This window comes from Rhipicephalus microplus, chromosome 4, assembly GCF_043290135.1.
Source record: "Rhipicephalus microplus isolate Deutch F79 chromosome 4, USDA_Rmic, whole genome shotgun sequence".
Lineage (NCBI taxonomy): Eukaryota > Metazoa > Arthropoda > Arachnida > Ixodida > Ixodidae > Rhipicephalus > Rhipicephalus microplus.
The window spans coordinates 69,526,227-69,670,405 of NC_134703.1; the positions used below are offsets into that span (position 1 = coordinate 69,526,227).

Genomic DNA, 144,179 nt, shown 5'->3' on the forward strand with positions numbered 1-144,179 from the left:
ATTGGGAGGTACCTATGCACGAGCTGCTGGACAACTTGCTGTTCTGTAGTGCGCCCTATCTATTTATGCAAAATTCGAGCGATAACATGCTTTTGATTTGTTTTGGTGGTGTTTTCGTTGAGGAGATGCTTTAACATATTCCATGTCTTGCCATTGCGCATCTGACCATCGACGGAATTCCAGATTTCGTCCCATTGCTGCCTCAATAGTGCGCGACAGTGTTCCCCGACTGATCTGTTTACCTCAGCTATCTTCTTCCTCAGTCTTCGGTTCAGGCGCTGACCCTTCCAACGGTTCAGTAGTGCTTGCTTTGCCTCAAGAAGATGAGCGAGCCGGCTATCCATTCTTTCAACCGGAAAATCTTTGGTAATGTTGGAGGAGACGGATTTGATGTCATCTTTAATCTGTTTGACCCACTGCTCCAAGCCTTGTCTGTGGCCATCTTGTTCCCTTTAATTCCTTATCTTCCTGAACTTATCCCAGTCTGTGAAGTGGAATTCTCTCTGCTTTTTACGCTCCACGGAGAAGGTAGTGGCAAGAATGCAGTGGTCAATCCCTAGGTCTACAGCAAGGTTCATCCACTGGGCCTTCTTGATGTTCCTTACAAATGTAAGGTCCGGGGTGGAATCCCTGCAGCAAGATGTACCAAGCCTTGTTGGTAGGCTGGGGTCTGTGATTAGGGTGAAATCAAGTTCACTGGCACTTTGCCAAAGTCGATTTCCTTTCCCAATGTTGTACTTGTAACCCCATGTATGATGAGGGGCGTTGAAATCACCTGCTATGACGAGTGGACATTCCCCGGTGATATTAACAGCTTTCTTTAGAACAGTCTTGAACCCTTGCTTTTGTTCCTTTGGACTGCTGTATATATTAAGATTGAAAATGCTCTGACGGTTGCTGGTACCCGGCACGATCTCTACCAAGACGTGTTCCAACCAGTCTGCTTCTATCGCATTTATTTAAAAAAAGTTTAATTCATGCTCCGTTGATTTCTCTGCCCAGCGCCATTCCGGCCAGTTTGTCTGTTTCTTTCAGTGTATCTTGAAAGTGAAAACTTCGTTCCCGCCCATCAAAACGTCATAAACTCCTCCGCTCTCAGCTTCTCTCTCTTGTGTATCTTTCTAGCCAGTTCGGTAGGCGGTAGCTGCCTGTCGCTAAGGCCTACCAATTAAGGCGTCAGCTGGGAGCAATTACGCTCGCATCGCGTGTCGCCACACGCGCTCTGCGCAGACCGTTCGTAAGAAACGCGCCTAGAAAATAGCCTAACGCGTCTAATACGCCAGTGCGCTTATCACCAAACGGAGCGTAGCGCATTCTCGCATTAAAGTAGACGTGTAATAATGGGATGCAGATCTCAGCGTCGGCGTGTTGCACTCAGAGATCATGCTTTGAAGTTTGCAGCTGTTGCTTGAGAGTTGTACTCCTCACGCGGCGAAGTTTTAAGCATCGTGCCATTGAGAAGCTGCGTCTTGCGCCAATAATTGAATATCAACACGACGCTGGCACATTTTACACATGCTCTCAAGTTTGCAAGAATGTCTAAGCAGCAACATTCTCTCCACCCCGCTCTTTATTCCTAAAGCGGGAAATGAAGGAGGGGTTACAATGTAGAACCAGGATGTTAGTGAGGAATTATGGCGCAAGATACAGTGGCAACCTGTGGTGCCGATACTCAATTACGTGCAAGCTAGAGCGCAAGTAGGCAAGCCCCAATACTTTGGAGCTATAAAAATGGTTACTATAGAAAAAAAAATGGTACATACCACGTAAAGTGGGGAATCGATAAGATGCGAAGCACGAATGAGAAATGTTGATCATCACCATCATCATCATCAGCAGCAGCAGCAGCAGCAGCAGCCTGACTACGTCCAGCCTGACTACGAGAAATGTTGATACGTCACTTTAAAACCAGCGCAACGTTACGAGGTGTAGCTAAATGATGCCGTACATGACTTCAGTGTCATGATTATCATGTTTGGATGTGTCATTTACTTTCTTCATGTTATTCACATCACGTGATACCAAACTTCGTATATGTGCTGCTAGCGAAATGGCCACCAGCACGCTATGAGTGTGGTATATTGTCAAGTAACGTGCGTGTTAGAATTATCATATTTGCACCAGTCATATATTTTGTCATACAACGATGTCACGTAACACAAAATTTGGTGTATGTGGAGCTAGTAAAACAGCCGCAAGCACATCACGAAGGGCGCCATATATTCCAATGTAGCGCTGACGCGCGCGCACGCTGGGCACAGCGACGCAACGTTAGCGAAACACGAGCACTCTATAGTCTGACGCCAGGCGTGACCAGCGTCCGTCGACGCGGCCCAACGGCAACCGGCGCGAAATGCGACGTTGCGTTTCGCGCTGATGCGTTTCCCAGAAAACACTGCTTCTCCCTCTTTTCCTGACGGAGGGACGCCGAGTGCACTGAAACGCGCATGCGTCAAAGAAACGAAGCGCGGAGCGCGCCTGCGAGTATATAGCAGGACCGGTGCCTGGTGTGGCAACGCCAGCGTGATGGGACAAAATAAACGCCGGCGAGCCGGCGCACCGCGTCACGTCGAAATGTATTGGCGCCTTGACTATGGCATGTAGTCATGTTCTCACATGACACGCATGTCATGCTCATTGTGTTTGTGCCAGTCACATACCGTCGTCATCCATTGACGTCACGTAATACCAAATTTGGCATATGCAAAGCTAGAGAAACAGCCGTGAGCGAATCATGAGTGCGGCATGTAGTCATGCCGTTACATGACACGCATGTCGTGATTATCATGTACCGACGTGTCATTTACCTATGTCGTCCGTTCGCGTCGCGTAATACTGAGTTTGGCTCATGTGAAGCTTGCGGAACGCCCGTGAGCACATAATGAGCATAGCATGTCGTCATGTTTTGCATGACACGCATTTTATGTTTATCATGTTGGCACCAGTATCATACTATCGTCATCCATTCACGTCTCGTAATACCAAATATGACATATGTGAAGCTAGCGAAACGGCCGCGAACGCATCATGATTGTGGCATGTAGTCATGCTGCTACATGACGCACACGTCATCATTATCATGTTTCCTCCAGTCATATACCTTCGTCATGCATTCAGGGACTGTAATACCAAGTTTGATATATGTGAAGCCAGCGAAACGGCAGCAAGCGCATCATGAGCATGGCATGTAGTCATGTTGCTACATGACACGCATGTCATGATTTTTAGGTTAGGGTCTGTCACTTGTGTTGGCCATGCAGTCATGTCATCAACGTCTTCAGCTGTTGACCTTTTTTTTGTACGGCACGAGTCCACACCTCCATCGTCGCCTCATCACTAGGAATATCGAAGGTAATCACATAGTCCTTACAGGGTGCGCATGTACTGTTGCAGTTGGGTCAGTCAGTCAGTCAGTCGGTCAAAGAACTTTATTTGGTACTAAGAAGACGAGAATGCCCCCGTCAGGGGGCACCGTCTGGGGGCCCCGCCCACGATGGCACCGGGAGGTTAAAGCTCTCAGCGACTTCGCGGGCTCTCTGGACAGCCCTTAGCTGCTGCTACTTTGCGGAGCTGGTGATACGCTGGAGCCTGTCTTCTTCATTGGAAGGAGACCCTGAGCCCCCGTGCACATCGTGACACTGCCATAGCATATGCTGGAAGGTGCACCTCGGATGACCACAACGCGGGCAGCGTGGGTCTATTCCGTCAACGAATTTCGACCAAATAAACGGACATGGATACGTGTTTGTTTGTAACATTCGCAGGGTGATCGCCTGTGGTCTGTTTAGGTGTGGGTGTGGAAGCGGAAACTTTCTACGCCCTAACTGATAGTGCTTACAGACCTCGTGGAAAGTGACAAGAGGGTCCCTTGGCCACTGCCCTCCCTCAGCCTCCGAGCGCCCACTTCCGGCGCGGTGTGTGAGACCTCACGCCTGGGAGTATGCAAGTTCGTTGGCGTTTGGGATGGTTTTGCGAGCATCACTGCCCACATGACCAGGGAACCAAATTATATGCTTTTTGCCTGTCCAAGATGCAGCAGAGAGAACGCGCGCGGCTTCTCTGCACACCGAGCGTTTCATAAATGCTCTAGTGGCGGCTCGCGAGTCCGTGTAAATTATAAAACGGTTCGTTGTGGCCATGGCGATGGCCACTGCCACCTGTTTGGCTTTGTCGGCATCCGAATGTTTGAGCGTAAGTGATGTCAGCAGCTCTCCCCGTAACGACGTAGCTGCTGAAACAAAGTGATTCGAAGCTGCGTATTGCGCTGCGTCAACGAAGGCGGCATTGTCCTCAATCGTAGCCGTTGTTTGAAGAAGGGCTCTGGCCCTTGCTTTGCGTCTGTCGAATTTGTATTGGGGGTGCATGTTTTTAGGTACCTGAGATACTGTATACATTTCTCTGACTTTGATAGGAAGCGCGCACTCCCTCTGTCTGGCAATGGGAGACCGTATACCAATATGCGCTCGTAACTGTCTGCCAGCCTCCGTAGAAGCCAGTCTTGCAACTTGGGTGACCTGTTGTGCCTCTACTATTTCGCTGAAGGTGTGTTGGACACCCAGCGCCAATAGATGTTCTGTACTGGTGCTCTGTGGGAGACCCAGTACCTTTATATGTTCTTGCGAATTATTGATTCTAATCGGGCTTCATCTCTCCTGCTCCACTTGTGGGCCAATGCGATGTAGTTGATGTGGCTCATTAGGAAGGCGTGAAAGAGTCTACGAAGGTTCTCCACGGATAACCACCCTCGTTTGTTGGCCACCCTCGTGATTAATTTTGTCATGGAATTGGCTTTGGCTGCGATGCGTTCTAACGTGTAGGCGTTACTGCCATCCTCCTCTAGGAACATACCGAGGATTCTAACTTTCTTTACGATCGGAATAATAAAGCCTTTCGTTGTGGTGATCAAGATATTGGGGAAACTTCCTTTCTTTGCACCGATTGTTGGCCGGTAAAGGAGCAGTTCCGATTTATTAGCCGACAAGCAGAGTCCTGTCTTGTGAAGAAAATCTTCGACAACTCTGATCGCTGTTTGTAATCGCTCTTCAATTTGCCCATCACTACCTCCCTCGCACGAGACGGTGATGTCGTCAGCGTAGAAGGTGTGACCGAGACTTTCAATCTCGGCCAGACTGTGGGAAAGTGCTCTTAGCGATAAGTTAAATAGAAATGGGGAAAGCACTGCCCCTTGTGGATTGCCTCTGGGTCCAAGATGAAACGTCTTCGAGCCGAGAAATCTTAGGCGAATGGTAGCTTTTCTGTTCTTAAGAAATGAGCTGATGTAGTTGTAAAAATGTTCTCCTAGACCCGCTTCTTTAATGGAATGAAGTATGTGAGAGTGTTTGACCTTGTCGAAGGCCTTTTCAGGGTCAAGTGCCAGAACAGCTCTGGTGTCTCTGGAGACCCTGCCAATGATCTTGTGTTTTGAAAGCAACATTACATCCTGAGTTGACATGGACGGCCTGAATCCAATTAGAATAAATGGGAAGAGATTCCTTTCCTCAGCAAATTTAGTGACCCGCTTGAGGATAACGTGCTCGGCGACCTTCCCTACACATGAAGTGAGAGATATCGGCCGGAGCGAGCCAAGCTTCAGGGGTTTCCCCGACATCGGAATGAGGATGACGGTCGCGTCGCGCCACTCTATTGGAACTTCGCCGGTCTCTCACACCTCGTTGGTTTTATTCGTTAAAAGCTCGATATCCTCGTCAGGTAAATTCTTTAAGAGTTTGTTACTGATGTCATCGGGACCCCGAGCTGATCTGCCGTTGAGCTCATATAGAACCTCTCGTACCTCTGCGCACGTGAAGGGGGAACTAAGAGGGTCTGTTCCGTTCTCTGGCAAAGCAGGAGGGTAGTCTATGTGTGTGGCGGGCTCTGTGCAAAGATATCTCGAGGCGAGCTCATCGATCATTTGTGTCTCTGTCAGACCAGAGTTCTTTAGGTTGTGGATAAATCTGTCAATTGTAAGCTGCTGATTGGTTTTGGATTGTTTATCTCCCAGTAGATGTCTGAGGAGGTTCTACTTCGCACCACTCCTCATTTGCCCGTCGACGGCATTGCATACTTCGTCCCATTGCTGTCGAGCTAGCGTTTCACTATGCTTATCTATCTGCCGATTATGTTCAGCAATTTTTTAGCGTAGGCGTCGGTTTAGTTTCTGCGTTTTCCATTGAGCCTGCACCACGTTTTTAGCCTCCAGAAGGTGGGCTAATCGACTGTCCATGCGCTCTACCTCTTTTTCTGTCTTCACTTCCTTTGTGGAAGCAGCAACGTCTTCTTTCAGGCGAGTGATTAATTCGTTTAACGAGTTGTATTATTCTCGTCTTGCTTTCTGATAGCTCTAAAAAGGTCCCAATCTGTGACGTGAAATTTTCTGAGCGGTGGTGACGAGATTCTTATCGCGAGGCTGGTAATGTAGTGATCACTACTAAGATTCTCTTGTAAGTTAGTCCATATGGGTTTCTCTGCATTCCTAACCATGGTCAAATCTGGTGTGGTATCCCTGCTGACCGAATTGCCTATTCTGGTGGGGTATCGTGGATCGGTGACCAATGTGAGACCACAAGCTATATGATCTGTGCTGCGAGGGCTTTGCTTTTTGTGATATCCTTTATATAGCCCCAATCTTGATGATGTGCGTTGAAGTCCCCTGCTATGATGAGCGTTCGATCACCTGCAATTTTACACGCTTTGTGGAAAAGAGCATGAAACGTCTCTTTTCTGTCGGCTGGTGAGCTGTAAACGTTCAAAATAAAAACGCATTGCTTAAGTTTAGCGTTCGGGATGAGCTCGATCATGATGTGTTCAATTTTTAAGTCCGGCCTAACGTCATGACGTAAATAGGCGAGGTGCTTTGAGACGAGTGTCGCTACACCCCTCTTGCCCTCCTTGAAATACGCTTCTGCACGATAGTGACGAAGAGCGATGACATCGGTGAGCGTTTCATGCAGGAGGATTACTGATGCCCTTTCGGTAGCAAAGCTAAGAAAGTGTTGCAGTACTGCCTTTCTTTTGTGGAAGCTGACGCAATACCATTGCCAGATTACTAGATTGCTTGCATTATCTATTTTACTGACTCGAAGGGGGTGTGCCAAGCAGTGCGTGCTGCCTGTTTGATTCTAAAGTTTGAAGCCTCGCGGTGTGCTCGGCCTGATAGGAGGAATTTCAGCAAAAACATCATTTCGTAGCTTTTCAAGCAGTGTTTGGATGCTTGAGACGTTAAGCGCCTCCCCGTCTATGAGCTCAGGGCCTGCCCTGCGTTTCGCGCCTCTGTTGACGGACGCTGTGGCTGCGGTAGCTTGATCGCTAGACGCGCGCTCTCGCTGCTGCATTTCTTGCAAGATTGACTTAATATCAGCTAATTCCTGTCGAAGAGACGCATTCTCGCGCTCGAGTGATTGTATTTTGTCTCGCGTTTGCTGTGACAGTTGCCCTGCGGCTGCTCCAAGGAACGCCGCCACGGAACGCTCTCGGAGTTCCCGGGGTGGCTTAAACTCGCAACCTACCTGGGCGGACAAGGTAGCCGGAACAGGTGAGGCCCATGCCCCCGTGCACTGCGGCTCAACGTTCGCTAAACCTTTCTAAAGCTAAGGAGGTTACACCCAGCGAGTATAACGTAGCAACCCTTTCTTGTAAGATAGTGCTCAATGTACATGCCAATTGCTGCTAATGGTGATTGCAGCCTGCGCGTTAACTAAAAGCCGAATGCTCCTGTCTCTCATTCCCCATTAGCAGCCATTGACATGTACATTTTTATTTTTTATTGTTCAACAACGCACAGATGAAGTCTCTCGCCGGCACCACCTTGGAGGTCAAAATGTTATACTTACTACATACTACGGGGGACGAATGGGTGCCGCTATAAGGAGCTTCGCCCCTAAAATTGTACCGTTTTTCGTTATTGTGCACAAATCAACCGTCTACACAGGACTCGGACAAAACAGAGTGCTCTGGTGTGTGTGAATTTTTCCTGTGAGATTTCTAGAATTGTCATTCTGCTAGTTGTTTTTTTTTATTTCTGCTAGTTATTTTTCATTAACACACACAGCCTGAAACCTTAGCGAATATTGTGCATGTGTGTGCAGCTTTAAAAGGCAGCGGATACACATACCAAGTGGTGCATTCTTTAGGTATTTATTTATTTGACTATATTTTCCTGTAAGGCTTTGCGCAAATTCTTCCGGTTTTCAAAGACACTCACAATAGAACCATATTTAGGCGCACAAACGCCTAAACATCTCATAATCACCTAATTGTTTTCTACGGCAAAAATATACGCGACTATGACCGAAAGCACATAGACACCTTTTTAACATTTTCTCCGTGGCAGTCTCTATTTTGTTGAAGGCACATTTTCTAACGCATTATCAGCGTTGCTTATTGATTCCTCCAACGTGTACTACTTTACTTAACAGTCAACCATAAGCGTGCGCACGTGGGATGTGAGTCAGGGGCTGCCCCCCCTCTAGTCATGTAAAGAGGGGAGTGGTGCAAACTCTGCCGCAGAGATTTACTTAGCTGGACGGGGCGTGGGTGCTGTGATGCATATTTGCCCCCCCCCCCCCCTCGATGGGAAACCCTGCACATGCGTGTACACTTTACTCAGTCATTGATAAACACGCTATTAGTGAACGACGCACGCACATTCGTGACCCCGATAATCACTAAAATATCTCTATATTTGCTGGGAAAATGCAAATAAGCCCGCTCCCCCTACTCTCCCCCCCCCTAAAAAAATCTCAACAAGCTATTGAAAGTTCTACAAGCGACTCGGTTAAATAAATCACAGCATATCCACGGAGTGAATGATGATGAGTGGCCGAAACTCTTGAGATAAATCGGTAAACAATGAATCATCCGTATATCTTGCCCCGTCGATCATGATGTACTACAGAGGGCAAGCACGCGATGCTACCGTTTTTCGAGCCCTCCGCTCCACCGCCTTACGTTCGTCGCTCATACTCGACGCACACACACGGCCGGCGAAAGAAGAAGCGCGCCAATAACGAATGCATTTTATGCGAGAGCGCTAAGCGGCTACTTAACTTGTGACATTAGACATAACGACTGTATTTAGAAAAACTAGTTAATGGTTTTGAGTTCTTGGTACCCTGCTATGGGAAAGCGGAAAGCCGCCCGCGAGCCTCACACTTGACGATGTCGTGTTGACAAAAAAAAAGCTTCTACCTGTAGGGACGGAATCGCGAGGAAATGCAATGCATTGCATCTCGTTCATAACTTCATTTCACAGTAAAAACCCAGCGTTATAAAAATAATGTTTTTTTTTAATGCGAAGCATTTCTTGGTGAACTTCAGTGACATTGAGCGTATCTATCTATCTATCTATCTTTCTATATATCTATCTATCTATCTATCTATCTATCTATCTATCTATCTATCTATCTATCTATCTATCTATCTATCTATCTATCTATCTATCTAGCCGCCTACGACTTTTAGCTCTCCTGCCCGTTTGGATAATGGTATCGATACCGAACTTGGTCCGGCATAATAAAACTGTTTGACGAGCATATTTGATTGTTCATAACAAGAAAATCATGATATGTATGTCAAAGTGTCATAATTTACACTTCATGGTTTTGCTGCTCTTGGGGAGGTTTCGTTCACATGACATGTTGCAAAACTGATATGATATGACATGATTGCGTGGCGAAAGCAAGCGACAAACCCTAACATAAAAATCATGACATGCCTGTCATGTAACAACACGACTACATGCCACGCTCATGGTTGGCTCACGACCATTTCGCTACCGTCACTTATACAAAATTTGATATTACGGTACGTTAATGAACGACGAAGTTATGTGACTGGTGCAAACATGATAATAATGAGATGTATGTCATGTCGCAACATGACTACATGTCACACTCATGATGTGCTGGCAGCCGTTTCACTATAGCTTCACCTATACCGAATTTGGCATTACAAGACGTGAATGGATGACATAGGTATGAGACTAATGCAAACATGATAAACATGAGATGCGTGTCATGTGACAACATGACCACATGGCACAGTCAAGGCACCAATGAATTTCGACGTGACACGGCACGCTTGCCCATCGGTGTACGTTACGCCGCATCACGCCGTCGTAGCCACGTCAGGCGTCGGTCATGCCATATACTCGAAGGCGCACGCCACGCTGCGTTGCTTTGACGCATGCGCGTTTCAGCGCGTCCAGCGTCCCTCCGTCACGAAAAGAGGCAGACGCAGTGCTGTCTGGATAACGCATCAGCGCGAAATGCAGCATGCCGCATTTCGTGCCGGTCGATATTGGGTCGCACCGATGGACGCTGGTCGCGCCGGTTGAACCAGGCGTGAAACTATAGAGTTCCCGCGTTTTTCTAACGTGTAGCGTCGCTGTGCCCAGCATGCGCGCGCGTCAACGTCACGTTGGAGTCACGTAGCTCCTGATATACTAAATTTAGTGTTACGCGATGTCAATGGGTGACAAATGTGTATGGCTGGTGCAAACATGATAATTACGACACGCGTGTCATGCAAGAACATGACAACATACCACGTTCATAGCATGCTGGCGGCCGTGTCGATAGCTTCGCATATACCGAGTTTGGCATCACGTGACTGGAATAGATGACAAATGTAAATGACACATCCAAACATGATAATCATGACACGGAAGTCGTGTACGGCATAATTTACCTCCACCTCGTAACGTTGTGGTGATTTTAAAGTGACATATCAACTTTCCTCATTCATGCTTCGCATATCATCGATTCCCACTGTACGTGAGATCTGCCATTTTGTTTTTTACACCATGCAGTCAATAGCGCCGTTTGCTGCACGTGGCGTTTTCTGTCGCGAGAAATGTGGTTTGCATTTCTAGCTCTAGTAGGTAGCGTGCATGGTTAAAAAAAACGTTACGAAAACGTTACAAACGCATTTCACACGCACTGCATTGAGGTGGTGGCAAGTTACGTTCAAGTCATGGAGGTGTGGGATCCGGTTTCTAGGGGCGAGGATAAGCGCGCGTGCCTGCAGCTGTTGCTGACAGCTGCTGACGCTGAAACCTGACATAATGGGGGCTCTGGTTTCTAGGTATACGCATGCGCTGCAGCTGGATCTATGGGAGAGTGTGGTGGATGAATCTCGATGAACGCCTGACATAGCCCGACTAATAAATGCATTCGCACTTAAAATTTCGCCGTGAATAGGTTCACGAAGCTGATGGTCCAGTAAGCACTCTCTACAGGGAACATTTGGAAAAACACAGCATATCCGCGGAATGTGTGATGATGAGTGAGACGAAGGATCCGTCAGTCCGTCCACGCTTCCGTCCCTTCGTTTGTTCTTACTTCCGTCCATCCAATGCGTCCGTCCGTCTGTCCAAGCGTCTATCCGTCCGTCTATGCATTCGTCCGTTCGTGCGTTCGTCCATGCATCCGTTCATGCGTCCGTCCGTGCATCTGTCTGTTTCACCGTTCATGCGACTGTCCATCGGTCGGTCCGTCCATCTAGTGATCACTCCAACTACCCCCATTTCGCATCTTTTCATCGTATATTCATCACATAAAAGTACCGCCATCCTGCGGACAATTCAAGGACTAAAGCAAAGGTGGCATGACCGGACTGGAGGAGCGGCACGCGCGCACTTTCTTACGTCCGCGCTTCATCTGTAGTTTCCAACTTTCACCGCTGCTAGTTTCACTGCAGCCGAACCCTCGCTAAACCTTGCTAAAACCAAGGAGCTTACGCCCTGCGAGTTTAACTGGCAGCCCTTTCTGGTCAGATAGTTTTCAAAGTGCGTCCTTCCTATACAATGTTTTTAGTAAGCATCATATTCAAGGCAAATTTTATTGAAGAATAAGTCCCCAATACTCTTCTTGGTAGGTTATTTCTACAGAAACAACTATCTCTTTATTTATTATTAACGTGCGCGGGATTCCTCCTGAATTCGATTGAGCACGCGTGCACCTCTTCTCTTGTCCAGCCGCGGAGGTGGCTACGTACCACTACGACGCACAACTACTACTTATATCGCGGACGCACAATCCACGGCTTAAGGATCTTCGCCCCTAAATGTGTTGAACAATTTAGAGTATTCGGTACTCTACTATAAGGAGAATAAAGCCACCCTGGTGCTCCTGAGTGCGTTTACAATAAGTGGTTAACGATTTTTAGTACTTGGTACTCTACTGTGGGAGAGGATAAAGCCGTCCCGTGGGCCTCACACTTGATGAGGCCTTGCACACTGTGAGTTTTTTCGCTCAATAACAATTGTTAAGCACATTAATGGCATAATAACGGACTACCTGAAACCCACTGAGATCCTCCTGAAGCATCTATATTTGGCAACAACTTTCTGTGGCAGCGCAGCCAAAGCTGCCTGGGCGGAGCTTCTGCACATGTGTTACTAGGCCAATAGTTCGTTTTCTTGCAATTTCGGTTTCGCAAGCACATCGAACATGCACTTTTTTGCCCCATCATGCAAGCTATCTTACATTTTTCGCGAAGAAAATTAATGAAATCTTCGTTTTTTAAGGGAAAGAACACAAAGCTTTTTTGAAGCGTTGAGATATACTTCAGAAAAAAAAACGTATGTCTGAGCAGGTACTGGGTGATTGAAACAACGCAACACCAAGAAACCACCAACCAACTTCAGTGCATACTTGCGCGACATCATTGTTTTCCTTCTTTTAGAGACGCGAAAATTTTCTGGAGACGCTCGCGTTTTTTTTTTCTTATGGGACACGAAGGCAACGATTGGAAGCAGAAATTTTGGCACGAATCATTGGATTAGATAAACTTTTATTTGGTTCTCAAAAACACAGATCACTGTGTTGCGGGCAGCTCCCACTTGGGGACTGAGATGCCAAGCTCCTCAGCCGCCTCGTGGGCTTGGTGGACCGCCCAGAGCGTATCTGCCAAGGACGAGCTGCGGATTGCCGCCTCCCATTTGGCAGAGGTGATGTTCGATAAATGAGCGAATCAGTCATGACCGGGAGCCTGACCTTTTAAAATCCAATTGAGTGAAACGCAATCTTTACTCGGCTATGAACGCTGTTTTTGCGAGGTCAACAGGGTAATTAATGCACATGAGCGCGTCTGTTACCCAGACAAAGCGTAAGGAGAAACTCGCTCCGCAGACACCGAAAAGAGTGATGTTATGGTACGCTAGCTTCAGCGTTGCCGTATCAACAATATTCGGCGGTCGAAACAATGTTCCCGTATGCAAGACCTATCGGGAAAATGATCATTGATTTTACGTACAGTTTCTAATGGCTAGTTTTCTTCCAAGCAGCTGGCTGGTGTTGCTGAAGACTGGCAGGTCACCGGTGTCACGCTTCGATGTCAACTTGCTGCCTCCGAGTGACGCCATCGTTGTTTACCGAGGCAGGGAAAAGGGGAAATGACACAAGCAAACCAGAAAACTACAAACAGCAAAGAACGAAAAACCTACACGGGTGATGCTTCTTAATAATATTGCAAACAATCTTGACCATACTGTTTACATCCTTTCTTTTTATATTTTCCATTAGGGTACGCAGTATTCAAAAGTTGGCGTTTGTGGACTACACGCAGAAGCGTAGTAAGAAAGGGCGTGCTTGGGCTTCGTAGCCTTGGCTGTGCTGCCACAAAAAGTTGTCGCCGAGCGTGCAAGTTTCGCTGAGTCTTACGTAAGCCGAAAATGGCAATCGCGTACAATCACGAAGAACCTTCGATACCATACATCTCAAACGTTTGCATAATCCAAGTTTCATGGAAATCATTTTTTTTGGAAACGCGCGATGAATTGATGGCTGTGGTGTAACATTTAGTGTGCGAAGCGTTAGAAAATGACGGTAACTATATGCACAAATGCTGTACGCACACACATGAACAGTCACGTATGTCTTTTATAACCAGTTCCCTGCTTGAGAGTTTTATTTTGGCGTTTTTACGCTCTGCTCAGCAGCTAAGTGGAGCGGGAAAGCGAGTGCGCAAGCGCCCTCCACTACATGAAGTTTCCTAATAAACTAGAGGGAACTCTGGCGCTAGTGTCTATGGGAGCTGCAACGCACAGCGCTTCAGCGAGCATGGAAATGATGGGTAGTAACACATTTGTCTAACCTTCGTACTTCTGGTCTGCTTTTGACTCAGTGTGTTCGTGTGGCTTGGAGCTGTTTTCTCACGAAACAAAAATCAGCAAATGTTCAGCGGTTGCTTCACCACCTTATACTTCTAGACTTACCTTTCCAAATCGGGTCACGGATTTCAAAAGGGTTGAATCTTTCTTTCAAAACAAAACCGAAACACAGCAATAAACGAAGCCGCAAGTACCATTCGCCACCCGCAAGTACGAAGACTAGGCAAATGTGCGTACTACCCATCATTCTCATGGTCGCTCAACAATCGCAGCGACAGAGCCCACTCTAGTTAATTTTAGGGAACTCTATGCTCCGCTACGACCGCTAAGCTATATTCACACGTGACGGCGAAATCTTGCTGCTCCACGTACCAAATAGTCACGTGATTAGTTTAATCCGGCAGAGCAGCATACACTTCGCATGCATGCACGTAGCCGGAGCTACGCTCGCGGAATCCTTGTGCATACTTTCGGCTCATATGATTACGTAGCATGCTTGTTCCGCCTTTATTTTCTACGTGGAGTTATTTTAGACAGGACGCAGCTGACACCAGTAAAATATTCGCATTTCTTTCAATTTATCTGTTGTGACTTCGTGTTTTTGAACACGTGAGAGAGTTCCGCCTTTTTACGTGCACCTCAAACGCTAAGCCACGTCTGCGTCTACATGGAACGCTGATGGTGCACTTCCGTCACTTTCCACATCATTACGAGATGCGTGCCAAAACGGAATACTTCGCGTAGGTTGCCTGCTTCCTAGCCATGCCAATCTGATCAATGTTCACAGATTTTGCACTGAATATTCTCAATTGAGGGCAGACGACCGTCAAACGGAGGGATCGAAATCGAGGCGACACATTTTCACCCGTGCAGCGAGCGGAAGAGAGTGGATGAAGTGAGCACGGCAAGTTTTGATCACACGCTTGGCACGTGATGCACCGTCCACTGCGAGAATTCCTCATCCGTTCGCTCGTCTGAATCCACCTTTACGGGCTGGAAAAGTGGAGCGTGGGGCGTCGCTGCTGTTTTCGCCTGCTGCAGCGTGCGTTCTTTCTCGTCCTGTGGAATGTAGCCTCACTGACTATCGCGTGGCTATCTTCAAGTCTACACTTCATTTTTCTTCCATGGAAGGACCTGTAACGCATAGCGAAAGCAGATATAAACACTTTGTGAACAATTGAGCTATGCATACTTGTTTTACTTCGTAAAAATAGTCTGTAATTATATTTAACAAGGCTGGACTTGACCAGAGAGCGCCGCAATAGTGAATGTTCCGATCCGGAACGAAAAACACATAACTATTACCGGAGTATTGTCCACCGCTCCGCTGTTGCTTAGCGGGTCTATTCAGAATTGAGCAGGTCGTAAAACCATCAGAATAAATTGTGTATTATCATTAGCCAACCATTACACATTTGCCAGCAGTTCCGCAAGTAATTGCTGGTAAAGCGGGCTTTCTGTAAGATCACTTAGTAGAAAAGCAAAGTCGTTTGAGAGACTGAGCTTTCTTTTTTTTTTCATCGTATTGCCACATTACCACTGCACAGTCGAAACTTGATTCCACGCCAACGATAAATACACACAGCTTTAGCAGCTGCAGCACCATTAAAATATTTTGCCAGGATCACTTGACTGACACCACTGTAAGCTTTGCCTGTAAAGCGTGCATATGTGTTAGACAACCAAGCCGACAAACAAAGCCAACTCAAGTTAGGCTGGGCGTATGTTTGGATTAGTTGGTATTGCATAGCGCAAAGATCGGTAGCGATCAGGAGCGCGTTTCGTAGAAACCCTGGTGTTCGCTCAGTGTCAGCGTTAGTGTGCGTCCTGACGTCACTCTCTCCCTGACCCACAGCACGCTTGCCGCAACGCCCGCAGCTGCCGGCTCCTCTGCCCACTCGCAACACACTTCTTCTCGCTTCATCCTCTCCACCGCCCGCAACGTTTGACCACACATTCAGTGGAAACACGCTTTCGGCCTGTTGATCTTAAGTGGAACTTACAGGAATCCCAACTTACCTCCCATGTCTTTGAATTTCGGAAAACGTTTAATCGAGTAAACGCTGCGTCAAGTTTCACTTCAAACCATTCTTCCAGCACCCGCGTCGACGCCCGTTTCAACCTGGTCAATGCTGTGCGCACCACTTCCGCTCCGCACACCATCAGGGTTCCCTTCCGGGATATTGTTCATAGTTTTTTGCTTGTGAGTGTGGTAGCTAAGGATAGTGCTACGTAGACTGACTTCAGGAGATGGTGAATAAGTATGCAATGAACGTTAACCCGACATGGCACCTGTATCATAGGAGTACATATTTATTGCTTATAGGTTTAAATTGTCAGACCCACAACCAGTGTTTAAAGATGCTGCCGAGAAAACAAGCAAATACCAATCACAAACGAAGCCCTAAACAGGCGAACAACTAATGAGTTTTCTCATTCTTGAAAATATTTCAACTAGAATAAAAAATACGTCACTCAATACAAAAAAAGTTTAAAAAGTCAGCTAATATTTGGTACAGAAAAAATATGCAGAACTATAAACGAATGCAAATAGTTATATTAGCATTGTCTCTGGGGTAGTTTCCATTCCGTTGAAATTACGTTTGTCAGTGCATCATTGACGTGACTTATTGATTCCTCCAGTGTGCGCTTCACTTTCATACTAAACTCAACTACACAGAGCCATCGACAAACACACTATTACTGAACAAAAAACGTGTATTAGTAAACGTGATGATCTTTAAAACGGGTATATTTGCTTCGAAAAGCCAATAACCAAAAACAAGCATGACAAGCGGCTTGGAAAGAAACAACTACAACCCGAATCCGTTTATTGTGAGCCGAAGTGGCAATGTTGCAACAAGTGTACCCTGCTAAAACAGTGCTCGAACAGTACGTATTGGTTCACATAGAAAGACACAGAGAGAAAGAGATGAAAAAAAAACGACATAAAAAGATTTTCTGAGGAAGACAGCGCAATATAGCCAATAATGTAATTGTATAGCAAAGAATGCGAAAGAAACAGGTGAGAGCTTAAAAGCCAAACCAAGCCAGGAGTAGCTGCGTACCTACCAGCTTAAATTTCCTAAAATTCGCTAGAGGGATCTCTGGCACTGCGATTATTCAGCGACCTTGGGAATGATAGTAAGTGCACTCATTAGCCTAGTATTCGTGTTTGCGGGCTTCCAACGCACTTGTGGCTTTGTTTATTGCTGTGTTTTTTTGTTTTCTTTCAAATAAAAGAACAAAGCATGTTGAACTACATGATGACATTTAAATTGGTGAGCCTAAAAGACTAAGGTGACGAAGCGTAACTTCTGAACAATTGCTGCCTCGTTTCGTGACAAAGCAGCTCCAAGCTACGTGAAGCCAAACGTGGCGAAATTTATGTATTACCCATCATTCTCATGCTCGCTGAATTGAAATTCGATGCAGCTCCTGTAGACTCTAGTGCCAGAGTTCCCTGCACTGTAATGATCTTTTGGAGACATGGCGCTACTTTTTGAATGGATGATCTTGCAGGGTTTCTCTGTCTTTATTTTCTGAATCTACATCAATTACGCCGCTAGAAAGTAGCCGCTCTTACACCACAGCCTATTACCGACCTTTTGCGAGTATGTAACATGCGCAACGACAAAAAAGAACAAAAAGCGACGCACTTTTGATATCTTGCGCAATTCAATGCAGTGGAAGGGTAACTCAAGCTTACTGAACTTTGCAGATACAATATTGTAGCGCTTTGTTGAGCGGAAACACAACAAACCAAACGATAATGAAGAAGAAAAATATTGCGGTTTCACAACTCTTGGACAGCGCTTTGTGAGGACCGTTCGTTTTGTGCGAAATAATGACTGATGATAGCGGATCTTCTTTTCAGCGATTGTTAAAAGAGGAAGAGGCCGCACAAAGTGATTATGAGACACTTGCCACCACACACATTTAAGTAATCACCTCAACGGAAAATGTGATGCACTATAATTATTTCTTGGTGTGTTTTCTGAGCAATACTTTTTTCTTACTCTAGAAGGAATTCATACCATCCTTAAGGTACATATGAAGGCAGGGAAAAGATAAAGCTACAGTAGTTGTGGGGCGGAAAGCAACAAACGTTGAAGTAATGATGGTTTGCTTCGAGTTTTTGTGAAAGAAAAATTGAAATAAGAGACACACGCCTGCATCCAGCCGTTTTATCAATTTCTTTTTTTTTTCGCCAATTTGGCAGAGTAATCTGAAACGAAGCGCAGAAGAACATGAACCTGAGCGGGTGAAGACACTCTGTACGTGCTTAGCATGTAAATCAACATGAAAGAATAATGCCAGCTCTCATTGGTGTTCGCTTCGGCGGATTTGCTTGTGGGATGAACACTTCCCGTACTCTCGTCTAAATGGTGGATTTACGAAGTGAGGTCGACGAAGGTTGGGCAACATCGCAAGCTTTAATGATCCTGATTATTTCTCATCATTTACGTGATTGCCGCCCTGCGCTTATTTGTGTTCCGTAATAAATATAAGGCACATAATTTGTGTAATTCTTATGAAACTTTTTTGTATTATTGGCACTCGCAAATGCTTTGCGCGTTTTCTATTTTAGGTGGTTAGAGTTACACATACCGCTTTGCACAGATATGCATATATATTTATATAGAAGAAGATTTATAGAGGTACTAATCAGAGTTACCATCTGAATGTTTGCCAGTGCAACGACGTTAAGAAAGAAAGCTCGAAGCAAGTATTTGAAGAATACCTTGTATTTTGTATACGCTGCGAAGCATGACTAGATACTTACTTTTACATCAAACTTCTCGGTCGCGGTTCAGGTAGTTTTGTGAACTTGTGAGACTTCAATATGTCACATTACAGTATCCGTATTCTGTGATTTGCTTAAAATTAATCTTTTATATTTCTTTATTCGCGTTTCTGTGTTCGAAACAAAACCCGACTACAATATGCGAGTTTTGCAACAAACACAAATATGTAGAGGTTTTCACTCGCTAAAAGAATGTTGCGGCCATCTTTATTGCCACATCAGAAAACTAGTTATTGCGTGTGAGGCCTTAGGGTTTCTAGCATGCGCATAAGTCTTCGTATTTTGGTTTCCTACTGCCTTCGTCTCCATTCTAGGGTTACTAACTCTTTTATGAAAGAAGCCGGGAGAGCGGGAGGGGGGGGGGGGCTACACTGACATAAGAAACGAGTGGAATCACTTATTTATTTCAGTAATATACAGACTAATTCATTGTTTGTTACTGTTGCGACACTTTTGCAATGAAGTGGTACTTCACCCGACTGCATGCTGCTCGCCCCACTTCTTGCTGCAGAAGTAGCAATAAAAAGTTGTCACACTTCACAAAGTTCAAGCTCCTCGCAGCCACCACCATCCACCACGGCGTTGCCTTGTACATGCAATTCGTATGAATTTTGTGCTCTGTAGAGGGGTGCGCGTTGTTCGGCGTGCGTTAGATTAAACACAAAACGTTAACTAGATGGTCTGTAATGAATCCGCGACTACTAGCCGCTCGACAAGGACGGTGTGGAACTCGGAACACTGCATGAAAAGTCGGTACTGTCCCGCGAAATCTGGGCAGCTGGCAAACCTGCCCCATTCACATGCGGTCATCAGGACCACCACTCGAACCCACACCCTTAAGCTCATCGGCTTGACACTTCAGCCGCTACTGTCACAATTATAAAATTGGTGCACTGTTTATACCGTAAATTTGTGACTGATACCTAAGACAATCGCAATGTCTCACGAACAGGCTCAGGTTGATGAAAGGGATATTGGTAATCAATATTGATGTTTAATATAGAGCTGTGGTTCATGCATAATACGGGATGACGGGCATTTAAAGAGCATATGTTAATGCTTAAAATCTCACCTCTTCGATGTTTTTGTTTAATTCTGCTATTATTTTTGGCGCAAATGGTCTGTGAAAGCATATTCATCTAGATGTGTACTTTTTTCGAGATAGAAACGCGTCTTCAAGTGTGAATTCGAACATCATATTATTTTTTTTAATTAAACCCCCCTCACTTCATTTTTTGTTGTTGCTAGTGAACTTCACCGGATTGTAAGGCAAATACGTATGTCGTCACTGGCTAGCAAAGGATAAAATTAAATGAACGAGTATTGCATTGATTGTCACATAGATCATAAATTTTAATTATTGGTCATCAGGGCTTCCAGATTACTTCATTTTGATTGGTTTTATAAGTGTTATATTGTTTGTACCGTAATATTCAGCGAAAACGTACAATACATACAATAAATTCATTTGGTGTAAGATTCTTCTGCATGTACAGCCCACTTTAGCGTTTAAACACCACTGTGTCGCAATAAACAAAAAATTTCCCAGCGATTTGTGGTTTTATTCGGTAGAACAGTAGAACAGCATTGAGCATGTTGATAGTTTGCTTCAGAACATGCTGAAAATTTATTTTCAGGGCCGCATACTGAAGCAGTGGGAATGCTCGCCTTCTCACTCTGTAGTGTGTTCTCTGGACATTCGGCGCTCACTGTACGCACAGGGAATCCTAAACACATGAGGGGCAAAGCTCAAACGTTCAGGTCTCGAAGTGAGAAACACGGCTGCATGCATCGGAGTTAAGTGTTTAGTGTGATTGTCCTGGAAACACCAACTGCGAAGAAGCCCTTGCACTGGCAAATCGACCACACAGGCAATAATGGAGTATTAACAGAAAAAATAAGAACACTCTGTTCACTCCATGAGGGTCCCGGCTTCTGATTGAGACGAATACACGTAAAACACACCAAAGACGAAACTTCCTAAGCGTACAGACAAAGGAAGTGAACCCAGACTTTGGAGCAAAAATAAGGCGAGGCATAAGGGTGAATGAGGGTGTAGGGCACCCGCATGATCCATCGGTGGTGCCAGAAGCGTTTCTCATCAGGGCCCGTTTCATATTTCTCTCGTCGCAAATCCCATATGGTTGTGGCCCGTTATAGAGAGAACAAAGATAGAGCCCGATGTGCCAGGAAAGCAGCAGTCTTGTTCCTGTCATCCCATGGCTGAGTGCGTATACCATAAAACCCTAATCTGTCACTGGACTGTTAGGCAACAATGTGAAAGGAAAAAGTACGTTCGACCACTTTGAAGAAGCAGGGAAAGAAGAAAGAACGAGTGAAAGGAACTGCAATACTGGTCAGGCCCTGATGCGCGCGCTGATGAAGAAATTTGCAGATCACACTTTGGCACGAGTTTGTTGAAGTTTTATCAGCGCTCTCCTTTTCGAGTTCGTTTGTTCGTCATGTGCGCAGCAACGCCGAAGGTGGCATATAAATACGCGTCGTATAGACTGTTTACGGCAGTTGGTTTTCATAGCGTGAAAAACATGACTTTGTCCGCACCAGCGCCATGAGATGCCATAGGCGGATAGCAAAGCTGCTGAGTTCGTGAACGTGACGTCACAACAAGCTTGTTTATATTGTACAAAGCGTAACTAAGAGAGACTGAACACCTAAGAAAAATAACAAGACAAAAGACGATCTACGATCATAATCATATGGTAGTTCTGGGACGTTAAACTTCACATATCAGTCAATCAATCAACCAATCAAATGAGCTAAGTTATTTTTCTTCAGGAACATTTAAGGTACTGGCTGGGTTAAATGTAGGTGAGTACATTTTGGCGGCTGTAAGACAAGGGCCGCTGTTTCCACCATGGATACGGTACGTTCAGGTACAGTAGCAAAGACAGCGAAAATCGAGTCTGTGGAGAACGAACGTGTTCCTTCAAAAGAATAATTGCTACGGAGAAAGGCAAAATTAGTTTAAAGAATCTAAGAATAACGGACAAGCGTTTCGAAGTGTGACGACTGGCGAAAGCACGTCTGCTAATTAAGGCAAGTCTCTCTTAAAACATTATTACACACGTGGTACAAGACTAGTGCCAACAGAGGCCTGTGATATTTATTTCTTGACCTGACCCATTTTTCTAACAATAAATATTTGTGTTATATTATGTTACTTTTCGAGGTTATTAAATTGCCTAGAGCAGGGTGGCGTTTGATATGTTGGGTTTAACGTCTCAAAACCAATAAATGTTTATGAGACGCCGTAGTGGAGGGCTCTGAAAATTTCGACCACCTGGGGTTCTTTAACGTGCACCCAAATCTGAGCACGCGGGCATATAGAATTTCCGCCTCCATCGTAAATGCAGCCGCCGCAGCCGGGATTTGATCCTACGACCTGCGGGTCAGCAGCCGAGTACCTTAGCCACTAGACCACCGCGGCGGGACCAGGATGGCGTTTCTGACGCGGTTTTGCTACATTTAAATAAATGAATTTCATTTGGTCAAGGTAAATACAGTTCACAATTGAAAAATAAAACGTGGTACTTTATTTGGGCAGCTTTCACTTTCCCCGTGACTGTTCCTGTTTTCAAAATACAATTTTTTCCTCTTTTGGATTTCACGGCTCTTTAACGTGATTCCATGATTACCAGAGAATCTACTTTGCTGTTTACAGGGAGTCATATACGTGGCAAATCAAAACTCTCCCCCCTGCCCCCACAAGAAGAAGAAAAAAACGAATCTCTCTCACTTCCTTTTTTTTGTTTACGTCGAGTGAGGTAATCCAACAGAGCACGGAAGGAGGGTTTCTATACTATAAAACACTATACCGGTGCTTCTTGTGCTATCCAGAAGAAACGTGTCATCAGAGATAAACCGAAAAGTTTTTTTTTGTGGACGCTGTGGTACAATTACCCATTCTTCTTTACCTGTACACACTCGTGTGGATCCGGCAATGAATGCAACGTCATTCTCCTGCACTGTGGTCAATCATATTGTCCTCTTGCTTCCACCTTCCCTGTTATCGGGCAGCGAACTAGGCTTAATTTTTTTGCCATCTCGCTTCCTCGCTTTCTGCCTTTGGCCATTTTCACTCACTCTGTGTCTCATTATTTTAAATAATTGAGGCTGAAAATTTTCTTCTGTTATAGTGACGTCACGATGGCATCAAAAATTTTTTTGTAATGTGACGCCATTCATACCAACATGTTACATGTTGGTGACATGACTGTTGGTACGCCGAGTGCCTCGACATTTGAGTCTCACGTGACTTTTCATCTATATTTATGACTTAGTTGTTATTTACCATAACTCGTGTTGACGCCTACGCTGTAGACAAGTTCTCGCATTGTATCGTCAATTCTCGCAAAAAATCCTCGTATTATGAAAACTTATTGACTCATGAAACATATGAGGCTCTTGCCTTGAGATGTGAAGGCGTGAAAAGGGCGTAAGCCCGCGAGCTGTTGCCCTACCACCATAAAGAAATGCGGCTGGGTTACGTACATCGCATTGCGTACGTAGGCTACAATGCAAAAGCGCACACAAAATGACGTTCGCATAAGCAGCGCTGGAAAAACAGCACTTTTTTCCCCTCCCTCTTTTTACCCTCCGAAATCTGCCGGAACTGCACCGGTGATGGTGTTTAAAGTCTTCACGACAGTGCTCGAAACTTTGTCACTGAAAGAAAGCCTCACACGTCGCAGAGTTCTGTTCATCTTCTGATGACACAGGCAAGTGCGAAACACTAAAAGATAATGAAAATTCACGAAAAGCTTGGATAGATGCTTTTTGCCGAAACACCAGGGACGTAGTATTTTTGCTCCGGGCGGAGTTGTTACTCGCTCTCGAAATACGTCACCGACAGCCGCGCTTCTCTTCGAAGAGGCGCCCAATAACTACGAAGAACCGCAGCCACCTCCGCCGAAAGAACTTACTGGCGAACAAGGTGGTGCACGCGTCTCATTGGTATTTGAGACATCACTTTCACAATGTGACAGCTCGCAAATAGTGTTTGAGAAGTTTAGGTTGACATCGCAATATGGATGGGCATGTAGAAACCGTAATACGTACAGGAATATTTCCACTATCCTAAAATGCGACGAGCACTTCACGAACCATTTTTCCCGTCTTATAGAAGCAAAAAAAAGTGATGGTTTACGAGAAATGTGAATTGAATTGGTAGGCTCTATGCAAAGGAGAAGAACGTATATGGGCAACTCGGAACAAATAAATTAGGAATACGTAGAAAATTGAAGTACATTTCGACTTCTTTTGGAGCGCACACAGAGCAAGAGTGCATACTTAAGCAAGACAAAGAATGAAGTGTAATAGGAAGAAAAATCTGCTGCTATTGTTGTTCACTACGCACTCTGCCTCTTGAAACACGACATGAAAATGACAAAAGAAAAATATTCACGGGAATATTGTACTATTTGGTTTGTAATTCTCACACGAAAAATATGGCATCGTGTTTTCGAGCGTGGCGCGTAGCGTACTAATTCCGTGTTATTCCAGAAGATTTTCTCGGATATACGTTCGCCTTCGCTGAGCCTGCAAGGCTGGATGATTGCGAACGAAAAGCACACGGCGCCTTAATTGGGCCCGTGCACGGTACAAACACATAGAAGTAAGGAGGAACGAGGTGGGATCAAGGAGGTTTAAGAAGATTTTTGAGCATAACACGAACAAAATATGCCCCGAAGGAGACCACAGAATTTTGCACTTGGACCCTTTCAACGCTACAATGAAAAACAAAAACACAGAGTCATTTTACTGTTTTTTTGAGTCCTCACTTGCATCGTGTATGAATCTCTTAAAAAAGACATATAAACTCTCCTTTTGAGATGATCATATTCTCGTTGAAGGGTGTTGAGACTCCGAGGAATGTTAACTTGCCTCTTCAAAAAAAGTCATATGTACCTGACAAGCCAGTACACACTGAAAGACGTCACCAAAATATTTAATATTTTGCTTAGCGTAGCTTGCATAGAATTAGAGACTTTCACATAGTCTTCGGCACCGTCGTTACCAGTTCATATTCTTTAATTTAGGGCAGGTCATCATTTCAAACAGTACAGACACAAGAGACAAATGGAAAGACATATATATACACACGCTTTCTGACTCACATACACTACAAACGTTAATAGAAATCACATATTGTAGTGATAGGTTTCAACCAGAATTCATAATTTTGCCCTAACAATAGCTCTGCTGCTGACAAGACATGATGCCATGTTACTTGCAATGACTGGAGGAGCCTTAGAGTGCCCACGTGAAGGGCATCAAGCCTGGCGCTGACAATGACACTCGACGGCGGTACTTTCAAAGCTGCTGGGTGCTGTCTTCAAGTTAGGGAGCTTATTTTGAAAGACAGTTTTCTGAACGTCAAGTCTCAGGTGATTGAGACAATGAGTGTGCCAGTGCTTTTACAGTGAAAGCTGTTACGAGATCACAACTGGGGTCACGCGCAGTTGTCCGCCGCCGGTGTCCGTAACCACAACGCGCGAAACTATAAAAAAACGTCTAGCACTAATGACACTGTGGGGCTTGGACCCAGGTCCGCAGGGGGCCAGCCTGGTATTCTACCACTGAGCTACGCTGGTGCTTGTGACATGCTGGTGAACTTGCCTTAAGCAAGCTTGATGTCGGAAAAGCAATCACGTTAATGGTACTTTTAAAGCGTTTTAAAACAGCGAATAAAAACCAATCGTCGCACAATGCGAATAGCGTAATGAGTGGGTCGTACAATGCCCCAACCTACTACAAAAACTTGTTCTTGTTCTCCTACTAACTGTGGCACATACCCACTTCAGCCTTATCGTTGTCAGCCACTGCATGAAAAATTGGCACAAAATTCCTTGCAAGTGTTTAGCGGATACCGCGCTTTTCGGAAGAATGACGGAAAATAGCACAGTGAATGCCAGCCTACTACCCCGAAGGTTTCTTGTAGTTAATGCCGGCCTATTGCCCAATTTTTTCTTATTAATGCCCTAGTGAGTATCAAGCAAGTCTGCTTGCAGTAGTTTCTCAATGAGTGATTTGAAAAGGCTCCGAAAGGCCGCTGTTCTAGCTTTCGCTGTGTCTGCGCTGCGCCGTCGACGCAGGCCTGGCGTTTTTTAGAAAGTAAGTGACGCAAGTACCCAAAGCAGCTTCAGCGCGTCACTGACCCTGCTAACGCGTACACGTGAATACATTAAACAACTACGTTTCTATATATGGTTTTGTGGAGCAGCACGTGTGCTTTGTTCATTGTGACTTAACTTGGGCTTCCATCCCCTTATACTATGCTGGTGGACCTGAAGAATATACGATATACCCGTATCGAAGTAAACATGGGTGGCTTTACACCATGATAACGCCGTGGTGAAACTTCACGCCACGTGCACCTTACACCGTTATAAAAAACGAAATATAACTGTGTGTCTAATCGAAATTGTAACTTATTATCATTCATATATTCAATCGACCATACCCACGTCCGAAAAACTTGACATTTTCACAGCCATAGCAATGTTTTACTTTCATCTATGCTATATTCACGCATTTATCCTCAAATTAGAGACAATTTGTCACCCATTGCATATAAATAACTAAGCATTTTTAACCCATGAAACTACGTTACCTTCATCTTTTTTAGGTTTACAGTGTTCCGTCTGTGCACAAAAGTGGAAATGTTGTAGGCCCGTGTGCTCATATTTCCATTTGGGTGCACGTTAAAGAACCCCAGGGGGTCAAAATTTCCTGATCAGCCCACAACAGCGGCTTTCATAATAATATGGTGGTTTCGGGACATTAAACTTCACATATCAATCAGATCAATGCGTTGTGCCTGTGGGTGTAGCTCACATTTCTGAGACAAAGCACATTAGTGTTAAGTTCAAGGCTAAATCCTCGACCTTATCTCGGCACCATCGTTCTCACCTGATTATCGAGAACTTGCCAACCGCGCACGTGTCCTATCACAGTAATTATTTGTTCCCTAACAATGTGTGTTTCTTTAATGATTCATTCAGTATTCAGTGATTTATTGTCTAAAGCTGCAAGAAATGCTCGCCTTGTTTCGGTTGGCGTTAGCGGTAGGTCGGCCTCCCATTTGCTTTCTTTGAAGCTTTTCATATAAGCTTTTTTTCTTCACCAGTTAGAAAGAAATTCAGATATAAAACAAAAAAAAACACTTCGAGATGTACGGCATGCGTGTTGCTTTTACTACTCCCATAATTTACAGCGTTGCCGTTGAGAAGATTACATCCCTACAATGGTAGTAAATTTAGCACTCGCTGTAGCGGCATCCCCGAGAGCAGAGAATCCGCTAGCTTTGAAAAAAACTTGGCTGCAGCGCTTCCCTCGTAAACAACCGTGAATCTGTCGCCATTGTTTCGGTAAGTTCTGTAAAAGGGCAAGAATGCGGCGTCTGAATAAAATGCGACTGTGCCAACGTGCCTGCGCACATAAATACATTAGGGGCATTACTTAGAGAATGTCGGCACTAAAGCTGCTTGCGACATCCCTGCTTCAGCGCTGTTGTCGTGCGATGAGATTATATTGGTCTGTCGCAGAGAACTACATCACAGTGATAATATTTAGGGCAGCGACTATGCACTTCATGTTTCGGTGAGATGGTCTCACAACTTGTGCGATCGAAGTGAGTGAGGCAAAAAGTAATAAAGGCAAGAGTTTTGAAAACCCCAATGAAGTGCCAAGGTGTATGCGCAAAGAAATGTGGCGCTTTGCGTCTCACATATCTTTTCATATTAATGCTAAGCACATACAAGGGGACACCTTTCACGGGCTTCGGGCACTGGTTGGTTGAATGAGGCAGTCTTAATAGCATTTCTGGAGTAACTTGCCAGCGCGGTGGCCCTTCAGAACAGCGACAGTGTTCAGAACTGCGTATAATTATGACCACTGACGTGTTCATTGATCATATAAATCTATCACACTTAGCCTACCTGTAGAAAGTAGTTACTCATCTCATGCTCGCTTCATCACTTTATTTCTCTCGCAATGCCTGAGCAGTACCTCGAGCATTTTGAAAGCGCATTCGCAACGTATTTATTAGATTCACTTCACGAGAATATCAAATTATTACATCTGTTGTGTCATATGATGAGACGTAACGCGGTTATGAAGTAATGAAGGCACCTTCAATGCGAAATTGTGTTGTTAACGACAAGGGTCGACCATCGTCGCAGCAGAGTGGTTAACTGGACTAAATGAGCTGATGAATAGCCGCCTGTAGACTAAGTATTGTGCTTTAAAGGTACATTTGCCGTAAATTGTGCACTTGTATTCTTGGAAAGAAACAGCGCAAAAAACAAGAAACAAGGAAAAAAACACATACAGAGAGCTGTTTCCTTCCAATATGTCATACAAACACGCCCAAGCAACCACTTGAGCGCCTCTACTCACTACAACATTGCTAATACGATATGATTGTGAGGTTTGCCGTAACAGAGGGTTCCGACAATTTCAAACACAAGGGATTCGTTACTGTGCTCTAAATCTAAAAACGCGGGCCTCCAGTGATTTTTATTTGTTTGCTTTCATCCAAAAAGTGTCCGCCAGGGTCGGTATTCGATCCTGCGATTTTCGGTTCAGCAGTCGTGCACCACAACACCTACACCATGGGGGCGGGTACATTATTTACTGTGACAACGGTTTGGACATCTCCAGACCCTATAATTTCTTGTGGTCGTTGATGTACTATGAGTCAAAGCAAGAACTACATACTTTTAGCGAACTTGTTGGCCGCAATCGAAGTGACTGTCAACTTTAACTTAAAAGCCAACTTGATCAAAACACTCGGACTGAGATACTACTCCGTGTTTTGGCAGCAGCTGCCAAAACAGTTACTGGCCTTTGCTCCATTCAACCGTTTAGAAATGTTAGCACTTGCGCCGGGAGGCAAAAAATAATATTTGTAAAATTTGGAAACGCTTCTTTCTACGTCAATCACAGTACTTCGCTGAGACAAAAAAAATGCACAGAATAAGTGGGACAAATAACTTCGTCCAGGATGCAGCCGTTTATTACCGAGAAATAAACGCGGTTACTTATCCATTTTTGTCTACTTGCTTGGAAGGAGCAGTAGCTTCCGATGATTGGAGGACGTTCTCTTATACTGCAGAACACCACTCCCAATGCAAGGCATCGAGCTCGGAGTGGACAGCGAAGATGAATAGCTCTCATCGGCCGCCGCTTCAGAGGGTGAGTGGCGCGCTGCGCAATTTCAGCGGAGATTCCTCCTGCCCCACTCTGTTCGATATATGAAGAATGGGTTCTGGTGAGCCTGAATTGACCCGTAAACAAGCGAAAAAAGTAGCGAAAATAATCCACCAAGCAGAGTATTAAAAATACCTATCGTAATTTAGATGACTCATTAGCTCCCTCTAAATTTCACTGCACTTGTATTTAGCGTGGAACCGCAAGGAGGTCTTTGACACTTAAGCTTGTGTGCACAATCATTATCACCCTCATTTTTATTGTTGTCATTAATCTGACTATGCCCACAGCTGAGCAATGACCTTTCGTATGTTTCGCCAATCAGTTCATCTATAACTGAAGCAACGTGTGCGAGAGAACTGGTTAGTTCTGCATATTTTCAACGCTGAATAGCAAAAAAACAACAAAGACAGTGTTTGAAGGGGACAGGGAGGACAAGCCCTTGCTATAACCAAGTTATCCCAACAAACTCATTCATTGCATATGCCTAACTACCTTGCTGCCTCTCTTTAGAATTATATGCAGAAATAAATTGTGATATTTACTAAGACGCGTCACCACTAAGACGCGTCACCAAAACGACGAAAGTCAAGGGAATAATCAGTATCAAGTCAAATTTTGTATATATTGCATTGTTGGGGCCTTGAAATTCTAGCAAAAGATTCTACTGAGCACGAGTGTTTATACAAAGGTCGACACTACTTGACACCAGAGTAGATTAGTCTGTGTGTCTATGTGTTTAGCCACAACGAGGAGCAATAACCGCATCAAGGGGAGGAAACTAGCAATCAACCGAGAAAGAAAGAGAGAGAAACAACATTTATTTACGCATCCGGCGTGCGGGAACTCACCGGCCACGCAGGGCGCGGGTATTCCCTATCTGAAGACTATGGCTAATAGAGTCCTATAGTCCCAGGGCCTAGATCTTGAGGACATTGTGCTCCGGCTAGGCGTTAAATACTCGGGCTCCTCCACTCCCGTTGTCCCGTTGGTGTTGTGCTAACGCCAGCATTGGTCCAGCACGTATGCCCCGACATGTTTGTGGACGCAAAGTGTGGCGTGTGCGAGCGGGAACTAGCCACCCTCCGCCACATCTTGTGGGGCGGGTGTAACAGTGCTGTGAACAATGGGAACGGGCAGTGCCAGGACACCACGTATCCCGAAGAGGTGGGAGCATGGATACGCTCCGAAGACTCAACGGCGCAACGAAGGGCCATCCAGCGGCTTGAGGAGGCCCTGACAAAGAAATGAACCGAATGGGCCCTCCATTGAACAAAACTAGATAAGCGCGCATCCCATGCTGATGGGCATGCCTAATTAGTGGTACATTCGTCCGACAGGATCTTAAGTCTGGTTTTAAAACTGCATGAGAATAAATCAAGCATGCTTGCAGGTAGAACTTTCACTATCAATATGTATACTACTTGAACGAAACCTCACATTAATTGCTCCACGATCAGAACTTCAAAAGTAGTGACTTGTTCTGTTAATACACGTATCACCGGTTTGGAAAGCTTGTTCACCAATTACGTGTCACCATTGGAAAATTTCAACCAGCTTGCGCAAGAACAATAAACTACTGCTTTGTGTAAAGAACTAAACTGCAGATCGATTCGTCGTATAATTTTGACGCGCTGGTATACTGCAGAACACAGCCGAATAATCACCCTAGTGGCCATATACCCAACTTTGTCCCTGTAATCTGACTTCCTCGTACGGGCTCACATAAAAGGCAAGCGGGGACAATTTCTGTATTTATCGCTGAACCGGTGGCTTCAGAAAAACAGTGCTGCCAGTGGAGAGCCGATAATCATTCTTCGTTGACAAATTGTTGGCCCTATGCCGCTCCTCTACGGAGCTAAATCTCTTGCCGGAATGAATGGTGGCTCTGCTGCGAGCGAACACAGTGTCACGCGCCACGTTCTGCCAGGGATTTGGGACCGGGAAATACAGTTAATCGCTTTCATTAGGGGCGACGCCATTCAAGCAAAGTACAGCCAAGCACACACCGAATAAGCACAAAGCTAATGTGGAACAGAAAGTGACAGCCACAGAGTATTGACGGAGGCAAACTTGCCGACTACCAAAGACGAAGATGGGAAAACGGCTCTTGGAAAAATAATCCTGGTAGCCGGGAAAAGATAATTCGCCTAATTGCTCCGAGTAACGAGCCTACTCGTTCCGTCGGTGCAATGGCAATCATTCTTTGACAAGAGCAAAATAAAGGACTGGAACATTGGTTCTTAATGTAAGGCAACAATGCTGCAAGTAGATGGTATTCAAAAACAAAGGCAGCTCGTTGAAAGCAATATGTACGTGTTCCCAATTAACATGCAGGAGACGCATCGTTACGTAAAATTAAGCATGCTTAGCAAGCATAACTCGAAAATCTTGAATGGTGCAGTGTGCTGGTTGCTGAGCGGAAAGTCCTCAGTCATGAATTCATGCATACCTGGCACGTGAGGCGTTGTCAAAGCTGTATTGAGGTGTTGCAAGAGGTTTTCGGTAATTTTCAGTAGCATTATGACCACTGCACTTGATTGGAGTCTGTCATGTATTCAGAAGGGGTCTCATAATCAGGGGCCGAATACAGAAATACATTTTTTTGGATAGTGCTCGTTGGCATCGGTTCACCAACTAAGCTAATAATACACCAATGATCAGGAGGCCCTAAAACTATTTCTTAAAAATATCTTGCTTAAGAATGATTTGTGAATTAGGGCTCGATTGTCTATGGCAGGTCCCAATGAAGGAAGAACAGAAGAATAAAATCCATCTTATAATAGGCGTTTTGCTGATGGCCTAACTGACATCACTTGATCATATTGAAATTGTTACAAAATGGGCAAAGGTGTTTATGCAAGGTAAGCACTTGTTGAAAGAACAATGGTTGGAAGATGACTTCGAGATTATACAAAGCTAACATGGCTAGACTAATAATAATAAACATTCGCATGCTTGCCAAAAAAACTTTCTCGTATACAAGCACGTGAGCTTTGCTCAGACGGAAGATGATGTAATTTATCTGTGCTCAATATATTTTCAATACATGAGCTAATGTAAATAAGTTGGTGCTGATAGCGATGAACTAAGATAAGGTGTGGGCGTGATGACGTCGTCAGCCCAAGTGGTAAATTATTGTACGAAAATGGGGAAAGATGGTAGCTGTGAACACACGCACATGCACGAATAAAAAAAACAAATTGGGGAACCCTTAAACTTCGCTTTTAAGAGTTGAATGCGATAGCGAAATCGGGCCCCTAGTCCGCTCTTTAACCGCTAAGTGCAAACTAATTAATATGTTTTGTTACACACACAACATGCTCACACGCACCACACGCACACACACGAGCGCAAGCGCGACTTATCTATAGTAAGGCGGTGACTGTGCAGTGTGGCCACTTCTCTCTGCTAAAACGGCGCTCTGCTGCGGTCGTGACACGTTTTGCACAATGTCTGACAGACGGCGTGCACGCACACACACACGCATACACGCACGCACGTACGCACGCACGCGCAAATGGCACATACAAGTTTTTAATCTAAAGCAAGAGTCGCATGGCCTCCAAGATACAGGCTGTACGCTTGCCGTCTGAGAGGCAATAGAAAGTCTCACTGTGCCTCACAGATAGCAGCTCAGTATCTAGTGTTTGCTGTTTGCTTGAACAACGCCTCTGGAAAGGCATGATATATTTTCCGCTATATGGACATAGTTGTCCATTTTCAAAGATGCTTGAAAGTTCCTGTGGGTTTTTATTGGCGATGGCTCCACTATTGAGGCTTTTTTCGACGTAGTTTGATGGCCTCCCAAATGCGCCTACAAATCACCTAATGGGCTCGTTTTCGTCGTGACATCTGTTGAACGAAATGCGTTAAGGAGACTCCTTCCTCTACATGGCATTTATGTAGCGTTTTTTTTTTTCCGAGGCAGCTGTATGTAAGTAATATGTTAGCTGTGTGGTAACATACCTGCTTGCCACGCGAATGGCCCTGGTTCGATCTTCAATGGGAGCGAAAATATTATTCTGTATTTTATTTGCTTCTTCCTCGGCTTTTCGCTCACAAACAATTTTTTGCTGACAACCAACGGTGCCGACGCCGACGGCGGAATTTCTGCGACACGAGCTCTCTAACGCTATTGTGTTAACGTGTGTCAATGTGTGACCGCCAAATTGAATCAAAGAACCTGCAAGGTTAGGACGTTCTCGAATGTTTCACCACTGTTCGTTCATCGTCTGTTTAGTGATAACTTAATTTGCGTAAATGACTATGCACGTGTATCGAAGTGTATTGCAATTTTTAATCACGCATGATGTTTAGCCTCATTTTGTACAATAGATAGTGCTAGTGCAGTAAAGACACGGTTTACGTCGCCGTCCTTTCAAAGCAAAAAAAAAAAGTTGCATGGTGTCTGTGGCAGCGCTCTCGACAAACCATGTTCCTTCGTAATACCTTGCTTGTCTGAAAAACCTGTAAAAGCGCCTATCTCTTGTTCTTCTGAGAAGCATGAGTTTGAACATATAATTCTGGCTAAATTGTTCTGTGGCTCTTGTCGTTAATAGATTCCTCAAACGTCACGCGTCGAGTAGTAGAGCAAAACTCTCATCTCCTCTCTTTGCTATCCGGGACGAGCCATATATATGCAGCTGGAGAGACTCCCCTTATTGAAGTGCAGCGAACGAATTGGGTGTTCCGTGGAATATGCTCTCTAGCCCGCACATGTTCAAGAGCGGGTGCAACTCAACGTCAACCACAGCTGCCAGTGCCGATCACTGTTCTTATTTTTTATCGCTTATATTTTTTTAAAATTTGATGCTTATATAAGCTCCCCTATACAAGCATCCAGTACACATTTTACGTCCTCATTGTAGCCATTTTACGTCATTTTTTTGTTCCCCGTTACAGACGTCAGCCCTGACCACCAACTATTCGTACCGGTGCAGTGTTTGGTTCTGGATTGAGAAGTTCGACGATGGCACTGGCAAGGCATTCAGAGCGTTCCGTCCGCAAGCATGCACACACACCAAAAAAAAAATGTTCCTGGGGAGTTCTAGGAAACTAAACCATACGCATTCCGAAGGGCTTATCATCTGTCCAATTCAAACACGTGGAAGTTCTCCCAATTACTTTTTTGATTCTTTTTCCTTGTATCATTCTTAGCCTAGCACCCTTACTGTGAGGACTGACAGCAAACGTCGCATAGGCGCAACCTTCCGCTTAACTTGATTGCGCATTTTGATTTTTTTTGCTGGTCAAGTCGGCTGAGAGACAGCGCGACTACACGCTCGGCTGGCTTCTCATGTGGACGCTTCAAAGAGGACGTTCGGTATATTCCTGTCAGAAGCCAGTCGAGCGCGTATGAAGAGATTCAACGTTTCTTGGACTAAAATAATTCTTCCCATCGCAAGAGGTTCTCTTCTAGAACAATATCTTTATGATGTGGCCTGCTTTATATTTAATGTGTTTTTGTTATTAATATTACATATAGTTCCAACAAAAGCAGTTTGCCTTCAGTCATTTTATTTACATTCCTGCTGGCCACTTCTACCTCTTCCTCTATCCTCTTCTTTTTCGCCTTCTCCAGCCGATTCTCTTGGATCACTATAGACTCCTGTTCTCATCTCTCTGGAGATGGTACGGAAGTATATTTGAGAGAGACGCCTGTTCGATCTTGCCGCAAGGTTCCTGGTAATATACTCTCTTCAGTATGCCTTGCTCTCTCGCTATCTTTGGGACGAAGTAGGATCCCGTGAACGAAGTCTTTGAGTCGAGACCTTTGCGCACAGAACCATGCCTCCAGGTTTCACATCGGGGACATCTGGTCGATGACGCTTGTCGAAGTTTCTTTTCATTGTTTGGCGATATTGTTGTTTCTCTTCTTCTGCCACAGTTTTGTACTTGAGAACGATCTTGTCAACTAACCCAAGATGTTGATCAGCAGGCAACCAGCTTGATTTCGCGAAAGCAACAAAGTTGGAGCTGCATCCAAGTCCTGCAGTATGGCAGCTATTGTGATGTGCTACAGATGCTTCCAGCGCGCATTTCCACCCACCTTTAAAGTCCGGGTATTAGGACACAAACATCTTCAGGTCTCTAATCACCCTCTCTGCAAGAGAATTAGCATCAAGGTGGTATGGTGCTGGGTCTTCCAGGTCTTCGAGGACGAGCTCGACTGATACAGCTGCTGCAGTTTCATTTGTGAGACATTTAGAGTTGGAAACGATGGATGGTTAAAACTAATTGTAACTGTACAATAACATATTACATTAATGCGGGAAGAGAGAAAAATTAAGAAATACGAAAATGAGGCAGGGAGGTAAACCCGGTAGTAGTAACCGGTTTGCTACCTTACAAAAGCAGGTGTAGTGGTCGGAAAGAGTACAGAGAAGGAGACAAAATAGCAATTCCAAATGGCACACGGGGTAATCGTGTTAGCAAGGCTAAAATCATTTCACGGATTCATGGTCTTCAGTCACGTAAAAGTACAGTTGCTTTCAACATGCGCTGTTTCATTAATTTGCCACCGCCATCATGCCGGTTATTGTGAAATTCACTAATGACTTCTACTGCTCCTTGCATATTTTGTATATGCATTATTTTTACGTATTAACATTTACGCGCTATGAAATCGTGGTAAATAACAGTGGTAAACATAATTTCAGACGCAGAAACATATTATTTTCCTTTATTTTGCGTAGTTAGGGAGAAGATATTCTTTCTAGTAACTGGTAAACAAATCACGCGACAAAACAAATATGCTTCTTATTGAAATGAGTAAAGTAAAAGTTCTGCAATTTCAAGCGGATGCTTTTGATACTCTTTCTGTGTTTATAACCAAGTTACAGACAAACTATCCTAAGTCGAGAGCATTAGTGCTTCTAACAATTACAGTAGCGATATCCTAGCTGCATTTAGCAGGAGCGAAATGGAGTTTACGTAAGGTGAACAACGACACAGCGACCGTGATGATTCATAGAATTTTCGCAGGATGAAATACAGGGACGCACAAAATTACGCAAATGACGCTCTCTTGAATACACCGCATGGTGTCCTGCAAGTATTGCGTTGAGAGAATCTACAAGTTGTGGGCAACACGTGACTTATAAATCATCGCACGGAAAGTGATCAAGCAAATGTACCGACGCTAAAACACTATACAGCATCATCACACTGCCTTCAGAGCTTTTGCTGTTGCTCTAAGCCTTATTTTATAGTGGTGCACCGGCTGTATGCTCGTTCACAGAAAGGCTTGATTTTCGGAGGCAGTGGCTCGCACAACAGCAAGAAGTACATTGATTCAATTTAGATAAAGTGTTCGCCATTGCCTGCAGGGGCCCAAAAAAGATGTTGCCACACTCTTACTGCCCGGACTGGTTGGTCAACCCGCCGTCCGCTTTGAATGCACAACGAAGCACGACAAAGAGCATAAAGATGATTTAGTACCTCAAGGAGGCTCGCAGCGAGACACGCCGGACACCGGTGTGTAGGCTGTGTCGCGACTGCGCAATACAAATGGTCCGCCGCTGCAATTCTGTGCATCCGGCCAAAGGAAAAAGAAAACACCACACTGGAACAAAATTTCGCTTAGTGAAAACAAAATATTCATGAAATCATGTTGTACGACACGAAGTAAAGCAGTGGGTTTCACCATTACATTTTCCCCTTGCGCGCAAAAACTTTACTACTTGACGAGGACTCATGCTGCTGTGCGAGAAAAAGAACGCATGCTACAACTGTGATCCTACATATTCATATGGTTGAGGATAAAGCACGAGTTTCGAATGCTACAATTTGCCCAACTGTTGCCTAAGTTTGCCAAGTTGCACTTGACGGAACAATGCAATATAATGTGAAATGTCAAAAATGTCAATTGTATAAAATCTTAGCCACAACTCACAACAGGATATATATTTGTGTGTGTGTGTGTGTGTGTGTGTGTGTGTGTGTGTGTGTGTGTGTGTGTGCGCGCGTGTGTGTGTGTGTGTGTGTGTGTGTGTGTGTGTGTGTGTGTGTGTGTGTGTGTGTGTGTGACGAGCTGTCCCAGTGTGATGAGTAAGGCCTACTCATACCTCAGGAGGTTGAAGTCCTCCTTTTGCCTTACCTGGCGGGCAATCTCTTTATACGTCTTATGCCCCACCACCCTAAAAAAACTGGTTTTTTTTTAGGGTGGTGGGGCATATTTGTTTACTCTTTATTCCCGTTACAACAGAAATAATGCGAAATATGAGCGATAACCTGAAACTTGAAATTCTGTTACACAGTATACATTGACTTCTTTTTTCTCCAAGAAGAAAAATCTGTCAGACCATAGTGCCTTTGTGTTTCCACCTAAAGAATTATGTACTACACTAAGCACTTATGTTCTACGCACTTGTCACTACGACTGCTGACCTCCAGGTCGTAGATCTAATTCTGGCCGCATCATATGCATTTTCCATGGAGGTAAAAATGTTTGAAGCCCTTGTACTTTTATATACATGCACGTTAAAGAATCCCAAGTAACGAAAATTTTCGGAGCCCTTCACTACAGTGTCTTTCATTGATATATCATGGTTTAGGGACGTTAAACCCCATAAATTGATATTATTATTACTTCTCACTGCGCCTTTCTACACAGCACACTTATTCTACGTCCCTGCACTTTTTCTGCACTTCTACGCTACGCGCTTCTTTTAAGCTTCTACACTTCCACGCAGTGCACTATGCGTTTCTTACTAGGAACTTTTCACGTGCTTTGCACGTCTCATACTAAATGCACCAAACCTTTAGAGTGACACTTAGGGCAAGCTTCGTAGGACATACTTGACGCTGGCATGCCAGTGAGAAGCACTTGTTGATTTAAATGTTTTTTTAGCTTGCAGAAAGCATCATAGGCTCACAGCCAAAGCTTCGCGTCATCGGTGGTTTAGACTCAAGTCATGCTACATAATTACGTTGGGCGCCGTGTCATCATGATGATTTCGCTTGTGAAACTGCACAACGAGTTTTACGAGAATGGATTACATTTGTTTGTGGTTTAACTGAACTAATCTTGGTGTAATTAAAAAAGGATGTAAGAGTACACAGACGAAGACGAATAAAGGAAGGACAACAAGAGAAGGTCTTTCTCGCAACGTGTTTGTTGTATTTACGGGTTTCCTTTTTCGATAAATCTGTCTGATGCGAGTTTCTCTTTTTTTTTCGTCTCCATCTTTGTATACTTAGTTCAGTTAAACCGTGCATCTTAACTAACTAGCCTAGTGGTCAATTATGTTCTACATTTATTTATTCATAAAGTTTGTACGTTTATGCGTGTTTGCACACTTTTGTACATTTCCGCTGAAGCTTTTGAGGGCTGAAAAGCTAAGCTCTGGAAGAAGCGGTAATTGGTAGTAAGCAGTGTGAGTCAGTAATTGCCTTTTGAAAGCCCATGTATTCCCAAGCTCGTTTATCTTATAATACCCCGGAAAATTAGCCACATCATTTTAAGTAGCTCGTTACTTATCGCTTCGCAACAATACTTCTCTTCGAATAGTAACAGGCAATATTTCTACAAGCGTCTAGCATGACACGTGACGCCAGTAGAGACTTCAGGGCACTCTGGTGTTCATTTGTTACTATTCGTTACACGAACAAACAAGGGAGGTTTGAAACCCCTTTGGCATATACCTTACACAGTCACAGTGACGAGCAAATGCCTTGCTTCTCTGTCATGGTGTCTGTTACAACGGCCCTTCTTTTCAATCACCGAGAATATAAATCACTTCTTTTTTTTAAATGTAATTTCTCAAAACTAATAGAAGTGAGAGAGACATAAAAAATAGGGGCTGGACATGCAATGTGTGAAGTGGCAGTATACATCCGTGGGAGAAAGGAAGCTTTAGCCTTTAGGCCAGAAAACTAACAAAAAAGGAGCAAGGGGAGGGCCAGGTATTTGCAATCGTACTACTGCTTACGAATTTTTAAAAAAATTAAATACGAAAGAAGCAAGAAGTACCTAGACTGGTCAGTAACTTGAGAAGATTTGTGGAAGCAGTGAATTTTCAGCTGCTACATATTTCCCCGTTCCCGCATTTTTAACTGATATCAATCGAACAAGAAGACAGTGCGAATCAATGTAGAACAGCGGTATCTTCGGCGTGTTCTGGGATTGTGTTCACGTCCACGAAGCTGTTTCAGACGTTTCGGAAATACCAACTGAGAGAGTTTAATTTTGGGCTCGTAGTTTTACCTAACAACAAGTAATGGGTACACGTCCGGAAGCACTTCGCACATGCCACATACTTCCCGCTGAGCCCTCATCTCGAAGAAATCTTTAATAAGCATGCCGGCTCTTTTGTTGTCATGCCTGACAGGCTCACATAAAACAAATTTAGTCTCGCATACCCGTGCTTTCCTTCACTTACCGCCGCTGCGAGCCTACTTATTAGAAGTGTGTGATCGAACAAACAAGCTCCCAGTGACGGAATGACATCGACAGCTGCGGAACGTGCTGCTTTACGCAGCCTGCTTTCAGTATTTAACCGTCAATCAACCAAGAAATGAGGCGTGTTCACAGACTTCAACGCCGCTCTACAGTGCTTGATATTCGCCTTACGCCGGGAACTTCATGAACAACCAGTGTTTTAAAATCAAAGCGGTGCCCGCATTTGTGCAAGGACATGTCATAACGCTTCAGCGGCTTTCAAGTCGCTGGGCGTACTGGGCCACGAACATGCGGACGAAGCTGTCCAAACTGCACACGAGGACACATCGCGTTCAAGAATCCACACCGTTCTCAAGAACAGATGCGACAATTATATAATAAAGGTTGCCAATGAAGACAGAAAATCATGAAGCACATCAAGTGTACAGCACCTACAAGTGAATAGACTACAGCCGTTTCGTATACATCGGCCTCTATCTAGACTCTCGAGTCGAGACAACGGCACTTTGCCAACTGTGGCTTGATGTCACTTTCACCAAATTTTTCGCCATCTGAATCTGCATGGAACACAATGCTGCTTGTGACCACTGCGGCAGCGATGAAACTATAGACCACGTTATTCGTCGATGCCCTCGCTACAGCCAGCACATTCTGCCGCTAACTGCTGTGCTCGCCCGTCTCCACGACAGACTTTATCTGAGCTCGAATACCGACACGAACTGTCGTCGCACCGAAAATTAATCAAGGTCTTGCAGCACGTTTTGTGTGGCAGTTGCTTACTGAATAGGCTACACTCAAAGTCTACACTTTCATCTTGTTCATATCTTTTGTTGCATCTGATACATTTATCTCCGTTTTCCTTCCCACTGTTCTTTCTCTTTGTCTCTCCCCTAAACGTAGAGTAGCAAACCTGATTCTACAATTCTGGTTGGCCTCCCTGCTTTTTCCTCACTTTTATTCTTTCTTTTTAATTACTATCGATCTACGAGCAATCCCGTTATGGCAAACTAACCTAGGCTAGCGTTGGCTAAAATGCGTCTAGATGATTCCCAACATTGCAAAGTGCTCCTGGCTAACTTGACTATATTATTGCTAATACTGTCTAGTATAGCTGACTATTGGCTAGTAATCGGTCATGTTTACTGGACAGTAGTAAGTGCAGGCGGGTGTTTCCAAATTTTGACACTAAAAGTAAGATCATTCTTCGGTGTAACTCGAACGATATATTATCACGAATAGCCCCTTCGAGCTCCCCAGGCCGCAATAGAGCAGTGGTTGTTATGGTGCGCAGCTGCCGACCCGAAGATTGCGACCGACAGCGGCCGTGGTGGTCGAATTTCGATGGAGGTGAATTGTCAAGCAGTGCCTGTGTACTGTAAGATTTCAGTGCACATCAAAAAACACCAGACGGTCGGCGGAAATACCGGAGCCCTCCTCTGTAGCGCCTGTCATAATCTTATTATTGTTTTGGGATGGAAATGCGCCACATAATATTGTTATCATTATTTCCTATCATACCATTCATTTCTAGGTCATGTATGGCAAATCTGATGTCATCAGCTAGGCTATATAGCTGGAATTTTTAATCCAGGACCCACTGGTTACATGCGATAGATTGTCGCCCTACTGTCCCAGATAAGAATATGTAGTTAAACCGATGAAAGCAAAGTTGGCTGTTGCTTTTTTTTTAAAGTCGGCCATAACAGAACAAGAACAACCTTTAACGGGGCACCTTAGAGACATCTGCATGACGCTATCTCGTGAACTTTAAGCAACATGACGAAGATCGAATTCGCCAACGTGACAAACTAAGCCACTTTGACACGAATTTTTTCGTGTGCGTGTGTGTGTGTGTGTGCATACGTGCGTGTGTGGATTCTCGGTGCTGATTTCGCACTGTAAACAGAGATGTCTTTTGACTTAAGTACTTTGATATACTCGCAACCAAACAAAATAGCTTTTATGGCTAAAACGTGTTTCTTCATTCGGTATCATAAGCGGTCACTCTGTAATTAAAGAAAACACATTGTAACTCTGACTTCTCCAAAGTACAGTTGTTTATTCTTGAAAAGAAAATGATTATGAGCGCAGTTCCACAGCTTGCCCACCATGGTCTCGAAAACTATTCAAAAGCAAATTGTTTTATCGTGGTTGACTGACGTCATTTCGTAAGGTTAGTTCAATTTAAAAACAAACTTTTACGCCCAATGTACAAAGAGGTGCACTCCACCTCTTTGTCATGCGGGGGCATGTACATTGGGCAGACGGGACGTTGCCTCAACGTCCGTCTAAGAGAATGTGCTAGCTCTCTGAAAGGTACACCATCCACGCATCTTGCCTTCCGTTGCTGGCAGTGCGGCTGCGCAGCTGAGTTTAACAAAACCACTGTGTTGAAGAGGCATAGAGATCAGCACACGCGTAGAATTGCTGAAGCGTATGAGATCTTAAAAGCAGGAAACAGATTTGTGAGCCAACCTTCAATTACTCTCACACATTCTGAGATTGCATATTTACAGCCTACTTCATTACGTTCTTAGTGGGAGGTATCCAGTTTTTTTATGTCTTGTTGTTTGCCTATATGTGACGCCTTTCTTCTAATAAACTTTCAGTTGTTGGACAGCGCTTGTGTCGTGCCCGTTCTTGTGTTTTATGTCCTTTTTGTGCGCTCATTGAGATGAGTGATGAGAAATACACTGCGTTTTGCTGAGCATGGCATAACTACTCAGATAAATACATCCATCTTTTTGTGTAAACAACAATCTTGATACTGCAGTACTAGAGTATTTCTTCTCATTAGCTCAGATGTATTGCTTTACCGTTCCGTGGTAAAAACTGTTTGTAGCCATTTCGTATTTTTTTCCTAAAACGTATACATTTAATCATCCTTGTTAGTATTTACTTGTTTTTCAGTAATAATGTTTATTATAACCTGTGCCTACTATGACCTGTTGTATAACTCTTTCACCTTTTCACCACGTTCCCTCTTTTTTTCCTCATGTTTGGTGTTTGAACTTTACTGTGCACTGGGTGAATGAAAGAATAACATAAATGTTAAGTTTACAGACTAGCGCGAAACAGCTCTAATGCACGCGCAACACGCAACGCTCAAATTTGTTCGATAATGATATGCGCTGTCCTATACTTATACAAGTGGGCATAGAAGCCCGCTAACGTAAGAAGGGGGCTGTAAATTAAAAAAATAAAGGAATAAAACTTCCTGTTAATATGAATGTGGGAACGCGTGGTGCCTCCCGAATAATTGGTGCCGGCAGGCCCTAAAAAAGATCTAACGTAAGGCAGGATAGAAAGTAATCGACAGGCATTTTTTTTACATCCAACGAATATCGCTTAACAATACATACACTTGTTGCGCCGTAGAGAAGGTATATAAAAAGATGAAGTTGGTGGAAGAAGCAGATGTGGAGTTGATGTAAACTAAAGAAAGAAGAAGAAGATAAAAGAATGTCCGGACAACGTCTTAAGCAGCAACCATTCCGAGTGTTTGATCGATGGGCTACCAGAAGAGAAGCGGCAGAAGTGCATTTTACGCGCAGAGAAATCTTGGTCGAGCCAGCCAGGGGAAAGCGGAATGCATAATTTTCGAGCTGATCCACGTTCTTTCTTTCAAGAGCTCTTTTGGGCCCGTATAATAGCAGAGAAGGTAAAAAAATTCAATAAGAAGTTAAACATACAAAAGCAAGGGCAAGTAGTGTGAGGAATTTTCGCATCAAGCACCGATAGGGGCGTACCGAGGTCTTTGATTACTCTTTTGCCTTATTACTATTTTCTCCCTCATTGTTCGTTTATTTAAAGCAACGAGATTTAGGGGAATGAACTCGCGCAACAGGTTTTTTTTTTATTACAGGATAGTTAGGAGATGTTGGCGCTTTTGTAACGCACCAGCTGCTCCTATTCACGGATGGCAAATACGCAGCAAGAAAAAAATCACGAACAAAAATAACACCCAGACAGAATTCATAGTAATTCATTCACATGATAACACGAAGTAGGGTAATCTTAAAACACAAATATGTTGCAGAGAAGGAGTGGAAAAGGGAAAAGAAGGCGCATAGGCGAAATTCCTCAAATGCATGGGTGCGAATTTGAGAGCATCACGATAGCTATAGCGCGAGAACAGAACGACGACAAAGAGACAAGAAGGACACGAAGGACACGATCTTGTCTCTTTGTCGTCGTTCGGTTCTCGCGCTATAACTGTCGTCATGTCATACCAACTAGCCAAAGCTGCCACACTTCTGAGGGCCTCGTTGTTATGGAGAAGGCATCTGTAGTGACGACAACGGCATCACTTGCATTAAGAGTACATATCAGTTCACGCATTGACCCACTAACAATTTTTTAGATAGGAGATCACTCTGACGCTGTACGTGAGCTCACGTATTTGAGCAGGTACCTGAAAAAGTGCGTGTATTTTGTTTGCATGTGCTCGCCATAAGTCCTTGAGCAGGCACGGAGAGGAGCTGATTGGCGAAGCTTCATGCTTCGCATCTTTTAATTGTGACAAGGCTTTGTTAAGAAGTGCGTGGGCCAGACTGCCTCCGATCTGGCATGGCAGAGAGTATTATAAAGTGCTCAGCTGCAACCCCAAAGGTGTCCAGTTCGAGCCCAACCGAAGCAGTCTCGTTTCACCGGAGGCGAAATGGTAGAGACCTGTGTACTGTGCAATGTCAGCGCAGTTTTATAAGCACCAGCTGGAGCCTCATTTGTCACACTGCGCCATCCTAAGTTTGCCGACATTGGCCGTGAAGGGGACGCAGAAAACAGACACGAGCATGCATCCCCCTTGTTGCACGGCCACAATCCACCCTTTTGCTGAGAGGGAGACCCGTGAACCATGTTTAATTTTTAGGGGTGAAGCTCCTTATAGGGACACCCGTTCGTCCCTCGTAGCCGTTGTAGTGTGTAACAAGTATAACATTTTGATCTACAAGGTGATGCCGATGAGAGATTTCTTCTGTGCGTTGTTGAACAATAAAAGATACTGCTAAATGTACATGTCAATGGCTGCTAATGAGGAATGAGAGACAGGAGCATTCGGCTTTTAGTTAACGCGCACGCTGTGATCTCCGTTAGCAGCCATTGGCATGTACATTGAGCACTATCTGACAAGAAAAAGTTGCTACGTTATACTCGCTGGGTGTAACCTCCTTAGTTTTAGAAAGGTTTAGCGAGCGTTGAACCGCAGTGCCATGAATACAGTGAACTAGTATATACCATGAACTCAAGATGGTTAACGGTGGGAAGTAGACCCGAAGCGCAAGCCGTAAGAAAGTGTGCGTGTGCCACCTCTCGTTTAGTCCTTGGAATGTCCGCTAGATGGCAGTGCTTATATATGGGGAATATATGATGAAAAGATGCGACATGGTGGTACTTGGAGTGTTGAATAGATGTACGAACGGACACCCAGACGGATGCATGGATAGACGCATGAACGGACGCAGGGGTGGATGCATGGACGAACTCAGGGACAGACGCACGAACAGACGCACGCATGGACGGGCGGATGGACGTATGGACGGTCACACAGACGGACGCATTGACAGACGGAATCAAGAACGAATAGACAGACGAATGCTTCGCACCACTCTCCATTCACTCCGTGGATATGCTGCCATTTTTTTCACCCCTGTTTAAATATTTCCTTTTTGATCCGCTATGCTTTGCATTTTGTCGCTGAAGTCTCAATGGGAAACTTGATTTTCACAGTCTAATTGTGGCTTTGAAGCGTTAAACCCCTGATAGTATCATTATCATCACGATTCCTCCGAAATACATGCTAGCTGCATGCTTTGCGAAAACAATTTCTCATGTGTTAGTGAGGTACTCTTTCAGGATGTAAGAAGCATGGCTCTTGTCCCGAAAAAACGCTTTGAAGGGCAGAAAACATGTAGAAATAAAATGCAGGTGACGGTGCCACCTCGCTGTTCTATCTGTGATAAATGAACTTGGCCAGGCCGACCTCTCTGCCTTTCTGTAAATAAACTTATCTCTCTCTCTCTCCCTCTGGTCCTGAGTGATTCAACTCTGTATAATAATAATAATAATAATAATAATAATAATAATAATAATAATAATAATAATAATAAAAAAAACTGTCAAAACTGTCATACTCTTCTCAATAGAAATGCCTATAGAGCTTTTCACTTCATGCGGGTGACAGCAGCAAGCGATGTTCTCTGAGTAAGCGACAAACAAAAGCCAAACCGACGCAAAAATATTTTGACCAGCACTCCATCCTTCGATAATAAATCTTCCTTTTGTTTCTCTCGCCACCGAGACATCACAGTTCCGACAAGGTTCATTGATTTCTTAATGGCAGATCTCAACCGTCAGAACTTGTTATCGCTCCATCGACCAGCACCACAGTTTGGGCAAACACAGGCCACCATTAGCTGCAAGAACGAACTTCTTGCTTCAGAGAAAGAAAACAGGAAGTCTTGATCACTTTTGTTTGTTCATGTCAGAGTCTTGCCTCGCGTCCTATCGTCTTGCTCTGACCAACGCTTAATATAAGTACGCAAAAAGAAAGGAGAGTGAAGAAACCAATGTGTTTATTCATCTTCCTTTTGTCTCCTCTTTGTTTTTCTCCTTTACGATCGCCTTACGGATGCACTTAGCTCGTTCAACATTGTTAGTTGGCCTCGGTAAGTATTTACTCTACATTGCCAGAAGTTGTAGGCTTCATTGGAAAGGCTGAAGACCTCTGAAAGCCAGGGAACCCGGCTTGATTGGAGATTGTCTCTGCGGTAGCACACACTCTGGTAAGAAAATTTCAGTGTTTCGAAACACCGTCAAAGTGTTTTAACCGAAAGTTTTCTCTTCCGTCAAGCTACACCAGCGCTCCAGCCCGATCCCCAGCCACAATCACAAGCGGATTTTGCACACACTCAAGACAAAATCCTGCCGACACTCATGCTAACAAATGAGTTTCCCTGTATTATGTCTATCTGCTGTATTTCACGCTAACAATTTTATAACGTTAGTTTATTCAGGTATTTACCTTCAAAGGTATTATAGTGTTGCAATGATACCACTTATGTGTTGTTATGCGCTGTATTAATCGCCACCCCCCTTCCCGCCCCCTCTCATACATGATACTGCTGCTGGAGCCTCTGGTGGGAGACTTGTGAAGAAATAAATGAATAAATTCACAAATAAATAAATAAATAAATAAACAATAAAGGCAAGGATGGTACAGGAGACAATACTTGTAGACTTTAACCGTAGTGTAGCAATTACGTCACGAATAGAAAGGAATCAATGTGGATGAATAAACAAATTTATCTTCAATTGAGGTGTATTTCCTCCTCACCTCATTCAAAATTAGATAGAAAATAGATAATATATTGGCACAAATTACGAATTCTTTTGCCAGAATTTCTCAGCTACACAGAAGTTTTTCCACAGGTTTACCGAAACTCGATATGTAGAGCCTGTAAACTAGTAGTGGCTTCCCTAAGCCATTAGTTATGGGAGTGTCTCAAGGAGCACACGGACTCCCCAGAACCTCCCCGGGAGTGATGACATTCAACACTGCTCAGCTCCAATTTACAACATCAAATCTGGGCTTTTCAGCAGCCCAGGGAGGCTTCTGGGAGACAAAGCCTTCCATCCTGCATGTGAACGGTCTAGCCCGGACCAACGACTGGCCGGATCTCGCAATAATGTTGTTTCTTCATTATCAACCAGCAAATTTGCCACTGGTAGAGACCAAACCTATAACTTCAGCATTATGTGTTCGATTCTCCATGAATTCAGCAACGATGGTGGTCGCTATCCCATTCACTTTCTTCGGTGTGTCTGTGCATGAAATCCGGAGAGTAGCCGACAGTACCACTCTCCATGACGACGAGTTGATTTTTCATCTACTTTGATTCTCTAGTATTTATGTCATAATAACTGCACTGCAGTTATTGAGAACATACAATAGAGTGACGGAGATAAAGATAGAGAAAAGACAGGAAGGTTAACACGAGGAAACATACAGTTATCTACCCTGTGCTTGAGAAAAATAGAAAGGGGCTCTAAAAGAATGCCATTGAAGAAGAGTCTGTGTTAGCAGAGGAAAAAAGTGTAGTGACAGGAGCACTATCCGAGTATTAGGCACGAACATTGTCCGCGGACTGTTACAGTTTGTCTCTCAGAACAGTTGCTTGCAGAAGTCTCAACAACCCCTTGAGAGTGGCTCGTAATGCAGACCGGGTAGACGAGAGCATCCTGGTTTTTTTTTTTTTTTGTGAGGGGTGGTTGTCTAGCTGGCATAGTGTAATTAAGAGAGTTTCTCTTTCGCAATTGAGGGTGCAGCAAATAGTCACGCATCTTCGCTGTGACTGCACCCACTTTCACAGCGAAGATGCGTGACTATTTGCTGCACCCAGATACTTCACATGACAGCCTATCAGCCACTTCAGTCAACATACAATGACGTCGCAAAGTAGAGAGATGATGTTAGCAGTAACTGAATAGTAAATATGAAGAAAGAAAAGTGGACGAGGCCACACTCAAATTAGGCTTCCTACATGTAACTTTTTCACAGTTACCTAGTAGTTTGAAAGAACGGCTGTGTTTTACTCGCGTACGTTCGATACTTGAGTACGCATATGTAAGCTGGGATGCTCGTACTCGTCAGTTGGTTGACTTACGAAGAAAAATTAAGCATAGAGCTCTTAAATTTCTTTTGTGAAAGGATGACAAAAACCTCAGTGTTTCTGAAAGTATGTGAGTACCTCATTGGCAGATCTCGAAGGACAGACAAAAAGCGCTGAGACTCATTTTTTTTCACAAACTTTATTATTCAAAAACACGCATCGACAGAAATCAATATATCACAATACCGTCATATATTTCACGAAGAAGGTACCATGACCTGAAGTTTCTGAGTTTCCCTCTAATGTTGACCTTTTACGCTATTCATTCTTTTGTAGGATCGCGAGCGCGTGGAATGCTCTTCCATCAAATATTGCAAAACTTGAATGTAATGATCACTTTTACCACGCTTTGTGTGCAGAAATGAATGTCACTTGACCCAGTGATGTATATACCCCCTCCCCCTGCTCCCTGCTTTAATGCTTGCAAAGGCGATGCGGGTACCTAATAAATAAATAAAATAACTTATAAGGTAACTACCAGCCAGCGGCAAGTAATCTTTTCTTTCCAATTTATTTCATAATATTTACATTACAATTAGTACTAATGACATCCCCTATACTTGCTTCGGTATCATTTTCTCTTAGTCCCCATTAATATTTTGTCCAACAAAGCAAACAAGACGCTAAATAGTGATTTTTTCCTTCATACACTACTGTTAAAGACTACAAACAATGACCAACACATATTCTTTGTATTTATAATCTGCTGATTTCATTAGACTATGTCGAAGAACTAGTGTTACACTGAATATAAGGACTGCTGTATTTTAACATCGCCATCTTTTATGTCGAGCAACAAACTTGAATGCAATGTCATGCATGAGTGCACCGGAAAACCACGAAGAAATCAGGTTGCGGTTACATTGTACTATTCTTGCCCTATTTCATTTGTATTTTATCAGATGTCATATTAGGGGGCTTATTAGGGGACATCATAGACAGCGCAACATTTGTGACAATGACGTTTTGCAACAAAAAAATTGTTGCGCACTTTATTGTGAGGGCAGCAATGTTTACGAAATTTCTAACGCATTTACGACGACCAGCCATAGAATTAGAATCCATAGACAGTGAAGGGAACACAACATAAGATTCTTTAGGTTACAAATATAAAACGCCGCCCAAGTGCATGAGCACACTCAGTTGATGGTACAGTATTCTCTTGCGAAGATAACTAAATATGAGGGTCAGAGTGAGGGCCTGGAAAATGCAAATCGTAGGGCACGCGCGTACGCCGTTTCCAGCCTGAACCGTGCTCCAGTTTATCACATCAATAGGCGAGAATGTATTAATCCTTAAGAGCGCATCTGGGAGGATTAATTGAGGAGCGTGCATCGCAACATTCGAGATTGTATATGGAAAGCCACCTTCACAGCGCATGCTGTAATGTTGCGTTGCGTTCAGACGAAACCTTTAATTCATATTCCCAAAACATTGTGTGCCATCTATGAAAAAAGAACAGAGGAAAAATTTAACTTAAAGGCTTGCTTTTTTGTTTTTTTTAACACACTAATAATGAAAACAGACAATAATGCTAAGGAAAGTATAGGGGATGTTCATGCAAGTAATTGTAATGCAAATGTGAGAGAGAAAAGTGGACGAAAAGATAACTTGCCTCCGGCAACAACCAAACCTGGGACCTTCGAATAACGCGCTCGATGCTCTACCACTGATCTACGGTGGCGGTCATCCCTCTGTCCATTCGGTAGGGTATAGCGAATTTCAAGGTAGGAGCTTCAGTCAGCGCCACCTGTGTCTGTTTTGGCAAGTGTGGAGCTCTTTTTTTTTGCCTGTTGGCGTCACTTGGCACGTGAAAGCAACAGACAAAGAACGGGAGACAATCAAAGAGATATAGGTAATTTTAGGTAATTTCACTGTATTGGAAAAAACGTAGTGCGCTTTCATCATTAGAGAGCTAAACTATCTGTCACCCAGTGCATGTGCGAAGGGGGTGGAGTTGTCCGCTATTTGGTATTTGGGCGCTAGATATATCTCGTCAATTTTGTCGAGTTTGTCCACGTTGTGTTCATAATATCTTAGGTTGGTCAGTTTAGATCGAATGATCGCGGTGGTATACTTGTTCTGGGCTCATGTTTGGTGAAGTGTGCCTAATTTTATATTCCCACAGCAGTGTAATATATTTATGTATCGTTAATGGGCTGCACTTATTGGAGAGGGGCTGCATCCTTACAGCATCGGTCATGTACTGTGTTCTGACCGTAAGGGGCTCAATGTGAGGTTGTCGGGAACAGTATTGCACACTGCGGCAGAACTTCGTCCCTCTTAATACTTCACCCCCTGTTGAGAATCTGCTGTTGCGAAACCATGATTAGAAGTGCACGACGCACTTCCTTTGTGCCTTTCTTCTGCAGACCACATCAGGCGATGTTGGACCACTTGAGGCAGAAAGTTGTGCTGTTACAGTGACATGCACAATTTTTGCTTTGCGAGTGGATTCTGTGCATTGATTGCTTGACCGGTCACCGCTATATTTGAGCTTATTATATGTTTTGCATTCTGTCAATCTCCCTCTCTCTCTCAGTGTGTGTGTGTGTGTGTGGGGGGGGGGGGGTGTTGTTAAGCTCACTAGTGGACCCAGCTTCACTTCAACTATGCCCGCGCATACTACCTGATAAAAGCAAGAAGCGTGGACTGTTCAAAAAAGCGCTACAAGCCATATTAGTGGAGCACACATTTCTGCTCATTGATTACACATTTACACAGTTCTGTGCATTGACAGGCCCGGCCTGTGGCCTGGCCGGCGTCGGCAGCGCCAAGAGCTGCTTGAATGAGGGGGCGAGGGTACATGAACTGTCTTTATAATGAAAATCAAAGAAAAAAAAGCAAATGTGCTGACGTAAGCTGGGCCTTCAATCTATATTAAAATATCTATCAAAGAGGAAAAGGACAACGACAATCAAAAGTTGGTAATTCAGACAAAACTGCCAGGGGAGCAAAGCGTTGCCCGGAGAACAAAGTCCGGTGAATTCCCTGCTGCATCGTATATGAGGCTCTCTATTGAAGAAGAAGCTGGGCAGAAATGCATTAAGGTTGGGGGAACAGCCGTTAAAGCCTCGGATGAACAGGACAGGGTTTAGTATTCTCGGATCCGAACCTAAATATCGAAGATGGTCTCACAAACCTACGCGAGAAAAGCAGGGCGCCGTCTCCCACAGATTTCGAATCACCCAGGTGTAGCCCAGGGCAAGGCGCCCTGTCTCCGAATGCGCCAAAGACAAACATGTCATCCGTATTACAGTGAAGAACTGGTACGCCGTGAAAGTAACTGTTTTGCGAAAGTTTCGCATCGAAGCTGAGGTAGCTAGAAACATTTGGCGCGGCAACGTTGAGCGCTCTATGATATAACGGTATAGCATGTGACACGTATGCCCAATGCCCGTTTTCCTGAAATTTAGGAAAGCATGCTGTGCAATGGTACCACACAGATAGATAGATAGATAGATAGATAGATAGATAGATAGATAGATAGATAGATAGATAGATAGATAGATAGATAGATTGATAGATAGATAGATAGATAGATAGATAGATAGATAGATAGATAGATAGATAGATAGATAGATAGATAGATAGATAGATAGATAGATAGATAGATAGATAGATAGATAGATAGATAGATAGATAGATAGATAGATAGATAGATAGATAGATAGATAGATAGATAGATAGATAGATAGATAGATAGATAGATAGATAGATAGATAGATAGATAGATAGATAGATAGATAGATAGATAGATAGATAGATAGATAGATAGATAGATAGATAGATAGATAGATAGATAGATAGATAGATAGATAGATAGATAGATAGATAGATAGATAGATAGATAGATAGACAGACAGACAGGCAGGCAGGCAGGCAGGCAGGCAGGCAGGCAGGCAGGCAGGCAGGCAGGCAGGCAGGCAGGCTTTATGACTTTAAAATGGGGCGTGTTTATTGGAGTTCATTGTAATGAATAAAACACATCAATAGAAAAAGGCATCATGACAAGACTATTAGGTGACCACTTTCTTTCTCATTGTTTTAGGATCGCGTGTTCGCGTGTACTACAAAAGGATGCATTGCTACGAATGTAAATAAGGCCCCGGATATTTGCGACGGTCACCGTGGCGTAGCACGAAATCGTAAAGTCAGAATTGACGTCAGTAATTATCGTCTTGCGAAACAAAACCAACTGAGATGAACAAAAAATATGGTGGTCCCAGGAAATTGTTGGGAAAAAAACGACATTTTCGGTCGATTACCACCATGCTTGAAAAACAAATCGCTGCTGCTCATTTCGATAACGCTCCTGTATTTTTTCTTTCAGAATGCTAAAACAACATCGTTCAGACCCTAAGAACAAACAAAGAAACACTGTTTTTCTTTATCGACCAGATGCCCACAACGAGATTTATGTTAGCCATGCGGTTTCTCAACACCACTGTCAAAAGTGTCTCTCACATGGGTATGACAAGTGATGCAATCATACGAGAAGCCATTCTTATTGTCCGTAAGTGAGGTACATCATTTAAGATAGCTGAAGGTGCTGTTGGCTTCCAAGTTTGCTTGAAGCAGGTTATAACCTAGATAGCATGTTTTTTTTTTCTGAAACATGTCAGTTGAGACGCCTCGCCCAAAACAAAAAAAGTTACTTTCTCTTCCCACCACGTGTTTCTGTAAACTCACTGATTCTCAAATTCAATATTTCGATCGATCAATATATAATCAAATAATGCAGAAATGATTTCATTTTACTTTTTTATGATTTAGGTTGTGTTCTATGACTTAACGCTATAGTGTAATGGTGTCAAGGTATACCAATCATGTGACCATCTTTGTTACCAATGGTGCTGCAAGGCGTGGCTTGAAGTTCTCGACAAATGTTTTATCCGCATACAAATTGAACCGCTTCCCCAGACAAAGGAGGCTTGAATTCAACGTAATGCACATGGTGAAGTTTTACTTGTTTACATACGTCCGATCGTAACTTCGGCGATCAGGTCTAGCAGTGCACTGTTGCTACAGGAGCTAATCTCGGGCATTTTACATGAACGGTCAATTAGAGGAACTTATTTCAATCTAATCAGCGTAAACGGGCAATGAAATTGGGGGGAAAAGGAACACAAGGTAAGGTTCTGCTGCCAAATTATTCAATTTGTTGCTTAGTTTCGTATCGTATTACCTAACTAACGCACTTTCCTATTTCCTTATCTAACCATTACGTTATTGTCATATTTACCACATGTGGAGAGGTTCCTCTTTTTATTGAGCTAACAACTATTTGTACGCACTCGGCTGATTTTTGCCGCCACAGTCATGTCGCGGATATGTATATATGCTACTACATGTTAAAAGGCACGAAGTAAAATCACAGACTATTCGCGGAGTGAATGATGATGAGTGGGACGAAGCATCCGTGCATCAGTGCATCCATTCGTTGGTCCGCCTGTCTGGCGACGAGCACGAGCCATCACAGTTTCCACGCCCGCCGCTCTGCTTCTTCTAAGCCCGAGCAGAGATCCGACACGTATGGCGACGATCCGGAAAACTGAGATAGGCACTCGTTCCCCGCGCATCCAGGCACAGCACGCACAGCAGCCGATCGGGGAGTAGCGGTGCAGCGCCTTCTAGATTATCCTTACTTAGCCGCAGTTCATATGTACTTCTATGAGACAACGCAATCTATTATACTGTTCTGGAGATACTGCCAGTAGCGCCTGGCACGGGACAAGGTTAGACTAAGAAGAGCTGCTTCGCTCCTAAAAAAAACATTGTGGGAGTGAATTCATTGGCTAAGGTGATAAATAAGTACTTTCGCCTACATCTTGCATCTTTCCTTTTGTCACCATTGGTTAAACAAACATGGACATGACCTCACTACTTCATCGATCACGTGTAGCAAAGAATTCTGCATGCAACTCTTTCTGTACGTTTTAAATCGAACTGATAGACCAGGAGGAAAAAATACTTACAGTTACCATTATATTGTAAAACAACATGCGACTATGAAATTCTAACGCATCTACAATTGTCGATATAATTTCGGTTGTGTATTGCCCAGCTAATGCAACTATACTTTTGCATTTATGAGCTTTTTTGATAATTTCCTGGAATATGTTTCTGGTAACTAATATAGACTCTTTTTATTTTTTTAAACAGTGCTGTCTCAGCACATTTTACTCATAGACTTAGTTCTGCTGGTTTGCCAACTTAATTAACGGCTAACTTGTGTTACGCTGTCTTCATCTACGTGTCTTGACATTCCTAATACGGATATTGGCACTGTAGCAGAGCAGGCTAGAACAGTGACGTCAGATATCATCGATAATTATCATGTATTTATTCATTTACTTATATTAATTTACGTTCTTGGTGATTACCAAGAGCGTAACATGGAGCAATGGTGACTGCAATAATTGTCAGTATTTGGCCTCCTGATGGTAGTGATGTCGATAAAACACTGTAATCACGTCTCTCCTCAGGCTGAAGGCAAACGCATATGACGATTATAAATAAACTATGCTAAAGCAACATTTGTTTATTATTCAACTGTTATTTACTTGTAATATTCTCCTGCTACTGTACAATACTCCGAACATCTATTGTTTGAGAAATCTTTTTTCTTCAAATTTTATTCACAAGTACTCCTGAACACTTTACAGAAACATTCGTAAGGGTTAGCTTACCACCCAACACGTAATGCCGATGTGTTCGACTGCACTAAAAATACCAAGCAAAAATACTATTTAACTCAGAGAAGGAATATGTGTGTCATAACTGGTGGTTCATAATTTTATCTTGCTCTGATATGCATTTTTCGAGATTTACTGCTCTTACTTCTCTGCATCCCTAAGCCCGTTTAATTACTGTTGAATGAATAACTTGCATTTGTAAGACGTGGCACCACTTCAGCGACCGGTCAATGAATTGTTGTTTCAGAGTAAATAGTTTTATACAGACAACACTGCATGCCACTGAATGTAGCGACAAAAGTGCCTCCAATACAGCAAGATTGCCCAAAGCTGCACACGCTGCTGCTGCCAGTTTCTGTGAAATAACGCTCATTACCGTGACAAAGCCACACAATACTTCGCAATGGCGTAAATCGAAGAGGCTTGCTGCCATGTGGGCTAATTATTTCTCAATGCCGAGTTGATGGTAACTTCATCAAGACATGACAACTTCATCAAGAGTGGTGGATTGCCCTTGCAAAAAGGCTGTGGGATGCTGCGTTTCCACGCACAAGTTATAATGATAGCTCATGTAATCACTGTAGTATAGTAGAACTACATACAAATGTGCCAACACCTTTGACGGAAACTCGCCTGTTTACGCAATTTTCGGTACGTGAACGCTCACTAAAGGCATGCGTAGTGATATCCAATTATCTGCATATCGCACATTTGAGCGAAGACCAAGCGCCGTCTTTCTAGGATAATACTCGTGCAGAATGACAGACTGGAGAGCCCAATCTTCAAGCTGCATCGCCATCGTTGCCTTCAGCGCTGTAGGGGCAGTCAGACGGAAACGGTTCTTATACCCACGTCATCACGCCACGAGCAATTGTGCCTACGCACAGATGCACACACACACACAAAAAAAACAGTTCGTGGAGTGTGTAACCTTGTAAGGTGTCACGTTCGAGCCCTCGGAAGAGGGACCTTGGCCGTATGACAACATCGAAATAATAAAGGCCGACAAGAATGACATATTCGCTGAGCAGCAGTCCACCGGTGACAAATTATGAAAGTAAACAGCGTCCGCAGCAGTTCCTTTGGCACTGGTGAATACGACTCTGTCTAAAGACTGACAAGTGACCTTTCCGCGAGGCTCAGATGGCAAACAGATCTCAAGCTTGCCGCGTTGGCGTCTTGTCCCAAATGCGCAGCAGCAGTGCGTCGTCAGCCCGCTCTGTCCTCGCTTACAACGGCGCTGTGTGTATACGTGTGTGGGCACGCACTGCGATAAGAGGGCAAGTAGTACCGACGATGCATCAAAAAACACTTATTTAATGATTTTCTCTCTATTGTTTTGTTAGTAAATGTTCCATATCACTCGCTCTAGCCCTTGAAAGCGACAGCTGTCTGCCCCGTTTATAATGAATGAAAGTATATAATAGAGCACTAGACTTCCTGAAAGACATATTGGGTGGCAGTGGGAGAAACGTACGTCAAATTGCTTTCATGGCCTCGGTCGACTGTACCGTTGTTTCTCACACCCCCCCTCTACGCATCTCCCCCCTCAATGCTTTCATCACCCCACATGATTTTGCACTATACCTCTGGGATCTAAACAACTGTGGCCCAGCGACGATGTCGTGTTACACGTCATCAAATGACGTTGTGGTAAGTTCACCAATTTCGGTGATCTGTGATGGCATTGATGAAGTGAATACTACGTATTTGCACTAATTTTAGGGGCGAAGCTCCTAAAGCCGCACACATGCACAATCGAATTTCGGCAGAGCGATAAGTTCTACCGTGTTGTTTGTGTAAGCAACTCTTTTTGAATTGGTTACATTGGCTAGGGCGTACTGATATACCTGCAGAAAAACAAGGCTTCGACTGCTCCCAGATTGTGTAATGTAAGCTAAGAGTGCCTATTTCAGTCATTAATAATGGTGTAGTAAATGAAGTTAATGTTGATTGATAAATTTGGAACATAGTTCTGGCACTTTTGTCACCAATCTTTCACCTAAAAGCGATAGGTAAGAAAACGAGTGTTTCCCAGCCTCCAAGCGGAAATCGGGACCATAAATTTTCGCACCCATAGTTACTTTGAGGATTACAGCTAGTGATCTCCAACGTCGTGTTTCCAGGAGAATTTTAATCAACGGATTACACTTTATAAAAAATATTTTACTGTTTTTTCCAACGACCTTCCTGCAGAACCAAAATCTAAGCATGGGAGTGTCAATTTTTTAACCAAAAGGGGGGATGTCGAAAAAGTATTGACCAAGACTGCAGGAGGGGCTCATTAGGGGCATCTGCGCGGCCTCTTAGCATGAAATATGGCCCATCGTCTTTGACTAATGTCCTGCTGAGGTCAAGTCACTGGTGCCGTTCTCGCCTATAGCAACGCACAAGTTCAAAATGGTTTTGTGTGTGTGTGTGTGTGTGTGTGTGTGTGTGTGTGTGTGTGTGTGTGTGTGTGTGTGTGTGTGTGTGTGTGTGTGTGTGTGTGTGTGTGTGTGTGTGTGTGTGTGTGTGTGTGTGTGTGTGTGTGTGTGTGTGTGTGTGTGTGTGTGTGTGTGTGTGTAGAAGAGAGAGGGAGAGAGTAATGAATTTGGATCCCTTAAAAGCACTGCTCCTTCGCAGTTCGCAGATTCGCTAACAGGGAATGGCGGATGACAGTGGACAATACGAGCAGTTCAATCCCATTAAGTGCAGTGGTTGTACAGGGAGAAAAATTGAAAGTAGACGCAATAAGACTTAGCAGTTACGAACAAGCTAAAGTAAGTGCTTCCTTAGCATAGCTCAAAAGTAACACAATATTCATCGTTAAACACCCACGCACGCTCAAATTGACATGTGACTTGTTCGCCAAGCTCATGTACGAGTAAAATAAAAGAACTCGTAGCGTGCACTAAGATGGGCGAAGCTCGACAAACAGCGAAGCTCATTGGCCTCGTGCTTGTCTGTTCCAGGCAAAACGTTTTCTTGTGCTATTGCTTCAAATTCGCTTGGGCTTGACTGTAGTTGTTGAACGTTTGATATAATTTGACCTGAACTTCGAGAATGCATTTGAAGCTGCAGTTCCCGTTTTCGCAAAGCGACAAGTCTTGCTTCTCAGACCACGGCAATTTTCTTAGGAGGGCTATTTATCTTCGGGAGACCCATGGTTCTGTTACTTTATTTATGGAAGACTAAGGTGGCTGTGGATACACTGTAGATAATCGATGAAGAAAGCGTCAGAATCCCAATAAAGAGTATAGAGCAGAGAGACAAGGCCTCTCCCATGATATTTAGTGTGTGTCCAATGCTATTTACTTCAGGGCCCTAGACTAGGAAGAGTTAGGAATAACAGTTAATGGAGAGTATCTCAGTAACCCGCGATTCACTTATAACATTGCATTGATGAGTAACTCGGGACGAATCACAGCTCACGATTACTCAACTGGACACTGAAAGCAGAAGAATGTAAATCTGATAACTAATATGCATAAAACTAATGTAGTGTGCAACAGTTTCAGCAGAAAACAACGCTTTGCGATAGGTGGAGAGACAGCGGAAGTTATAAAGTAATATACGTCATCGTAAGACAAGGAGCAACCGAGGAGCCTAACACTCAGAGTGATATTACTAGAAGAATAGGAATCGAGTTATTCACATTCGGCAAGCATTCTCAAATCATGAATGGTGATCTAGCACTAATCCTCAAAAGAAAGGTATATAACAACTGCATCTTGCTGGTACTTACCTACGCAGCAGAAGCCTAGAGGCTTGCAAAAAGGGTGCAGCTTAAATTGAGGACGACGCAGCGGGCGATGGAAAGGAATATGATTGGTGTAACCTTAAGAGACAGGAAAAGAGCAGAGTGGGGCAGGGGACAAACCGGGGTTAAGGATATCATAGTTGTAATCAAGAAGAAGAAATGTGTATGGGCCGGGCACGTTGAATGTAGGCAAGATGACCGCTGGTCTTTAAGGGTAACTGACTGGATTCCAAGAGAAGGCGATTGCGTGGGAGGGAGACAGAAAATTAGGTGGGCAGATGAGAGGAAGAGAAGTTTGTAGGTATAACGAGGCAGCAGAAAGCACAGGAGCGGATTGATTGGGCGGAGGTTAGGAGATGTCTTTGCCCTGCAGTGGGTGTAGTTAGCCTCATGATGATAATGATGATTATGATGACCTATATGGCTAGACATGACCTGCGCACTAGCTTTTATAACCCCGAAGTATCATGTTACAATGGTAGGACTACTGAATAACATAAGTAATTGGTTTGCAGTTACAAGCAGGTACTACGGTGCTGTCGGGTACCTGTTTCATCAATTAACATGCCCATTCATGAGGATGAAAGTTTCCTGAAAGGCTGCACAAATTTTTGCGGCATATGCCCATTTGTTGGCCTAATTATTGTGTTCTTAATTTTTAGTGTACCATAGTGGGTAGTGGCATTTACCCAATTTATTTCGCACATACTTGTTTAAGATGATGATAGTATTTTTGGTATGTGGTGAACAATAAATTATTTGTTGAACAGTATCGCTGTTCAAATAATGCAAATTACTGGCATTGTGAAAAAGAAATGCGAAATTTATTCGCCTATTTAGTTTAAATGTGTGATTTCCCAGTTTAATTCGTCGTGGGAGAATACAGTCACTCAACATAAATGATGAGCGATAATTTCGAAGAAGTAAAACGCACTCAAGAGCATGGCTTTTGGTGTTTGCTGCTCCGCACTCTGTCGGTGGACTGTCATGGCCGTCGATTCGCTGTTTGTGTCGTAGGATGCTACAGGAAACATTGTGAAGATTTTGAGGCAATTGTGGTCACGTAAATTGGCATTAATGCTGCAAAACAATGCAAACACGGTGAGGAGAAGAAGCACACTTTCAGGTATATTCTCAAAGATAATACTGAACTGAATACAAAAAACTTGAGCCCTCTCTCCGAAGAGTGAGAAGAAAATACAGCTGCACGGGTCTACTTGAAGATTACCATGACTGTCAAAAAAATGGATGACCACATGATCAGGCAACTGGAGAGACTAGGCACAAAGCGCTGGCGGGAATTCTGCACCTCGCTAACGCCACTTACACCCGAGTCAAAAATATAGAATGTTCTACGCTCTTTAAGTGGGACAGTAACACATCATCAACCATTTAGAGTCTTAGCTTTAGTGAAGAATGTACCGGGAACGACCATTGCGGACGAATTTCGTCGGCATATTACACGACCAAGTGCAGCCGGGCACACACTTGAATACATTGTCTGTTGGAGATATTAAAGCATTGATTACTTTTTCTCTCAATAGACACCATGATGACCTAGATCATCCGTTTTCATTAAAATAATTGAATAACGCACTTGCAGCGTGCCACCAGATGACAGCAGCTAATCCTGATGTGATAACATATGCGGCATTAAAAACTGGGTCCTGTGGCCACAAATACTTTGTTGAAGACATTTAATGATGCATGGACAGCAGAGTGCCTTCCATCCTCTGGGAAAGTTGCAAGAGTGGTCCCACTTCTCAAATATGGCAAAACATCTTTATCCATAGATTCTTTCCGTCCTGTAAGCCTGACTAGCTGTCTTTGTAAACTTAAGGAAAAGATGATCTACGCGAGAATTCAGTAGTGAATGGAATGTACAAATGTGCTTCCAGAAAATATGTCAGGCTTTCGTAGACGCCGCTGCACCATGGATGCCATTCTAGACATTGTAACTTATGTAGATATGAGAGAAGCTGTGGAAGAATTGTCATTGCAGTATTTCTAGATATAAAGCGAGCATTCGACGCAACCAGCCACGCTCATGTCTTACACAGTTTAATTCAGTTGGGAATAGTTGTCAGAACACTAATATGAATTGCAGAATTCTTACGAGACAGGAAAATCTTGATTGACACAGCTGACGGTGAAAGTAAACAGCATGAAGTTAGTCAAGGAGTTCCACAGGGGAGCGTATTAAGCCCATTTTTATTTATTTGCGTTGTGGCTGAATTATTCCATATCTTACCTACTAGTTTGAAATATTCACTATATGCAGACGATATGTGCATTTGGGCATCAAACACGAATACTCAAACAGTGCAGCAAAAACTTCAAGATGGGCTCACAATAATTAATGACTTTTTAAGAGCAGAGGCATGATTCTCATGATGGAACAGATGTACTTCCCTTCACGAGGAAAGACCTTAAAAAATTTAAGCTTCAGACAGACTCTCATCGCTTACAGCTTGTGTGACAGCAGAAATTTCTAGGGGTTATCTTAGACAGGCGGCTGTCTTGGGATCCACAGATTAAGTCATTAGAAGAAATTCCTGATCAATATATTAAGTTGACAAACCAGAGTGACATGGGGTAGTCGATGTTCTTCTTTATTGTGTGTACACTCAGCAATCATTCGACAAAGAATAGCTTACTCTGCCCCACTTTTATATGGGATATCCCGTAACTTCGAGGAGAGGATTCAAAGATTGTTGGCCAGAAGCCTTCGTATATGTCTCGGTGTACCGCGAGCATCGGCCAGTGCTTTGGTAATGTCGGAGTCTCGTCAACCGACTTTCCATGCTATGAGATTTACGGAAAGTTGTCGGCATTATCTTCAGCTGGGCACTCAACTCGCTAATCAACCCCTATACCAAGCTATTCAGGAGGGATCAGCTGCAAGAATACATAAAACTATGTAGCCATCAATATTTTACTGCCTACGCACGAATACTTGCTTCTATGTGCTTCCCACCCACCATGGCAGCTCTCTATCCCAGACATTACAATTTCGATTCCGGGATTAAATTGTAAGAACAATATGCCTATATTTCCAATAAAGCAATTAACTTTAACACATCTTTATACCAACTACGAAGACTATAATCACGTGTACACCGACGGATCATGTCTGAATCAAAGCTATACGTCGGCATTCATTGTAGCTGTATACCAAGCGTGAAGAGCTTTTATTCTCAACCATTTCACAACATCCACAACGGCAGAACTCTATGCAATACTCTGCGCTTTACGCTTCATATGTTTACAATCTGACCCACTTCGATGGGTAGTTATCAGTGACTCAGAGTCCTCATTAGTTTCTTTAAAAGGAATCAGCTTGGGCAACAAAGCTAGTGAGCGCGCATATTGAATATAGAGGACGTTTGCTATAGCAAAAGATTTAAACCATACCATAATGTCCCAGTGGGTGTCAAGCCACTGTGGAATCACAAGAAACGAGATAGCTGATCACATTTCACATGCAGCACATCAATAAAATAATATATCACTGCTACTTCTATCGATGAGCGATGCACGATGTCTAATAAATGGACTGACCCGTCAACTGTCTATGGAAACCTCGTTCGACAATGGTGCGCAAAAATCTCAGTTATATAACATTGATTCTGGTATAGAACTTATTATTCCGGTATAGGTTTTCCGATCGGTAGAAACAGTCATTATAGGTTTCGACTTGGTACAGCCTACACGAAGGCCTTCCTGTATAGAATAAGGAAAGCTAGCAGTCCTACTTGCTCATTTGGAGAAGCTCAAGAAAATGTGGAGCACATTCTTCTACGTCATAAAAATTATGACGTACCTCGAAAGAACCTTTCACAAAAACTCAATTCTTTAGATAAGCAACCTCCATCAATTGCAAAAATCTTGGTTCCACAATAAAAAGGAAAGCTACAAGCCACTGCAAAAATAGCTCAAAAGTACTAAACAAGAAATGAATTATCGTCACTGTTAACCGGTATGTTTGAAAACAATACTTTCGTGTTTCACTACAATATTTTGGGAGAAAACCTTTTTAAAATGAGTTCAGTACTTAAGCGACAAGATCATCTTAGACATTTTATTGAACTTTCATGTTTTGTGTGAACACTTAAATTGGCGGCGCTATTAATTGTGTTTTACAAGCTCTTTGTGGTGTGGACACATTTCTATGTAGTGTGGACACATTTCAGTGTGGTGTGGACACTCAGTATTGAAAAACGTGGACTCATCGCGTAACTGTTGCGCTATGTACAGTGTCATTTTTTATGAAAAGGAACGTGTGAGCGCGTGGCCTCCGCGCTCCGATGGCTGCGGGTAGCGCGTTCAAGCGGGAGGAAGAGCAACCACCGTCTCTTTTCGTGTCATCTCACTGTGAGCAAAACAACTTTTCGTTGCTGGTATGAAACCAGTGGCAAAATTGCAACCCCTCCCCCATGAAGGTGATAACGTGAGAGCCGGTAATCGCCTTGAACGAGGGGAGTTGAAATTTCGCTGCTCTATATCAGCAACAAATGGTTGATTTGCTCGCCGCGAGATGACGCAAAAAGAGACTGTGGTTGCTCTCGCTCCCGATTGAACGCGCTGCCAGCAGGCGCTCGAGCGCGCAGGCCACGTGTCGCCGTGTTCCCTTTCATGAAAATTGATGATGTACATATGTAGAGCCTAGTGTTTGCTACAAAGTATGCGATGTCGACTTTTGTGCAAAACAAGAGGAGTAACCTGTGCCACGCATTGGCACCAACCTCTCCTTATACACAATTATTTTAAAAATAACATGCTAAAGAGCAGCCAGCATGAGAAGAGAGAGAGAAAGTACGTAGAGGAAGGTTAAGCTTCGTCTTTAAGATTGCAGCGCGACAAAGTTATCAGACTCCGTACGCAGTGCATTCTCGTTCGCCGACCCTTCTTGACTTCTTGGTGCATACCTCAGCTGTGCTCCAAGGAAAGGAACGTTTACGCACGTGTAATTGGTCGTGTTAAACTTTCCTTGAGCGCGTGCTTCGATTACAGTCACGAGGTGCTTGCTGTGCGTGTATAAGGCAACACCTACACCTACGTAGCCGGACACTTTGATGATGCTCTTGTTGTAGATGATTACAATACAGCCCTTTGTATTGGGTCAGCAGCTTTCCACCACCTAATCGTTACGCGATTCACATGGTTTTGCGCCTTGTGATGATGTGCGCTTCCCCCAAGCAATAGTAAATCTCAGGTAGAATATCAAAGAGTTTATGCCACTTGATCTTCCAATAACTGCGCTAGAACTTGCTTTGTTTAACACAAACAGTGTTTCAGTTGCTGTCCACGAAGTATCGAAGCACGCCATTTACACCATTTCAGGGAAGTAGCGTCAATAAAATGACACGCAGGTAGCTCTGAAAGAGATTCTGAAGAAGCTACTTTGAGTTACCCCACCACAGAATTGAACCTTCGACTCCACGTCTTTCGATTTAGAGAGCCGGGCCACGTGTACACTAGGCCACAAACGCTAATTTTCTTTTCCCTCTCTGCCCTCTATCTTTCGTCTCCCCCATCCCCCTCCTATGCGCAGGGTAGCAAACCGGCTGCCTATAGGCTGGTCAACCTCCCTGCTGTTCTTTTCCTCCTATTTTCCTTTCTTGTCAAAACGTCGAAATTTTTTCATCAACGAGAATAATAAACTCATGTCCGAAATTCTATTCCGACATGGGGCTCAACTGCTCTGTGATTCTCGTTCTTCATGTGTTTTATATTTACGTAAAAACATTTGAAAAAGTCCTGAAGTGGGATATCGAGTATTGTTACGGTGCGGCACGGTATACTAATAGGTGATGTAAAGCAATATTTTTTTTTCAGGCAACCCCAAGCAAAAGAGGAAAAATGATATGCATCTTAAACGTGCTCACTATTTCAACCATCAGATTCTACTTCCGCTAAAGTGCTGCGATAAAGTCGTTTTCAAAGTTCGTTCACCATATGTTATACAAATAAGACGTGACTTTTTTAAGCTGAGATCTCATTACCATGGTACTCAGCCGGTCCATGTACATAAGACATCTTTAGTCGTTAATTTGCTTTCTTTATGTTACGTGCCACATCTTCTTTAGTCTTGTCCCTTTTTCTTGAGTTTTTGTTTATTTTTCTGCATATCTTCGCCAGAACAGGACATTGTGTAATCGTAATTTTGTGCTAATCAATGTGATTGGTTTGTGTGGTTTAATTAGAGCACATGTTGACACTGGTTCTAAGGCTAGAGCGTACAGAGAAGCTTGCCATTCTATATACACAACCTGAAGGAACCAAGAGACAACAAATCCAAGGAATGTATAGGGGACGTAACTCGTATATAGCTGTAGGGAAGTAATTATGATAGAGTGTTAAAAAAGAAGTACTTGAACTTTTTTTAATTTAAGCTATGATACAGTTATAATTTATGCACTTATAGTTAGTTATAGTATACGCTATAACTAAAGTTCCATAAAAAAAGCAACTAATAACTTCCCCAATACCTTCCTTCCCTTCATTCACAGTTGGTATCATAACGTTTTGTGCTACTAAGTCAAACAAGACTTTGATCCGTTCAGTTGCTTTCGTTTTATTGCCCATGCGTTTAAAATTTCGACATCGAAGAAATCGAAGACACATGTGAATATGATGGAAACCATGCTTTAAATAATGATGATATAACTTTACGTTTAACCATTATGAAAATCAAACACATGCACGTGGACTAGTTTTTAGCAATTCGGAGTGTGACCGACAACTAATCATTTCGCTTTACAGAATGTAGGTGTTTCGCTATACTCTCTTGTGAATTTTGTCACGCAGAACGTTCTACGTGTTTTACAACCAGCTCTTTAGTCTCGCATTCCCCGAAAACGCCCAGGAATGCCACTAAGTGACACGACACCGCAGCGTAATGGCGGGTTCTGCAGAAAAGGCTCCACATAATATCCGCAGAGGCAAGGAGCCCTGCTGGTATTACGCGGAGTTCCTGCGTATATTATACAGTCAGCGGCAACGTTCCTCGACGTAGACCATGCTCCCAACATTCTTGCGCTAATACGCGTTTCTCTAAAAATGCTCGTTGTGCTTAGCTGGCACGTCTAGTTCCAGCATTTTTACACTCGCTGTTAGAGCACTTTCGGTCCCGAAATTGCAATGCGGTTAGGAATGCCCAGCCACGGGCGAGAAGATATAAGTAGGAGTCAACACAGCAAGAGAAAAAAAAAAAGGTTCGCAGTTCTTACCGCGGTTCTTCCACAATGAGGATGGTGCGCCAGGACACATTTACATTCCTTTTAACGCGTGTGGCAATAACCTCTACGGATATTTTCAAACGACCCTGGCTCCAAACGTTCTCGAAGAAGTGGAATAAAAGCGAAGGCTCTTCGAGCTCATGCGCATGCGATTACGTCTTCTATGGGGTCGCCTGTAGTCACACAAACATATGTATAAAAAAGAACAAGTCTTTTTTTATCAGAAATGATGCACCATCGTATGGCACAAAATGAGTACTTCATGATACTTGGTCGCTTATCTATTTTGAAATTTACGAACGTGTAATAGTTAACCGTTACCACAATATTCTCCTCAAAGAAATAACAAACAACGAACAGGCTACATAAGGACAGAGAGTATACAGGGTGCTGTTTGACTCATCGTGGCTATCTGCATGTTTTTTTTTTTGCTAGGGCAAGACATCAGCGTATACGCTCGTGAAACCTTGGTATTTGTTTATTTTTTGGTAACCCGGATACCATGGCACATACCCACTCTGGGGGATTCGCCAAGAAAACACATAACATCATATGGATGGCAGCTTACCAACAACACTAAGTATTTTGCCTTGAAATTTTGGAGCCGTATTCACCGTGAGGTCATTTATTTTATGGTATGATAGTGAAGCAGAACGATAGAATTTTTTTTTAGTTTGGCTACCTCTCATATTTTACTTTTTATCAAAACTTTTATGAGACGACTTTTTCCAATCACCTAGTGTGCACAAGACGTATGAGCAGCAATCATCATCAACACCACCACCATCATCGTCGTCGCCATTAAAAAGAATGAACAAACAAACAAGCAAACGCAAACAACACAGCGGCACACAAGGAGTGTTGTAGTGCAGAACGTAATGGAAAAATTCACCCACCACTCGGCCACTCTCCTGCATTGGGTGCCATATGAGCCATTGTAAGAAGATAACAACAATGTGAGGTTATCCCACAATATTCATGATAAAAATCGAAAGCAACTGCGATGAGTGGCGGTGGTGTCGAGGAAATACGTTTTATAACATCTAACCCATCAGCAGCATACAGAAACGTGTATACGCACTAGGTCACTAAGCTTTAACTCGCATATGATTCGGCTCACATAGACAAAATTAAAAGTACCATTAGAAAAGAATCCCACATAGAAATGTTTATTTAGGCTGGCCGCTTTTATCATTAAAAAACAACGTTTCGGCAAGTTGAATATCGCTAAAGCAGAACGTTGTTTAGGTTCGAGGGAATAGCCTCCCAAAAACACCGTTCTTTTATGGCACGCGTGCAGGCAGTAAGCGATGCGATAAAAGTGAGTATATTAAACGAAAACTACATTCCATCAGACCGGAAGCGTGCGCTATGTACGGTGTACGCACTACTAATAATAAAATACTAAAAAGGAGACAAGAAGAATGCCCAATCTACGTCGAGAGGTTGCCCTGGCCAAGCGATTGCAGGGGAACGTCGTAAAATGAAACTAACGTATGCATTCTTGCATAAAGAAAGTGGTCCAAGTAATAAATTTTTAGCTACTGAAGAAGTAAATACGCCATCGGCCATTGTAAAGAAGGTGCGAGTAAAGAAGGTAATTGAGGTGGGAAAGTAAAATAAAAAGATCTTGAATACACAAAGCGAAAGTTGGCAGGTGAGAAGAAAAGGTTTCTGGAAGCGATGGGAAATTAAATTTGCACGTATTGCGGGCTTCCTCATAGAGTACAACATAGCGTGCGTTTAGTAAGGCAAGCCAACTTAGTTGCATGATTAAGTCTACTTGTCGAGGTTAGCAAGACGGAACATCCATCACAGGACAGAACAAGCAACGAAACATTTGGCCTCGTAAGCAGTATGCTCTATCGATGACTGCAGCGCCCAAGTTGTCATTTGCTGTGTTTTTTTTATTCTGTCGTGTGATTATGCTGGCATGTTTTCCTCCACAGTGTAATTATTCTGCAATTTGTTTCCTCTGTCATGTGATTATTCGTGCCACCCCACGATAAGGGTGGCAAGAAGGCAATACATGTTCGCCATTTGACTTAAACGTTAAGAGAGAAAGAGAGAGAGAAGGAACCGTTGCGGACTGCAGAACTACCCGTAAGAAAAGACGCATAAGCAGTATAGCCGACTGCCAGGCAGCGTCCAATTAACGACATTTCTTCCGAATTGTCAGAATGCGTGGTGCGCTAAGCTGTCGCAGAAACTGTGATAAGTGGAGGTTTTTATGAAGATACAAATGTGTTTGTCAGGTTAGGCTGTAAAGAGGGCCAACTTTTCGCTTCAGTCCTGTACCGGTATATATATAATGTGGGCATGTTAAAAAGGCAGAGATATAAAAATGAGCTAGAAGGTGGAAGGTCGAGCAGCATTGAAACATTAGGTTTGTACGCTAAATAAGAAGGGAGAAAGGGGCAAATGAAAAAAAGACAAAAAGTGCAACAAGAGCAGTGAAAAAATTATTTCGAGAATTCCGTGTGGGATATTATTATGAAGAAGATAGGAGCTACAGTAAGATATTTAAAACATCTAAAAAGACAGTTTATGATTACCTTTTTTTTCTAATGACCGACTTTATAGGCACACCAATTCACGGTATCAAAAATATATAGGCAAGTTCACTTCGTGTATAAAATCTAACAGTGAACGGTGGAAAGGTCCAGATATTCAGTGGTCTAGGTAGAGGGGTCAGCCCGGCGTGAGGCCTGTTGTACGGTGTTGGCGAAGAAAGCTTATTGTAGGCATGTGTAGGCATTTCTGTTCATCATTGCTTGAGAAACTCGTAATGTATTTTTTTTTTAATTTGTAGGAAATGCTGGCACGCATTGGAACAACGTGGTATGTTATGTTCCGAGCAGCTGCGCGATTAGTCAGGTGCCGCCTTAGAGTAGAACTCAGAGTGAGACCCCATCTCGCGACCGTTAGTTATCCTATTAATGTACCCAGTTAGACCTAAATGAACAAGCAGCTCCAGAAGGCGGTGTGGCTGCCGCCAAGATGTAATCGTCGTATTAGAGAGAACGTAGCAGCAGACGACAGAGTCTAAAGATAAAGTGACTGGGTGAGTGCAGATTGTGCGCCGAATAATGCGTTACACAACACAGAGTCCCTGTGTAGATATTTGAGTGTTAAACGCTGCCACGATGCCTCCAACGATACCATGTGCATTAGGATGATCATTATAGCACACGTGATCTCGTTTGAGGTATCCTTCGCAACTCCTTAGGTTCTGCTTGAGTTATTATTTCGATAGCAATATGAACTCTCACGACGGTTTTTGTCGTAACCATTCATGCCCCATGTAAAGCTCGAACTAATAACATCCCCCGAGCTTCGTATGTCCTACTTCTGGTAAAAGTGTGCAAGCGGGGAAGACGAACGCAACTGAAGCAGATATCAAACGAGCCGGCCCTTCTCTGTCACTTGGAGGGCGAGTGTTATGACATTACCCCGATCGGGAGGCCTGTCATCAAAGCAGAGTGGGAACGTTCCCGCCCGTTTTAAACAAGCGCGGAAACACTTGAGGGTGGTGTCGTTCGAGCAGCAACATTGAGAGAGACACTGGGACAAAATACATTTATTTCGTTTGCAGGGAATAGTACCAGGTGCTTATGCACAGCAACATTAAATTTTGATTTTATGAGCATGGTCACAATTACTGGTGCGCACGCTAGCTTCTTTCATATCAGCGGCCGGCTGATATGACAAAAATGCCATCTTCGGGTGGCTCGTATATCCTTCTACGTGCTACGCTCTCAACATTCCAAAAATGTGCAGAAAGAGCATGTCTCCCTTGAGCGGCCATATTCGCTCTCATCAGCGTTTTGTACAGTTGTGAGAGATGCTGCCAGCTTCACTCCGTGTAACATTACAACTTGTTGCTATCGCATTCATTGCTTTGCCATTGCGGAGCAACTGAGGCTTTCTTTTTTTCGTTTGATGAAAGGACATAACGCATCACAACATTTGGCTGGGAAACGCTTATGTATCTGTTCTGTTTTAACTGTTTTGCTGTGGAGAGGTTGAGGTGCCATTGCCTCGGCTACTCCATATCACAAAGTTCTGCAGCAAAAAATAAAATAATAATACAGAACGGTACCCAAAAATTAACAATACGGAAAAGAAAGAAAAAAGAAAAAACACAATAGCACACTGAAACCACTTCAAATATCATGTCAATACACAGTTTTATTCACGCAGTTCACACAGTCATAAACTACTCACGCGCACACCCTACTACTCTAATGTCAGTATATACATGACCACACTTTACATAATACCCATCTCTGGCTGTCAGTCATAGGCGCTTGTTTAGTCCGGTCTCCACTAAAAAGTCTGTCAGGAAGATTATTGCCTATTTCTGGAGATGCATCTCAGGCCTTAGTACAAGTAGTTCCTTTATTGTGAGGGGTCGTCTGTCCAAACTTACTAATTTGTTCTTTAGTTTTTCTTTTTCATTCGCGTATTTAACGCACTCCAAAAGAATATGGCGAACATTTTCTTTTGCATGACCACAATGGCATTCCGGTGAGTTTGATTGATGTATCTTGGGCAGGAAGCTGTTTGTGTATGCTACTTCCAATCTAAGTCGGCGGATCAATGTCTCTAGGTGTCGTGGGAGCTCTGTCGCTATGGAAAATTTTCTGTGTGGATCAACTTCATAAAGTACCGCATCCTTTAATTTAGGGCTCTCCAACCACTTCTCCATCAAACAATGGTTAGCTCCTTGCGATATAAAATGCCGAATATCCGCCCCAGACATAGGGATTGCGCAATCCCGTCCTTCCTTCAATGCTTTCTTCGCGAGACTATCAGCATCTTCATTTCCCTTTATTCCAATGTGGCTGGGTATCCATTGTAATACGATGTTGTGACCCTGCGATGAGGCATATTCCACAGTTTCTGCGATACATTGTGCTATTTCACCATTTTTGTTAGGTGATCTCACATTTCTGATTAGCTGAAGAGCAGGTTTGCTATCAGTGCATATCACCCATTTTCGTGGCTCAGGATTCTCGCAGATAAGCTTAACTGCTTCAAAGATAGCCACCGATTCTGCTGTCGTCGATGAAGATTTGTGCGATAATTTGTACACCTCTTTCTTCTGAATTTCGGGTATAAAGACCGCACAGGCTGACGCTTCTTTTGTGCATAATCCGTCTGTATATATCTTCGTTTTTTCATTATGCATTACATGAAGCTGATGAAGTACCAACTGTGCCGCTACTAGAGGTGCCATGTCTGCTTTCTTCTCTATGCCGTCTATTTCACAGATATCGTTGAGAAATGGCAGCGTCCAAGGTGGTTTTGAAGGTTTCCATTGTTTAAACTCTGGTACTACTGCTTGAATTGATGATATAGTATCCTGTAGTCTCGTTGCCGTCCTTTGTGTAAGTGCACCAGATACAAAATGACTTTCGTGTTGCTTGAAAATTCTAAATAAATTTCGAGATGTTTCTTTAGTTCGGGGTACTGCCAAAGGTGGCTCTCGAGCCTCCGCATACACTGGAAGTTGACCGTGGTAAACCCAGACATACCCTCAAGCTCCTTCCCAATAACAAGTGAAGTCTCCTTTCGGTGGAGGCTGGGAGCCCGTGCAGCCGAGGCACTGAGTAAGTTACGATGGGTCGTATCCAGGCAACATGTAGGGCTATTAACGACTTTGTAGTACCACCCCATATGGCCCCGCAGAGATGCCGGAGGATTCGAATGGCCTGATTCACTTTTTGTTCCAGGGTCTGGACATGAGGCGACCATGTTAGTCTCCGGTCTAAAATTACTCCCAAGAATTTATGAGTTTTAACCATTTGAATAGGCTGATTTTGCAGAATAATCTCGAAATTTCCCGGCCTTTTTAATGTAAACGGAAGTATGGCTGTTTTAGCCAGACTCAGTGTCATACCTCTTTTTTTTAGAAAGCGGTCTACATAATCTAATCCTTCTTGTAGAGTTTGTTGTACATCCAAAAACGATGGACCAGACGTCCATATACTTATATCATCAGCATATACTGAACACCTGATGTTAGGTGGAAGATTATACGGAAGCTGCGCCATGACTGCATTAGAGTAGGGCTTAGCACGCTGCCCTGTGGCACCCCTTGGTTGACGACATGTTCTGACGTTGGGCCCTCCTGCGTAACTACAAAAATTTTCCGGTGCTTCAGGAAGTCAGCGATCCAACGCAGTATCTTTCCCTTGAATCCCTGTAACGCCAGACCTTCCATAACGTGAGCGTGACTCACTGTGTCGTATGCTCGGTGGACATAAAGGAATACAGCTGCAGTGATGTTTCCTTGCGTTCGTTGGTTTTCCACATCTGTGACCAAATCCAGAATGCAGTCCATTGTGCATCTACCTCTTCTGAAGCCGGCTATGCTTTCTGGTAGTAGCTTTTTAATGTCTTGCCACCATAAAATTCGTTCATTGATCATTTTTCCATCACTTTTGAAAAACAACTTGTCAAACAAACCGGCCTAAACGAATCCAACTGCATAGGGCTCTTCCCTGGCTTTAGCAACGGTTCTACTTTTGATATCTTCCAACTTTCCGGAACTTTTTCGTCTTGCCAACTTTTATTATAGATGTCCAACAGGTGTAATTTTCCTTTTTTGCACAAATTAGCAAGAGCAGCGTATGTAACTCCATCTGTTTCTGGTGAACTTGTTCGTTTTACTGAAGACAGCACATGTTGGAGCTCCTCTTGTGTGAAGCCGTTATCCAGATTTGATGAACTGATCGCAGAGAACTTCGTTACAACCGCCGAAGCTGATTCTGCTGAGGATTTATATTCGCTAGTTTGGGCGGTCTCTCCATTTTTCAGTATAAGATCGCAAAATTCTTCGGCAATCACACGTTCGCCAACTCCTCGAGACAGCGCTAGAGCCTGTAGTGGTCTCGAGTGGACTACTGACTGTCGGAGGGCGCGTACAATGTTCCACAGTTGACGCGCCGAGGTAAATAGAGAAAGTGAGGCACATAAATCTTGCCACCTTTTGGTTGAAAGCTTCTGCAGCTGGTTACGCATTGCAGAATGCACTTTCTGTGCAACCTTGAAATCTTCTAAATTACCCGACCTGCGATATCTTCTTTCAGATCGGCGTCGTATTGCCCGAAACCTCTCATACTCAGCGTCAACACCCGAATACCCATCTGGAATGGGTACTGCACGATTTGCTTTTGTTAGAAAATTTTTTATCTTCGATGCATACGTTTCTGCGTCAGAACAAGGTTCAAGATTTTGTCTCCGAAGTTCTCGAAAGATTGCCCAGTTTGTAATTCTTGTTGTGCGGTTATTTCTGGTTTTTTTCAACTTTGGGTGATATATAAATACTGGCAAGTGGTCACTTCCTCTTGTATCAGCGTCTGCAGTCCAGTCTGCTCCAGCCGCTAATTCAGAGGAGCACACAGTGATGTCTAGTACGCTGCAGTAGTTATGCCCCCGTAGAAACGTCGGAGAACCATCATTTAGTATAGTGTAACTATAATCTTCGCATATTTTTACTATAGCAGATCCCCTTGTACTACGACGCTCACTACCCCACAATTGATGGTGCGCGTTAAAATCACCGCATATAATTATGGAATTATGGTCAGATCTACACACTGCAGCCAACTCTGCGTATGAAACGTTTGCTTGAGGGTGCACGTAAACACTAACTACAGTTACAGTAACGTTACCAAACTTCACCTTGCATCTAACAAATTCCGGAGCATCTGTTTTTGAAGTAGCCACAAGTGTCGACGGAATATCGCGTTTCACGTTAGCTCGCTTACGATACAGCGCGAAAAAGACTTAGTTTTGTGGGAAAAGGCCACGATTTTAAATAAGATTTGAATACAATGGCTGCAGGTTTATATGCAGGTTTCTATATTTTTTTCTTTCTCGCGCAGGCAAACAAAAACGCAAGAGATGCAATTAGTAAGTTCCACAAATTACGTATTTATAAATAGGTGTCTAGTTCTTCTACTTCTAGAGGAAAAGTAGGATGAAACAGCCACGGGCAAGAAACCATTTCACAAATTATGAGAAATTGAATATTCCCTTTATTAATGAACGTCAAAATAAAAAGTGTGACTGCGATTATTTTTTTCACTTTACAATCCTACTTGTGAAATACGAGGCGAGCGATGATACCACTTGTATATTGCAACATGTGTATGAAATTGATCGCTTTGTCACCGCCAACGCATCGTCCTGCAATCGGGAGGGAGCCACTGGTTACTTCTGCCATTGCCCGATGCATTAAGAAAAACCAAGCCTCTCATTATTTGTTTTTGTTTTCACCCGAAACTCTAGACGAAAAATGTCTTGAGACTGGTCGCACGGGATAGATATGAGTAGAATTTATGCAGTAAGGAAGACGGGCTTTACGTAACGCCCAATCAGGCCTGTGGGACCACCGACGCATCTAAGACGATCTTCCCACTGGCTTCGGCAAAATGATCGGGTTTGCTTTTGTGGGAGCAGAAAGCGAGGTTCTGCTGCTGAGTTCAGTCATATTAATAAATATTTCTTCAAGATACGCAGAATGTTCTAATCGTGTTTAAATGCCAATTTTTTGTAATACAAAAAAAATCGCCCTAGGGTATTGCAAGCTATCTATCTATTTTATAGCAGATAGATAGATAGATAGATAGATAGATAGATAGATAGATAGATAGATAGATAGATAGATAGATAGATAGATAGATAGATAGATAGATAGATAGATAGATAGATAGATAGACAGATAGATAGATAGATAGATAGATAGATAGATAGATAGATAGATAGATAGATAGATAGATAGATAGATAGGTAGATAGATAGATAGATAGATAGATAGATAGATAGATAGATAGATAGATAGATAGATAGATAGATAGATAGATAGATAGATAGATAGATAGATAGATAGATAGATAGATAGATAGATAGATAGATAGATAGATAGATAGATAGATAGATAGATAGATAGATAGATAGATAGATAGATAGATAGATAGATAGATACGAAAAGTTCCTGGAGTACGCCAAGAAACGCTTCGCATTTAAATTCGCAAGTTCTAGAATTAGTCAAAGCAGGCAATCTAAGTGGCAGGCAGCTGTTTTATCTTAAAGGCACGCCAATCTTGAAACTGCTTCAGGAAAACCTCTATTCAGGTGTCATTTAAATAGTGGAGCCGTGTTAAAACTTGTAATATTACGTGCAGGAAATGTATAATCGTAGCTGGCATTGCCACGTTGTGGGAGTTGCGCAGCGAGTCGGTGGTTTGAAAAAACAGGAAAAAAAATAGGAGGAAATGAACGACAGGAAGGTTAACCAGTCTATAGGCAGCCAGTTTGCTATCTTGCGCATGGGAGGTGGATTAAAGAGATGATAGATTGAGAGGAGGGAGGGAAGAGAGATAATCACAGCACATTAAGCAGCACACGCGCACACACACAAGTGGTTTCAAACTACACGTATTACAAAGCGCTCACTCATAATTGATCATCAACATCATCAGCCACAGTATAAGCAAAGTGCGTGGCGGCTTAGATGCGCGTATTTCTTGCTAACGCGTACTGAGTGGGTTATTAATTATTAGAATGATCAATTATGTCAGAGAAGGTACTTCACAGGTTCACTTCTAGTAAACAATATAATGGTGTTTACAATGACCAACGTTGCGCACCCACGGGCGTTCGTTTACTCACGGCACGATTGACGTGTCTATCAATATTCGAAGTCTGGCAAGCACCTTGGAATGCACTAAGAACAGGACACGAATACGCCATCGCTTTACACTCTAACAGGCAAAGATTATGCGTTCTTTCTGATTTTTTTAGCTTGACAATAACATTCACTCGAACAATAACATAGCAATAAAATTTTGAATACTGCTCTGGAGACATCTAGTTTTCTGTCAAATTACAAGAAATCATTTCCACAAACAAGAACATATGAAGTGTAATTAAATCGCAATGGTTGCAAATCGTGCTGTGCTGAGGTCAGGCATTACTGCGGTAAAAAGATACCGTTATAATTCAAAGGCAATCTGAATTCATATGTGTCAAACTTACCCGAAGAGCATTCCGCGGACACGTACAATTTACAGCAAACTGGCGGGAACAGCTTAATGTGCTCCTCTCGCTATTCATTCTACACTTCCACTTTTTTTAATTCGATTCGCCTTGGTGGCTTAGCAAATACGGTGTGCGACAGTGACGTTCGAGGAGGCGGGATTCATTCCCCGAAACTGCGGCCTCATTTCGATGGATGTCAAATACTAAACACCAGATGTTCGCAATGGACAGGCTTTTTACAGTGCGGCTGATGATGAAGTTGTGATTTTGCTGATAAAATTCGTAAGGAATCAGTTAAAGTATAATATTATTATTATTATTATTATTATTATTATTATTATTATTATTATTATTATTATTATTATTATTATTATTATTATTATTATTATTATTATTATTATTATTATTAGTGGGGTTTTACGCTTCAAAACCGCGATTTATGAGGATCGACGTATAGTAGAGGGATCAGCATTTTTGGACAATCTAGATCTTCTTAACCTACACAGGCATGGCACAGCACACGGACATCTACCACGTCACCTCCATGAAAATACTACCGCCACGACTGGAATTCAACCATCAAGCTTCGGGTCGGCATAATTAATTAGTTGAAGGTTTACTGACACGAAGATTTCCAGATTTTTTTTTCTTTTGCCAAACGAAGGGCTGATCATTAAAGGGTCCAGAAAAGTTAGTGTTAAGCAGGAGAGCACCCTAAAAAAAGTAACTAGAGTATGTCTTTAAATGCTATTTAGGGTTCCTACTAAACCCTCACACCCCAACACAACATGAGGCTTCTGTGATATGCTTGCACAATACGAAGTGACGTTTCCGCGACTGCTCCACACCTCGGCTCCGTTGGTGGCGTACACCATTCTGAATGTTTTGGTGATGCACAAGCGGTCATCTTGGAAGTGTGGTACCTGACGTCACCGTAACAAGCCACAGTGCTGCATGAAGTTACCAGAATGAGCACATTAGCCAGACGCCAAGCTAGTGTCGATGCCAGTAGGTGCCTCGTGGAAAAAATTTACTTCAATATCGAAATAAAGTATCCTTATTCGCAGGCATTCACACTTGCTCAGAGACGTCTCCGCCCACTGGAGGTTCGTCGGGCCGAGTAAACTGCCTTTTAAAAGAAAGTGTCGGTAAGCTTTTGAAAATTTGTATTATGATCTACAAGACCTATTGTACAACCTCATTTCATTTTGGTATCGATTTTTAGAAATATTTAAGATTGTTGTGATTGTATTAAATTTGCTTGCAATTAAAAAAACGTGTTAAGTATTAGTATCACATCATCCCTTCAATTTTTACAATCTTCTGAAAGAAGCAAAACAGAAGAGGGAGAGGAATGGCAGGGGTGTTACAGTTTAGAATAATTGGTATGCTACCCTGCACTGCCAAAGGAGACGGGGGGACTGAAATTTAAAAGAGGACAGAAGTAAGTATTTTTACATTACCGGAGCGTAACTATTTTAATATTAATCAAGCTGAGGCAATCGACAATGTCATGGTTCAAGGCAGCTGTACGACTGTAGAACCTCCATCAGATACCAGACTGGTTGCGTATAGAACGTGGTAGAGATGTGGATGAGTGGACAAATATTATTGAAAATTTTCGACCCGTCATAAGAGGGAGCACGAGAGCCGTGTTATGTGCAAACTACCGCACTTACAATCATATTTTGTTTTTTTAAACACCCCTATTCTATCAAACCTTGGCGAGCATGCACAGTTCACGAGCCATCCCACACGCCAACCAACTGGCCATTTTAACTGAATTTCCAGTCATTACGTTTACTTACCTTACTCCAGCCTCAAACCACCTTTCCTTCGCGTTCGCAGATTTTTTTTTACAATTAGTTGAACAGGTTTTCCTTCGTTCATATGAGATTCTTGACAAGTACGTTTTATTACGTGCTCAGTGCTTAAGCATTGGCATGGAACAGAGAAGCTTCTCAGCCTATGCGAATACTTCTCTAGTCTTTTCACTCATCATCTACTAAGCCTACGACTAGGTCGATGAAGGTATAAAGACCTGCTCGAAGGATTCCAGCTGAAGCGAACTAGTTAATACGTTGGAGAAATTGAGAACCACCTCGAAATAGCGAAGGAAGAGAACACCTTTAATTCTCTAAGAAAATGTAGATCGTTTTTTGACATTTTCAACAATCGAGTAGCGAGACTGCAAACAACGTTTGAAAATTAAATTGCAGAAGGGGGCAGAAAAGAGACATATAGAGCAAAATATATAGATATATGTACTCTGAGACAACTTATTACGGGCCATTCAATCTATATGGAAATTTGCGACTGCTGAAAGAAAAATGAAGTGATAACGCGAATAAGGAATTCTCGGAGACGGAGAAGAGAGTTATGGATGCGTCGGGGACAAAGACGTCTGCGCGGGAGAATCGCCCGGAGGAGAAATTCGGGAAGACGGGCCGCGGGAATTGGGGAGAGCGAAAGCGAGTGTGTGTGAATGTGCGAGAGCACTCTGTCTGAAACGTGCAGTGAGAGCTTACCTCCAGGTGGTGAAAGCGGGCGGAAATGCATTAGGAATGAGGACGGGGAGTATAGCAGTGAAGGGGGGGGGGGGGTGTTCACTGGTCTCGTGGAGGTATGCCCATTTTCGGAAGCAGAACTGCCGAAACCTGGGAAGGAGAGTACGGCTCCACTGGAAAAGCAGTGCCCTATCTGGAAGGAATTCTCTTTTATTCCTTTTGTGCCACAGCGGCAACGGCGTCATATTGAAAGGCCAGGCGCGAGTTCCATGGGCTTTTAGACGCGCCAGGTACACCCACGTACTTTGACGAGCGAGTCCAAGTATGTCGCACGGGCTGTTGTCGGCGTTGGTAGAAGAAAGTAATGTACCGTAGAAGCTATAGAACACCATTCATGGTGTTTTTTTTATTTTTATAGTTGGATACATACAGGAGAGCCGGCCACATAACAGCCGACGGGTTGCAATGGGATGTTTCAATGTCTAAACTGTCCATTTCTCTTCTATTTACAAGGCGTAGCTTCAGCTAGAGGAAAATACTTGCCCCAGGCCTCTAACATCAGTGGACACGTGAAGCTGAATATAAATTGCAACACGGTAGTTATGTTTGATGGTGCCCCCCAATCCTACACTGTAACACTGGAAAACATGAAATGGCTCAGGATGCAGCAGTAGTCGAGAGTTTGTTGACCATACCGACAAATTTTGATGCCGGCTTCACATTGTTGGCCCTGCAGTTTCCTCTTCCAGCATGTTGTGATTCGCATTGGGGGTGGCTGTATTCATGGCAAGACACAGCATCATTCGTTTCTCGCCTCCTTCTGTGTTCTTCATAATAGCGCTTTGTTAATACATTTCAGATCAATGACGACGTTCAGTACATTGGTAAAAGTAACCATACAAGCTCGTTAGAGCTTCGCTAATGCAGAATGTAATAACGTGTACTATGCAGGCATACGTACCGGAGTTTTCCTTGAACAAAACGGAATAATATGCTACAAAGGTGAAACGAGAGTATGGTATAGCAAGTAAGGCAGTACGTGATTAAAGATAAAATATAAGCGGAAGGTGGGGACACTGAATGGAAGATAACATAAACATGCAGCGTGTTTTGATGCGGATGCTCCGATTGCCAGGGAATGAAAGATGAGTCATATGCAGAAGGTGGAGGCACTGAATGAAAGATAACAAAAACATGCAGTTTGTTGCCCTGCTATTGAGAAGTAGTGTATAATATTATCTGGTGTGTAAAGTGCCGAAAACCATGAGGAATATAACAGACGCCGTAGTGGAAGGCTCAGGAAATTTCACTCATCGGTTGCTCTTGAACCCGCACTATTATTGCGCAAATCACGGAGCTCTAACATTTCTCCTCCACCGAAATGCGACCACCGCAGCGGAAATCAAAGCCGCAACCATCGGATCAGCAGTCAAGTACCTTAGTCGCTGTTCCACCGAAGTGGGCTAGGAGGGGTTCGAGGCCAAAAAAGGTAAATATCACCCATACCGTCCACCAACGCAGAGCACATACACGTAGACTTCGAAACGTTAATCAAACACTCAGGCACCACGGACATACCTTTTATCTCACCTCAAACTAGCTCAAGTATTTAGAAGATTTTCGGAAAGAGACTAAACTACAAAATATTGTTTTATTTAGAAGATTGCTTAGCATAAATAATCTGTACGCACATTCTCAAAGCTCGCAGAAACTTGGCCTCGTACGAGGCACGGTAACAACGAAAAAACGGAGACAGACGTGGGCATGAATTGGAATCGGGGAATAAACGAGCACGCTGTAAATGAAGGCTAAGTACTTTTCTAATCATGGCTTTGGTTAAGGCAGACCGGCAAACAAAGACTACAAACAAATAACTCCTGTGAAGTATCTCATACGCACGAAAAAAACAAAGAAAGCACTGACAATGAACAAGATACTTGAAGTAGAGCACGAACACTAAAAGCAAAGAGCTACACGTTGTAAAACAATAGAAGGAGGAAGAGGGGACCAGGAAGGAGGGTAAAGAACGTCTAAAAGTGGTAAGAAATACTCACTATCAAAGCTGCGTTATTCCCGCAAGCAAATGTATGCGATGGACAGCGGGGTTCTGTGTAGTACGTGATCCCACCGGAGATCAACACAGCCAAAAAATTGGTGGCTCGACCACACAGCAGCTGCTGGAATGCCGAATGAAGCCGAGGTCGTAAAACTGGGCGTAGTTGCGGTGAGCGGCCTACAGAGCTACAAGCGGTGAATTCAAAGCGAGCGCCAGACACTTGAGAAAACAAGGTAGTCAGGAGGTAGCACAAGGTGGTTGTATCGCTTTTTGATTTGTCTAGAGATTTACGTTTTTTTTTTCTTAAGTCTGCTTTTTCTTTTGTTTCTTCTACCCGCATAACGGCAGCGAGCAGTGTCTGCTGGGCACCGACATGAAGTGGATCTTCTCCTACGTCGATCGTAATGTCCACGTAAAGCCTAAATAGTGTAAACGTAGGGCCACTGGTATTTGCTAATCCGGCGATAAAAGATCATGCTCTAGTGCCCGCTGATTACTTTAATGTCGTATAATTATTCCTGATAAAGCGCCTTCACTTCCAGCACTCGCCGTGGAAGTACTGCCAGTTTAAAGCTCCTCGCTTTTGTTTACCTAGATTACGTTTTTTGTCTTTTTTTTGTCAAAGAGGCAACAGCTTTGCTGTAGCGTCGCTAAGTGGTGAATGCGGAAAAAATTAGCGGTTGATATTCTATGCATGCCGCATATTATATTTAGCAGTAGCAGGCGTGTGTTCCTGTACTTATGAATGGTCGATTGAAGTAATGAAGAATAACCGAGTAAGCAAGTGAAATTTAGTTATTTTTGCCTTCTACAAAAAAAAGGAGCCGTTAAGCTGTCGAGGAACGCAGGCAAGTGCTGCGGCTTCAATCGAGACTGAATTATGACTGAAATGCTGCCGTGTTTAACATGTAGAGTAAACCTGAAGCGCATCTATGGATAAAAAAAAATTTGGCCGACTCCGTGTCTTGTAGGAATCGGTGTTATGAGGAACAGTCGGTTAGTGTCTCTATATGAGTACTGCGTTACTTTAGTTTTTAATCCAGCATTATTAGGTCGCTCGGCATTTTTCGTTAATTGTACGCTTATCACCGACGTGTGCAATACTGAATAACATGAATACGATTACAATGTCATTAACTGCTATAAAAGCTTGAACTACAATTATCGCTAACCCGACATAACGCCTGTATCATGACAGTACATGTGTAATGCTCATAAGATTATATAGCCAGCACTGCACCCATAATTGACGTTGCACCGATATTAAACCTGCATGAGGTCTTTTTTGCAATACAGTCTCGAGATTTCACCAGGCTAAGTGGTAGAATACGAGATTGCCACGCAGAATAGTTGGGTTTAAAGCGTGACACAATACTCATCTTTAATTTTTTTAATTCGTTGGATCAACGCGGCCGATGTCAGCTTTCCTTAACGCTTTCGTGTTTAAATTACCAATGCTTATTCTCACCGTTCTGTTGTAGGCCCGTGTACTCATATTTGGGTGCACGTTAAAGAAGCCCAGTTGGTAGAAATTTCCCGAGCCCTCCCCTACGGCGTCTCTCGTATTCATATGGTGGTTTTGGGACGTTAAACATCACAAATCAATCAACCAATTATTCTCACCGTTCCTGGGCACGCATAAACCGTCACCCACCTGTGGACCATTTCCGCATACCATGCCACACGTGTCTACTATAAAAGGTTTGATGATGTACGCGACAGGATCTCCACCGTTATTCATATCACCATTATTGTCTACATCAAGTTAAGGAGGCGTTCAAGAAAACACTCAGACGTAGGCGATCAAGAAACAAAGATAGATAGATAGATAGATAGATATATAGATAGATAGATAGAGAGAGAGAGAGATAGATAGATAGATAGATAGATAGATAGATAGATAGATAGATAGATAGATAGATAGATAGATAGATAGATAGATAGATAGATAGATAGATAGATAGATAAATAGATAGATAGATAGATAGATAGATAGATAGATAGATAGATAGATAGATAGATAGATAGATAGATAGATAGATAGATAGATAGATAGATAGATAGATAGATAGATAGATAGATAGATAGATAGATAGATAGATAGATAGATAGATAGATAGATAGATAGATAGATAGATAGATAGATAGATAGATAGATAGATAGATAGATAGATAGATAGATAGATAGATACGCTCAAACTCGCCGAAGTTCTATGAAAAATGCTTCGCATTTAAAAGAAATTATAGCACATATCTGAGGCACCATAACAACACGTCAGTATTATGTATGTGTGTCTCTTACAAGAAAAGGCATACATAAGTAATTATAAGGAGCGTAAAGTTTATCACGTCGTGCTGACCAGGCAACGCTTGCACGAAAAGGCAAGTGTTCCCAACGCTTTGCTAAGACGACACAGTGGTGGCACCTACCCGTTGCCTTGCGTTCTACATCTTATCACCTCAAAGACAGCCACGCACGCCGGGCGTTTCGTTTTCCAAGATAACTGCCAGATAGCGCTTATGCCTCATGCGTCACGTGACTTGATGCGCTAGTGTGTTTAGAAAAAAGTGGTTAACGATTTCGAGTCCTTAGTACTCGACTATGGGAGAGCCTAAAGCCGTCCCTAAAGCAAGGCTTAGTCAGTTCGCCTCCTCTGCACGCTCGAGGCACTATAACGCAGTGCCTCCAGTATACCATTCACCAATTTTCTTGCGCAGAACATCAAATAAACGTCTCGTTTACTTTTTCCAGACGCAATACTGTCGTCTTTCGACGACATTCGCAGTGTATCATGCAGATACAGGTTCCATTTTTTTCTTACGGTCGTTTTTTTGTTTACCTAAATATTTTTATTTACCGTAGTCTGCGTATAGGGTAGCCGACCTTTTCAGTGTGGGGATAACTTCGCTTGATTTTTCTTCGTTTATCCTTGTCCCTCATTGTAGTATCGTTAACAAGCCTAAATAATGCACGTATCTTGTGTCTATCAGTCCTGATTCCGTAAAGTTTTTTTTCATTAGTTATTCACTATCATTATCATTCACTGGTACAAATTAACGGCATAAAGCGATGTTTGTAGACCCCATAGAACAGCCTACTCAATGCAAAATGTTCGTAGAGTAAAGATAATTTTTTCACCTCGAAAAATGTTCTTTCCACGGAAGCACGACGAAGTCCACCGTAAACTACTTATAACGCAAGAGACACAACATCAAAAGAAGTGGTGCGCATGCACTAATCAATCTCCATCAATTTAGTTTTTCTTTAGTTTTTTTAGCACGCATAAGTATATGCTCGTGCTCTTTATTAGAATGTTTCACCGTCGCTTGCCTGTCAACCAATGTTTCTATGGCAGGACACTTCTCATTGACGAATAATTAGCTATTCTAAAGCTGAATGCGTAGAGTATAGTCTATCGGCACGCTGGTTAATGTCATCCAATGAATTCAGCTGTTAGTCACACGCAATTTAAAAGAGACAAAAGAAAAAAAGAATGGGAAACAGATTGTAAAGTCGTGATTTTTTTAGTCGCTACTGTAGAGCCGCCTATACGGATCAGAAACCACCCATTCTGAGTTTAGTGTCCCCAACGCTCAACCGGCGTATCGGCCAATAACGACTACACTTTAAGACTCAATATGTCACTTCAGATAAGTTAAAAGCTTGATCCGCTGGATAAGGGTTTGCACGAGAGCAGTGGTCTCTACTGTTATTTTTACGTTTGCTTCGTCGGATGCACCGTGGTAAATGGTGCAGCGCAACCAACCATAGATCCTTCTCCGTCGATACGTTAAGCGATGGCGTGGTTAATCCAGATTGATCTTCGCTTTGTTTTGAAGTAAGAACAGAAAAAGTTGAAGAACTGACTCACTGCCGAGGAGAAGCTCTGAAGATCGAGGATCTAGGTGGGGCACTGTGTACTGACCCGAGTAGGCTTGCAGACGCAAAGTTAGAGCACTTGAAAGAAAAGCCTTGACTTATCTTTGAAGTCTTGGATGTATCCGAAAAATAGGCTTAGTATTTTTTCGCTACATGTTTTCTTACGACCTTTTCTGAGGATGCTATCAGCGCTATACTACTTTTCGTTAGCGCAAGAAGTGCTAAGCTAAATTATTCCAGATGCCAATTTTGAGGAACAAACTTTTCTAGATATGAGGCACTCATTCCTATCAATCGATAACTTTTCGTTGCATCAGATTTGAAAATGTTGGCATTTCAAACAGCTTTTTGTGACATGCAGTCTTGCAGACTCAACGTAAAATGGAGGTCTACATGTTTTGTAGTATTGTGAACGTAGGACGTGCTGGCTAACAGCATTGCTCAGATCAGCAGGAGGCCGCGAGTTCGATACCGTTTGTGAATTTGGCATCGCAGAGAGACCCGAATTTAAATTGACCTGATAACGAAGATAGAAAGTTGTGCTGTGCTCGCCATATTGCGTAGCATATTCAGATATCTCTGATGATTATATTTGCGCCCACTGACTTTTCTCACCGGACAGTTTCGCACCAAATATGAGGTGCTAATAGTATTTCAATGATGAGCGCGGCGTCAAGGGCTCAATAACAGCTGCGAATCGTACATTACGACAAGGGTGGCACACATTATTGCTCGTTTTACAAGCAGCGGGTGTACACTAGCAGAATTCTCTAGTGGTGTGGCTCGTAACCTCATCATGGTTTTCGCATGCAGAACGCCGGCAGTTCTTCTGGCCTGTGGGCGTGGCAATCCACAGAACGTGCAAGCGCTAAATATATGTCATATGTACTGTCATTGTTGAGTCTACGTTATTGTTGCGTAATTAGTACAGTCAAAAATCACATCCTATTTAAATTTGCCTAACATCAAGAATTACAGTGGGTGCGGCAAATCATACAACAAAGCGGTATACTTTCACCTACAGGTTACTGCGCCTCGAAGTGAGAACCAAAACATAATGTATTTCGATGGGATCACAAGTCGTGGCGTAGAGCTTATACATGCTGTTGGTGTTGAAACGCCAACAGAAGGAACGAGAACAATAGGAACTAATGGGTTTAGAGAGCGTCAGAAGAACACGTGAAACAACATACGCAGAAAGGATATCCCGGCGTCTTTACCGTGCTTGCACCGTTTGTGCCCCTTCCAGATAAGGAACGGATCTGGAATGTGACGCTATGATTAAGTTTCTTTGACGTGTACTCAAACCTGAGCAAACAGGCCTACAGCATTTTCGCCTCCATGGAAAATGCAGCCGCCGCAGCCGGGATAAACTTATCTTGAACCAGCTTGCGTTGGTAATCAGTACTCACTTGTTATTTTACTTTTCAGTCTGTCTGTGCTTCTTCTAACGCCACAATTCCCAGTTTAGAAAAAACACTTTTAGGTATCTATGATTGATTGATTGATTTGTGGGGTTTAACGTCCCAAAACCACCATATGATTATGAGAGACGCCGTAGTGGAGGGCTCCGGAAATTTTGACCACCTGGGGTTCTTTAACGTGCACCCAAATCTGAGCACACGGGCCTACGACATTTCCGCCTCCATCGGAAATGCAGCCGCCGCAGCCGGGATTTGAACCTGCGACCTGCGGGTCAGCAGCCGAGTACCTTAGCCACTAGACCACCGCGGCGGGGCAGTATCTATGTATATCTTTTAATATATTTTTTCTATTTCTCTCAATTTCACTTATACCTGTATTTACATGTGCGGTCATCATTTTCTTTTTAAGGAGGTAGAGGATGTGGTAGGCGCTTATCGCCTGAAACAGGAAAGCATAGAGAAACTGGTATTGAGCTCGGCAGGATCGAAGGCGCGCAATTGTAACGCTCCATTGCGTTTCTGAGAAGCGGCACGAAATGTCACTACGAACAGACGCAGGCGTGATAAGTGAGCGTATTTCTATGCGGGATCAAGAATCGATTAACAGCATGAGGCCGATCTATCGAGAGTGAATGCGATCGCACTCTTCGACCGCGGTTCTGGATAAGAATGATAAGAACTATAAAAACGCGAGGTTATATACGTACCATCACATAGCGGTGACGGACTGCGCCAGCCAAGAACAGAAAATGAGGCCTGGAATTCGAAAATAGAGATCTAGGGAAGCGGAAAGAGAAAGGTTGAGTAAGGATAGAGGAAGTGGTAGCCCTAAAGCTTCTATTCTGAAAGCGTTCTGGATCCATTCCAGGGCCGCAATTTTGAGCTCACCAATGAGACGTTAAGAGGGAAAGAGTATACACAATAGTGGGAATAAATGAAGGCGTGAAGGGCCGGTGCCTTTGACATGCTAAAATGGTGTGTAAGCCGTAAAAACAACTAAGCGTAACAAAACCAAATGAGAGAGACAGAGGGATACAGGAGGCGGGAGAGAAGGAGGAATGAGAGAGAGCAATTGAAGTGTCAAGGCGTCTTTTATTGTTCGGAAGCCAGAGTCGAGGACCTTACATTGTGTTGAAGGCTTCATAAGCCTACCCGTAGGTAGAAATAGAAAAGTAAGGGAGGTGGACCTACCTAAGGGAACGGAGAGTATGGTTATGACGAAAGCTGTTTGGAGAAGACGAAGCGAGGTAAAAAAAAGAAACGCTGGAGTTCCGATTAAGAGGGTCACCAGACCGAGCCAGCCGAGGCGAGATAAGGCGTCGTCAATTGGTTGGCGGAGGAAAAAGCGAATGTGTGAGCCAAGGGCTCCATTCCTCTGCGAGATGAGATTCCTGGCGAAGTCGATGCGAGCACTTTCGAAGGAGCCTTCGGAGCCAGCCTTCAAGGAGGCCCGTTTGGTCCTGGGCGAAGACAATGGCGAGGTTAAAGCGACACACACACACACACACACACACACACACACACACACATATACATATATATATATATATATATATATATATATATATATATATATATATATATATATATATATATATATATATATATATATTTATATATATATATATATTGTCAATACAGCTAGTTTTCGCAATAGGCTCCCGTTCTCAGACGTGACAGGTAGAAAAGAAAGAATGGAGCCATAAAGGCGGAATTCAGATGCCTGAGACAGAAATAGACAGGGGGTTAAAAGGCGTGACAGACGTCCGCAGCAAATAAACAATGGCACAAATGCCTACTCCTATTTGCTTGGAATATACCGGGCTTCCTACTTTTTATCCGTAAAAGTTACCTGCAAGCACCCTTCGGTCTCGATGGAATGGAGGTTCGTAAAAACTAAACAGATTTTCCCGAAAGTGAGAAAACTGGTAAGAGGCACCAGGTGCGAGTATTTGGTCTTCTTGGGGAATTGCCGCACAAGTACGTGCAACACCGTGGAGGCCATTCTCTCTAGTTTTTTTTTTCGCAAATTGGGACCGCATATGGTGAGAGGCGAATAAAAAAAATGACAGAAAGTATTTCAGGAACGTGACTGCTTAAGATTACATTAACGACAACACCAACATTGTGCTTGCGGTATAGGATGACATCTGATAATTATCACCCCGAAATGAGTAAACACTACTACGAAAGAAGGGGAGAAAGGCAATATAATTCAGCAAAGACAAAACGAAAATTAGATATAAAGATTACCTTGGAGTATTACCCACCATTTACTATCGCACGAATACTAATAATTGCAGCATTCTTGTAGAATTATTGATCGTTTGGTCACTTGGTTGCTTGTGCTTTGAGTACTTGTTAAATATTGTGACTACATGAGTATATATTTTTACTATCTTCTCTTCTTCTGTCTGCCTTTTTACAGTCTCTTATCTGCGCTTTCGTCGTCGTTCTGTCTTTGCTTTCTTACGTGCATGGAACACTATATCTTTACCAATTTGATCTCTAGCTGACGACAGTGCATTTACTGTCCTAGTCGAGCCAGTTTCGCCGTATATCTCCGCTTGGCCTTGTACCGAAAAATGCATACCACGCTAGCCGTGAAGCGAAGAACGCATACCACCAGACTTTTCGTGTCTGTCGCTACTCCAATCACTCCCATGAAGGAAGGTGATAGCTTCTACAACGACAAAAGCTGCCTCTTCAGCCGTATCCACTAGTTAATCACGGCACTTGGTACTATATCTTATATGTTCAGTCGGCGGTCGAGTTCTTTCGTTCAACGTTTGTGCCATGTTCGCGCGAGGGACGGGGCGAGCGAGCACGCTGAGCCGTCTGTGCCCAAGTTGCCTCCGCGGTCCCAGTGGCGAAAGCGTTAAGCTGCATCGGACCATTCTGCAAGTTTCGTTTTGCTTGCTAAGGGACTAAAACGAAAACATAAGTACGCGCGAAGTGGCAGGCAGAAACGAGTGTTGAACGAGAACTTCGCAAAGAAGGAGTAAATAAGGAAGGACAGGGAGGTTAGCCAGTAGAACTTCACTAAATTAAACTTCTGAAGAAGAAGGCTGAAAGACAACAGCGACGAGCTCTTAGGGGCGGCAATGGATGCTTCACAATTCACTACGGTAACAGCATCTAAAACTGACGGAACAACGGTACTGAGGGCTGTGTTTAGAGAAATTTATTCTCACAGACAGTGAACATCAATTACAATCCAACAGAACATAGCGACAGAACACAACATCCACAGACACACCAAATGTTGTTACAAAAAGATATGTTTACATAAGTAAACGGAACACAACATACACAACTACACAGGTATTGCTGGCTGTTTGGTCGTTGGACAAGCTATATTGTTCGGGTGGCAAACTGCTTTGTCTGCGAGGGTAAACAAGCATAACCGAGTCTAACAAGCTTCCCCTTGCGTGACCGGGCTAAAGTGGCGCAAAAGCAACACGCTAGCAACAGCTCCGAACGCTATTCGTGGCTAAGTTTTCAACGTTCATAGCACGGAACAAATGCTTATTTCAATAATTACAACCATCGTGGTGCCTGTTATGAAAGCATCACAATGTTCGCGATAGCAACGTTTTTCTTCAGCGTATCGTAAGTTCACCGATACTCTATCCGCAATAAAGATGTTTAACGGCGTTTTTCGCAATGTAATAGGTTGTAATCATAACCGGGGCTGAAGGCGAATCGTAGGGTGCCTCGGTACCTTCTACTTACGGTTAACTCTTATTGGTTGTGCAATACAGAAGTACTGAGTGATCCATAAACGTGAAATGGATAAAAATAGTGGTCGTGCTTTGTAGAGTTCATTTCTTTTTTCTGCAAGAACTTATGTGTGGGGAGAATCAGCCGTGGTAATGTTATCGGCGTCTGGCACCATGTGTGCGCACTGCATCTCAGCTGCTAGTAATCCTCGTTTTCTGATTGATTTGTAGGGTTGAACATCCCAAAACCACCATATGATTATGAGAGACGCCGTAGTGGAGGGCTCCGGAAGTTTTGACCACCTGGGGTTGTTTAACGTGCAAATCTTCGTTTTCTGTGTAAGAAATGACCATAAGGCGATAACTGAATGCATAATACCCGAGGTAGTAGCTAACGCGACACTACGAGGAGCTTAATCAATGTGTGGGGTTTAACGTTCCAAGACCAACATATGATTATGAGAGACGCCGTAGTGATGGGCTCCGGAAATTTCGACCAGCTGGGGTTCATTAACGTTCACCCAAATCTGAGCAGATGGGCCTACAGCATTTCTGCCTCCATCGGAAATGCAGCCGCCGCAGCCGGCATTCGATCCGACGACCTGCGGGTCAGCAGCCGAGTACCTTAGCCACTAGACCACCGCGGTGGGGCCACTGCGAGGTGAAACGGTAATTATCGCTCAACGTACTGAAATGTCGCGGTTACTGTAAGAATGAATGGACTGCAAGCCCTTATTTTTTAGGGGGGGGGGCAGGTGGCAGGGTAATCACGCCTGTAAACTACTAGGACGAACTTTAGAGCCACCACAAACACGCTGCGTGCTGCGCGCACGGTGTCTCTAGTCTGTCCTACCAGGTTAATAGCGTGATTGACCAAGATGTGCAACTAACTAGCCACCATTGCTGCTCTCATTGCAAGCCGAAAGTGCCTAACAATAAATAAAAGTGCGCTTTGGGCGGTGGCCTTTTTGCGATGAAGTTTATTGCGCCATCTTATTTCCCTTGCCATTACGCATGCGCAGTACAGCGCCTGTGAACGTGCGCCCCGCTTCTTTTCCCGAAAGCTCACCGCTTGACGTCAATATATGTGCAACTGTGTGCAGTGCCGAGTGAAGAGGAGAAAACACTTATCGGTTCTAAGTAACCAGTCCAGGTGCCTGGGCAAACAATTTCCAGGCCATTCCTCCCGGCTTCTTTGGATCGATAGGCTGCCACTTGAATTGGGTAAGTCCGTGCATGAACGCGAGTCGAAGATTCGCTAAATAATAAATAAGCAGACCACAGAAACAGATAAGCAGCAGATGCGTAGGAACTAAATATGAGTTAGTAACACTAGGGTCTCCAGAATTGAGTATCTGTGTATTTTATAGTGAAGGAACACACCGCCTAGTACTTGCGTATTGATGTTGCGCCTCAGATATGCGTAACATTTGCTTTTTAATCCACAATATCCTCAAGCATCAACACAGCCACCAGTTCAAGATGGCTGGGCGTTCAGCAAGAGCTTATCCTTTGGTTGTGTGGCTGAATCGTGTGACACACACACACGGAAAGAAAGACAGCCAGGACTCTACAAACTTCGCCAGTTCATTTCCTTCATGTTCTAGTGGCAGAGCTTTTAGCGGGACGGCTCAGTGCTCTCCCATAGTTGAGTACGAAGTACTCGAAATGGTTAAACATTTTTTTCTAAACGCAGACCAAAATTTCTCCGTTAGCTTCACGTGTATCCCAAAACAGACTTCCGTCTTTAAATAAAGAACACGCCCCTATACCTAATGTTGCAAGATATCAGCATTTACAGTTCTGTTCGTAATACGCTGCTCCGGTGAACTTGTGATATTTGTGGTTTGCCGCTTACTTTAATTTCAACGGAAGAACAGACCTTTTTGTGCATGAGAATGGCACAAAACTTTCCGGTGATTAAGTTACCCGCATGAAACACGGAAATATTATCTAACCTGCATTGATCCAAACGCTTTGCGCAGCTCGGTGCGTAAGCTCGTCCATCTAATAAACTGGGCCCGCAGGGCGACCTGCTTGCACAGCTTGTTTCTATGGCGGGATCAAGTAGCACCGAAATTGTCCAAAGAGACGTTGTGGTGGCTGTATACGGAGCGTAGAATTCTTCAACGTGTGCCAAAATAATAGAACAACGCCCCCATGTTCAACGGCATACGCTGTTTCCGACTAAATTACGGAGTGAATGCGGGCGTTTTTCGCGCAGGTAGATAGTGCTCTTTCTGTCGTCTATAGACAACTGCAAAAGCAGTAGCTAGGTTATGACACTTTTTCAAGCGACAGCATACAACCCGTGGTTTTACGTGCCATAAGCACGCTATGATAAGGTACGTCGTAGAGGAAGGCTCTGAAAATTCTGACTATCTGGTGTTGTTCATCGTGCTCTGATATCGTACAGTAAATGCGGGTCTAGTATCGCCATCATTGAAATACGACAGCCGGGGCCGAGATCGAACCCACGACCTTTGGGCCAGCAGCCGCAAACCGCATAAGAGCTACATGATCTTGGTGGATGGTGCTGTACAAAGGGTCATCTATTTCCCGCAGAGACAAAGTATCAAATAAATATCCGCATTTTGAGTTGAATTAGTAAAGAATAAATACTAACTCGTGTAATTTGCCCTTTATGGTAGATTTTCTCACGTTGCCAGAGCGGCACTGATGGAGCAGCTGTCTCTCCTTGATAACCTAAGAACGTTTCCAGGCACATTGTTTTAATGAGTGAGATAATTGATTGATTTCAATGATAATTTAATGCTATTACCGCCAGATGTTGCGCACAGCATATCTTTTGAACCACTTCTGATCTTGAATTTTCTATTCGTATAATGAACGCATCGCATCGACACAAACCTCGCTATTAAAATAAAATACATAAAAAACAGGTGCTACAATCCCCTTCGATGCCTTTGGAACTACGATCACGTGCCCAGCACCTCCACCAGTTTGTTAGGGCGTTTATTAGCAGGCACACAGCGAGCATACACAATGGCGACAGTAAGGGCCAAGCATGGACTCCCTGCGCGAGCGGCGTCCTTTTGCGTAGACCCACTAGAAAACACTTGAGAGTTCGACCCATTTCAGTGTTCGGAGGCTTCTCCACAATATCCGCTTTTAAAGCCATGATTTTCGGGATCTCACATCTATTTTTTTGCATACGAGTTGAAATGTTTCTCTGTGGCTAAGGGGTTATTTCCATGGCTATTTTGCGAGGATCCACGCATGGCAACAGTGCCACAGGAGCTGTTGAATTGTTCTGCAGCCAGCTTGGATATTTAAAAACATGCGGAAATCCAACTTCAATTGTACAAGCAGCGGCCTCCTGCTTTTAGGGAAGCCTCTCCTTCCAAATCAATTTAAATTTTCAGGAGCGCCTAGAACTAACCCCGCGATGCGCAAACATGTGGGTCTCGAGCGACTCGGGTCGCCGTTAAGGCAGCAACCACTCTCCCGCGAAAGCACTTTGTTCCATGAATAAAAACTGACGTGGAATAAGGACAGCTTTGCATGTTTTAAAAATGATTTATTTTTACTTTTTTATGCTTTACTTGCTAGCTTCGTTACATTTTGTGAAGTTTGAAAGTGCTGGAGATGTGGTTTGTAGAAAATGGCAGACTATCTCAGACCCATTACACATATACGTACTCTGCGCCAAGAATACATACTTTGTGTCTGTTCTTTTGATCATTATCACCATAGGCGTGTGCAAGTTTTCCTTTCAGGAGGGGCGAAGGTACGTCGCAGCGCCCCTCTTCATAATTTGTTAATGTCTGAGGCTGTCTTTCTGCCCTCCCCCGAGTAACAGCGTCACCCCTTCCGTGTTATGTCAACGTATTGGGCTGACTTTACACTCCCCTTTTAGGTGGCCATAGAAGGGGGGAGGCATCTTTGTCTTCCCGTGCGCATGCATATGTTTATCAGCAACATTCTCGCTTGCCAAACCACGGATGCCCACGGCCATAAAATGCAATTGGTCATAAAGTGATGAATCTATGTAGAAACTCTGTGAAGGCATTCGCATCCGTGCACGTTATTGTCTTAATCTTGCGTTTCAAATTAATACACGCCGGACGTCCATAGAACGCATCAAGACACTCCACTCGGCTGCCATAATTGATATATAAAATAATCACTGCCCATGCATTCCATACGAATGGCTAAGTAGCAATAGCTTAAACACTCGAACACGAAGAGTTTTCACCTGACTATCGTAGTGATGGTGTGAATTAAAAGTAAAGATTAAATAGTAATTAATTCAAGCGATAGCTTATTTCTTGCATGCTGGGGTAAGACACGTTCGAGAATACGCTTGCACTTCGAGTATCTTAGGAAAATGAAACTGATACGAAATAATAAAATCAAGCGTGGCTCGCGTAAAGAAGCCCAATAAAATTTAAGCGGCTCACATGACTATAGAGTATCATCTATGAATAACACGCGGAAGCACCATGGCGGAGCCCTTTGAGCTTTTCCGAACATGGCAATGAGTGAATTCTGTATGCATAATTTCTTAGGGGACGTCCTTTTTCAATAACAAGCGTTGCTTCGTTACGAGAGAACATATGACGGATAGTAAGACAAAGAAAAGTAGAACCACATGGAGGGTAAGAAAATGTAGCTTTAAGTATTCGCCCTCAATATGCATAAATATTTCATCAGTCCTTGATTTTCTTCTTTTTTCTCGTGATTGTGCGTCAGACAACTTTTCTTACAACTTACCGGCCAGAATAATAAAGCGCGGCATGAAGAAGCTCCTCTTGACAGCGAAAAAAAAGGGGGGGATGATATTGGCGACTGCATACAAATATACAAATTGCAGCACGAGAATGATTATTGCTCGAACTTTGTTACGATGACGCTGATCTTTTGAGGAAGACTTCCTGTTAAGACAGTTTCACCGTGAATAACTCGTCGACAATTTGTAATGTTCTTACCCTGTGGTGAAGTACCGCGTTGAAAAATTTCGGGTGTAAAATAAGGTGACAGATTACCTGTGCAACTTCATTAATGTTCCAGTGAAAACGACCAGGCTGAAGACAGTAACAGCAGAGCTGGTCGTGGAATTATTTAGTGGGATAGCATCCACTGGGACACCCTTTAGAGAGCTTACTTAGGTGCTGATAAGCCAAGCCAGTGTACTTAACTCCACCTGACTTTATCATAATATTTTATAAGCTTTTTCTTTATATAGTATACAGGGTGTTTTAAGATATGTGTTCAATATTCTTTAAAAATCAGGAAAAGCCGCTATTTGTTCGCAGTCTGCACAGTTGCTGTTTCTGTAGCGGCAGGCATAATAAAGGGGTTGAAGACATAACTTGTAACAGAAATTAGGAAAGTGGAATATAGTACCTTTTTAATTAGTGGAGTTTGGCAGTCAAATCAAACGGGAGAATTGAAGTCCTTTATGCCAAGAACTCAAGACCACTTTGAGATTTCGAAAAAGCGGGCTTTAGTAATAACTGCAAATTATGGAAATTATCCTGAATTTTTCGGCGGAATCGAAACAAAAGGACTGGTAAGCGCAACAAGCAGACGATTACATTGACGTCTCTATTAGAAACAGCGTTTACAATGGTGCAGTTTTTCCCCGTTGCATAACCTATATGCGTCATGCGTGCTGCAATTGCAAGCGCAGCCCACACATCCACAAAACCAAGTCGGTTATTTGTTTATATAACAACGCTCTCTCATTTCGGACGTTTCAAGCCAATATGAAAGTTGTGCTCTTTCACGTTTTGGTTTCGGTTTCACCGCAGATTTTATGCGAAAGTTATCGATTCGCAGTTATTACTGGAGGCTACTTTTGCCAAATATTAAAGCAGCAATGGGTTCTTCGCACGAAGGACTTCAATTTTTTCATTTGGCTCAACTGCATAGCTCCACTAATTAGGAAGGTAATAATATAACTTTCCTAATTGCTGTTAAAAGTGAGTTCTTCAACCGTTTTAAGATGCCTGTGCTACAGAAAAAGCAACTGTGAAGACTTCGAGCAAATACCGCATTTCGGGACTTTTAGGAATATTGGACACATTTATTGAAACGCCCAGTATATGCTTCCATGGCAAATTCCATGCTTCCAGTATATTCCATGGCAAATGCAACTGTCTGCAGTAACTCAAACCTCGACAGAGTATTCCGCGTTTAGATAAGGCAAATGATTGTCCCTTTCAGCCAATGAAGCTGAACCAAAGAGGGGGAGGGGGGAACGACACTTTTGTAACCAAGCAATCTAGGAATACTTGAATCAATCTAATAATAGTAATGCTATTTAACATTTCCAGACTAGTTTGGTCCTATATTCCCCGAGGAGTTTTCGTGGCATTCACAACCACGAAATATTGTGCATATGGTACCTATTGTACCTTTGTACATCTATTTACCATCACTCAGTCAATAAACTTCACTTATAAATTGTTCTGAGGTGCCAATTGCTCTTGGTTAGTATACCAGGTCATAAACGTTATCAATATTGAAAGTGGGTGGTGACATGCTGCGTCAATTTCTATTAAAACACATACAAGTGTATGTATAACACGAAAAGTGTTTTTGTTCACGTTCACAAGCTTTTCATTTCAAGTGGTTCCTATTTGTTTCTAATATTATTACCTGGTGGGGTGCAACGCCAACAATAATGATACGTTTATGAGAAACTCCGTATTGCAGGGTTACGAAAGCTTCAATTACATGTTGTTTTCTAGCAAGTTGTATTGAAGATTCAATGAAGTATCTGCCTAAATTCATTAAGACAACATATGAGTATTTCAGAAAATACCACACAAGAGCAAGTTGAAAACAGTATTTATTTGCTGCATTATTATATCTATGCCAGAACCGTTACTCGAGGATAGCATGACGCAACAAAAGTTATATTTTCATTATTGATAATAAGGCACAGTCGAGGCGGTTGAAAGCAGGAGTATTGTTCGGGTTCAATAAACAGTGAGTTCATAATGTGTGTGTGATAATGTCGTTATCACATAAAATCCCATTGTTGTCGAAAGAAAAGAAACGTGGAAACGACAAGAGAAAAGCTAGAGAGTGTACAGGCGACTGTGATAGAATACCTTTCGATGGAAAATACAGTAAATTGAGCAAAATATCTTCCGAGCATCTTTCGAATATGAGATCCAATCAGAATATTGCCAAACTTCACCGTTTGCAGGCATGATAAAATTACTATGAACAAATGAAAAATATTTGATACCAAAGAATGATTTCTGTGAAGAGTACCTCAAATGTTTGTCAATGGAAACACATGGCAAAATAGTATGACATCACTCGATCAATTGCGTTTTCTAAACCGAAGAGTCACTTCGGTACGAAAAATTTACTATCTGGCCGCAGTAAAGGCGTGACAAATACTTTAACAACCGATTTGCAGAAATGGTAGCTGACATCCTGCAACAGATCACAATTAATCATCTGTTTTAATCATGCTAAAAATAAAGCGCTCTTGGCTAATACTTCGTCTCCATAAAGCGTCGCTGTCTGCCAGCTTTTCCTCGCCTATTTCTCACCACTGCATTTACACATTTTTATCACGTCTCAAATCAAATCGCCAGCGTGCGCTGGTAAACGCCCGAAGTCACTGTATCCCCTAGTGCTTGGCGTATTTTGTAGCCGGACACCGGAGCTTAAACTAGTTCTACTAGTTTTACTTGTTTCACAGCATACTTTCATTCTAACAATTTTTCTTCCGCGGCCATAAATTACAGTCGTAAGAGTTTCCTTGAGCCTTTGGCACACGCGTAGTGAAATGAGGGCCTTGAAATTTGCTGGTGCCAGACTGAAAAAAGACAAAGTGGAAGAAAAGGTAAGGGTGCGTAATCTTTGTTATCGCACCCTTCAGGCTTGCCTTATACGAAGTGTCGTTAGCCGGGCGCTACCTTTCCCGTTTATCTTAATGATGAAAAAGGAAAAGACAATGAAGCTCGCACTTTGAATTAATTGTTTAGGAGGAGAGGATACGCTTAGAAAAAGATAAAAAAAAGTACATTGTTTGAAAGAGCAGTGTGCTGGAGGGCACCAACCGGACAACTTCCCCATCTCGCGTGCATGAAAGATGGTCCACGACGTTTGATGAATGTTCCCACTGGCTGAAGTCGACGACGCCAGCTACGGCCCATGGTCGCTCGGGAGCGTTGAAAGTAGCTGGGATATGAGGGGGTCGAATCAATTTGGACGAGAGAGAGAGAACACGATGAGAAAGGCAAAGAGGTTAACCAGGGCTGACTTAGACGAAATCCATATGACAGATTTATGAAGAAAAACTAAGATACAAAATACTGGCTAAGGCAATTATCAAAGTCATTCGCCCTCAATTTCGCAAGACGTTCTGAGTTATAATAGAATAGTATTACACTGGCGCTTCCTGAGTAATAATAATATATGTTGATGTCCTAACGTCTGAAAATTCAACTTATGAAAATGAGGAAATCCGTCGTGCAAAACTCCGAAATGCCATGATCTGGTGTTTTTTAACGTGCACCTACATCTATTCGCTCAAGTGTTCACTCAAGAGCAGCATGACTTTTCGCGTATTAGTAAAGTACCACTTCACATTCCCGAAAATATCACTTTTACTGCGACATGACCCTTGGTGAGCAAGAAAACGGTCTAGTACAAAAGGCGGGTGGAAGCGCTACCATGAGATTCCCGCAACAAATACGGTCACGTAGTAAATTGTGAAGGTGAGTCCATAACTTCTTAATAAAACTGAAGTACATTGTTCTCTGTGGGTGCCATAGACCTAGCATATGAAGTTTCGGAAACTCTCATGGAACCTATGTCGCGAAAATGCGATAAAATACGTTTTGAAATTCGTTATTTCACGCGCGGAAATTTTGGGGCGATATTTAAAATTGAACTTTGATTTTCCCCGCTAATAATGAAGTTATGACAGTGAAACTTGTGGCAATAGAGTTCACAAAGAGAAGTTTATCAGTTTAAATCAAGTCATTGTTTCTAATCAGTGTTCCTTCACATATTACCTTCATTAAAATGCGGCCATCATGTTCGGGTCACCACTCATGCACATCCGTAGTTGGCGCCATGGAACTTGCACAAGAAGATTCATGTTTGCTGCAGCGCGCATAATCAGAACGGCAATGAGCGCAGATTCTTGTCTCGCTATCAAATCTTGGAGAAGATACAATGCGAAAGGACAACGAGAGTGCGACATCTACGACTTGCTACCCGTGCAGTCTTCCCGTCGCCTTTTTGTGTTCTTCGATGGTACAGTGGTTACAAAGCTCGCCTTCCGATTCGAAGCTCGCGATCTCAGCTGTGGCGGTGCTCGCATTTCGACGGAGGCGGAAGGCTAGAAACACATTTACTCTGAGACGTCAGTGCACGTCAAAGAACGCCAGACTGAGCCCTCCTCTACGGCAATACTCGTTACTCATCGTTGTTTCGGCACATAACACCACAATTCGCTTCGCCTTCTTACTCACTCGTTGGCGTAATGTACATCTTGTAGAACGGTTTCTTTCGTAATTTCAGGCAGAAAACAAGTAAGAATGACAAACTTTTTTTAAAAGCGGTTTCCTTTCAAGAAACTCTCGCAAAAGGGCAAGAAAATACCGGCTACCCCCTAGTTTCAAAATTTTGTTAGTTTGTTAAACGACTGCGCAAACTGACCCATCCAGATTAAATGCGCCATAGAGAGGTTGTAAGTGTTACAGACCCAGCAATTTAGCCAGTATGGTGCTTGGCTACAGAATTTATCTTGTTTCTTTCACTGACCCATTATTAGGCAACATCGTTGCAGTCGCCATCGCTAAGTGTCCTATTACGATAGTGACTCGTAGAAATTGAATAACTAACGGCAATCGTTCCCGAAACTGCTAGAGTCATTTTTGTTTTTTGTTCTATGTTAGGACATTTGAATTGAACGCTGCAATTTATGACCTGGTTGGGACAGAGGCACTAGATTGGTCTACATTGCTGGAACAGCTTCTTTCGCTGTTGCGCCAGTGTATTTGGTTTGGCCAATAACAGTTCATCTGTGCTTTCTCAAAGTCCCACTTGGACAACATTTATTTTCCACGAAACTATCCCTCCCGGAACAACCCATGGCGCAACAAAACCAGGCCCCTAATTCACTCGAAGCTGCAACTTTGTGTCAGGAAATTGGCGAATTCTGCTCTCAGGTCACGTTCAGCAGTGTTTGGAACAGTGAGTTATAGCCTGTCTGAATGAAACATGTTCAAATTGAGTTCATGATGTGAGTGACTGGGCGGTAGGTTTTACTCGACACAATAATTCTTCAAGGGGAAACTTTATCACTATTGCGAGTGGAAACTTTATCACTGTTGAGAGATGCTCAAACAAAATGCAAACGTATTGTCATCATCATTATCATTATTAGCAGCAGCAGCCTGACTGCACCCGCAGCAGGGCAAAGCCGTCTCCCACATTTTTTTTATAATCAGCTTGGTCCTCTTCTTTCAGCTTACACGTTATCCTTGAAAACTCCTTTATCTCATTTTGCCACCTAACTTTCTGGCTCCCCCTCACACCTGTTTTCTTTTGGTATCCAATGAGTTACCCCTGGGGACCAGTTGTTTTCTGCCCTATGCGCTACAAGAGCCACTCATATATGGTCTATTTTCTAGGTAACGTAGCAGTTCACAAATATACCATGTATTTGCCCAAACCTAATTAAAGAGTTCGAACACTTTCCCAGACGTCACTTTGGCAATTTTATACAGTATTTTGTGTCTACATGCTTCTTTCACGTCGATGAAAATTATTAGGTGACGCACGATTCATTGAGATGAATTGTTGCTCCATAAAAATTACTGTTTTGGATGGTTGCGTAAGTGATGATCACGTGTCATATAGCTTTATATGCTATAAAATTGACATAAAAAGCCACGAGTACTCAAGGGCACATCGCAGTAAAACAGCTTTGTGTAAACGAGGCTGAATTAACGGGAACGAACACACAGTAGTACGTGATTCCTGGTGCGCACCTTGCAGCGTTTTACCGGTGAGCAACGTTGGTGTTGAGACACAACGTCATATCATACGGGTAGTATTCAGTTGATCAACAAGGTACAGTTTATGAATAGTCGCAGTCTACATATGGTCATATTGCGGCCACTTGGCTTTTTTTTGCCTGGTCGTATCACCTGTACTCGACATTTTAGTAGTATTTAAATCTCGTGCATACGATTGTTATGTAACCCAAGCCTGACATGAAAAGCCTTAATATCTATGTCATTCGAGTGCTTAAAAAAAGAAAGTTCTGCAAACTTCTAATTATAGCTACAGCGTTTTAAAAATATTAAACATTATGAATTCAGCGATATGTTCACAATTTTCATAGATATACCTTCAGAAAAAAAAAGATCCGAGTTTTTTTCCTAACAGACCATTGAGTGAACATTTTACGAAAAATAAATCATGACACAGAGCGTGGTATGACTCGCTGATTTAGATAAATCAGCCAGAGTAGCTGCTCCAAACCCACAAACAATTGATAATTTTAATTTGAATGCAGTGTGATAAGCGTAGGGTTCACGAAAGCAGCTTATTAGATAAAGCAATTAAATGCATGGTTAATCATACACTGGTAGAACAACAAAAATGAAAATGCGCGCATGCATACGCAACTACGTGCAACACAGGATCATTAGGATTGTGCTGAAATGAACTCAAGAGACAGGGAAAGGAATAGAAATCATATCCGAAAACAAACGCGCACGCAGAACTAAGACGCCAATGACAGTTCTCTTTCGTTGTTACACTACAGAATGCAGCCGCTGAATTGAATAGGAGCAAAATAATTTCAATTCGTTAATACTCGCTACCGACACCTCCCTCCCTTTCGGGACTTTCATAGCAGCCCTTGTCACTCGAACAGAGCTTGCAGGTTTCTTATTCAGATTGAAAAGGCAGCTAACTTCACCACGTGAAAGTGCCACCTGAAAATGTCACCTGCATTCACCTACCACGACTAAAATGGGTGAAACATCACCTTTTTTCATCTAAATCAACTATACAATTCCTTAATCTTCCACTGCTGCTGACTTTACTGCCCTTGCGTACATGAGCACCATTATACTGCATGAGTGACTTGCTCTTCCACTTCTCTTTCTACGCCATGACGTCGTGGTTTCGCTCCTGTATTGTTTGTTTCATCTCTCACGATCTTTCCTCAAGATGCAGAATCACATCATTCACCCCACCAGGTCCAGCGCACGACGAGTGGATCATTGAAATTACCGGCTCGTTATAAGGGGTAAGCTATAATTCATTGCCATTATCACCTCAGTTTGAAGGGTGATGGGAGTAGTTGCACTCATTGTTTAAACCATGGCTGATTATGATAATTTAGTCATACCGAGTGGCTTTCACTTTTGAGTGCTCGGCCAATGCACAGGGGACACTTGGTGTCTTCTTTTTCAGATGGCCTGCGCAGGTATTTTCGGTTTGTTACTTTTTAATGTAGCAGCTCGCCAAGCCATATGTAGTATAGGGCCTTCTCGCATTCCTGCGTGCCACTTATTCGGTTGCCGTATGAGAAAACTCTTGTACGATATTACATGACGGCAGCTATGCCGCCTAGGCTTACAACGTTTGAAGAATCACCAGATAAAACGTGTGGCAGCTCCTTGAGCAAATCATAAAGAAGAGACTAAAGTGAAAGCCAAACGGGCTACTTCAACAGACAAGAGGCGCACAGCTGTGACAGGAATAGAGCAGGTGACGGAACCTTCGGCTTTCTAAAGAAGTGAGAGCTCGGCGCTTGTCCCAGGTGGTGGTGCTTCGGGGAAGATGGATGAATTCGTAGGCTTAAAGTTGCTTTCCACTTCCTCCCTCTCTTCTCCTTTCAGAAAGATGCGCCCACAGGGACATTGTACCGTAGCTGATGGGAGGCCGAGGTATAGTGGCAACGATGCTTCGAACCTCCTCCGTGCGACGCCTGTTCGATGGAGATTCTAGGCTTTATGGAGCGAGCTTGTATGGACCGCGCTGGTTACAGTATAGACACAGTCGGCTTGTCCAATCGACGAAGCGCTTGGTGTGTCTGCCATGAAGAGATAAAGCGGCTTACGCATTACGTGCAGAAAGAAATCCAGCCTGCGCAGTAGAGAAGGTAGGCGAGCTGCTTAGAGATAACCGATATGACAGCGTGGCCGCATGAAGAAGCTTTTAAAGCTCTAGAGGAGACTGGAATATCGTGCTAATGCTTAAAATGAGCCTATGTGGTGATATGGGTTATGTAAAACGTGATGAACGGGAAATAGCAAGTATATAATTAGTACAAAAATTGTGAGGCTCACAAAAACAAGTTTTGTGATCGAGTTTCTCTATAACCTGTACTCTGGACACGTCCTGTCTTTTCATCAAGCGCATGAAAAATGGGCATGGTGTGAGCGAGAAAATCCAAGATCTTTCCCGCCATTTTGTTTTATGTTGTTTAATAAATTAACCACCTAAGGTAAAAAATTATTTAGTCTTGACGGCCTAAGTTTTCTCAACAATGGATTATTGCATATAAAGCAATCCTTTATGAAAAAGCAGCTTTGCATGATACAAGATTACCAGAATTTAATATTGATGTCTGTATAAAAGCATCTTATATCAAATAGGCGTTATACACTGTAACTGCGCACAACTCTCATTTCTATTCACATCACCTTGAACTTCTTTTTTACACACCATTTTGTCGAAATTGATACCGTTTTAAAATAAATCCTCCACTACTTGGCCAAGAACATTGACCTCATAGAAAGCTAAGCAGAAGAAGCATCTTCATTTCATATTGTAATTCACTCTACAATAATCTTCGCTTCACAAACATGACAACAAAAGACTAATATAAACTGTTCTCTCCAGCTATATTTTGATCCTGACTTCCCCTGCTTAAAATTCACTTGAAACAAACGTACATGACGATACGGTGATACATAACGGCCGAAAACAATGAGACATCTGTGTTTTTAGGAACTATCATCTTGCTTTATGTATCCCCCAACTATACGAGTGTGCGAACAATCAAAGCGCACTGCTGCTACTTCATTTGCTTTGGGTGCGATTTACCCCACGTACTGCTTGCTACAACATCCGAATTGTTTGCAGAGAGTGGAAGTATACGTCTGACGTACGCAGTCCATGCCGTATTTTGAGCAGTTGGGCTTACTGATATTCAATCAACACAAGTCAGAACAGTGGGAAGCGCAAGCAAATCTCTTAAAAAGGAAAGGTAAACAGACGCAAAAAAATACATTGAGGAATTCGAGATTGAAAGTTGTGCTGAATTGCTTGCATCCGTGACGTGGCTTGCGTGACGTAGTTTGCGAAGGACGACGGACGAAGAAGAAATGCTTTTTCATGGAAATCTTCGGAAACCCTTAAGGAGGTGTGGAACTGGGTGATCTTCATTTCTATTATTTTTTCTTGCATTTTTAGCGTCTTCTTCTTTTCTCCTCGCTCTATTTTTGTTGTTATGTCACTGTTTGTTTTTATTTTTTGCTTCTTTATCAATTTTTTTATATCTCATGAGGCTCTCTTTCACCTTCTTTTTAAGTTCTCGCTATTTCTGGTGCTCACTTCCTTTTTCTGTCTATATCTTTACCTCGTTCTATATTTTTTCTTTTTCTCTTTTTGTTTTTCTTTCTTTTCCTCCTTTGTGTTACAATCTGTCTGTTTCTTTTTACTTGGTAAGCTTTACTCTCTTTCTTTCTCCTTTCCGCCTTCCTCATAGTCACATTTTCTGTCATCACGTTCACTCCGCTTTACCAGCTGCTTGGTATAATACTGTACGAGGGTATGTAATGTTCTGCTAGTTTCTCTGAATAGGCGAATCGTAACGATGCTTGCCTTCGGATCGTGCGTAAGCGCGCTCAAATCCCGTCTTATCAAAAACTTGTTTCACCAAAACTTTCCTTTTTTTATGTACTATTCTATGAACCATAATAGTTACATCCTCCATGCAACTGAGAAGTGTGGTGTTTTCGGGTAGTTGGCAGGTCATGACGATTGTTATAGTGCAAGCTGAGAACGACGACAAAGGGACAAGAAGACGAGCACTCGTCCTCTTGTCCCTTTTTCGTAGCTCCCAGCTCGCGCTATAACAATCGTCATTCCATGTGTGTCGTCTCCGCAATCGCGGACTGAGCACCGGGCCTTTCAAAATGTTTATGTCCATTTCTTCGCATCGGAAAAAAAAGAATATTCCCGGCGTAACAAATACGCATTTCGGAGTTGAGTTTCTGGAAGCATTCTTTAGACGGCTTTCGCGGGCCCACCGCGCAAACACCAGGACCGGGTGGCGGCTTGTTGTCAACGAACTGTATACGGTGGCGATTCTCCAAGCGTGCCCTTCAGATTCATAAGGGGCAGCAGAGCGCCTATTGTTGGTTCTGTACATGCGACTCTGCTGTAGCGCGTGTGCCGGGCTGCAGGCCTGACATTCCGTCAGTCTTCACGGCTCCCGAGCTCATTACTGCGTTCTACCCCGATGACCACTTGCGGTGTTCAAGGACGAAGAGATGGCGACTGCGGCGAATGATGCCGGAGACACCGGGTTGGAGGCGACGAAACTTGATCTGGACATCGGGTCCTCGGGCACCGGAAGCTGGGGCGATTGGGGCAGCCAGGGGTTTTTCGGCGCAGCACTTTTAACTCCGCGCGTTGGCCACTAGAGACGGCACGCTTTGAGAACGTTGAGACTCCTGGTTGATCATAATTCACGCACCAACGGGCAGGTCCCCTGTTTTCCTCTGTAAGCATGAAGCTTATACATTTTTCTTGCTTTGATTTGGTTGAGAGAGGGTTTTCCGCTGGCGTAAACTGTGGGGGCAGTCATCGAAGCTGACACACACTGACTGACAGGGTATTTGTCGCATCAACTGTGGCAATCGGTTAGTTGCCACGGAGGTGCCATGGAAGGGTGGAGTCGGGTCTTACGACAAGGGTCCACGGGACCACGAAGCGAAAAAAAAAACGGTGCGATGAGATCGAGATAGTAGAGAGACGGAATGGTAAAGGAAGATATTATGAAAGGAAGAAATAGCGATGAGAGTCGATGAGATGATCACTGAAGCAGGGACTGTATATGAGGACGAAAGAAACTTAGGGATTGAAGACGATGAGGCGAATGATTAGGAAGTTATGAAAGAGGGCTAAGATGGAAATGACTGAGAAAGACAACGAAGGAGACGATGACGAAGACGATGAAGAACTTGACGAATTGGACAGTGACCCAAGGAAGAAGCCCTGAGCCCCGACTCGAACAGCCATCTCCGAGGTCCCCGACAACATGAACCATTCGTGACACGAACTTTATGTACCTTATTTAGACGAGTAGGCGGGAAGGGAGGTGGCGCGTTGACATATTGCGCGGTTTTATTAACCCATATTGTGCGGTTTTATAACTTGATCGTGTGTGTGTGATCGAGCACTTTCTTTGTATTGTTGCACCATTCTATTGTCGCAGTTACTTTATTTATATGTCCTTTGTCGAACGTCGCGAGTGTCTAAATTATGTGTTATAATTTTGTGTAGCGGTTGTTGTACGTGGACGGCATAAGTGTATGCAGTTTGCAAATAATAATAAATGAATTGCTTCAGTAATTAGGAAAAGGTCGTAGCGTCTCTTACTTCCCGGCCCCAGCACAAATTCCTGTGTGTAGAGAGTGATTGAAACGCATAGCCAAGAGGGAACCGAGAAAAGGAGTTGAGTGGCTTTCGCTCTCCCTGGCGATCGATGGCGTAGCGGGGGACGTCTCACCTGCAACGCCAGACAAATTGGTGCAGGTCTTCTGAGAGCGAAATAGAAGTTTACAAAAAGAAAAGAAAAGAAAAAAAACGCGTGTGGATCTAATTGAAGGCCACTTATGCGCAACTAGCACGGATAGAGTATAATCATTTATTAGGGAATGTACAGAGGGCCTTCGTTGAGTGGGGCCCTCAGTTCAGGGCTTCATTGCCTTGCGCGAACCTGCAAGATCACTGAACCAGCCTCTGCTGTTTCCGCCTTCGCAAGCTAAGCAGTGCAGACTTTCCAGAGGAAGGGTGGAGTTTAGGATAAGAGGAACGCCCCGGGGGAAAGAACATTCCCATGTGGAAGGGTACACAGTCGGTAATGTAAACAGAAGAGGCAGTAGGAGGGCTACAGGGCCGGAAGAAAGGGATTCAGCAAGTAGAGGCAAGGAAATGAATTGGTCTGCAGTTGCCGCCAAGTGGCAGAGCATGCTCTGTTAAGTGAAAGATGAGGAGGAAGATATGTGTAACGGCTTTGTCGGCAGTACTCCAGTGTCACATTGTAGTTTAGTGACTCTGTAGTTTCGTCGTCAGAGTTGGGTAGCTCCTCTCATGGTGCCCGACCGGTCAAACCTTCGGCAACCGCATGAACGCGTTCATTACCATCAAGAGAGGCATGTCCAGAAGTCCACCAGCGCTCGGCATAAACAGGTGCTCTGTTAAAAAGCTTACCCTGCCACGCGAGCATACGACCCGACAGTGAATAACGGCGAGTTCTATGGAGAGACAACGGGTGGAGAAAAATAAAACCACGTGAGTCAAATACAAGTGTTCTGGTCCCGCCCTTTTCATGTTCGAAGTCCGAACATTTTCTCAGAGTGTTCTGCCAACGACGCGCAGAGTGGTACAACCCGAACATTGAAATTTGATTTTGAGACACTATCTTGAACAGAATTAAGATCAGGTTCAACAACATGTCAGAATCGCGTGTCAAGACTGCCATTCTACCCCTTCTCTTCAAAACACACACACATACACGATGAACCCGCAACGAATGTACACTCGCACACAACAGTAGATATTCATTTATTAGCTGAGCCGGGGTTAAAATCGTTATTTTCTTTGGAGACGTAACCACTTGAGCAGAGCGCAAGAAACGTTAAGCGGAGATGACGATGCTGCTTCGTCTAAATTCAATTTATTTATTTTATTCGTATATTTTTTCTTACAAGGTATGCAAACACTGTGAAGACCCTTAGCCATAAGCTTGTTTGGGTCCAAAAACCAACATTTCATAAAGGCACTTCGTTAAAGCGCAACGATTCTGAGCTCAGCTTCGTGTTGTGTCAAGGCAACTGTGTTTGAAGATTTTGGTTTTCGGCAAGGTATCGACAACGCCATAAATCCTATGTTTTGTGTAGTAGGAAAATACCCACTACCCGATTATTCGTCTTTTTGGGGATAACAGAAGTGTACTTGCTACCCATCTCTTACTGTGTGCACTTTGTTGAGGCTCATAACTGCGACTATTCTTGCATGAGGGAGAGCGGTAATGGCCTCGAATAGCGCATCAGCGCAGGGCAGTTCGCTCGGTATATGGGAGAAAAAAAAACTGTTTCTAGTCATTTCTACTACGTTGCCTGCATTGTGGGTCCCGAATTGCCGCAGCTAAAACAGCTACCACCTACTCCAGTGCTGTAGCTTTTCTGTGTAATATTGCAAAGTGTTGTGCTGGTGCAAATGAACACGTTGCTGTCGCATTTCGTGCAGTGGCTGCCAGATAACGCTTCCTCTCTCGAAAAATGCGAAATTAAAAACATTTGCGCTAGCACAACGTATTGCAACTACACACAGAAGAGTTACAGCAGTAGAGCCGGTGGTGGCACTTCCAGCTGCGGCGATACGGTACTCACAACGCAGACAACGTGGAGGAAATGACCAGAGACCTGTCCTTTGTCTCCCATGCTTTTATTTCTTCCCACTTTCACGGGCAGCTGCGTCTACGGCACAATTTAGTCAGCAGAGAAAGCGTCAATGCCATCAAGGAAGCGGAGCCTGTCCCTCGGGGGCTGCCTAGGCCGAGCCCCGACCACTTGATGTGCGCGCTTCGTCTTTCCTCTGCACCGCCGACGGCTCCGGTTTTATCAGCGTGGAACGACCGGGGCACGATGCAAAGTTCCCCAGGGAGCGAAGGAACGTGAATCTCTGAAGGCTTCACAAAAAATAAAGCAGCTGTCACAGAAGACAATGAAGGAGAAAGCGAAGGAGTACCGAAAGTTAAGGGAATGAGAGGGACGTAGACAACAAAGACAACCGCATCTTCTTCCCCTCCAATCTAGCTAACTACCCCTTAACTTACTTCTCACGTTTTCTCTCTGCCTCCTCCGCTTCACTCTCTCTGACCGTAAAACTGCTTGTTTCCTTGTGTTATTCGGCTCCCGAACATTAAGCTCGAGAACCCAGGCAATGTTGCGCAATAGGGCTAGCGGCTAATAGAAACAGGCAGAACGCATGTGCAAGTGGGAACAGAACAATGCAAGCGAAATAGACAAATTGTGATAAGCATGATACACCAGGAATACCTCTTTTCAAGGCAGGAGAAATGACCACCAAAATTCTTCCTTATGAGCTCTTACGTTCACAGGAAAATTCGTTAATCCTAATTTTCTACTGGTGGTCCATCAGAAAAGAGGTCAGCAGTTAACTCATTTTACATTTATAAGATGTTACATTTTGCCGTACAAACAAGGCACCGGCAACTCCTTAGTTCTTTAAGGGATGGAGCTGGCAGCCCACAAGTCTCTTCCTGTAAAAAAAAAGCAACAAAACATGGCGATTGAAAATTCTGTCGGTGACAAATTTTGACTGTTTAACTCGTCGGTCGAAAAAAAGAAGCATTGTGGGGAGTGAAAATGTTTCATCAGAGTTTAGTCACTGAATTGCACACCTTGACCCTGCGTGACCCGACATGGTATATGTCGCCATTTATGTTTTTCGAGATTAGTCCTAAAATCATACAGCACGTAGAAATATGCGCTCAGAAAAGCCGTTCGTGAACAAGATTACATCATAACAGTTTTACGTCCACGTAAGAAAAACAAACCAAACAAATTTAGGTATTTCGCCAATGCACATATAAACTTCTAGAAGACTAATACTGTGAAACAAAAACAATTTAAAAAGACACAGTAGGTAACGCAACGTAATAATCTGACGCATAAAAAGAAAAGCAGTAACTGTGTTAAGATCGCGTATGACACAGCCAGTGATCCCTCAGTATTCTCCACTGATAGCGCCAGCCTACTCAGGAATGCATAGTGAATGAATGACTTCATTCAGTATAATCAAAACCTCATAGAACCTGTATCGGTTGGATTTTATAGAATATTATAGCACGGTACTTTCATTATCCCCACGTCGTACCGCAGCACATCATCCTTGAAACCGGGCTCATTGCTGCCGAAGGCAGCTACCTACGCCTCTACAATGTTACGAGTGTAGATAATGCTACATCTGGAAGTACAATAAGTAAGTCACACGTTCAGTGAGAGGACGATGAAAACAAAGGAGGTACAGTGGTTTTTTGTGCTAGGGTATTTGGGAAAAAGATTTAGGACCTGATCGGCACGTGGGTTAATGCACACATTTTCATTGGCGGGGTGTTCTCTTTTGTTCAAAATGATTAGAAACCTATTTCTTGCAGTCAGCATTGGGGGTGAGTGCAGGAGAGCACAAGCCTCCAGCCATCTCACTGTTGCTTTCGCTCTCAGTGCGGCAAGTACAATTTGGCGTCAACTATTCGAATTAACCTTTCGGATTTCCTGTTTCCCGATGCGTCAATACAATAGAATGCAATACAATACAACACAATGTAAGAGAGCATATCATCACTTTTGTTTTACGAGTACACAATAATGGTATCGTTAATATCATCAGTGACATAGTCGAATTTCATAAAAACTAGCAGTTGTTCCGTGGCTACGGCGGCTGCATTTCCGATGGAGGCGGAAATGCTGTAGGCCCGTGTACTCAGAATTGGGCGCACGTTAAAGAACCCCAGGTGATTGAGATTTCTGGAGCCCTCCACTACGGCGTCTCTCATATTCATATGGTGCTTCTGGGAAGTTAAACCCTCCATATCAATCATATCATTCAAGCAGTTGTTCCGTATACGAATACAACTGATGAGCGAAGCTATGCGCTATGGTTGATCATGCACCTGGTCTCGCTGCTGCCCTTTATGAAGACTGTATGGTGGGGAGCAAGTGGAGAGGTGGGGAGAGCGTCTGCTGCACTCTGTGGTGGCCGGAACAATTCAACGAGTGAGTGTGCGGCGTGAGCCATCTGCCACCACGCCCGCACCTATTTTAATATTTATTTATTTATTTATTTGTTGATTGATATATTTATTTAATAAAGGTACTTTCGAAGCCCGGAGGCACTACAGAAAAGAGTGGTGTTGACAATCATAACTGCAGTTTAAAAGAAGCGAAAAAAAGGAAGCAGAAAACAGGAAAAGAATTTTTTCATGTACGGTGAGACCCACAGGTCGCGGGATCAAATCCCGGCTGCGCCGGCTGCATTTTCGATGGAGGCGGAAATGCTGTAGGCCTGTGTACTCAGATTTGGGCGCACGTTAAAGAACCCCAGGTGGTTGAAATTTCTGGAGTCCTGCACTACGGTGTCTCTCATGATCATATGGTGGTATTGGGACGTTAAACCCCACGTATCAATCAATCAATCAATCATGTACGGTGAGCTTGACGTCCTTCTGGTCCGTTACACAGGCGATGGAGGCGAAAAGGAGGTTTTTAGGCAGCGCTTGTCTTTGGCACAAATGATTCACTATACATTCTGGTGCGACAACATGGTAGGCCCACCTTAAAGTGATAATCGGACCTTGGTCATATGAAGCGAGGTGGATGAAAGGCGTACTTCAAATGGCTATTAAAATGATAGATTTTGAGAAAAATGCTAAGGTGAGACAATTTGCGGCGCAATGAAAGATCAAGCAAGCTTATCGTGCTCTCCGGTATGTGACACCGTAAAGGCGTGAATGATTCGATAAGATGAAACGCGGTGCGCGATTCTCAGTGGCCTCGAGAGATTGAATGAGAATGACATGAGCTTGGTCCCATACGGCGCATGCGTATTCTAGTCTTGATCGGACGAATGTTTTATGCAGTATTGACTTGAGTGACGATGGAGCAAGAAAAAGTTGCGACGCAGATAAACAAGTATGCGGTTAGCGTTGTTGATCACATATTCTGTGTGTTTATTTTAGGAAAGAGTAGACGATATGTGAACACGAAGGTATTTACAATTATCAACAGATGGCAATGTAATGTTACTGAGGGAGTAAGTACGCGGACAGTTAGTGGTAGTGCGACGTGAAATTTGTTTGCTCTTGCATCTAGATATATTGAGTGTTATGAACCATACGTTGCACCATGCGAATATGCTATCTAGGTTGCGTTGAAGGTTACGATGATCGACATGACTGGTTATTTTTTCGTAGGTGACGCAGTCATCTGCAAAGAGTCGGACAGTAGAGGAAAAAATACAAGGAGTATCAACAATGCGTATTAAAAAGAAATAGTGGGCCTAAAACAGATCCTTGTGGTTGTTTTGCTTAGCGCAGATGCAGAAATGGAATGTCGTACGTATTTCGCACCAGAAGCACTTCTTTTTATATCCTCTTTACATTCTCATTTTTAGATATCCTCCCTCTGCTCAGGTCAGTAAACAGTTCTTGCGTCTCGTTGTCGATCCTTGCTTGTCCTTTCTCTCTTCCTCCTTCTCTTCCTCCTGTAACCAAAATAAAGAGGTCTATTAAATACTGAGCCACAACGCCTTTCAGTTGTTTTGAGAGAAATATGACTCGGAAAAATAAACACCTGTATGGAAATAACGCAGAGCTTGTGTCATGACGTATGCCCGAGTCAGGTCACGCGCTGCCATCAGCGGCGCATAGAAACGACAGGAGGACAACGGATACTCGCGGTTTACAGCTCTCCCTTTTGAGCAGCGTCCGGAAATGACCATCTCGCCACATCATCCCATACAATTTGAAAACTGAAAGAGCCGGATTAGGGCCTCGCACACGGTTTGCGAGTCATCTTCATGCTATGTACACTATTTTTCATTGCTTTCATACGTATTAGGTAGAAATGGGCGTGAGCTCATGCGAAGAGAATTCTCAGTAATGACGTATACAATAGCACGATTCCACGCGAAATCCGTATTGATAGTTCTCTTCATCTGAAGGAAATGGTGACAGATGTATCAAAGCAATGATCTTTGATCGTAAATCACTCATGCGAATGGCTTTTACGTGACGTACGTATCTATGGGGCGTAGCATCACTCTAGCACAGTTCTGCCCAAAAGTGTGGGTTCAAAAAATCATAATGAAAGGTATTGTGTTGACCGAGATTGAGCACCACGGGAAGGCTTGCGATGCTGTAATAGGTGGATATGTCTTTTTTTAACATCACCATGCATAACAACATTCCAGTTAAGGCATCATCTATAGTACGTCTTGATTTTCGGTCCTTTTCTTGTAGTCTCTGGAGCTCTGGTCAGGCCACCGCTCGCGCTCACAGCGTGACAGGGGTCACAGAACACTCCTGCAAGCGCTGCTACTATGTCTATTTCGCCACCACAAACGAAGCCTTCTCTTAATATAAAACGCATACCAATATTCAATAACTTTATGCCTATCAAGTTTTCGGTGTTTCGTCATTTAATGAACAGAACGATAAAATTAAATTGAACTCCTCAATGATGTGCAATAAAACTTCAAATTTAAATATTCACCTAAGAACAAACTCACGGAAATTATAAGCAAAAAAGAATGCTGAAGCAGCAAAAATGCAAGAAGTAAGTGACCTTATTACCTCCCAATCGTTCTATACGCTCCGTTATACGGGAAAAGCTTGACCGTGAAGACGAAGACTGAAAAGTACGTCTCTCTTCTAGCACGTATTACTTTCCGTCGTCTCCTCCGGGATCAGCGCAGAGTTGGCGAAAGTTTGGCATCGTCTATCATCGAATAACAACAGGGGAACTCGGAATGCCTTTCCAGCGTTTACTGAGTATCTGCTTCGACGACGCTGCCACGTCATGAAATATCCCAAGGGAAATTTCAGTCTTCGGGTGGGCAAAAAGCAGAAACAGAAAGTAACGGATGATAAATCTTCCCGGTAGACGTGCACCAGCGTCAGTTCATGCACCCTCAAGGCACCTTGTGACAGCTTGTGAAGGTGAAAAAATCTTGAACGCTGACACTTTGTTTCGTACACCGGCATCTTACATATTCTTAAGGGAAATGTTTGTCAGCACTAACGCAATACTTTTTGTGCAGGATATTTTAAATGATCTGCTGAACTGGCCGCATGTTCCCCTATAAAAAATGTCCTCTTTTCAATAATTCGGAAGATACAACCGGACATGCCCGCTATCATACGTAGTCTTGCAACCCTTTACGCTTCAAGGTGTGACTACGTTTTGGCTTTGGAGTAAACTTTTGTTTTGCCACGATTTAACAACCAAGCAACCTTTGTAGGCTTTTCAGCCTCTACCACACATTTCATGTTCATGATTTCCGAAAATATCTTCATCTTACAACAGAGAAGCTCAAACCAGGTTGAGTCGTCTGGAGGCGCTCGAAAAAAGTTCCGGGTCAGACATAATATCACACAGGACCTTGTGGAACTATGAACAACGAGCATGAAGAAAAGCTATTAGTTAAGTACAACCGGTCTAGGCAGTATATCGGGGTTCGGAAATACTGGAGGACAAGAGATTCGATCCTTCTTTTGAAGTACGGCAAATCGCCCACTCCGCTCGTAACTCGCTCTTACTGCTCTGCACCGTTGAGAAAATATGTGAGAATAGCAAAAGAATTGATAGCAGTAGCCCGTATTGTCTAGAATCTGACGTTTATATGGTCCAAAAAAAACTTCAGGGAAAAATAGAAGCGGGGCGGCTCCCCGACGGTTGACCAACATGATTGGGTGCCGTCGCAGAGCTTTTCGCGTGTTCGCAGGAAGCTCACTGACACACTGAGATTTAAGGAAGCTTTCCAGCTGCTGTGTCAGTGGTCACGTGATCATAGAGAATGGTTGCAACCTTTCACCTGGGTTGAGCCTACGTGCCGCGACGTCACTACAAGCACCTTATAAGTATGTCGACAGCACCTGCCGCTGTTTACAAACTTAGAGTAGGTCTAGACGCTGGGGTGGGGCCCACATGGCAGGAGCTTGTACCGAAACTTACAAGTGTCTATCAAGCTAGTATATAGCATGATTTCTTGCCAACTATTTCTCATAAATTGTGATTAGAGCGCCATCGTAAAAAGAAAAGTTGAGAGGAAGTGCAATACAAAGAAACACGTCCAGATTACGTTTTCTTTTTTTCGGTCCATGCCTCACACATCTTACCTAAATTAGCCTCTGACACCCGTGACAGCGCATTATGTGCAATTTACTCATGCCTTCTATGTATATGAAAGGCAGCGACCCAGGAATGACGAGACAGTCCAACTGGGACGGGAATACGGGCGTTTCCTTACAAGACAAAGAAGATAGAAGTGGCTTCTCACATAAATCAGAGCATCGACAAGTGGTAGACGATAGCCCGGAGCATAGAAAACGGTGAGAACGAAAGATTCGAATCTATTTGACCTTGAGTCAGTTTTTTTACACATACAGGGTGTAGACCCGCGTAATAAAACTGCACCATTTGCCCGAGCGAGCGGGGCAATAAATTCCGGATTCAATCTCGCGAACGCTGAAAGTGAGAAGCTTCTGTTGTCATGTGTCGCTGGAAGTTGTCTAGAGCCCGACTGACTGCGAAGGTCAGCAACACGTGGGCACTAACAAAGAGCGAGAAATCGTATAACAGTTGTTGACCAGCTTGTATTGCTCTGGTATTAAACAGATTCCTAGCGCATGCCTACCGTAGCCATCCGTAGCCCGACCAAAGTTGGTACTTTGTGGAGCGACAAAGGAGCAGAAATGGAGTTTCTCACCATATACTCCTATTCGGCCATGAAGAAATTTTACACCAGAACAAAATGACGTGCCACACTGCACGCTCATTGAAACAGCAAAGAATAACGCTTTCAAAGAGGATAACCTTTCTTGTGGACTTTCGACGCAAAAATGTTGGTCTGTCTGTACAATTGTCTGTTTGTCCGCCCTTAACTGTATTTTAAATGGCACCAAAGTAGCCAAACGATACTTCAAATTGCCGACCCCTTTCGCAGCAGCCACCAATATTGCTCAAGGCTCAGCGTTCATACTTGTGCGATTGTCAATGAAAAACAATTATTGCGCATAGCTTAGACACCATAACAACACGTCAATTTTATCTTTGTGTATTTTTTATTATAAAAGGCATACATAAGTAACTCTGTCGACCGTAGCGTTTATCACGCTGCGCTTACCATGAAACGCTTGCACGAATTGACAAATGTTTCCGACGCTTCGTTAAGACGACCCAGTGGTGGCACCTACCCGTCGCCTTGCATTTGCATCTTATCACCTCAAAGGATAACTGCCAGATAGCGCTCATGTCTCACGTGTGACGTGACTTGATGCGCTCGTTCGCCTCCACTGCACGCTCGAGGCACTCTAACGCAGCACCTCCAGAATATCATTTTTTCTTGCGCAGAACATCAAATGAACGTTTTGTTCCCTCTCTCCAGACGCAAGACTATCGTCTTTGTACGACATTTGCAGTGCAACATGCAGATACGTGGCCTTTTTTTTTTCTTGTTGCTCTTTGTTCCTACATGTTATAGCCTCGACGTGGTATGCAGCGCCATTGTACCAAGGCTAAGCTTCAAAGAAAACTCTTGCATGCATGCACCTAAGATGACTTGAACGTGAATGCTACCCATTTTCTTCTCAGCGTATAGTATTATCCCCCCTCACCCCGAAAGCTTTCTTAGCCCACAGTAGTCATGCATTGCCCACAATAATTGGGCATTGACAAAAATATTCGTGCATTTTCCAAAGTAATTGTGCATTGACTCCGGATTTAGAGGCATTGCAAGACCCCGTTGATTGCACCGTATATTAGCCTATCACTATTTCTTTCTTCACATATGCTTACTCAGCTTACACCAAAAAAAAAAAAAAATGGCAGGGTGATTGGCTATTTCCGTGATTAGAACCTGACCACCATTGGTTTGCCAGTTCAGTAACCGCATGGCACTTGAAGCTAACCTAACAAATTTATCTAAAATACAAAGGCGCTATTGAAATAATACGCGTCCGAAAATTCGGCGTTTTTTTTTCTCATCTCAGCAATAAATCTACTGGAGCGCCCCTTGAGGTTTAATATGAGAGGCCAAAAGGAGCCCCGCCTTCAATAAGCCACAATCTTCTCCTGTTTTGTTGTGTTTTTTAACGCAACCGCTCTGTGTGCCTCATTGTGTATTGAATGTTTTTCTACCAAGTGCACGAGTGAAGGCCCCAAGATATTTTTTTTATAAATGCAACATTTCGGCGCTCTTTAACAAATGTTACTACTCAGTGAGATAACAGAATCAAAATGCCGGAAAGTAACCAAGAAGCTTAAAAGAAATTTTAAGCGAGTACTATTGAAAATGTGTCGCGTGAAACTCTAGTTTATTGGAGAAATACATAAAAAGACAAAGACGGAAACAAGAGCTCACAATAAAGCATAACAGATGCATATTCTACAGATGCAGGCAATAAACCAACAACGGAATAACGGTGCACTTTTTATATTTAGATAACATGGACACATATCTAAGCCATTTAAAGAGCAATACAAATAAAAATGGGAAACAAATGTCTGTTCTGGGGGCGCTGTCTGTGCTCTTCGAAGCGCACACGAAACGCAACGAACCGAATGACAGGAGAAAATGGTAACGTCAGAGGCAAAGCTAACGTCTTCCATGACCTGCCTTGGGCACGAAGTCCGATTGGAAAGTTGGAAGATGATGCCATGAGAGCGCTTGTAAGGACACCAGAAATCGCCTTTGTGAGTGGCATTCACCAATCATGATTGCATTCAACGATTATACCTCCATCCAGACACGAACAGCCCACGACTGAACAATCCTTTTAAAGCCGTAAGATAAGTCGCTCTGATCCAGCGGGCTTTCTTAAATGAGAAATGAGAGAAACGAAAAGAAAAAGAGACAACGAAAAGAAATTTCATGCAGCTCCAATCGGTACACGTACTCAATGCTAGTTAGGATAACTTGTTTTTTTGCTACAGAAATGTTAGCGCTCCAGCTTTCACGTAAATCTTGAAGCGTGCTTCTTCAATATAAATTGTTGGGGAGAACTAGTTGCTTGCTTTGAAGTTGTCAGTTTTTCTTTGAAAAAGTTTTTGCTCAAGAGGAAAACAAAACAAGTACAGTATTTGATGTTTTCGTATAACGACAGATGCGATGAGAATGAAATATGAAAAAAGAGGCAAACGGCTTTGAGAAAGAGAGGAAAGTATCTGAACGCCGTAGTGGGCACGATGCATCAGTGTCGGTTTGCGAGAAATGCACGCAGTGGAAGTTTAAATCTTCGAGGCTTTGGTGGGGTGAACGCTACAAAAAAAAATTTTTTTCTCCTATGGCCGCACGCCTGCACAAGTTTTCCTTCTCTTAGATGTCACATCGTAGTACGCCTGCATTTTGATATTTACGCCAGCCTAGTCTGGAAAAGCCTTGACAGTGGCGCCCGACTTGTTTTGAGAGGATATGCGAACGCTTCAAAGATATGATCTCCCAATCAGTGATCCGAAAAAGAGAGATAGCTGAATGAACTTCAGCTTAAGGGGAATAATGTCGGTCGCCTGTATACCTCACGCTTGGTTTAATTAGGATTTCTTTTTTTTAACCTTTTTTACAACGTCAGAGCAGCCCCTTCTGGCTCGTGTTGTAAGACAGATGTTTCTTTGAAAATATTTTTTAAGCAACAGACAGCCCCTCACAATAAAAAACTACTCGGTTCATGGCATGAGATGCATTTTAGAAAAAGGCGAACATCTTCCTGGCCGTCTTTTAGTGGAGACTGGGCTGGATAAGCGCCTGTGACAGACAGCCAGGGGTTGACATATATGAAATGATGTGTTAGTGCATATACTGACACTAGAAAAGAAAGGTGTGCTTGTGAACGTATAATAACTGTGTGAACTGCCACAAGCAACTGTACATTGGCATGATATTTCAACTGGTTTCAGTGTGCTATTATGTTTTTGTTTGTTCATTGTTGAGTATCGTTCAACATTCTTCTTTTAGTTATTTTTTTCAGTGCAGAACTTCTTGTATGGAGAAGCCAAGACAATATGGACCTCAACCTCTCCACATCAAGACAGTTGGAACAAAACAGAACATTCAGGCGGCCTTATATTTCTGTCCAATTTTCAAATAAATGTGCTGAATGCAGTATACATGTACAGATTATCTTCAAGTTTGATGATGTTATGAAGCCCCGCCGTGGTAGCCTGGTGGCTAAGGTACTCGGCTGCTGACCCGCATGTCGCAGGGTCAAATGCCGGCTGCGTCTGGTCATTCTCGATGGAGGCAAAAATGCTATAGGCCCATGTGCTCAGATTTGGGTGCACGTCGAAGAACCCAAATTGGTCGAAATTTCTGGAGCCCAAGACTACGGCGTCTATCATAATCAGATGGTGGTTTTGGAACGTTAAACCACACACATTTATAATGTTAGCGATGCTGTTTTTTTTTACTATACTAGCAGTTTGAAACTCTTTAAACTAAACAAACTGCTCCTCCCCGAAAGTTATGCATTTTTAATGTATATTGACTGACACGCGCACAGGCACCACGCCAATACGTACATATATAAAAATCCTACTCATTCCTTCAATATAGAATTGTAGCTCCACCCAAGCCAGGAGTGAGTTTTTGCACGTAAACAAATGCAGGGGGGAAAAGCGATAAAGAAAGAGAAAACAGTGATTGGAAGAGGGAACAGCGATGTTATTGGAGAGACTGGTTTTTTAGTACAAAAGAGACGGGTGTTCGAGGGGCAAAATATGACTGCATTTGTGTGGCCCACAGGCGAGTTAATGACGAAATTAGCGTTACTTAGCCTACTGAAAAAAAAAATAGAACCAAAATTAGAATATGAATGCGCCTTCGTAGGTGGTCTGGTTAGGAATTGTCACGTTGAAACGAGAGGTGAGATGTGTAACAAGTTTTCTGACAGAAACAGAACTTTCAACATCAACAAAGAAGATTGCTTCTTTGCGGCACGATCCAGACGTCTCGAATGAAGAACGAGGCGCCCACATTGTGTAATGGAAGCTCAAAGCGAACGACTCACTACCGAAACGCATCGCGTGCTGACACGCAAGAATTTGACGTGCGCGCCATTGCCTTATCAGACGCATTCACTGCACAACCTCACCAAGCTTCAAAGAGAAGTGAACGCCGCAGAATGAGGTGTTTGTTGGACTGCTGGTGTAAAATTAGAGCCTAATTTCACTCCCAAAACTACGAGTTACGCCAACACTACCACGTCACTCGCACTCTTGTGGGAATAACAAGAACGCACCGATTTCCAAAAGTGTTTTACCACAACTTGCTTTGAGTGTCTTAGCCAGCCAGGCTTAAAAAGTTGTGTTTCCAGGCACAGCGGAATTGCTTTAGGACAGCAAGTTTTCCCAGCATAGGTATAGCAAGAAAATTTGTGTTCCCACTGCATGCCTTAGTATTTTGGCGTCATAAGTGAAAACTGAACAATGTACGTTCTACCACCTGAAATGCAAAGCTAGTCTACCAAAAAGTATTAACAAAATGAAGATTTCTTCACGTAATAATAAATTTTTTTTAAAACACTTGCATGTTTTTTCTATAACGAAGCTGCCGCAGCACCTTCACAAAAGTGTGGTTTGTGGTGGGGAAGGGGGAGGGGTTAAAACTTTATTTAAGCTTCTGGAAAGAAAGGGGCGATGGGAAACAGATGAGGTGAGGTTGCTACACTTCAGCTCCACAATCCTCTCTGCCCAACTCAGAATGACCTCCTGGACGTCAAGTTTCAGCCTGTGCAAGGCAGCCGCCTACTGCTCCTAATTACTTCATACTTGTTAGAGGGAAGGGGGAGGGGTGCTTAGGGTACCCCCACATGATATGAATAATACTTGCTTTCCTTGCGGAGCAACTATCGGAAGAAGCGGATGGGAAATAAAGAGGTACATGAGGTGAAGAAGGTAAGAAGAAAGAAATGTACGAGTCTGCAGCTGTTGCCAAAAAACTTCTCGCCTTCGTGGGGATTTCAAATCAGCGGCGGTGAGGCTAAACGGCTAAGGGGGTAGTGATCGCAGATGTCGTGAAATGTTAGAAGGCGATCGCGCGCAACAAACGGTACCTTTTAGGAAACGGAGCTTGACTCTTCCAGAGCCTTTGCGCAGACTGTAAATCTTCGGGCGCTGGCGTAAGCCGCCTCGTTACCGTGGAGGCCCGCGTGCGCGGGAGTCCATATTAAAGTGGTGTCTTGTTGTGGGGCACGGGCCAAGATGAGGGAGAGAGCTGTTTCATCCACCTTACCTGCTCCAAAATTGTAGATGGCTATTTTCTAATTGCCGATGATAAGTGAATATTATGAAACTGTAAGGTTAAAAGCAATGACTGCTTCCTCCGCCTTCTCAAAAGAGGAAGCAAAAGTACCTTGTGAGTTTACAACTCAGATGGCGAAAAAGGGGCGGGTCTTGTATTCGACAGCATCAACGTAGAGCACTTCTTTAGAAGTACAAAATTGTTTCGTTTAGAAGTACAAAATCGTTTAGAAGTACAAAAGGCGGAAATGTCGTAGGCCCGTGTGCTCAGATTTGGGTGCACGTTAAAGAACCCCAGGTGGTCAAAATTTCGGGAGCCCTCCACTACGGCGTCTTTCATAATCATATGGTGGTTTTGTGGCGTTAAACCACACAAATCAAACAAAATCGTTTTTCACGAGTGTACAAAAACGTTTTCCAGGAGTTATCGGACGCTGTCATCGACGTTGGTCGTGGTGCACATGGTGCATGTTCATTTATTCCAGATACGGTAGATGCAGCATATCAATTTAAAAAAAAGAAACAAAAGGCAGAACAGCACTGACTTTCAACTTTTTTCGAAGTTAGGTTCAGAGTCATAGCGCAGTCCTGCTTATTAATTTTTTTCATAGTTCTCGTTTCCTTGTGCTTTATATAACGAAGTTGCGAAGGCGTACGTAAGAAATCGTTCAAGAAAAACAATAAAAATAGGCCAACTTACACAAACATGGTAGAATGACGGGAATGGTGATTTTTCTTCAATCCGCAACTATGGAAAACAAATATACGTCAAGTGCAATTCATTTTTGTTCGATGTAAGTGTTCACAGCCTCCAATACAATGCTAAAGCAAGTTCAATTCGTATTACATCATGAAGCATGGATGGCGCTTCTGTGATGTTCTAAAGTCGCAACTCAGTTTCTATTTACTGCTTTAATACATCAACATCCCACTTCACTACAAATGCTACAGGTTTTATCTCGTAGAAATGACAAGTGTACACAGCTGATTGAAAAAAAAACGCTAAATTAAGATATATGTTTTCGTATAAACCAAGGCCCACATTTCCAAATAATTTTTCTGCTGGCTCGAGTAAATGTGAGAATATTTCGGTGTTGAAAAAGGCGACTTGTGAAAAGTGTACATCAGTTTGGTTGAGAAGGTTTTTGAAATCGTTTCCCCGACACACTGAATCCCGGAGATAAATGCCAATAATTTATATAAAAGTTTTTTTGTTTACGGTGTAGAGAAAACAGCGATACAGTTTTCCAAGCTATTATTGATGCTGTTCTGTATAAAAAAACTCGTTAAAACCCTGCCATATTCAAAATACTTAGATGAAGAGTCCAGCATTCGTAGAGGTAGATTATGTTGTTATAATTAGTATCAACCAATTATGTGCCAGAATGATATATGTGCTAGATTCAGCTACATAACATGTGGTACAAAAATTTCGGGAACAATGTCTATAGCCCAAAAAGAATAACAAAAGGAAATTCAAAATGCGCGAAATAGAAGCTTGCGTTTGATAGTTAAACATCGCAAAACGTGAACGTACGGAAACGGAATTCCGTACAAAAGGGCACTTTTCGGCGACACGGAGTGCCTATACATGACCGGAGATTTCACGATGAGCCGTTATAATAGCGCCTTTTGAGGAAATGTTAATATGTCGTGCTTAGAAAACACCTTATATCGGGAATGGTTTCCATTTGTGCTTTGGCAGAAGTCTCAATGGACCAATGAAATGTACCAATCCATTGAGGACGGCTTTGCTGAACGAAAAAAAATCAAATATATGATTACTTAAGTCTTAATACACTGTGTCACTCATATTGATTGATAGATATGTGGGGTTTAACGTCCCAAAACCACCATATGATTATGAGAGACGCCGTAGTGGAGGGCTCCGGAAATTTCGACCACCTGGAGTTCTTTAACGTGCGCCAAAATCTGAGCACACGGGCCTACAACATTTCCGCCTCCATCGGAAATGCAGCCGCCGCAGCCGGGATTTGAACCCGCGACCTGCGGGTCAGTAGCCGAGTACCTTAGCCACTAGACCACCGCGGCGGGGCAGTGTCACTCATATACAAAAGGCGCAATTACAAGTGTATATACTCAAAATATACAAGTGGAACAGCATATTGGACAGCGTCTTGCATCACACCAAGATTGTTAGTTTGTTGAGATGATGTAAAAAGTTAAGGCGTCGCCGACTACTTTTTATTTCTCGCATAAAAAAGGTTATTTAAAAGGCGTCGTGGTGCAAATGTGAAAAATGATAAAATGCGCTCTTATTTGAACGCGTACTTTTATACGTGAGCTCAGAACAAATAAACAAGTGCACTGGTTACATAACAAATTAAGCATTTTGAATGCGATATAATATGGGCAGAAGCGCCGTTTCGTGGATAAATACATACGATTCAGTCCTTCGTTCTACGTATGACATCGCTTTAGCAACGCGACAAGCTGTGATATACATCGAGCAACCAGTTTTCAAAACACGATAAATATTTAGGCCCTCCAAATTCATTCAACTCATCTGTACTTTCTCAGTGCACAAGGGCTTTCGCAATGTCGCCACGTCAAAACATAGCTCGCAACGCATATATCGACAGAACAGTAGCAGGTCAGTCTTTTCAATACTACGGTGCGCCATAGACTTCCGTCCTTCGAACCTTCTCTTTGGCAAACACGCTTGTCGGGGTTGTCTTTCTTGAAAAGGACAAGTTTGTGTGAAAGACTCTGACTTGCGGGGAACGTCTACACGCTGCAGTGAAATTACTGTCAGTCTCTCCTTTTTAAATGCGAAGCATTTCTTAGCAAACTTCGGCGACTTTGGGTGTATCTATCTATCTATCTATCTATCTATCTATCTATCTATCTATCTATCTATCTATCTATCTATCTATCTATCTATCTATCTATCTATCTATTTATCTATCTATCTATCTATCTATCTATCTATCTATCTATCTATCTATCTATCTATCTATCTATCTATCTATCTGTCTGTCTATCTATCTATCTATCTATCTATCTATCTATCTATCTATCTATCTATCTATCTATCTATCTATCTATCTATCTATCTAGCCGCCTACGACTTCTAGCTTTCCTGGCCATTTGGACAATGGTATCGATACCAAACCTGATATGGCATAACATGACTGTATAAGGAACACACTTGACTAGTCATAACATGAAAATCATGACATGCATGACATGAATGTCATGATTTACATTTCATGGTCCGGCAGCTCTTGCGGTGGTTTCGTTCACATGGCATATTGCAAAGCTGGTATTGTGTGGCATGATTGCATGGCGAACACGAACGACAGACGCTAACATGAAAATCATAACATGCGTGTCATGCAACATGACTACATTTCACGCTCATGATGCGCTCGCGGCTCTTTCGCTGGCGTCACATATGCCACATCTGGTATTACAGTACGTGAATAGATGACGAAGAAATGTGACTGGTACACACAGAATAATCATGAGAGGCGTGTCATGTAACAACATGACTACATGCCATGCTCTTGATGCGCTGACGGCCATCTCGCTAGCTTCGCTAATACCCAATTTGGTCTTACGGGACGTGAATGGATGACGAAGGTATGATACTGGCGCAAACATAATAAACATGTGATGCGTGTCATGTAACGACATGATTACTTGTTACGCTCATGATGCGCTCGCGGCCGTTTCGCTAGCTTCACATTTACCAAACTCGGTAATACGCCATGCGAACAGACGACATAGGTAAATGACACATCCAAGCATGATAATCATGACACGCGTGTCACGCAACAGCATGACTACCTGCCAAACTGATGGTGCACTCGTGGCCGTTTCACTAGCTTCACATATGCCAAATTTGGTGTTACGTGACGCTAAGGGATGATGAAGGTATGTGACTAGTGCAAACATGATAATAATGAGATGCAAGCCATGTGAGAACATGACTACATTCCACGGTCAAGGCGCCAATACATTTCGACATGACGCTCTGTCGGCATTTCGACATTTCGACATGACGACTGGCGCGTGCTCACCGGCGTTCATTTCACCGCGTCACGCCGGCGTTGCCACGCCAGGCGCCGGTCCTGTCATATACTCGCAGGCGCACGCCGCGCTGCGTTGCTTTGACGCATGCCCGTTTCAGCGCGTCCGGCATCCCTCCGTCACGAAAAGAGGGAAAGGCATTGTTGTATGGGTTACGCATCGGCGCGAAACGCAGCATGTCGCATTTCGTACAAGTTGCCATCGGGCCGCGCCGACCTTAGAGTTTCCTAAAATTAACTAGGGGGGACTTTGGCGCTGCGATTATTCAGCGACCATGGGAATGATGGGTAGTACACACATTTGCCTAATCTTCGTACTTGCGGGCGGTGAATTGTACTTGTGGCTTCGTTTATTGCTGTTTCCGTTTTGTTTTGAAAGAAAGATTCAACCCTTTTCAACTTTGTGAGCCGATTTGGAAAGGTAAGTCTAAAAGAATAGGATGGTGTAGTGCAACCGCTGAACATTTGCTAATATTGTTTTGTAAGAAAAACAGCTCCAAGCCACACGAACACACACAGAGCCAAAAGCAGGCCAGAAGTAAAAATGTTAGACAAATGTGTGTACTACCCATCATTCCCAGGCTCGCTGAAGCGCCGTGCGTTGCAGCTCCCATAAACACTAGCGCCAGAGTTCATTCTAGTGTATATTAGGAAACTCCATGACGCCGACGGACGCTGGTCGCACCTGCCGTCAGACTATAGAGTGCTCGCCTTTTGCTAACGTAGCGTCGCTGTGCCCAGCGTGCGCGCGCGTCACCGCTACATTGGAATATATTGGGCCATTCATGATACGCTCGCGGCCGTTTTGCTAGCTCTAAATATACCAAATTCGGTGTTACGTGACGTCAATAGATGGCGAAATATATAACTGGTGCAAACATGATAATCCTGACACTCGTGTCATGTAAGACCATAACAACATACCATGCTCATAGCGTGCTCGCGGCCGTTTCGCTAGCCCCACATATAGTAAATTTTGTATCACGTGACGTGAATAGATGACGAAGGTTCACGACACATAGAAACATGATAATCATAACACGGAATTCATGTGGGGCATCATTTGCCTCCACATCGTTACGCTGTGTTGATTTTAAAGTTACAAATCAACATTTCTCCTTCGTGCTTCGCATATCATCGATTCCCGCTGTACGTGGGATTAGTCAGTTTTTCCTTCTTTTTTTCTTGTATTTCCTCTTTCTCGTCCATCTTGTCTCCTTCCCTAATCCCCAGTGTAGGGTAGCCAACCGGATGTCTTTCTGGTTAACCTCCCTGCTTTCTCCCTTTAGTTGCTTCCATCCTCCTTCCTCCTCTTGTCATTCTTGGCATGCAAGCAACGCCGTCTAAATTTCAAGGCCGAAAGGCTGCCACAGTGACGTCAGAGGGTAGGGGCCCAGTTACGCCGCGAACGCGGCGGAAAACCTGTGTTTCGTTCACGTTTTAGGAGAACCCACGCTCCCGCTCTCGCAGCTGCTGCGGCTTGATTGGGCTGAATAAAAGATGTGAAAAAAAACGTCTTACTGAGCATACTCAGTTGGGCAACTGGGACCGCAACCTCTGACGTCACTGTGACAGCCTTTCGGCCTTGAAATTTAGTCGGCGTTGATGCAAGCGGCAGCATGCCTCGCCACCCTGCCCCTCGCCCTTTCAATCATTTCGCCAAGTTCACCCAAACTTTTACTCAAGTCGTACCCTACTCTATTGTTGTTCAAAATGCAGGATTGGGCCCATAATCTCGATGGAAGCCGACAGATGGAAGCAACGTATAAATAATCAGGGTGAACAGTAAGAGTGCCTCAGACTGGCTGGCCGACGTTTCGATAGGAGGATCTATCTTTTTCAAAGGCGCCGTGTCATCCTTGGCGTGTTAGTTATAAGGGAATTAGTGGGGATGCCATCTCCTGGTGGTGGCACGTGTTCCTTTTTATAATCGCCGTCTGAAAAGCAAAAAGAAAAACAAAACTATAAAGCAAAGTGCTGTCTTTGTTTCACTTCAAGTCAGATGGTAGTGGTTCAAACATTTTCTCGGAGAGTGGAAAAAAAGAAGAATAAAGACCCCGCGAAGTTGGAGTGGTGGACTGCAAAAGTTGTGGCCACTTTAGACACGAACAAACGAACGCTTCAGAGCCAGCTGATGGTCGCTGCGTCCGGCTACCAGAACGGATTGCTGACGATAGCGGCGTACGCCTGGTCCCGAACACCTAAGAATGGGACGAATGAGACCAGGATTGGGACCATGAAACTTTTTCATCATGATGGTTTTCGATGACCATCGATGCTGCATTCCAATAACAGATATTTATTTCCCACCTTTATTCCTTGATCCCTTGAAGGCTGCGGGCCAAATGCACGTCATTATGAGAAGCACGCCATCGCTCCATTTTCAGTTTCGCATTCATTGCGGAACTTTCTTTTGAAAGTAACCAAAGAATATCAGAGAATGGAGAACACCTTGCTGTTAAAATAGCTGGCCCACCTAATACTTGGTCCTCTGTGTAATGAACCTTGCGCAAGCCTATGCCCTAATAAAACGTGCAATGTGTGAATTCACGCACTTTCTTCATCTTGTTTCAAGACTATAGTATACACTGAATTTGACAATTTATTGCTTTCTAGATGGCAGTCGATAAATGAGAAAGAAGTGCGCCACGGCAAAAAAAAAGAGAGAGAGAACGCGGCAGCGCCTGTCAACGTCACGTTTGTCTCCGGAACGCCGGGGGAACCCCCAGTCGTATAATGGAGATTATGTTGTGCGTCGGGAAGAAGGTTGGGGTGCGCTGCTTCTAATTGGATCTGTAGAGTCAACCGTGGTTCCGGGGAACAAAATATGCACAAAAGCAACACTACAAAAAATTTTCTGTATGACCCACGTATGGTCGTATTCTTGGAACTAAAGCAAGAAAGAGAAAAACGATGAGCCGTGTTGCATTTGTTCGCGCATGTATGTTACCATTTAGTTAGAGCCACGCTGCGTTTGGGTGTTGTTCAGAGGCAGTGATTTCCTCCAGGAATAGAGTTGGGCAAAGGTTTAACTCTCTTTATGTGTATTCTGGCGTGTTTTTCTATATGTGCGTAATTTTTACTAATTTCGAAGTTAAAAATTTTGTCAGTATTAGGAGTGAAGTGTACAACCCCCTAAAGCTCCCCAGCTGTGCCGAGTTCGAGAACGCCGGTTCGATACCCGGGTCAACACGTCGATTGAGTCGAGAGTCGCAAGTACCCAGGCTCTTAGTTTCAGGTGCACATTAGAGAAGCGAAAGTGGTCGAAATTATTTATGTCCGTCACTACAACGTGCATTATAGTCACATCGTGGTATACGTAAGAAATATGAAGTAGTTTGAACTGTCAAAAAGCGAAGCCTGCTTATATTATACCATCCTCAAGATTTGCTTCGCATTTTAGACGAAAGTGAAGCGTAATATGTGAGGCTCAATGCTGCGTAAACTATCATTCCTGGCAATAATCAGTGCCCTGTGGGCTTGATAGGGGCAGTCTGATAAGAAATTAAGCCTAGTGCCAACGTTTCGACTAAGAAACTGGAATGGTGGCGGTGGTGGTGATGACGATGACAATAACGTGACCATCGGTATTTAGCTCGACGGAAATGAAAGAAGGGTGAAAAAACACCCTTTATACACTTCTTTTTCACGGAAAGGTAATGAGAATCACAAATACACTCAAAAGAGGCACACAGAGGAGCTTTACAAGATTGCGCACCAACTTACCCATACTATAGCCCTTCTGTCTTTCATTCCTTATTCAGCTTCTTTGTTTTCCTCTCTCTCTAATATATTTTGGTGCCTGTTACATTTGTGCTTTGTATATGACGAAAATATTCTAATCTGGTCTTGTGTGTACCACTCCTAACGCAGCCTACCTTACCATTCGTCAGGCCTTATCAAACAAACACTATATTTCGTATCAAGTGACGACAAGCATGACAAATTAATGACATTTTAGAAGGAGACACGGACAGAGACAGCTGGAGATGGGAGCACACGCGACAGTGGTGCATGAAGAACTTACAGGGGATGGCAGAGGAAGCAACGTAAATTGCGCGACAGACGGCAATAACAGATAGCTACCTTCGGGTCCCCGAGTATTTTTCTCTCCCATGGGTTGCAGCGACGTGGTTTTCTCGGCGTGCGTTGTGCGTCGCTTAGGCAGCGCAATCTGCTGTGCGGTGTCTATGGACACGATGCCGGAAGAGAGCAAAACAGCCATTAATATTGCCGATGCAAAAGCCGTCCTCACCGGCGGCAGCATGAAACTTCCTGCACCAACACAACAATGCCAATGCAAAGACGAGGGACAAACGCCGCAAAGAATGACAGGCTGAAAATCGCATATAAGAAAAAAACTAAGAATAAGAAAGAAACGTAACCGTAAAAGTGGCTTAGAAGTGTGGCAGCTTGGGCTAGTGGGTATGGCATGATGATAGTTATAGCGTGAATAACAAAATGACGACACAGAGACAAAAAAGATCCTTCGTGTCCTTCTTGTCTCTGTGTCGTCGTTTTGTTCTCGCGCTATAACTATCGTAAAAGTGGGTCATGCAGCAGAGAGCGACATATAATGAAAAGTCTCAAAGATATTCCGTGTCCTATATACGCTTGCTACTTTTTAGATGCGAAGTATCTTATGGTCGAGTTTCCTTTGGTGTGCAGCGGGACCATCCTCATTGCGCATGCGCGTCCCTTGTCCCTCTCCTACGCTCCCCCTCTTTCGCTTCGCAATGCCAACGCACGCAGCTTCTGCTGGCCTACGCTCACTTCGCCCCTCTCTCTCCTCTAGGAAACCCTTCCCGCGGCGTTCAAAGGCCAACTACGGCAGTTTTTGTAGCCTTAGCTACACTGGCCTCACTGAGCCAATTTCGCGTGGCACTGGTCTGCGCATGCGCAATGATACTCCGCCGCTGCCACGCGCGGCTCGCCGCCGGTGTGCGCACAATTCGATGCGCTGCGCAGACGATCAGTGATGTCACGCACCGGAGCCGGCACCTCCCTCGCACTCGGCCGCGGCCACGCGCGACTCGCCGCTGCCGGTGTGCGCTTTCCAGAGGAGTGCCGTCATAGCCTTGGTAGACATATGGACGCCGACGCGCGCGCCTTCCCTGTGCTGTCACCATCTGACACTGCGCTGGAGCCGCTTGATAGCGCCTCTGACTGGCGTTTGTCACTGTGATATAGCCACGGAGAAGGAGAGTGCAAATAGTGCTCAACGGTGCAGTAGAGCGGAGAAGCTTAACTCATCGGATCCCGAAGTAGTTGCCCGGCAAAATAAATATACATGTGCCACATAGTACGTATACCGTGTGTGTGTCATTGGAACAGCTGTAAGCATGATATCTGGAAAGCTAAGAATAATCAGCTGAACTTTTGCTAATGCTACGTATATCCTGGCATAGCTGAGCTAAGCTGCTGCCATTTTTTAGAGGTAAGTGGAAATCAAGAAATTCACTGGATACGTTCCTTTGCAGATTCCCGCTATTTATGCCGAATTACAGGCTTGAGAGATGCACTGACTGTTTGAAAATGAATTTTAAAGATTGCCTCGAAAAGCTCACGTCACTTGCCAGAAATTTCGGCAGCACTCTCTACGTGACGTCATGTCTGGCATGTTAATGGAAGTGACGTGGCCGATGCCATCGCTGTTTTGGCTGCTACACGTTTATTGTGCTGACCACAAGGCGATGTTGTTAGTGTTTGGCACGAGAAAGCTTCCTTCCCTTCTCTGTGGTGTTAGACCAGCACTTCGCTGGTCTGACTTTCACAGTTTTTATACTCGGTGTTGCTGAGACCAGTATACAACTTCCAGTTTTTACCAAGTAGTAATTCATACGTATACACAGGACACTCGGATCCATTTCTGTTTCAGTATTGTGCCTTTTTGCTTATTAAGAACTATTTTCGAACTTCCTCAGCATTTCAGTTATTGGGCTCGTGACAAGAGTGTTTCAGGAACATTGAAAAACCATTACCTTACTTTCGATTACATTACCTTTATTTGCTGCGAAGGAGGATGTCGTTTTGCCTTAGTTGGTGTTACATTTCGGTAAAAAAAAAGTTGTTCTTATAGGCAAGTCTGTAGGGCTATTGGAGTTTGTCAATAAGCTAGGCTCAATAATTTCACGCAGAGCTGTTTGTTAAGTGGTTCAAATGAATTTATGATTAAGTTACCCTTAAACAAGACAGGCACAGGAAGAATGAAGTTACGCTAAAGCAGTGGGATATATTTAGAATAAATACATCACAGCATATCCACGGAGTGAATAACGATTCGTGGGGCGAAGCGTTCATTAGTCCGTCCGTGCTTTAGTTCGCCCATTCGTTCTGGCTTCCGTTCATCCAAGCGTCCATCCATGCGTCCATCCGTACGTACGTTCTTCCGTCAGCCCATTCGTCCGTCCATGCGTCTGTTCGTGCGGCCGTCCCTCTGTCTGTATGTGCATCCATCCATCCGTCCATTCGTCCGCCCCTCTCTCTGTCTGTGCGTCCATCAGCCCGTCCGTCTATTTATATGTCTGTCCATCCGTCCATCCGTCTATCTAGTGAACATTCTAAGTACAGCCATCTCACATCTTTTCCTCATGTATTCATCATAACAAGTGCCGCCATCCAGCGGACATTCTAAAGACAAATTCTATTGGGAGAGCAGGAGCACTCAAAAGCACGCTTAAAGTGCTCTCTTCAGAGGCGGCGTGTTTCAGTGGTCGAACAGGTGCAGAAGCACTGTCATACATTGGTAGAGCGAGAGTGCTTTTGCTGCGCCGAGAGCAACCAGGAGCGGTTTGCCGTGCTCTCGCCTGAAAAGCGAAGCAGGCGCAGAACGACGAGTCACGTGGTCCTTGAATGTCACAGCCTCCAAATTTTTCTTCAGCCGGTGAGCACGGCAGCAATGGTAGCAACCGTGTGTATTTTGACACCGCTGTTTTGTACGGATGGCTACGATGAGAGCTGGATGTTTGCCGAATGACTCATTGCACAAGCATACAAGGTATTAGCATAATGAAGAATATGTGGCGGACCAAATTCACGCGTATTTTGCTTCTGCCGCACAAAGAATATGCCGGGGCTTGGAATGTTTCAGTCACGTGGACTCCCTACTCGTCACCTTCTCACCTGCCCTCCGGGAGCGCGGCGCATTCCAGTTGCATGTTGAGTGGCCCTGCTATTAGTGCCCCGCGCCGGTACTCCTGTTCTCTCAGTGGAATTCGCCATAAGGACCGCTCTTTCAGGTAGGTACCACCGGTGGCTACATACACCATTAGAGGATGGACAGACCTATACCTCAAAGAGCTTCGCCCCTAAAAGAGCTGCTGGTAATAATGCGAATGGATTGATTATGAATGTGCTGAAAGGATTAAATATCAGTGTTATAGAAAGATCAGGCATATTTCCCCAAAAAGTACTGCCATAGGTAATGTGACTATGTATGAAAGCAATGTATATGGCAATGAGGCGTGAAGTGCAAAAAATGAAGGAGAGTTAATTAGTGATGTTATACAAAATGCCACTTTTTACCGAAGATAATGTGGTTAGTGAGCTTCAATTAGGGGTCGAATTTTCTGGCAAGAAAACACACACAGTGCGACGAAGGAATAAAATTATAGTCAATGGGCACAAGTGGTATGAAAGTGGCATTATCTGAGAAGTTTTAAAAACCATGAATGAAGTTTTAAGAGCGTTTAAACTTAAGTTGTTTAAGCGAAATCTTTTAAATACATTGGTGAATTTCTTCTTCAGTTTAGAGATCAGAGTTGTCAATGATTCATCCGACATTATCTTCGTAAAGAATAAATTTAGAATTATTAGGGCAGTTAATTGATTGACTGATTTGTGAGGTTTAACGTCCCAAAACCACCATTTGATTATGAGAGACGCCGTAGTGGAGGGCTCCGGAAATTTTGACCACCTGGGGTTCTTTCAAGTGCACCCAAATCTGAGTACACGGGCCTACTACATTTCCGCCTCCATCGGAAATGCAGCCGCCACAGCCGGGATTTGATTCCGCGACCTGCGGGTCAGCAGCCGAGTACCTTAGCCACTAGACCACCGTGGCGGGGCTATTAAGGCAGTTAGGTAAATCATTGACGTAAATACAAAATAGTAAGGGCCCAGAAATGCAACCCTGTGAAAGCCCTTGATCATTTATTTTAACATTAGAATGGACGCCCTCTACGCAGACTGATTGTTCACAATCAACTAAATAATATTTATAAAGGTTAACGGTGAACCCAAGGACTCTAATTGTGTGAATAAGATGGTATGACTAATTGTGGCGAAGCCTTTCGCGAAATCGCGGTGGCTTTCTTGAAACCCGGCAAAATTACCGTTATCTAACGATTGCTAAAAGATCGGTTATTGAAAGTAGTGCTAAATTCGTAGAAATACAATACCCGAAAAAGAATTGACAAGGCTTTAGCCACTGAAATTTGTTGAGGTACTTGTTAATTTGCTTCAAAATAATTTGGCAGTAGTTTTGCTGATAGATGGCAAAATATAAATAGGGCGATAGTTACGGGAATCTGTCGTTTTGCATTTTTTTGCGCTATAATTAACTTAGCCTTAGTTTGCAAGCTTGGATAGATGCATAAAAGCTAGCACGGGAATTACTACGGAGTTGAAGAAACATTTAGTTGTTCCTCTGCAATTCCACCAGCTGAAAGGTATCCGCAAAATAAATTTTATAAAAGCAGTAAAACTAATGTAGCAATACGAAATGAATAAACAGAGGCACCTGATGCCAAAGCCAATCAAACACGTGATTATCAACCTATTTTTAACGCCATGGCGTCTCAGAAACTTAACGTCAGTACTAGTGATTCAGTTTTTTATCGTTTACTACAAAGTTGTGAGCCCCTAATGAGACATATCAAGCAAGGTTTCTTGGATGGAAACGTCGTTGAAATTGCGCTAAGCTGCAAGTATATAGTTAAACTGAGACAGAATTACGGGCATAGGTGTAACCAAGAGTCTCACGAAATACCAAAGAAAAAGTGCGAAGAAATACCACTATGCGCCTTTTAATTTGTTTTTGTTTTGCCTTACTTATTGGAGACGGGTATCGCTGATCCCTCTGCTCGGCGGATCGATGGCGAGAGGATTACACGGTTCCTCTTAGAATGCGCCAGTAATCCTATCCGACGCCTTGAGAAGAGCCCATCCAAACTCGTCGAAACTTGGGCACTGCCTCTTGAGAATAATTAGAAGCCGCGTTCGTAAGCTTTCGACATCAAGCCCTCACTGTGAGAGATTCCGCATACCGAAGGAAAGGACGTTAGAATGGAGTAACAACAAGACATTACGATGCTGAGCTGTACCCGTGATTTCATTTCCTTGCGCCCTTTCCAGTACAACTAACATGCGTTAGTGGGATCGGAAGACTGCCTATATCACAGCTAATGTGTCATAGAGAATTCTTTCTACTTTAACCAAAACATGACGTGCACCGTATTGCCAACTCCGTCAAGCGAAAACTGGCAGCTCATTCAACAAATCTATAGCTTACTGTATTCGCGCAGAAGTTGACATGCGGAAGCTACACTTAGTTTTGTGAGCTTATAAATGCTTTCACTAGCTTTTTAGCTTTTGCGAGGAGGAAAGACTTGAGCAGAATGGAAAACTGGCATAGTTGGTATGGTATCATCAGAAGTGTCACCAGAATTGTTTTAGGGGCAAAGCTCCTTAGGGTGTGGGTCTGTCCATCCTCCGATGGTGTATGTAGCCACTGGTGGCACATACCCGAAAGAGCGGTCCTTAGAATGTCCGCTAGATGGCGGCCCTTGTATATGATGAATACATGATGAAAAGATGTGAGATGGCTGTACTTGGAGTTCTCACTATATAGACGGACAGACGGATGGATGGACATACATATAGACGGAAGGACTGACGGACGCACAGACAGACAGAGGGACGGCCGCATGAACAGACGCACGGATGGATGGATGGGCAGACGGAAGAACGGACGTACGGATGCACCGACGGTCACACGGATAGATGGACATATGGGCAGATGCATGGGCGGACGCATGGATGGACGGAAGGAAGAACGAATGGGTGGAATAAAGCACGGCTGGACTGACTGACGATTCGACCCACCAATCATCATTCACTGCGTGGATATGCTGTGTTTTTTTGGGGGGGGGGGGAGGAAGGGGAAGGGGACGGGGTTCAGCCACGTTGTAATAATGTTCATGGGCGCGTGTGTATGTGTGCGTGTGTCCAAAATTTAAAGTTATTGCGATTTTTTTTGGGGGGGGAGGGGGGTAGGGTTGTCCAGCACAGAGAAAAAAAAACGGCGAGTATGTATTTTTTGTCATGTGAACGTTTTCGTCTGACGCAACAGGTAGTGACCAAGATCATACTTGTGTTTCTGCATAATGTTAATATGGGTTATTATTGTTCGGGGATTACATCGCAAAACAACTGAATTATGATAGACGCTGTATTGGCTAAGCTATGCTCCAGAAATTGTGATCATCTAGTGTTACTTAACGGGCACTGACATCCTACAGTAAACGGTCTTTTAGCGGGTATATCGTATTTCATTTACCGTGTGTGTAATGTAGTACTTTTTCTGTCAGAAGTAAGTGTGGCACCGCCGGCACACACCGCATTTTCCGGCATCAAGCAAAGATATGCCTATAGATTGGTTCTGTGATGTCGGATGAGTTTAGGTAAAATGTCTAAGCTTGTAATATATAAGTGGATGTATGAGTGTGACGGTACCAAGTTCTTTTGAAGAGAGATTTAGATTAAAGCGTGATAAACGACATCTTCAAATATCGGCGTCCAACTGCTATCTCTGTGTGCACTGTGTGATGAAGAGGCACTTTTGTTGTTATCCCCTTCCTTTATTTTTGGCGCCTATTCTTCTCTCTTTTGTGTAGGCCAGCAAACCCAGGGGCCATCTGGTTTAGCGATTTGTCTTTCCATCCTCTCTTTTTTTACAGCGAAAGCTGTTAAGCTGTTATGAGAGCACAACATCAGCTGTTTTTTTTTTTTGTTTTTTTTTTGGCGCTGCGGTTGTACGCCACCGCCATCGGTTCCCACAATCAATATTGCGCGAAATAAAAAATAAACAAAATATCAAAAATATTCAGGATGAAACAGAGTTCAAACCTGGCGCCTCTCTGTGACAGCCAAGTGTTGTACCATAAACTCACGCCAATGCTTGAATCTTCTTCGCAAAACCACCATATACAGGCTCAATGACGGAAAATAACCACGTTAACCTACGTTATACAGCACCGAGGATTAGTGAAACAACAATGAGTTGTCGCATAATGCGAATAGTGTAATCAGGTGCTATACGATGCGAGATGGATGAGTGGGTATTTCAATGCTTCCAACGCATTACAAAATGCTCCACCACAATTCTGCATCACATTATTCTACATCATCAACAAAGTGCGAATAACGCCAGAGATGCGTGTTGCAAATGCTACACTTCCCGCAGAATGACGAACAATGGCATACTTGACGCTTACCTACGTCATAAAAGCTGTTTTAATTTATAGCGTAGTTGCTACCTGGTGAGTGCACTTGTATTAGTATCCTCAGGAGAGTTTACAACGGGCTCTTGAAATACTGCTCTTCCAGCTTTTGCTGAAGCTGTGCTGCGTGATATGCGCAAGCCAGGCGTTTTTGCTCTCTCTCTCACTCTCCATAGTTACACTTACATGGAGTCTAACCGACACGAATGGCAAGTTGATGTCGCATTAGTCACAACTTTAGCACTGCTGCGGTGGTCTAGTGGCTAAGGCACTCGGCTGCTGACCAGCAGGTCGCGGGCTCGAATCCCGGCTGCGGCGGCTGCATTTCCGATGGCGGCGGAAATGTTGTAGGCCCGTGTGCTCAGATTTTGGTGCATGTTAAAGAGCCCCAGGTGGTCTAAATTTCCGGAGCCCTCCACTACGGCGTCCCTCATAATCATATGGTGGTTTTGGGACGTTAAACCCCACATATCAATCGATTGGTCACAACTTCAAACGAGTTCTTTGATCTTTCAAAATTTTCCTACATATACTCCCACTATTTTCCCTTTGATAAAAAAGGGGCGTTAACCTTGACATACTGCGTGCATATCTTGTATTCAAAGCTTTAAAATATATTAATATTGTGCGTATGATTTTAATGAGTACGTTGCTACCCGGCTATAGTGGTATTCAGACACCGGTCATATTGTGGTTCATGCCGTAGAGCTGGAAGAGGAAAAGAAATACATAAGTCGGAAAGAGACTAGTGTCCTGGGTAAAAAAAAAACGTGAGCACACGACGAGAAACGTACCCATCTCACATTGGTTTAAGGATGCATAGGCTCATCGGCGAGAAAGGCCTGGGGGAAAGTGATGGGAGAGGAAAGTGGCTGTTCCAAGAGCACTGACAAATTACGCCCCGGGCGCACTAAAGCCGTTCACCATGAAGGGGCGTGATGGGATCCACCACGGCCTCTTTTGCGCTCAAGCTAATTATATGTTCCCTAATGAGGCACACCTGTCTGGCACATACCATGCACACCACGCTGCGATCACAGCGTCTGGGCGGTAACGGAGTGCAGGAACAGTCACATCCACGAGCAATTCCACAGAAATACCCCAGGCTTGGGCTGGGTCTTACAATACTACAAATGCAAGGGCTTTGCGAGGCTCTGATTATGGGCTGTTGGTTCCGAATCTCGAACATGCGTGCTCCTTGCTCTACTTGAGTAAACACGTAGCTACGCTAAGAAAGTAGACAGAAGCAGCTGCCATCACCGATCAGGTTTTTCTATGAAAAGAAGAACATAGAAAGCAAAATATGATGACGTAGGAAATATGCGCAATGTTTACGGTATCCTTATGATTATTGAAAGCTTTGTTTGTCTCATTAACTCAACAATCATTGACGTGCCAATGCGTAGCTTGAAATGTAAAACACGCGGGACAAAAGCAGTGCATATGTGCGTAAAATAAACGCTAAAAAAGTAATGGCGTTAAGCTTACAGCAAAAAAAGTACAATCACCTATATTGTTAGTGTCAAAGTGTTTTACGCAGACGCAGTTTCACAGCACAATCGAAGCTATGATTTGAAATGAGCAAGGCGAAAATCTAGTTGCTCGAAATTCGTGAGCCTAAATTTCAACGTGGGTTCTTGGAAAACCTGTAGAGTAAGAAAAAAATTACACCGAAAGAAAAGGCTATGAAGCGAGAAGGAACATTGTTATTCCAAGAAATTCGAAAGAGCACTACGAAAACTTATCCAGTGCTATTGCAATTCCCGGTAGCCGTATACCTTCTTAGCCGTCTCGAGAAATGGTTTCGAACAAATAGGAAACGAGTAGTGGAAATGCGCCAGGTGTGCATTATTGTTCGCGCATTGTTTCATAAATAAAACGGTGAACGCTGGCGCGCTTTGTAGTTAGAGATAAACGAGGGTACCTTTATTTTTTTATATAGCTCGGCTACCTTGAATGCATATGTGCACAAGGATATTTTCTCCCGAACGGCAGCTTCAAACTATCGCGTCTGAAAGGTACATCGACTGCAACGCCTCGAGAGGAATGGTTATGGCAGTCGCTAACCGAGGCGCTTTCTTATTCTATGCAGGTGATAAAATAAAGTGAAAGGTTGTGAGAGAACTTCACGAGTCTTGATGTGCTTTCCAGTTTACAAAGCCAAACTTCCTGTCGATGTTAACCGAAGCTCATATATTATGGCAATTTTCAATAACCAGACAAATTTTATATAACTCTCGTCATATAGCTTCAATATTAAGACGGCATTGATATTGATAATTTTTGCGAGCCTTCTTTGTGCGTGTATGTACAGAACAAAAGCTTCCTTGCATGACGTGGGTGCAAACAAAAGTCTTCGGCATTTAACAAAACTTTTCTGTCACCATTATTCAGAAAGATATATCCATGACCGAAATTATCTTGGTAACATGTGATTTGAAGTGGCGTCGTTGTTTGCACGTCCTAAACTGCATAACAGTCTAGAATCGGGCTGGTTAATTTGCTGCGTGTGCTAAACCAGTGCTATTCAAAACTGGTTCTTCCCAAATGGAGTTCTGAAGACTGCGCGATGCATTCTAAGCCTACAGCAAAAACTATATGGCAAAATTTTGTTGCAGATGTTCTTGAAGTGATTGTTTATAGCTGTGTTCATAATTTTCAGCTGAGGCGCGACTTACATCAATATTGTGTCACCCTGCGTCTACCCCCAGCCCCTTCACCCCGTTAGACGACTAGGTTATGACGATGTTTATTTGACCGTGAACTCGGGAGCGAACACGCGCCACAGATCCCGAGATAAAGCATTCACCCAAAAACAGTGTTGATTATCAGCCAAACTGATGACGATGATGGATTGCTGCTCAGATGAGAATGGCGTGTATAATAGACGCCTACAATATGTGTTTCCTTAAGCACCACCAAGTTCTAGAATTTTGTGTATAAGGCCATACCCCTAAAGGAAGACTAGCAGTGATACGTGGATTCATCGGTTTAAGACCAAAAACATCAAGACAGTTATCTAGAAATTTTACTTGTTATAAGTTATCACACCCCTATTGCCTTATCGTCAGTGGTGTGTGACAGGCCTTCGCAACAATAGCAGAGGCGAGGTGATCATTTAGCCAATCACGAAGTGTCGAAAGAAAGATTACATCAAGCAAAAAGAAATGCTGTTATACATGAACCGTGCGGTCCTGATGCCTCTTCATGATCTTTCGCCTTCGACAGCACTGTGCACGCAATTACAGTTTCGAGAGCCATTTCCCCAAAAGGTTTAATTTCTGAAGTCCAGAGCATATGCGTTAAGTTAGGCATAGGACTGTTCGGAAATGATTCGCCAAGATATTCCAACAGTGGGTGAGCACCCTCACATTGTAACGAACGGTGGCAAACTAAATTGGCAATGAAGCAATAACTAAGCCAATGCTGGCAACGTGAGGCACTCACAAGTTATGCGCTACCTAAGCAGCGTGTTAGAAATGTATTTCAGTCATGTGAAACAAAACATGAAACGCACCTCAGTTTTGATGAACGCTGATGGTGCTCGTCGTAACGCGAAACAAGCACATTGTGCCAGATGAATAATAACGTTATAACGGTAACCCTTTACGATCTAGTGTCGCAAATTAGTGATATACGGATACACTTTGAGCAAGCAAGTAACGAAATGCGTACCACCTTTAATGCTGGCTGTCAAGTACACAGTGGAACGTAGCTTTCAGCCCGAAATATTTAGCGCTGTCTTGTCTAAGGTATTTTATGCTAGAATTAACTGTTTTGTTATAGCTAATGATGGAGAGCGCAAAGCGCGTGCAACAGCTCTAAATTCTTCGTTCTTTTTCGCATGGGGGACGTAAGTTCTATCTCCGATCAATTTTATTTATTTGGTGTGTATGCAATAAAGAGGTGGCACGCGAGATGTTCCGTAGTTCTGAAGTACGTTTTTGTTGCTAGGTCCCCGCTTCTATGACATTTGGAGAATTCGCGGCATACGCAAAAGTATGCAATTCAGATCATATATCTGGAGAATGATTTAAACGATCTATTTCAAACAAGAAAATGAAAACAATATTTATTTTCTTCGGCAGTTTCCTAATTCAAATAATAAAGGGTCAAGGAGCTAGTCTCGGTGTCGGTGTCGGTGTCGGTGTTGCTGTCAGCGTCGGTGTTGGTGAAGGCGTCATCAGTTGTGTACGAAACTTTGAGACCGAAAAATTTAGAAAGATGCAAACAAAATAAACAATAAGGAACCTCAAGTCTGAGGTAAACATTTTTCATTTCTGGTTGGTTTTGTGCAAACAGGAGTGCGTCATTTCACGAAAGCCCGTTCTTTCGATTTTTCGCTCAAAAACTCACCTCCCCGACACCGTCCACTTCTTCACTCTCAGTCTGAGGCATCTTTCTTGGGTATGTCCCACTATGCCCTGTTTCAGTCAGCCGAAATCGCCGACCCGAAAGCGCCGATCCGGTGAGTTTACGGGGCCACAGCAGGAGCAGTGTGGTAATGCTTGAGCCTTGATACGTGGACGATGTCCTGGGACAGCAGAGCAGAAGAGGTTGATGGATTATCAGGGACAATTTCATATGTAGTGTTGGTCACTCGTCTAAGCACGCGGTATGGGCCCGTGAAACGAAAGAGAAGCTTCTCTGAAAGGCCTGCATGTCGCGTAGGGGACCAAAGAAGAATGAGGGAACCTGTCGGAAAGTGTTTGTCGCGATGCCGCTCGTCGTAACGATGCTTCTGCGAGTCTTGGGACGCCATTATTCTGCTGGGGGCAAGCTGACGAGCATGGTCAGCTCGGGTGATAGCGTCGCGTGCATATTCAGAAGTAGACTGCGCAGCGGCTGGCAGGAAAGTATCCAACGGCAATGTTGGTTCGCGTCTAAACAGATGGTAAAATGGCGAGTACCCAGCAGTGTCATGCCGGGAGGAATTGTATGCGAACGTCACGTAGGGTAGTGCAAGGTCCCAATCACGATGGTTGGCCGAGACGTATTTCGATAGCATGTCTGTCAGGGTGCGGTTTAAACGTTCTGTAAGCCCGTTTGTCTGGGAATGGTACGATGTCGTGAGCTTATGTTGGGTAGAGCAGGAACGCAGGATATTGTCAACCACTTTCAAAAGGAACGTACGGCCTCGGTCTGTAAGCAGTTGACGAGGGGCTCCATGGACTAAACTCAGATCGTGTAGTAGAAAATCAGCGACGTCTGTAGTGCAGCTTGTTGCCATGGCTCGCGTAACTGCATAACGAGTCGCGTAATCTGTAGCAACCGCGACCCACTTGTTTCCGGAGGCGGATGTTGGGAAGGGACCGAGAAGGTCCGAACCAACATGGAAGAATTGCTCCGATCAGATGTCGATGGGCTGAAGATATCCGGAAGGGAATCCCGACGGCTTTTTGCGACGCTGGCAAATTTCGCAAGCGTTGACATAACGACGTACAGAGCGTGAAAGGCCAGGCCAGTAGAAGCGGCGGCGCACACGGTCACAAGTGCGAGAGACACCAAGGTGACCAGCGGTTGGCGCGTCATAGAGCTCGCGTTGGACTGTGGAGCGTATGTGCTTTGGTATGACCAGATTTAGGTCGTGACCATTGGGCAATAAATTACGCCGAAATAAGGTGTGGTCCTTTAATGTAAACATGCGAACAGAAGCGTCTTGAGGTGAAGATTCGAGCTGTTGTACTAGGCGGCTGATATCCGGATCTCGACGCTGCTCGTCCCCGAGATGAAGCAGCTAGGAGATGAAAAGAACTCAACCCGCAGAATCAATGCTCGTAGGATCGCAGTCGGCCACAGGGTAGCGTAACAGACAATCCACATCTTTGTGCAGTTTTCTTGATTTACGGTGTAATAATACTCTCGGAGGCGGAGTGCCGAGCGGGCGATACGACCTGTGGGATCTTTGAGGGAGGCGAGCCAGCAAAGCGCGTGGTGGTCGGTGAGAACTATAAATGGTCGACCATATAAGTAAGGGCGAAATTCCGCGACTGCCCACACCAGCGCTAGGCATTCGCGCTCTGTGATGGAATAATTACGCTTCGAGGGGGACAGCAGCCTGCTGGCATAAGCTATCACACGATGCTGCCAACGTTGTCGCTGAGCCAACACAGTGCCTATTCCATAACCGCTGGCATCGGTGCATACTTCGGTCGGTGCCGTAGGGTCGAAGTGAGCCCGAACAGGAGCGGAAGTGAGCAAAGTGGTCAGGTCGGAGAATGCTGCTGCTTGCGAGGGACCCCAGGTAAACGTTTCATCTGGTTTGAGTAAATCTGTTAGGCGCCGAGCAATTTCCGCGAAGTTCTTGATGAACCGCCGAAAGTAGGAGCAGAGCCCCACAAAGCTGCGCACATCTTTGGCGGTTTTTGGCACAGGAAAGTCCTTCACAGCTCGAACCTTTTCTGGGTCAGGCTGTACGCCGTAAGCGTAAACAATATGTCCAAGTATTGTAATGCAACAGCGACCTAACCAGCGCTTGAATGAATTAAGCTGAAGGCCGGCGAGACGGAATACATCAAGAATTTTCGACAGTCTCTCAAGGTGCGCTTCAAAAGTGGGAGCAAACACAATCACGTCATCCAGATAACTAAGACACGTAGACCACTTGAATCTATGGAGGAGGGAGTCCATCATTCGTTCAAAGGTGGCGGGGGCATTACATAAGCCGAAAGGCATGACTTTGAATTGGTAGAGGCTATCGGGTGTTACAAACAAAAGCCGTCTTCTATCGGTCCATGGGGTCCACGGCAATCTGCCAATAACCAGAACGAAGATCGATGAAAGAAAAGTAGGCGGCACCATGGAGGCAATCAAGGGCGCCGTCAATTCGGGGCAGAGGGTACGCGTCTTTCTTGGTAATGTTGTTAAGGTGGTGATAGTCCACACAAAATCGCCACGATTTGTCCTTCTTTTTAACTAATACCACCGGGGATCCCCAGGGACTGGAGGATGGTTCAATAATGTCCTTCGCTAGCATCTTGTTCACCTCCTTCTGAATGATGCTCCGCTCAAAAGCAGACACTCTGCAGGGACGGCGGTGAACAGGGTTGGCATTACATGTGTGTATGCGATGCTGGACAAAGGACGTCTGCCCTATAGGTCGGTTGCCAATATCAAAAATATCCTGGTAGGCCTTGAGAAGATGTTGTAGGGCTTCAACTGGCGGAGGCGGAAGATCAGTGGCGATCATGTCTACAATTTAACGGCTGCCCGAATGTGTTTCAAGTGGTGTGCGCTGTGGTGAAACAAGGGTGTCTAGGGCAAGCACTTCAATTTGTGAATCGAGCAACGGACACAGGTGGGCCACGGAAATGCCTTGTGGAAGCACATGATTCATGTAGCCGAAATTTACAAGTGGTAGACAAGTTTTGTTATCTGTGATGCTGAGCACCGTGTAGGGCACTGCAACATTGTGCGCAAGGAGTACGTCGGTGAGAGGCGTATATGCGTTATAGTCACCGTTGGGCACAGCTGGTGAGCACAGAAAATCGATGTACGTCATAGTCTTGGAGGGCAGGTGAACAAAGTTGCTGCATTGTAATCGGCATGTAGTAGGTTGGTGCAGGGCGTCACTGATTTGTGGCAGTTCATGGCTGAGCACACCAGCGGAGCAATCAATCAGACAGAATTGGCGGCAATAAAATCGAGGCCTAGCATGAGGTCCTGGGAACATGTTGCAAGCACGGTAAAAAGGACGACCACTTGATGACCGGCTACGGTAAGTTGAGCTGTGCACATACCGACGACAGGGACTGTTGCGCCATCTGCAACTTGGACGACAC

The 144,179-nt window shown here is 43.7% G+C and overlaps 1 protein-coding gene across 1 annotated transcript; it reads left to right on the top strand.

Annotated features, from left to right (window-relative positions):
* Positions 1–29,058: 29,058 nt before the first annotated feature.
* Positions 29,059–118,718, top strand: LOC142813926 (uncharacterized). Its single transcript, XM_075891881.1, has 4 exons — positions 29,059–29,135; positions 90,651–90,771; positions 101,737–101,815; positions 118,579–118,718. Exons 1-4 carry the CDS (start codon positions 29,103–29,105, stop codon positions 118,691–118,693), a joined length of 348 nt encoding a protein of 115 aa, XP_075747996.1. The 5' UTR covers positions 29,059–29,102; the 3' UTR covers positions 118,694–118,718.
* The last annotated feature ends 25,461 nt before the right edge of the window (positions 118,719–144,179 follow it).

What these genes read in the sequence shown, in the direction of transcription:
- LOC142813926 (XM_075891881.1), top strand. Translation starts at nt 29,103, where the DNA reads ATGAATAGCTCTCATCGGCCGCCGCTTCAGAGG. An exon ending in ATCGGCCGCCGCTTCAGAGG is followed by an intron (nt 29,136 to 90,650) that starts GTGAGTGGCGCG and finishes AACTGTGTGCAG; the next exon opens with TGCCGAGTGAAGAGGAGAAA. An exon ending in TAGGCTGCCACTTGAATTGG is followed by an intron (nt 90,772 to 101,736) that starts GTAAGTCCGTGC and finishes TCTTTCCTCAAG; the next exon opens with ATGCAGAATCACATCATTCA.